General features: G+C 40.5%; 2 protein-coding genes across 10 annotated transcripts; both read right to left on the bottom strand.

Annotated features, from left to right (window-relative positions):
- Positions 1–11,588: 11,588 nt before the first annotated feature.
- On the bottom strand, positions 11,589–14,586 carry cfl2 (cofilin 2 (muscle)). Of its 3 annotated transcripts, none has more exons than XM_043697872.2 (4): positions 14,432–14,586; positions 12,806–13,113; positions 12,611–12,687; positions 11,589–12,525 (listed from the first exon to the last, which is right to left on the bottom strand). In XM_043697872.2, the coding sequence occupies exons 1-4, from the start codon at positions 14,432–14,434 to the stop codon at positions 12,401–12,403; spliced, it is 513 nt and encodes a 170-aa protein (XP_043553807.1). In that variant the 5' UTR covers positions 14,435–14,586; the 3' UTR covers positions 11,589–12,400. The 3 variants fall into 3 exon arrangements, with proteins under 3 accessions (XP_043553807.1, XP_087846074.1, XP_087846075.1); XM_087989948.1 differs by lacking the exon at positions 14,432–14,586 and adding an exon at positions 14,102–14,238; XM_087989949.1 differs by lacking the exon at positions 14,432–14,586 and adding an exon at positions 13,279–13,414.
- Positions 14,587–47,956: 33,370 nt separating this feature from the next.
- baz1a (bromodomain adjacent to zinc finger domain, 1A) lies at positions 47,957–111,336 on the bottom strand. 7 transcript variants are annotated; one of them, XM_043697867.2, is made up of 28 exons: positions 111,234–111,336; positions 110,605–110,741; positions 106,910–107,188; positions 104,674–104,832; positions 101,082–101,180; positions 100,715–100,802; positions 97,528–97,665; positions 96,255–96,360; positions 95,263–95,444; positions 94,816–94,911; positions 92,972–93,110; positions 91,782–91,925; positions 88,397–88,492; positions 88,060–88,284; positions 86,998–87,163; positions 85,673–85,780; positions 80,531–80,661; positions 79,477–80,196; positions 76,520–76,686; positions 75,131–75,321; positions 73,508–73,656; positions 70,638–70,739; positions 66,016–66,263; positions 65,721–65,929; positions 58,742–59,232; positions 52,110–52,264; positions 51,003–51,090; positions 47,957–50,498 (listed from the first exon to the last, which is right to left on the bottom strand). In XM_043697867.2, exons 2-28 carry the CDS (start codon positions 110,715–110,717, stop codon positions 50,302–50,304), a joined length of 4,986 nt encoding a protein of 1,661 aa, XP_043553802.2. In that variant the 5' UTR covers positions 110,718–110,741; positions 111,234–111,336; the 3' UTR covers positions 47,957–50,301. The 7 variants fall into 7 exon arrangements, with proteins under 7 accessions (XP_043553802.2, XP_043553800.2, XP_043553804.2 ...); XM_043697865.2 differs by having other exon boundaries at positions 110,605–110,745; positions 111,175–111,325; XM_043697869.2 differs by having other exon boundaries at positions 70,647–70,739; positions 110,605–110,745; positions 111,175–111,325.
- Between the last annotated feature and the right edge of the window lie 32,843 nt (positions 111,337–144,179).

The raw sequence follows: 144,179 nt of genomic DNA, 5'->3' as shown, positions 1-144,179 counted from the left end.
AGCCTAGAGTTTTGTGGGGATCAGATCACAGGAGTGAGGGTTAACCTACAAGCAGCTGGCTCAGAGGGTCATCTTGTTTAAGCTGTCCTCCCAGGAAGACTGCTACAATACTGCACAACTATCAACAGGTGTCTTCCACACATATTGACATCCTTACTTTGTCTTTTATATAAAAAGAATAGAGTTATAAATATACTGTCCTTGCTAGTTTTACACCAATACAATTCTGAATGTAGTATAATCCAGCAAGTTAAAAAGATTCTCCGAGTGGACAGATCTATACATATAAGAGATGTCTAATTCCTTAGTAACAGGTGAAATGAAAGGATGGGTAGAAGAAATGGAATGGGAGAAGCAAATATGTTTTCAAAACTGCTATCATTTTGACAACTACCAATAACCAGCTCACTGTTTGTCAGTTTACACTCTGCCAGGGATGTGTCTCCAGATTTCAGTGAGTCCCTCTCTCACTGCACACCCCAGGTCATCTCCTCTGCACAGAAGCTCTTCAGCCACATTCTCAAACAGACTCAATCACCCTCACCTTGACCTCCCTCCACCTATCGCATTTCCAAAAGCCCCTCCCCCAAGTCCCTCCTCCATACCTTTTATCTTAGCCTGCTGGACACACTTTCCTCATTCCTGAAGAAGGGCTTATGCCCAAAACATCGATTCTCCTGTTCCTTGGATGCTGCCTGACCTGCTGCGCTTTTCCAGCAACACATTTTCAGCATATGTCTCCAGACCTTATTTCAGCCTCAGTCTAAACATCGACAAAAAGCTGAATTTTAGAACTGAGGTTCAGTGACCTCCCTGATATCAAGGTAACACTTTGTGATATTAGATTAGATTCCATACAGTGTGGAAGCAGGCCCTTTGATCCAACCAGTTCACACCAACCCACCGAAGAGTTACCCACCCCCCTCTGACTAATGCACCGATCACTATGGGCAATTTAACATTGCCAATTCACCTTGCCTGCACATCATTGGACTCTGTTTCCTCCAGAGCACCTGGAGGAAATCCACGCAGACATTGGGAGAATGTGCAAACTCCCCACAGACAGTTGTCCGAGACTGAAATTGAACCTGGGACCCTGGTGTTGTGAGGCAGCAGTGCTAACTACTAGCAAAATTGAAGTCAGTAGGAATCAGAAATGTCAAAACTCACTACAGAAAACTCAGCAAAGAACACTACTGAATGAAATATCCAATATTGGTTTGGTGGTAGAACTGATCCATCTCTGTCAATCCTGCAAGGGCTTTCTAACTAACATCAAGAGACTTGTGTCTAAATTGGGAGAGCTGTCCTATTGAGTAGTCAAGAGACAGTCTGACATGGTCATGCTCACGGAATAATACGCTACTGTCATGTCATGTCCCAGATACTACATCCCTGGTACACCCTGACCTACTTGCAGGACAGAGCTGCCAGTGTTGGTGGCACAGTGGTGTGCAGACAGGCAGGAATTACCCAGGGAATCCTCAAGATTGATTATGAATCTTGTGGCATCAGATCAAACATGGGCAAAGAAACCTCCTAGTAATTACTACTTACCAACGTGGCCTTCCTCCTCACCGCCCCCAACCCCTTCCCCCACCCCAGCCTATCCTGTTCTGCTCACCACCCAATTCACCGATACTCTGCCTCGCTGCACTCTCCTTACCAAACTATTCCCTGCAGCCCTTGTCACCTTACTCGCCCCCCACAACGTGATCCCTCACCCCATCTCTTGTTGTCCCACTTACCACCCTCTCGCTGCTTTGCCCACTGCCTCCATTATTGCTGCACCCCCATAACACTCGTTTACCCTCCCACTTGCCAGCAACTCACTGTCCCTCCCTAAGACATCACATGCTGCTTTGTTGGCTGACCCCTTACACCTTGTTCATTTACTCCTTAGAACCCCTGCTAACTGACCCCCCTCACACCCTGTTTACTGACCACACTGCTGACTGTCCCACCTGTCACCCTACTTGCTCAATGCTCCTCACCCCCCACAACTCACCACCCACCCCATTCACCACTTTATTCCACTGCCCATTCGCTCCTTTAGTCATCACTACCTTGTTTTTGCCCTGCCACTTTGTTCTGAACAAATATAGATTTTAACCAGTTTTTGCTTGATGCTTGAATCTATAGATTAGGTAAACGTCATAAATTAAATAAAGACCCCAGTTATCGACAGTTCCAGGATTTCCAAAACGTGTCACTGAATTGAATGCTCTTAATGGTGTTTCACTGAGCTTTGGGTATTATTGTTCTCTCTGCTTGTATCAGTTCAGTTTCATTGCTCTTTGATGCAGAATGTTTCCTGCAGTGTTGGCAGGGATGCCACAAGCAACTGCATTCATAGTGAGAGTAACCCCTGTACATACAATAGCAAACAAACACAGCCTTTCTTTCCTTCTTCCATGATCACTCCCACTGACTATTCCAACCAAATTTCCTGTTATTTAGGTGTCTCCGATCTTTCAACTTATCACACATCAGCCCTATTTTGCACACCCTCCCTTCACTTCACTTCAAAACTACTACATTTCAAACTATTCCCAGTTCTGACAAAAGTTCAGGATTCACATGCATGCTCTGCTTCTCTCTCCACAGCTGCTACTTGACTTGAGTATTTTCTGGTTTTCTTTCAGATTTCCAACATCCATTGTATTTTGTATTTGCAGATATTGCTGTGATATAACTATAAATGCTTAATCGATCCAGAAGCATATATGGAGATAGAAACATAGTTAACAAGCTGAATTCCACTGAAGATGTGGGAAATAAGTTTTAGGTCAGGAGCCTGGGAAGAGTTGGAAGAGTGGGTAGACTTGTGAGGACAGGGTGGAAATTGTGAGTGTGAGGGGCTGGGTAAAGTTTGAAAGGTGGTAGGGAGAGAAAGAGTTGTAAGAGCAGGGAGAACAATTGGAGTAGTGAGAGTGAGCAGGCAGTTGTGAGACCAGTTGGGGAGTGGAAAAGTGAAAGCTGGGGAGAGGCTGTGAAGGTGGGGATCTGTGAGCATGGGAAATGTTTTGAGGATGTTGGAGATAAGTGGAGTTGCAAGACAGCCTGGGTGGAAAGATAGATCAGTGAGGAGGGCAGGAAGTTGTGAGAGTTGGGAATGAATGGAGCCGGAACAGCAGGGAAATAGAATTTTGGAAGCAGAAGGCTTAGGTTTGTATGTAGCGGGTGGGTAGGATTTGTTATAAGGGGTCACATAGTTAGGAGGTTGAGGACCACAATTGTTTTACAGGCTCCGATGGATGCAGCACGGGACCCTTAGAGCTCATTCATTTGGGCCACTCCCTCTGACCCAGGACAAGAGAAAGATAATTAATGTGTCTGTCATTGGGATTGGGACTGACCCCAGGGCTATCCAACCACTGTCACTGATTCATAGTCAGCACTGCTGCCTTACAGGAGAAGGGATGTGTCAGCTCAATTGCATGTGGATTTATAACCTAGCCTTGGAAAGCCCCAGCTTAGGCACTCTGTTCATCACCATCATATTACAGTGTAAGAAACAACCACGGGAGATGTGGTGAAGTAGGATGACAGGAAAGATATGTGTGGGCCATATGCAACTTATGGATCACACAGTGAATACTAATAGATTAAAGTCACAATTTCCAATGGAGCGAGTCCTTAAGTCATATAGCTCCCTGTTGCATTAGAGCCAGCGGACAGCAGAAAAGGAGGCAAATCAGATAAAGTGGGGGAAGTGAAATGTTGATTGTCCTGAGAGCAGCATATTGTGCTAAAGTCTTGAACAGGAACAGAGATGTTAAGCCCTTGCATCGGGGGCAGGGACACTTCATTGCTCTTGGCTTTGAAGCTGAGAGAAGGAAGCTTCTCTTCTATGAGGGTAGCAAGAGGAAGTCACCTGCTGAACCCAAAGAGGTTTGTGTGCAAAATACAAAGTGAAAAGAAGCTCAATTCAGTGCAACAACCTCATACATGCTGTCAAAGGGCAACCCTGAAGTCTCTGGAGAGCTGCCCAGGCCTCACACTCTCCAGCAGACACATCACCTGAAGAGCTTTGCAGCATATGCTACTCCTGAACATGGAAGAGCAGTACTGCCCAAGCTATTTACTGACTCACCTGAATGGCTCATTGTCAAAGATCTGCATCCTGTCACCTCTGAAAGAGCCTGCTTGTAGGTGGGACACAAAGGACAGTGGTTTTATCTCACTTTCTTTTGTTCTTGCAGGATGAGGGGGTTCCGGCCCATTCAGTAGAAGTCATTCTTCAGCTGTACCAGCCCAATGGAGTGGACAACAACAGATAGCCAGGAGAGTGGAAGAACAGACAGTCCACTCTGGTGAAATGGGACACCTGGTGATGTCAGAAGGAGAAATGCTCCTGGGGCTCCAGTCCCATCCTTGGCTCCTTACTTACGGATGACATTGAAACATTACAGTACTGCACAGCTTTCTCTCTCCGGGGCTAGAAACACAGAAAATAGGAGCAGGAGTGGACCTTGCAGCCAGTCAAGCCTTCTCTATAATTCATTAAGATCAAGGCTGACCATCCAACTTAGTATCCTGTTTCCACTTTTGCCCCTTACCCTTTAATCCCTTAGCCCCTAACAACTATATCTAACTCCTTCTTGAAAACATTCAATGTTTTGGTCTCACTTGCTTTCTGTGGCAGAGAATTCCACTGGCTCCCCCATCCCCGGACAGAAAATTTCTCCCTAACTTACTCCTAAATTGCTACTTCATACCCTTAGATGACCGCTGTTTCTGAACTCAGCCACCACTTGGAGTATTTTTCCTGTATCTACCCTGTCCAGTCCCATTAGAATTTTTCAGTTTCTACGAGATCCCCTTCATTCTCCAAAAATGCACTTTTCGGAGTCCTAAACAATTCAGTTTCTCTTCACACAATGTGGCACTCTTAATCTGTTTTGTGTCTTCCATATACAGCCTCTCCCTCTGACTGCACAGAGGAGCCTCTGAATAGGGATGTTCATCCAGCTCATGTGCGTTACCATGGCTCAGGGCTAAGAATGCATGAGCCCCTCTGGTAAGTGGATCTGAGGTAACTTTCTTTGCGGTGCACTGCACCTCCAAATTTGGTGCCATCAGCAAACTTACTAATTATACCTCCTATATTCACAACCAAGTCATTTACATAGATGGCAAATAGTAGTGGAGCCAGCACCGATCCTTGTGGCACTCCAATGGTCACAGGCTTCCAGTCTGAAAAACAACCCTCAATCACCACCCTCCATCTTCTACCTTTGAATAAGGTCTGTATCCAAATGGCTAGTTCTTCCTGTATTCCATGACATCTAACTTTGCTAACTAGTTTCCTATGGGGAACCTTGTCATACACCTTACTGAAGCCCATATAGATCACGAGGCAAAAGTGAGTATTGCAGAGGCTGGAATTAGAATCATGAGTGTGGCGCAGGAAAAGCACAACAGGTCAGGCAGCATCTGAGCAGGAAAACTGATGTTTCAGGTAAAAGCCCTTCCTCAGGAAGCATATAGATCACATCCACCACTCTGCCCTTATCAATCCTCTTCATTATTTCTTCAATCAAGTTTCTGAGACATGATTTCCCCATGCACAAAGCCACGTTGACTATCCCTAATCAGTCCTTGCCTTTCCAAATACATGTACACCCTATCCCTCAGGATTTCCTCCAACAAACTTGCCCACCACTGACATCAGGCTTCCTGGTCTATAGTTCCCTTGCCTGTGCTTAAATAGTTAGTACATTAGATTATGTAAATTGTATTCAAGATGGAACAATGTAGAGCAAATCATCCAGATAGATTGGCTGTAATAAACAACTGTGGTTTTATAAAATCATAGAATCCCTAAGGAGGAACCTGAAGCCATTCAGCCTCTGTGAAAGCTTTGCAACAAACCTTTCTTGCTGAGCTGACTACTTTAGAATTTATGTCACATGCATGAGTTTTTTTTCAAGTGGTTAATTATATAAATAATACATGTTATTGTATTGTGTGTTTTAGATTACTAAATAGTTACATTCAAAAATTGAACATTTTATGAACTATTAAAACCATTATAATTAACGTTGAGCAATTGAGATAGTTAGCCTTCACTGAGGCCATTGATATTTCAAGTAAACATTCAATTTTACAGCTCACTGCTATTTATGAATTAATTACACAAACACGAAGATACATGGGCTCCACCATACACTGGAAGAAAACGTATCCAACAGAACATCACAGCCTAGCACGATAGTAATGTAATTTCAAAGAAACCATGTCTCAATATTATATAACTAACTTAAGAGTCTCAATTTGTAAGTCTTTCAAATTTTAACCTGAAAACACAACTTCACCCTCAAGTGTTGAAGACAGGTGTCTGTTATGCAACCTGAATTTCTTTTCCAGTGAGTGTTACATTTGCATGTTGTTACACATGGGAGCCAAAACTTCATTTCAAAATACTTTTGTTGCTGTAAATCTGAAATAAAAACACAAAATGCTGGAAATGCTCATTGGGTCAAGCAGAATATGTGAAGAGGAGCAGTGTTAATGTTACAAGTTAGTTATAACTCACAAAAGGAAGAGTCAAACTGAACTTAGAAGGTTAATTTTGTCTGCACAGATGCCACCATAGATCACGTTCCTCTGCCATTTTGCTTATTTCAGATCCATATCTCAGTATTTTACTTTTATTAAAGAATGTTTATACTGATTGGCAAGCTGGGACAATTATCATTCAACAAGGATTTGCTCTGCACCTTAACTTTTCACCATATCATGCTAATAAATGAGTCAAATGAAGAAACATAAAAATGATCTACCAATAGTAAGTATCATGCACAGGAAATAACAACATTGAATAGATAATGTCAATGAGATATGAATAGATGTGAACAGCCACAACAATAACAAATGGAGCTCAATATGGGCAAGAATTTGATACACCTCACTTAGGAGTATAGTGGATAGATAACCTGAGCATCTGATGGGAGAGAAATGAAATGATTGATTCAGTCAAAAAGACGAATAGACTGTATTCTAGCCTGCTTGACTTCAGTGCCAAAGGGTAAAAGTTATAGTTCACTTAATAAGGCCTTGTGTTAGTTCCCATCTGAAGTACTCCTTTAGTTTTGAACATATATGGATTCACCAATTTTATTCCCAACCGAAATAGGCAATTTGGCAACAAACGGTGAGGTGCTTACACAAATTTCCAGCCAAGCACTATTAACATTTTAAAAAAAAAGATAAAAGTCTAAATCTATTTTAAATATCCCCAGCAATCAATAAACACTTTTTTTGTGGTGATCTTTAAAAGTTCCTGTTATGTTAATTTGGTGAGGTCCACCTTTAGCAAATTTGATCATATGGTATCACATTTCATAATCCTACAGTGTACAATCTATGAGCAATATGCAAAGTTCACTTTGCAATATCATCCACTGCTGCTGATGAGGAGCTTGCACAAAAAAAAAGCTTGGAAATGATTGTTCTCACTTCTGGATATTTATTGGGAATGTTAATATCTCAAAATTTGACAGTCTAAGGAAAAGAGTAGGTGTGCCAGATGTCAGGGGTACATAATTATCAAAAAAAATTATACCTTGTTCACTTCTAACAGTTGCGCCCAATCTGAAATCAGAATATTATGAAATTGCAGGTTTAACTGTAGAACATTTGAATGAATTTTAAAAATGTATTTTTTTCTTACACGCACATTAGTTGAGAGTTAAGTGATTATCCCCAATTAGCAGGATCTTCCAAATTGAAAGCATCTGCACTGAACTACATAGCTCAAAAAAAATTACACATGAAATGGATGCCTGACTTTTCATAAAATTTTAAATATGTTCGTATTTTTCCATCACCTCAATAAAAGGTTTACCCTGGCAGAATTCCACAACTTGGATTAGCATTCTGACCTCAGAATTTTATGGTCCATAGTAAGCAAAGGTCAGAAGACAACATATTTGGGTAAATGTTGCAGGCAACTCTGCTAGAAAATTTAAAATGACCACAACTTCTTTAAAGTAAAATACTATTAAAGATCAATCAAGCTGTGACTTGTATTAAACTGCTCCATATTGCATACTATTTTTGATGTTTGGAGTGGATTAAAAACCATTGGTTTCCATTTCAAAAATCAGCTTTATCTTCAAGACTTCAATTAAGACCTTTCCATTGGTATTCTTGTCGTGGTTGCGAGCCATAGATGTCATGCATAAGAATAACGATCAACTGAAGGTTACATGAGGAATCAGCTCATCTCCCCTTTATCGTTTGGTTAGAAGGATTGCTACCATTCAGTGTCACAATAGTATGATCCCGCAGATAATGCCTCAAAAATCTCCTTGGAAAATGATTCTATTAGATTGTTTTCAGTTCTTTTGATAACAATGTCTGATCACAACTTTAATCATCTCTGTGATACATCACCTCCTTATTTGACTTCGAGAAGTGAAATGGCTCCATTTACAATAAAAACGGAGTGACTGATTGCATTCCCTTGATTATTCAATTATTTACACCATTAATGGTGTAAACTATTTTAAAATAGTATGGGGCACTTGCAATTTATTAGTTGTGAAAAGACAATTATGCCCACTGGAGTCTTTTATGTTGGCTTCACAACCTATTTGTACAATATTCTACAAGAAGTCCATTCGCTCAAAATACCACTATCACTCTTGATCTTGCTGATTTAACTGGTTTCTAGTCCCTGAGGGCATTATAGATAAGTCCTTCCCTAAAAGTTCCACCATTTCAGAGTCAGGGGAGATGAAGCAATCACTACCACATGAGCGTTCCTGACTTTAATCTTCTGAATATAGCAATGGAACTCCTGACTAACATCTCCTCACTTCTAAACTCTTCTGAAGACCCAGCTATATAATTAAGCTTGTATTTATCCTTCCAAAATTTCATTATTTTCAGGTACCCAATAAACATAAGTATACACCAATTCTGAAACACGCTGAAATACTTAAATGAATTCACAAAATATATAGCATCCATACACAACATGGGTGCAGGGGAAAATAAGCACCACCGCAGTTAGGTGATAGTGAGAGGGAGGAACAAAAAACAGGAGTGTCAGAGGTTCCACTCACTCAGAACTGGCTCGAAGAAAAAAAAACTAAACAGGACTGTTCACACCTGCACACACACATGGGTGCTGGGGAAAAAAATAAGCACTACCACAGTTAGGCAGTAGTGTGGGGGTAATAAAGAACAAACAAGAAAAAAAAACAGTATCCATACACATCCCTTTACATTAGTTGGTACACTTGGATAGATCCCATACTTTAAAGGATGCCATCTCCTGCCACCTCACCAAACCATCAAGTCAATTCCCAACCAAAAAAAAACTTCTGAATTATTCAAAATTTACAAACTTATTAGCTCTAAAGCAGAAAATAAAACATCACTTACAACTAAGTGTTTTTAAATGTCTTACTTTAGATCAATTTTTTTAAAAAAAAACACTATACACAAAACTAATGCGTCCTGCATTTAGAAAGTTTATTACTTCTCAACTGAACATAAAAGGTTTGCAAAAGGTGAAGGATCCATGATGTGTTTATTATCTCTGGTCAGAATTTAGTTAAGGCAACATCTTTGGCAATCACACTTGGAGCCAAGACTATTGTGACAAGGATTAATTTTACACAATTTGATTATCCACTTAACTTTTTTTGAGGGAATGTTGAATCAGTCTGCTTAATTAAAAGTTATTACAACCTTAGTTACAAGGTGTTTGCTGCAAATATCAAATATTTACAAACAGATTGATTATTTACTGAGTGAGCAGAATAATTATGGGTGCAAGCTTTTCCACTGATATCTCAACTGTTGGTTGAGAAGCAGTGGCTAAGGAAATCCAGTACATGCTAGTTCCACCAGAAAACAAATTAGCTACAGGCTGGAAAAAAAAAACTGGCAAAATAAAGGCCTGTCAAAAATAGGAAAAAATGTGCAAAAAATAAAAGTTGGTAAAGATTTTGTATTTTTATCTGTTCATTTAAAGACTTGATACGGTAGAGAATATTTTCTCTGGTAAGAGAGAATCCAGAACAGGGAAAAATTAGAACCAGGTTGTTGAGGAATGGAATCAGAGCATTCTTTACACAAAAGGTAATGTAAATCAGGAACACTGCTTCCCTTGACCACAGAAAAACTAATCAACTGCAACTTAAAATTTCAAACCTTTCAACAAGAATCTTTCAGTTGGTCAGAGGGTCTGAAGAATCACAGAATTAAAGCTGGAAAACAGTTAAGATACAGCTCAGCCATAATTCAGTTAAATGACAGAACAGTCAAGGGCTGCAGCACCTACTCCTACATCCATGTTCTCATTACTTCGATTTCTCATGAACTGGTTGGAACATCCTAGCTTTTCAAGTGCCCCAAATTACCTCATTAACTTTTTATCAAAAGTACTGAGCTAAAGAACCGATAGTTACCATCTTAAGGATATGAAGATTAATTTCTACAATATTTAAACAAGGAATCTGTTCCAAAACATTTCTAGTATTTTCACTCACTACAGAAACTTCAAAGGTTTTACATAATTTATATATAGTAGGACATTTTTGAATGCATTTAAGTATTGCTTCAAAAGGAGCAACTTTTAAACAAAAACCTATTCTTTGACATTGTAGCGAGTTTATTTCCATGTATTGTGTAAAATGACATGGAGAATGATATCAATGAACATTAGGCAGTTAATAAAACATTTTTTTTCCCTACTCTTCTAGAAAAGCATTCTGTGTACATGCAATATTTGACAGCTATGTTTGTCTGCCTGGCAGGACTTTCCTTTTATCCAGCATTGGAACTATGTCCAGTTTTGCCATTTGTGGACAAGGATGACAAGACACAAAAGCATGCGTTTCCCATAAATAGCTCTGACTCGCACAGGATTACTCTCAGCATGCAGATCAAATTCTCCAGTAGGAGAGCAACTGTTGGCTTTGATCCAAATACAGCAACTAATAGCTGATATCCAAGTGTAACCAGAACAGTCTCCAAGTTACATTTAAAAGGATTTTTGTATATTCCAGCTTTACATACACATTCCTAGAAGAAAATGTGCTTTTCACAATTCTTTAGGATTCCTGAGCATTTTCAGAAAGTTACCTCCATTACAAAAATAAGCGCTCCATTTGAGTTCAAATGTCAAAACATGACTTAAATTGCGAAAGAGGAAGCTTTTGTATAGTGACTGAACAGAATGTACCATCTTAGATATATTCAGTTTGTGTATTAAAATTACAAAACAGTTATGTTAATGTAACTTTATACTGGTATATTTTATGAAAATATGCCCACTTTCACAAGTACACTTCAGTGTAACAGGATAAGTTCTGAATAGCTAACTGATTAAAGCTGTAACTTACAGCTCAGTCATAAACAAGATATAATTCAATTTAAACTTGCTTCATCTATTTTGAAAATACTGACTTAAAGAGCTTCCACTAAATTGAAAAGTATGAAATCAGTAAAACACTGTCACAAACATTACAGTACGACTGTTTACAAAAGGAGAACCAATAGTGTGTGCAGGTTCCAGTTCCAGTTAGTATGTCTTTATCAGTGAAAAATGAAACAAAGCAGCAATCGGCCATAAGCCACAATTTTTATTGTAAGCGTGGCCAATTTTCTGATCTCAAAAACAATGTTCCATTTAAGGCTCTAGTATACAGTAACTGCCATCATGACTGATTTTGCGTGTTTGCTTCAATGTTTGGAAAAAAACTAACATGGTAAACATTGACTCCCATTCTTTTTTCAGTAGTGTACATTCCACTGGAAACAGAAGGCAACATAAACAACTCCTTCCTTAAGGTCTGCACAATAGGAATGAAAACGCAAGAGCTACAATTCACTGATGATGCAATTACGAACTACAGAAACTTGGTTGGCATTCCTCAGTCTTTTTTAAAAACAAAATAAAATTACAAAAAAAGTGCTTTGATGCATAGTGTAGAACATATGTTGCCATGACACAAAACTAGGCTATCAAGGCAGGAGTGGGGTATAAATGCACAAGAGCCTCATGGAACTATGATCAAGTGCAACTTCAATTACAATACTGAAATTAATGGCTACCACCTGACCAGTGGACAATACTCTCAAGGTTTTCAAAAGCTTATACTTAAGTGTTTCTAAACTACTCACAAACATTCACATTCATTGTACAAGAAACAAGGAATGCATGCAACGACAATTGTTTTGGCTAGAATGAATGACGTGAAAGCATTCCTTGAGATTCTACATACAAACTACTGGGATCAAACAGTCTAAGGGCAACCACAGGCAGGCTGCTTAAGTTAATGAGATCTCCTTTACGTGGAAAAAAAAACTAAACTATTCCAACTTTGATCAAATGACAGAGCTGCAGAAATGGAAGCTCCATGGGTCAAGATGGCACTCAATTGTCAGTATGCAAGGATATTCCTTCAAGTGAAACCACCACATTGCCTCCCAGTTTCTCTGCAAGTGCTATACGGTCCTGAATTTCATCTAATCCATTAACTTGCCATTCGTGTTTAATACCTGAAAGAGAGAAAATAGAGTCATACTGTTGTTACACTACACCAACTAAATTAAGAATTGCAAATGTTTGTAAAACTTTTATAACCTGTAAATTTCCTTTTAATAGCATCCTTTGAGCTAGCATATATCATCTTGCTTTTGAGAGATGCTCTTTCTGGAGCCCTACAAGAAAAAAAAGATAGATAATAGCCACTGTTCCAATAAAGAAACCATTCAATGCACATCTTCTAAAACATACATGCCTCAACAGATAGCCAAACAAGTATTTTTAACCACATACCAGAATATAAATACCAAATCTTCTTTCTTTGATTCTTTTGTCTCGTAAGTAGCATCATATAAAGCATAACGACAGTCGGTCTGAGGTAGCAGCTGAACGAAAGAAGTGTAGGGATCCTGCACAGTTTCTCCAATCTCACCCACCAAAATCTCTTTGGCTTCCTCCACAATTATTTGCTTTTTATCATCACTAAGGCAGAACAATATCGCTTTCTTTCTTTTCTTGACCTCTTCTGGTGACGATGATTTTCTTACTTTCATGTCATTGAAGACTTTAATCACTTCATCATGTACTGTTACTCCAGAGGCCTGTTTGGAAAAGAAAAAAAGTTTAAAAAAATGAGTACTGCTCTATCATGCAGCATCCTAACATGGCAAAAGAAGTGAGCATTCCGATTTAAAGAGTTATAGGATTTTAAAAATGCAATTAGAAGAAACACCCGTGATAAATTTTATAAAGCCCTTAATGCTTACATGAAAACGGAGAGCAGCCAATGAGTTTACGTCGAGCAAGTTAAGGCTCGGGTGCCAGAAGCATCACCACTTTCAACGATGCAGCGGATTCTGACAAATTACAGCAAATTGTGGTATGCGACAGACGCGGGGGGAGCCTTTGAGCTCAATGTTGTAACAAAAGAATCCAACAACACTCATCTCCTTTAACACTCAAGACATGCACTGACAATTTAGAGGGGGGTCAATGGTAGTTTAAAAATAAATAAAGCCCTGAATCACCTTAAAATTCAGAGGCGTAAAAATTACAAGCGGCAACTGGAAAATATTTTAACAATAAACGACGCTGGAATAACCTCTTTGACTATGCATTATCCCTCCTCTCCGGGTTCTACTGAAAACAAATCCGGATCCTGACGCATTTACAAACAAAAGAACAAATAAAATCGATGAACATTTCAAGATTTGGAGAGCGCGTTACTGCAGTTCTACACCACCGCACCGGGACATTTCCAGGTTATTTTCCACCCCCACAGTTCGGGCTGCACTTCAGCTCCAACCATTCCAAGTGGGAATGATGGCCGGACAGCAAGGAATCTGCTTCCAGAGACTTCGACATTAGCTCCCCGGTTAAAACGTGCCGAGCTCTCTGCTCCGTTATGGCCGCCGTCTCCTCGACACCGACCACCGCCACATCCGTCCACGACACCGTTAACGGCACTGAATAAATTTCATTTCGAATAAAGTACCTTTCATCCGAAAAACAAAAAGGGAGGGTGAATAGAGGCGAGGGGAAGAAACGCGCCGAGGCGCAGGCGGGGTACCAAATCCTCGCCTCACCAACCTGCCGCTAAACCCAAGTGTTAACTTTGCCGCCAGGAACAGCAGTAAGAGTGGCGGCGGCGGCAGCTACCCCAGCATGCGGAGAGAGGCGAAGCCGGTGCCTTGGGTTCGGCTCGGCCAACTGGGCCGGCCAGCAGCACCAACACTCACTGCAGCAGCTAAAATTAGGTTAAAATGGCCGCTGAGAGCTAGGTGCCGGCACCCCGAGACCACCACCCCAAAACCCGGGGGTGCGCAGAGACAGTAAACTGAACCATTCGCGGTGAGAAAATACAGGCTTGGCTCCCCGGGGCTTGCATCGAGGCGTGTGCCAGCCGCTGTCTCCCCTTACCATAGCGAGCTAGCGGCTGCAATGATGATAACAAACGCGCACACAACAGCGTTGCCGGCGAATACCCGACCGTTACTTCAGCTGTACGGAGAGCGGCCGTGGAAGAGGAGGCTGGGCTCGACCATTCTCCGGACTCCGGGAGGGGGGTTTGTTTTGGGAGTGGTGGGGGGGAGGAGGAGGAGAGGTGTGAACGGAGGAACTGGCCGCAGCGCGCCGCGTTCACGGCCACCTCCACCACAGAGCTCGCATGGTCTGCTCCACCCGCGACCACACCAACCCAACACCTGCTCAGCAGAGGCCATCTCAATTCTGGTCACTGTCATTACACAGAGTCATGGGTTTAGGGCAAACATGCACCAGACTAATACCACACACAAATTAGCAAATAACAGTAGGAAAAAAAAGCTTACAACATCCTATAAAACAACAGATGAAAATCAAACATGCGCAATCCCCATAATAAATATCTCCAAATTAACCTGCTCATATTAGTAAGGAATAACATTTAAAACTATGTAGAAATCAACGAATCAGCTCATATGCGCAATCTCTAATAAACATTTACAAATTATCTTGCTCAGAAATGTAAAATCACACCATTTCTGTAATAATTACACATTAACCATCACATCCACTTGAATTTTGTACAGCCTTGAGCACTCAGTTCACACTTAAACCTTGTAACCATGGAGAAATCTTCTATTAATAAGAAACCAACTCGTTTATAACATACATGCAAAAATATTAAAATAATGATTCAAATCAGAGTATATACATAACTCAAAAGTTAATTAAATTTTTAGTCAAGTGCGCATCAACCTGCCAATAACGCCCATAATACGTATCTATGCACTCTGATTTATAATAATGTATTAGAATTTGGATTCATATAGGCACATTGAATAAAAGCTTTTGAAGTTATCAAAGTCACTTTTATAACATTTTCAGATGAGAATTTGTTGAGGCATTAATAATTAGGCTAATTTTTAAAAGAAAATAGCTATTTTAATGATATACATTCATGCAATATCCTGACCGTGTTACTCGTTTTAGCGGTTCAAATTATTGACTCAAATTAATTAATGCCAACTATTTCACAATTCCAACATCTAGAGATTTATTCGAGAACTTCACAGAATAAAGCATCAGCAAGGGAGTAGCGCAGGATGGAAATTGAGTGAGTAATGTTCCTTGCGTTAAATTCACGTTATTTACAAGAAAAAAAATTAAATGCTGAATAATTACCAGTTATTTGAAACACGGACAGTCTACTTACTCATGTCATGGAATGGAGACACAAAATGATTGCAATTACTTCTTTATTCAGCAATAGTCCCCTGATCTGAATTTTGTCACTAATTTTATAGAATATTCCTGGTGGTATTTTTCAAATAAGTTTCGATAGTGTTCTTCCTTTTGACTTGTATTTTTCAACTAACCTGTCCGCTAGAACTAGCATTAATTCTCTCAGTGCAGCAAAAAAATCAGTTCCATCTATATCTCCTCAGCAACAAGTACAAGGAATTTGTGTATTTCTTGGCCAACAAATTAGAGACTGTTCAATCAGCTGCCTCTGCTGCTTTTTGCTAGCTCCATTCACCATGTTAAAGTGGATAACTTCACAGGATTGCACATTATGTTCCATCATCCTTATTCTTGCCCATTGATTTTGCCTGTATCCATCCCCTTGAAGCCCCTCTGCATCCTCCTTACAATTCACATTCATACCTCATTTTCTGTCAGGAGCAAACTTTGAAATAATATAATATTCGTCTCATACATTTAAATCATTGATGTATATTGTAAGCAGCTGTACCCTAAACACTGATCCTTCTGATATTAAGCATGGGCTGCCAATGTAAAAGTGTGGCCCTTTTATTCCTACTTTTTGTCTTCTGTTCTTTAATCAATTCTCAATCTATGCTAGGATTTTACCCTTCAATCCAATTTACTGCAATTTTGTTTCCTTACCACTTGTGTTATAAACTAAAATGGTCTGAAGGAATAACTGAGACCAAACAGAATAATGGACCAAGTGATGGATAAATTAACTTAATGGTTTATTGGGTGAGAATTGTTTGTATTGGGGAAAATGGGGAGCTCGTAATCGGAGACAGTAAGTTTTGCGGGTGTAGTTAAATGAAAAAACATCTCTCAATAACAGTGTGAACTTGGACTTTGTTTAGATACACTTACCTTCTAGAGTATAACATTAGTCAAAATATATAGTTTTAGTCTGTGATCATTCACTCCCGTTTCCTCTGAATGAACCTTATGACCAGTGGAAGAATGGAGTGCTAATGTGGACCTGCCTTACTACTTTATCGAAGAGGAAACAAGGTATGGCCTTAGCACTTTTGTTATCATGCAGAAGTAAGATAAGAAAATATATAATTGGGGCCTGATGATTTAGACATGAATAAAAGTTGGACAAATTGTTACTTTTTATCTTTTGTCAAAACTATATTTTATTGACTGCTTATGAGGTGTGTTCAGATTGAAAATTTTAGAAAAATGCTATTACCAAGGAAGAGTCTTTCACGTAATCCAGTAGATTACATCCAATGTTATGGTGGTTTCATGTGGAAATTCCCCAATCTGTCTGGGCATTTAAGCTATTGGGCTGTGCCAAAACATTAAGTATGGACAGATGTTCAGTTTCGAGAGAAGTTGTATTTGTAGGCAAAGATGCACTGTTAGAACAAATGTCAGAAGCATTAAATAGAATCCTAGGAAGGCATTCCTTTCCAACAGCACAAAGGTGGGCATTGGAGAAACAACAGAAAATGGAAAACACAACATTACCAAATTGACAAGGATACAGCTCACAGTTGACAGAATGAATGGACAACTAATAGAATTGAGGTCAGAAATTCTCTTGTTAATTTTGGGAAGCAAAGAGAATATGGGATCTACAATAAGAGAATGGACCCCATAAATGTTCAAGATGTGATCATTCGATGTTGCAGATTCAATTCAAGTACCATAACACCATCAACTGTTCCAAATAATATAATTGAGTATTCAAAGCTAAGGATCGAAGTTAAGAAATTTGAGAGTTCCATGAGTTTCAGATTTAGTCTGAAAAGAATGGTTATTCCTTGTAAAATAGCCAGAATCAATCACTTAATTCGTATGGATGTACTATAATAATTAAATCTTAGAATTTACAGTACAGAAGGAGGCCATTCACCCATTTTGTCTGTACCAGCTCCCAAAAGAGCCACTCAGTTAGTACAAATGTCCAGCTCTATCTCTGTTGCCCTCTAAATTCATCACTTTCAAATATATATCCAACTCTCTTTTGAAACCCTTGTCATGGATCAGACCACTCACACTCAAAATACATTAAGAAGATGGCCTAGACCCAAAGTTGTTCCTATTTTAAAGGTAAGTGTAAGGTGTTTCATTCCAGATACATTTCAATTGGTCAAACTACTCGACTTTAAGCAAAACACACTTTATTTTTACACCGCAGTTAAAATACAAAGTAAAAACAAAGGAAAAGAATTAGCTTAACTGTAACTCTATCAAAATGCTTAACATTACAATATATATTAACTACTACTAATTAACTATTCCAATATATCAATATCCCATAAACACACCCTTGGGCAAAGGCAAATTCAGTAAAATAGATTGTTTCACATGCAATTCTAGCAGCAGGAAGAGAATCCCAGCTTTTAGCTGTAACAGTGAGAGGAATAAGTACTTCCACACCCAGTTTCAAGACCCCAACAACTGCTACTGAAAGCTAAACTAAAGGTTCTGGTTCTGTGGGAGCTTGGCCCCAACCATTCAGACTGCTTCATTTGTTCCAACTTCAAAGAAAGCTCCAAGGCCTCACAAGCTGTTTACTGACTTGAAACAACCGTTCACCACTTCTGTCTCAACCTCTTTTTATTAAAAAAGGACAATATACACCTCTTAAAGCCATAGTATTGTCACACCTCCACCAATCTCCCAGGTAGGACATTCTAAACCTAACAACTCTCTGAGTAAAGAGGTTTCTACTCATCTCACTCCTACTTATCTTGCTGACAATCTTGAAATTATGACCCCCTAGTTAAGACCATAAGACCATAAGACATAGGAGCGGAAGTAAGGCCATTTGGCCCATCGAGTCCACTCCGCCATTCAGTCATGGCTGATGGGCATTTCAACTCCACTTACCTGCATTCTCCCCGTAGCCCTTACTGACATACCAACTAGTGGAAAGAAAATATCCTTCTTTACCCTGTCAAGATTGCTCATAATTCTGAACACCTCAACAAGGTCATCTTTTAACCTTCTCTGCACCAAGGAGAGTAAGTCTAATTTTTTCCTCATATGTAACACCTCTCATGCCTGGTATCATTCTAGTAAATCTCCTTTGAACTCTTCCCAGGGCTTTAACTTCCTTCTGTTAATAAGATGCCCAGGACTGAACACAACCTGCAAATGTGATCAGACCAATGATTTGTAGAGGTGTAGCATCACTTCTTTGCAGTTATGCTCTATGCCTCTATTTGTATGTCCAAGGATCCTTCAAGCCTTCTTAGTAACTGTTTCAACTTGCCTGGCCACCTTCAGAAAATCAAGCAGTTGAACTCTGAGGTCCCTCTTCTCCTGTACTCCCCTCAAAGTTGTACCATTGCTCTTGTATTGTATCTCTGTGTTTCCTCTACCAAAATGCATTACCTCACATTTCTCTGCATTGAAATCTATCTGCCAAGTGTCTGCCCATTTGGCAACTTGTCAATGTTTCTCTTAAGTTGCTCAGCATCATCCTCAAAATTCATTGTTCTCCCTAACTTTGTATCATCTTCAAATTTAAAGATTTTGCATTCAACACTTTTCTCCAAATCTTAAAAAGCCAATATCCCAACACCGATCCCTGGGGAGCACCATTTTCAACACATTTCCAATCTGAGAAATGACCATCTCGTTTCCTAAGATTTAACCAACTTCTAATCCATGCTGCTAAAAATCCATCAATCCCAAATGTTCCTCAATTGCTAACCAACCTGCTATGTGGCACCATATCACATACTTTCTGAAAATCCAAATATACAACGTACACAGTACTACCCGCATCCACTGCCTGTGTCAAAAAACTCAATCAAATTTATCAGATATAGCCTGCCCTCAACAAATCCATATATAATAGAACAAAAAACTGCAGATTCTAAATACCTGAAACTGCTGGAGAATCTCAGCAAATCTGGCAGCATTGTGAGAAGAAAGCAGAGTTAAGGTTTTGAGTGTTGTGACTTTTCACCAGAACAAAGCCATGGTAACTGTTAAATATTAAGTTATTTTTCTTTATATTATATATTATATTACTGTCTTCATCAGTTTTCCAATATTGATATCAAGCTGACAGGTCTACAGTTTCTTGCACTATATTTTGCCTCTTTCTCAAACAATGGTGTCACATTCACAATCCTTCAATCGCCTGGGACCAATCCTGTATTCAGGGAGGTCCGTATGATTTCTATCAATAGTTCTGCAATTTGATCCCTTAACTCGGTCAGCTATCTAGGATTCATCCCACCTGGGTCTGGTGACTTCTCTACCTGGAGTGTTGTCAGCCTTTATAACATCTCTTCTTTATCTATCACTATATTGTGCAGTTGCTCAACACTCACATTTTCAACCAGGCAATTGTCACCATTTTCTAATTTAGTAAACATGGAAGCGAAATACTCATTTAATACCCCTGCCATACCCTTTGCTTCAGTGAGCAGTTGATCCTGCCTGTTTCTTCTGGGCTCCATTCTATCCTTCACTAATCTTTCACTGTTAATATGTTTGAGGAACATTTTACTATTTGATATAGTGCAACCTGCCATCCTTTCCTTATGCTTCCTCTTAGCTTTCTTACTCTAGCTTTAGCCTCTTTACTGCATTTGGAATACTCTTCCTGATTCTGTTGCTATTATTATTCAGGTTTGCATGATTTGCCACTATTTTCTCATCAATATCTTTAGTCAGCCAGGGTACTCTAGTTTTGGACACCCTGCATTTAATTCTCATGGGTATGTACCTCCTTTGCACCCTACTTATCTCTCTTTTGTAATTCTCCCATTTTTCATCCACTGTTTTATCAACCAAAATGTATGTCTAATCAACCTGCTCCAGGTCAAAATTTAGACGCCTAAAATATGCTTTTGCAGTCTGGAATCTTAATTGTTGACTGATTTTTGTCCTTTTCCAACTTAATATTGAACCTTATTACGTTATGCTCACTATTTCCCAAATGCTCCCTCATTCTCCACTTGGTCTGCCTTATTTTCTAGAATCAGATCCAGCACAGCTCCCTCCCTGGTAGAGCTGGAAAAAGCACAGCAGGTCAAGCAACATGAGAGGAGCAGGAAAAGTGACATTTCAGGCAGGAGCCTTCATCAGAACACCTCCCTGTTAAGACTAGAAATGTTGTGTTCCAGGAAATTCTCCTGCAGACATTGCAGGAATTTCTCCCTTCTGTGGTCTACATTCTAGCTTTCCCTCGGTCTATCCTAAGATAATTAAAATCACCAACTATCACAACACTCTTGCATGTTTCCATTATCTACCTACAAACTCTTTCTCCTATTTCCCCCCCACTATTTGGAGGCTTATAATAAGTAACCAACAAGGTCACTTCTCCCTTTCTGTTTCTCACCTCCAACCATATAGATTTTAATTCAGGAAATGTATCTCATTCAAGGGCAATGAACCTATCTTTCTCCAAGACTGCTACACCACTTGCCTTTTTATTGACCCTGTTTCTAGAAAAAGCTTTATAATCTGTGATGTTGTGTCCAGCCCTGTTCTGGCTTGAGATATGATTCTGTCAGTGCTACTATGCCACATCCCCAGAAAAAGTTTGGCTTCCAGTTCCCCACCTTTGTTCACTATATTCTGTGCATTTGCACATATAATTTTACACTGCTCTTATCTCTTTTTTGTTCATTGGAAGGTGACCATTTCTTTGTTATTGTCAACATTCAAGCCTTCCCTCTCATTTTCCCTGCTCTCCATCCTCTGTTTGTCCTCTCTTGTGCTTCCAAAACTAAGCCCATTACTCAACCTGGCCTCTGCCTCACAAGTTTAAATTCACCCCCAACAATAACATCTAATGTGTCCAATGAAATATTGTTGTTATTAAGGCCATTGTGGAAGAAAATACAGCTGAAACTGCTAGTGGAAAATGAAAACATTGTATTTGGAAAAGCTGAATTTGAAATTTACATAGAGAGGATATTATATATTCCTTTAGTGGAACATAGTCTCTTCACTCAAGAAGTTAAAGGAATACTGTTGACATGGAGGCAGAAATGTGAAAGGCAAAACTTAATTGTATTAAAGTTAAAATAGGCAAATTGCCCACCTCGCTTCTAAAAGATTACAATAGTAGAGGATGGAAGAATAAGGAATGAGGAGTATGATAAACTCATAGAAAAGACAAGTGATAGATGTGAGATGTGTAAGAAATTTTGAAGGATACCGTCAATATTGCATCTGCCTTTAACAAGAGACTTTGATTCAGTAATAACTATGAAATTCATGCATTCTTCATCAGCTATACATAATTTAATGCCATGAAAGGTGCTCTATAAATTCACATTTTAATTTATTTCCATAACACAAACATCTCCAATATAGGCTTCTCTTTCCATACCTGCATCATCATCTCCATCTTGGCCCATTCATATTTCTGATCAAATGTCATTGTTTAGCTACCACAGGATCAGATTCCACATGCAAGCTGTTTATACCCAGCTTGTATCTCCACCACCTCTTTTGAAATGTAAATCATCTGGTCCTTGGAACACCAAAACCATAGTTGTTCCCTCTCATTACAAACTTCCTGATTCCATTGCTCTCCCCAACAATAATGTTAAGCTGAACAAGATCATATGCAACCTCAAAGTCCAATCCAATCCAGCTACATGCCCATGTCTGCATAATTAAGAGAATTGTACAATTTCACCACAATAATATTGTTTACCTCAATCTCAATGCATCTTCTGATGAGTCACATATACAATTCTTCTTCTTATTAAATTCACCCATTTAAATGTTCCTCTGGCCACCACACAACTGGCAGATCCTGAAACATTGGCTAACTCAGAACCTTGCTGACTATGAGGCTGTTCGTTTGAACCTGGTGTCTGAGTTGAATATGGTTTCAATGGCTCTGGGACAGTCCCTAATTAAAATATAATCCCAAGTCTCCAGCACTCTAGGAAAGCAAGTTGTTGGTTGGAATTCCTGGCTGTGGTGTCAAACCTCTGACAATTCAGCTTGTGGTTAGATTCCTCAGGAAATGGAAGCTGATTGGGAAATAACAAACACCAGCTGAGAAATCAAACTTAAGCCAGTGGTCAGGATAGGCAGGACACTGGCTGTGTTTAATTTTCAGCAGCAAAAGTGTTTAGTGGTTCTGAGGAACTTGTGAGGTTAAGATAACTAAGGTGGAAAGACACGGCACAACTGGAGAAAGAGATCAAAAGGGCTGATTTGGGTAAATTGTGCTTTTTGATTGAGATTATAGCTGTGGAACTAGGTGTGGTAAAGTATACACTGCTATATACACTGAAGGGGCTACCTGGGAAATCTGTGAGGCTAATCACTGGGTGCAATGCATAGTTTCTATTGAATATAATTTACCTGTTCATTCATATTTAATTTTCTGTTGATTTTAGTTTAATTCTTACAGTGAAAGTTTCAAAATGGTGAAGTCTTGTCCATTAATTTCACTTTTTTGGGTCATTTGAGATGTTTTTGGTCTGCAAAGGAAGGGTAGCACTACTCTGTACCAATTCCTGCTCACGCCTTCAATTGTCCTCAATGACTTATATCACTTCCCTGAGCCTCAATAACATCAGATACTATATCCTCATCTTTCTGCATGGCTCTTCCCTAGCTTTTCACCTTCCCCACAGTTCTACATGTTAAACAAGTCTGGCCACATCTGTGGAAAGAAAGTAAAGGTATCGTTCTTGGGTCCAGCGACCCTTCTTCAGAACTTCTTCTTCTGCTATCGATAGACTTGACCATGGTCTCTCCTTTTAGTACCCACCTGCGCAAGTACTATTATTAATGGAAGGCATCTGTTCCCATGAACATTAAAAATGGATCTAACACAATTCTACCCACTAGTATATAGCCATGAATCCTTCCACTAGCAAGAGATATTGGAAATAATGTTTAAGGAGGAGAGATGGTCTGGCAAATATTTATCCTGGTTTCAACATCACCAAAAATATTGTTGTTTGTGAGCATCTGCTGAGTGCCATTAGGCTGCCATTTTTCCAATATGCCAATAATGGCGGCACATTAAAAATTCTTCATTGATTGGGAAGCATTTTGAGATACCTAGTGATTGTGAAAAGCACAGTATAAGTGCAAGTTGTTCTTTGTTTTTAAAATTAGCTAACAAAAAAAGACTGAACAAATTTATATTTACATTATCAGCACTCCAAATTGAACCTGCATCTCACTCAATGTTAAAAGTGGAGTATGATTTCATCTCGCAATAGATAATTTGGATTAGCTAAGTTTAATAGTCATGCAATTATTTTTCAAAAAGGAGTACTGTTTTAATGGCCACATTTACCTTCCAATTGCTGAAGATTTGGTGGAATCACTTTTCTCCCCTCACCTCTGGAAGAAGATACATTTTATTGGGTACTTTTGATTATTATGATTTTCTGTAATGAACATGAAGGGAGCTTTTGGATAAGTTTTAAGTGAGAAGGAAAAGAAGTATATTACATTTAGCACTATGCCTGCTTCTCCCAAGTCTCTCACTTCAAATAAATACCCCAATAACTGGACACTTATTCCAAAACCTGCTTGTTTCAGACTTGAAAGATCAATAGGCTGTTGGCTTGAAGACTGATCATTCTTTTATTTCTCCTGTGGACAGTCCTATTCCTTGCAAATCCCTTTCACCGAGGAGTTAGTTGACTGTTGATGTTGATGTTGCTGCTGCTCTGATTCCATGTCAGGTGGACCTTTGACTTCATTAGTGTCCTTCAAGGAAAACAGTCGCATTATTGTAAGGCACAGTTTCATCTTTGGTACTACGAAGAGGTTACGTGACTAATCTTCTGAAAAAAGTTGAACGTTGTCAGTGTCTTCCATCAAGCAAAATATTCTTTTGTCTGCTGTAGTAGACGCATTCTACATTATTGACATCTGTGGGATTGACTATTCTATACTACCCTGATGTGGAGCAGACTGCTGTGCTGATGGCACTGATTTGCGTAATCAATGATCTTCATTGGATGTATTACTTTATTGTAGAATAAATATTTGATTGTTGCCTCAAGTTTCAATCATGGTTATCATCTAAGAGTTCTTCAGTAGTATCTGCAATTGGAAACATTTCTGGTAACTGTGTGAAGTCTATTGGTTCTTTCCTTATAACAGTGTGAAATAAATCTCAGCTTCCAATAAAAGTGATCTTTCTGTTGTTTGAAACATCTTTTGATTAAACAGATTTTGGCTACTGTAATAACTCCACAGAGGCCGATATCCCATCTCCAAGTCACCCTTTATTTACATGTGGAGAGTCCTTGGCAATGATCCAGCTTCCTCGGAGACAGCTCCAGAGTGAACAGAACCTCTGACGCTCCTGTTTATATCTTCAGCTCGGGCTCCCTGATTGGACCAGGTTGACAGCCCCAGTCAGGGAACTCATATTCTATGAAGTCCACCTGGCTGAACTCATTGCAATCACTACTCATACCATGATAACTGATTCCTGTGGGTTCAGTTTTCTTTTTAGGTCCAGCTATTAATTTTGGCAGGCCTATGAAGTCTTTAACTGATAGTCTTCCTAGATTAGTTGGTGGTAGTTTTCTTGTGAAATGGTTGAACTTCATATACAAATTGTAGGATTCTGGGACCAAAACATGTATCTTTGTTCAAGAATAAATTTTGTTGATTCTGGGTGACATCCAGAATTCTTTTTGTCGTAGTGACACTTTGTAACAATTCCTTAAATCTTGTGGCTCATTCCACCTGCAACACTTAATTCCAGTTCTGTTGGCTGTAACTTCCTATGTTTTAGAGTCAAAAAGTCTAGTGCTGGAAAAAACAGCATCCGAGGAGCAGAAGAGTCGACGTTTCAAACATAAGCTGTTCATCAGGAATGTGGGGAGGCCCAAGGGGGCTGAGAGATAAATGGGAGGGGGGTTAGGCTGGGGGAAGGTAGCTGGGAATGCCATAGGTAGATGGAGATGGGGGTGATGGTGATAGGTCAGAGTGGAAAGTGGAGAGGATAGATGGGAAAGAAGATGGACAGGTAGGACAGTTGAAGAGGGCAGTGCTGAGTTGAAGGGTTGGATCTGGGATACGTTGTGGGGAGGGAGATGAGGAAGCTGGTGAAATCAACATTGATCCAGTATGGTTGGAGGATCCCAAGGCTGAAAATGAGGCATTCTTCCTCCAGGCGTTGGGTGGCTAGAATTTGGCATTAGAGGAGGCCCAGTACTTACAAGTCTTTGGCAGATTGGGAAGTGGAGTTGAAGTGTTTGGGCCACTGGACAGGGAGATTGTTTAGTGCGTATATCCCAGAGATATCCTCTGAAACGTTTCCATGTTTTAGTCAAGATGTAGGATCATGTATGACAGTAATTCTTACACCAGTATCAATCTTAAATTTAGTAAGATGTTCATTGACATAAATCAGTTAAATCATATCTGGCTGTCATGGTTCTCTTATTCCCCATTGGAGTATGTTGGGTATCTCCTCCAATGGAGATTTACCTACAAATGCAGGAATGTCATCTCATGGAAGTGGGTGATCTAATGTGTAGAATCTTCATGTGTGTACCCATGGTATTTCTGCTGTTGTGGAAATGTTTCAGACTTTAGCACAGCCTTTAAAAGTGATCAGTAGTTAGAGATGTAATATGCTTTTGTCATAGCTGGTTTGGTTTGAATTTAAATCACATAGCTGTGTGGATATTTGCTTTCTAATGTGCTAATACTGGCTGTAGTCCCCTGATATTGGCCTGTCATGTGTTTGTTTGGAGTGCTTATACCTTATGAGGTTGATTACTTGTATTGTCTCTTGTGGCAAGGGTAGGTGGAATTTACATGCCCTTGGACTGCATAAGCAATGATGGGAAAATAGGAAACACGTGACAGAAGTAGAAAATCAGAAACTTGTTGAGAACTTCCTGAATATTCCCTCAGAATCTCACTAATAAGCACTCACCACCTTATTTCCATCTTGTATTACCTCAGTTTCATGCATCTTCCAATTCTTCTCTCCTTTTCCAACAAACTCATTGGCATCAAAACTTGACACAAAGGTCAGAGCAGTAATCTGATGGCAGCAGCTCACTGCTTGCTTCTTCAGACCTTCATCAAACTCTGTCAAGAACACAACATACTTGCGGCAAGTGTACAGAGTCTTGATTAAACCACATCTGGAGTATTGTGTATAGTTTTGGTTTCCTTATTTATGAAAGGATATTCAGTTATGATGGGAATGCAACAAAGATTTACCAGACTGATTCCTATGATTGCAGGATTGACGTACGAAGAGAGACTGGATTGGTTAGTACTATATTCACTGACATTTAGAAGAATTAGGATGGAATCTAATAGAAACCTATAAAATTCTAACAGGACTAACAGGAAGGATGTTCCCAATGACCCAGGGAGTGCAGAACCAGGGGTCACAGTCTAAGGATATGGACTAAGCATTTCCAACTGAGATGAGGAGAAATGCCTTCACTCAGAAAGTGGTGAGCCTGTGAAATTGTCTACCACAGAAAGCAGCTAAGGCCAAAACATTGAATGTTTTCAAGAAGAGTTAGATATAGTTCTTAGCGCTAAAAGGGTCAAAGGGTATGGGGAGAAAGTGGGAACACGCTGCTGAGTTAGATGATTAGCCATAATCACATTGAATGGTGGAGGAGGCTCATAGGAACAAATGGTGCACTCCTGCCCCTAGTTTTGATGTTATGGTGTTTATACACTTGCTCAGTAGAACTGTCCTCCTCCACCCTTCTTCCAAGCAAGTCAGCTTTGGCCAACCACCAGCCTCACAATATCATCATGCCTGCACTTATTTCAACTCACTTCAGCTTTTCAAGACTTTTGAGCTCACAGATGCATATTGCTGCCAAGTCACTTTGCACAAGGGACACATTCATCTCAGGCATTTTTCTTATTCACTCATGGGACATGGGCAATTTTGACAAGTCCTGCATTTATTATTCATTTCTAATTGCCCTTGAGAAGGTGATGGCATTTCGAAGTTAGAAAGGTAAGTGGCTTGGAAGTGATCTTAATGGTGATCCCATGCATTACCTGCCCTTATCCAAGATGGTAGTGGCCATGGGTTTGGAAGGCGTTTTTAAGGAGCCTTGGTGAATTTCTGCAGTACATCTTGTAGATAGTACTGAGGCTTAGTGGTGGAAGGAATGAACATTTGTGAATGTGATGCCAATCAACAAGCTGCTTTGTCCTGGATGGTGTCAAGCTTCATGATTCTGTCACACTCTCATCTTTTGCCTTGAAGATGATGGACAGCCTTTGCAGAGTCAGGAGGTTAGTTTCTTGCTGCAGAACCCCTTGCATATGACCTAATCTTGTAGTCACTGTTTTTATGTGGTGAGTCCAGTTGAGTTTCTGGTCAATGGCAATCCTAAGGAGGATTCATTGAATGTCATGGGGTAGTGGTTAGATCCTTTTTTTTATAGAGATAATCATTACCTGGAACTTGTGTGATGGAAATGTTATTTGCACCTGGAAAGTGTCCAGATCTTATTACGATTGAATTGGACTGTTTCGGTGTTTAAGGAGTCATGAATGATGCTGAACATTGTGCAATCATTGGCAAACATCCCCACTTCTGACCGTATGATGGAAGGAAGGTCATTGATGAAGCAACTGAAGATGCTTGGGCCTAGGACACTACCCTGGGGAACTCCTGCAGACACGTCCTGGAGCTGAGGGGACTGACCTCCTACGACATGAGCATTTTCCTCTGTGCCAGATATGATTCTAACCAGCAAAAAGTTTGCCCCCGATACCCATTGATTTTGGTTTTGCTAAGGTTCCCTGATGCCATACTCAGTTGAATGTGACCTTGATGTCAAAGGCTGTCACTCTCTCCTCACCTCTGGAATTCAGCTCATGTGTCAATGTTTGAATCAAGGCTGTAATGAGGTCAGGAGCTGAACTGGACATCACTGAGCAGGTTCTGCTTGATAGCACTGCCAATGACAGCTTCCAACACTTTACTGATGATTGAGAATAGGCTGATGGGTGGTAATCGGCTGGTTTGGATTTGTCCTGCTTTTTGTGTGCAGGATACACTTGGGCAATTTTCCACATTGTTGAGTAGATGCCAGTGTTGTCAGTATGCTTGGCTAAGGATGTGGCAAGTTCTGAAGTAGTTGTCTTCAGTATGATTGATGCATCTAGACAGAATGCATCTTTTGTCTCTTAGCTTCATTTTGAAGCCCTCCATCACTTTGTGCTTATTTAGAGGCTACCAGCTTTTGTGGCAGGTACCCATTTTTGATCAAAGCAGCAGTATATGCACAAGTTACAATGAGTTTCAGCAACTTGTGTTTGAAAAGTGCGTCAATCCTTCCACAATCATTGGCTTTTAAAACAGCCCTTTTTGAATTAGCCCACAAACAAAAGTACATAAAAATAGCAAGATACAGTCTTTACATTGTGTGACCAAAGAGGATGATGGTCATTCAGAGACTACTGCTACAGTCAAACAATGGGTGCGTTTGATTCCAGTTCAGAGCTTGGTGACTGTCAGTAAAGTGCTTAGAACTACCAGAGTCCGGGGATTGGGCCACAGTCAATCTTGCAGGCCAAGTTCAAACAGTCCGATGATGACAGGTAGGTCAATTGGAGTGCAGTGTAGGCATTAGTTCAAGGGATGAGCTAATTACTTCTGCAAAGAAACAAAGGCAGGGGCTCAATATAATGGAAATCAATGGAAGAATAGTTAGTAATGAAGCAAGAGCAGGAGCTGGAAAATGGTGATAATGTCCCCAGTGAATGTGTAGGAAGCACAGAGGGCAGGATAGTAGTTTAGAAGGACAGCTATTGGCTGGATATGATGCACATAATAGAGATCTGTATTCCATGAGCTTTCATGAGAGCAGTGGCAGAGTTAGAATGAGTGTCTCTGAGTTGAGGTAGCAGAGAGAAGGTGGGGCTCTTACCGTTGTGCAGTGCAGAAAGTTATTAACATCTTCCTGCACTCTACTTCACCTGGAATATTACAGCAACATGGGCTCTTATATCACTCTGGGCTGGCTCAGTCTTTGTTGCTGCTTTCCTCTCCATGACCCTGTCCACCACAACCTCCAGGTTCCTGCTGGTGAACCAAAGAGTTAACTTCCTTTTCTTGGCCATTTCCTTTGGAATAATGGTGCAGGCCAGACCACTCCTTCTCTTGAACTGAATTGAATATGCTGAACCGCTGAGCTTCTTCCTACTCTCTGCATGAGTTTTAAGCTTGCAGCGCCACTTGTCCCAGCGCTATGTGTAGAAAGAAGTTTTCCTCCACTCAGCTCTCTGTTTTCTTTTAAACCTGACCACCTCTCTTCTCCTGGCACTGTGTTTAGAATGAAGACACTTGCTGCTTTTTTCACTCTTCTTAAACTTGCTGTACCTTAGTAACTCCTTGAATTCCAATATTATATTTTGTTAGATCTGCCTCTGATCTTGACCCTGCATTCTCTATCCATTTCTCTTCAACGTGGTTAATAAACTTATTGCTGAGAAAGTATTTTAAATCAATAAATTCAATATTGTTTTAAAGCTGATGTTCTTCAAGCTTGTCTTCTTGCATTCAAAACTAATTTAAGTTAATGTAGAGCTTGCTGCATTTCCTGCATTTTGGTTTTGTTGATTCTGTATCATTGCTGGACTATATTAAATTCTTCTAATAAAACTTGACACTGCTTGTTATGTAGCAATTTACTGCGCATCCAGCTCTGAAATCTTCTCTTGTAAAGCATTTGATTTGAAAATTGTTTAGAAGTTCAAAATTCTCTACTGTCACAAAATCCTTCTAGTTTATTATAAATATTTCAAAGATTGTAAATTGTGTTCAATACATTATTCTGAAGTATTATTAGAATCTTTTCACTAAAATGAATTGATGAGCTTTAGCTTTTTTTTTAGATTTCCCATCAATTGAACAAAATGAGAGTCCATGCCTCTTCCCTTTGTTGTGGACCTGGCTAGACACCCTCAAAACATATCAACAAAGTAGCCCAGACCCTAACTTTGCTAGTTGTTTTAAGCAAGTGAAATGCAAATATTCCAGAAGGGATTCAGTTGGTCAAACCACTTAGTTTTAAACAAAACAGAATTTATTTACAAGAACCAGGACCAGATCAGGTGTACCCTAGAACTCTGTGGGAAGCTAGGGTAGTGATTGCTGGGTCCCTTGCTGAGATATTTGTATCATCGATAGTCACAGATGAGGTGCCGGGAGACTGGAGGTTGGCTAACGTGGAGCCACTGTTTAAGGACAAGCCAGGGATCTATGGACCAGTGAGCCTGACGTCGGTGGTGGGCAAGTTGTTGTAGGGAATCCTGAGGGACAGGATGTACATGTATTTGGAAAGGCGAGGACTTATTAGGGATAGTCAACATGACTTTGTGCATGGGAAATCATGTCTCACAAACTTGATTGAATTTTTTGAAGCAGTAACAAAGAGGACTGATGAGAGCAGAGCAGTAGACGTGATCTGTATGGACTTCAGTAAGGCATTTGACAAGGATCCCCATGGCAGACTGATTAGCAAGGTTAGATCTCATGGAATACAGGGAGAACTAGCCATTTGGATACAGAACTGGCTCAGAGGTAGAAGAAAGAGGGTGGTGGAGGAGGGTTGTTTTTCAGACTGGAGGCCTGTGACCAGTGGAGTGCCACAAGGATCGGTGCTGGGTCCTCTACTTTTTGTCATTTACATAAATGATGTGGATGGAAGCGTAAGAGGTACAGTTAGTAAGTTTGTAGATGACACCAAAATTGGAGGTATAGTGGACAGCGAAGAGGGTTACCTCAGATTACAATGAGATCTTGATCAGATGAGCTAATGGGCTGAGAAGTGGCAGATGGAGTTTAATTCAGAGAAATGCGAGATGCTGTATTTTGGGAAAGCAAATCTTAGCAGGACTTATACACTTAATGGTAAGGACTCAGGGAGTGTTGCTGAACAAAAAGACCTTGGAGTGCTTATTCATAGTTCCTTGAAAGTAGCATCACAGGTAGATAGGATAGTGAAGAAGTCATTTGGTATATTTTCCTTTATTGGTCAGAGTATTGAGTACAGGAGTTGAGAGGTCATGTTGTGGCTGTACAGGACATTGGTTAGGCCACTTTTGGAATATTGCATGGAATTCTGGACTCTTTCCTATCGGAAGGATGCTGTGAAACATGAAAGAGTTCAGAAAAGATTTACAAGGATGTTGCCAAGGTTGGAGGATTTGAGCTATAGGGAGAGGCTGAACAGGCTGGGGCTGTTTTTCCTGGAGCGTCGGAGGTTGAGGGGTGACATTATAGAGGTTTATAAAATCATGAGGGGCATGGATAAGATAAATAGACAAAGTCTTTTCCCTGAGGTGGAAGAGCCCAAAACTAGAGGGCATAGGTTTAGGGTGAGAGGGGAAAGATATAAAAGAGACCTAAGGGGCAACTTTTTCACACAGGGGGTGGTACGTGTATGGAATGAGCTGCCAGAGTAAGTGGTGGAAGCTGGTACAAGTGCAACATTTAAAAGGCATTTGGATGGGTATATGAATAGGAAGGGTTTTGAGGGATATGGGCCAGGCGCTGGCAGGTGGGACTAGATTGGGTTGGGATATCTGGTCGGCATGGACAGGTTAGACCGAAGGGTCTGTTTCTGTGCTGTACATCTCTATAACTCTATGACGGTATCACCTAATGAAACACAAACAAAAAAGGAAAGAATACTGAATAACTTAACCTATCCAAAAACTGAACACACCATCTCAACTTTATGATGATGTTCCCAATACTTGCAACAATCCCCATAAACATGCCTTGGTACAAAAGGTAAAATCAAACACAGGGTCTTACAGGAGAGAAGTCAGAGAGAGAGGAGGATCAGCCTGGACCTGTTTCTTTGGATCCAGCAGCTTTTACAACTGCTTTCAGTGAATAGCCAGACCAAACTAAACCAGAGAAAAGCTGATCTGGGAGAGTTTTGCCCAAAACGTCGATTTTCCTGCTCCTCGGATGCTGCCTGACCTGCTGTGCTTTTCCAGCACCACTCTGATTTAAACTCCCCTTTCATTGTACAAGTGTTTTAAACTTGAAAGCCTATGCCTGAGGCAGTATCTGTTAGTTATAATCAAACTGGCCCTAACACCCATCCAACCTCAGACCTTTCATAAACTCTGTCTTTTACGACTTCTCTGAAAGAACAGCCAAGGACAACATAACGTTGTTAAAGGAGTAGCATTGTCACACCTCACCCCTTAAAAAAAAATCAATATCCAAAGATGGCTTCATTATAAAACCCCTTAATTTTTAACTGTTAGTACACTACCCCACCCCTATACATGATATTGACTATTAACCTGCAAACCCACACGACTACATTCTGGTTCAGTTTGTTTTACTCCTGCGACTGAATGCCTAAGTTTCTCAATAAAGTTTCAACAATGTGTCTGCAATCAGGTTTTTTCATCCAGCCACATATACAATTTTCAAACTGAATAGCTTTAACAGCAAGCTCCATCTAAACAGTCTAGCATTTTTGTCCTTAAATTTATCCACAAACTCCAATGGGTTATGATCAGTGCATATGATTGTCTCAGATATGTTACTAACATAAACATTGAAATTTCGTAATGCCAACACCAAGCTGAAAGTCTCCTTCTCAACTATCGAATATTTCTGCTGATGAATGTTCAATTTCCTGGAGAAACCCAATAGGTCTTTTTATCTTCTTGTTGTCTTCTTGTAAGAGCACAGCACTGACACCTACATCATTTGCATTGAATGGCTTTGCGTAATAAGGTGCAGCTAACACTGGGGCAGTGGTTAACACAGCTTTCAGGCTGTTAAATGCCTTCTGACAGTCCACTGTCCACTCAAACATCTTGCCTTTCTTTAGCAATTCAGTGAGTGGAGAGCCACACTGCTAAACTTTGGTTCTAAATTTCGATAAAACCCACTCAGTACCAGGAAGTGAAGTACTGCTTCTTTTATCAATGGAATGGGAAACGCCCCAATAACCTTTGTTTTTGCATTCAATGGGGCACTTGGTCCATGTCCAATAGCATGGCCCAGGAAGGTAACTTTGGCAAATTCACTATTAGCCAGGTTTATCATCAAGCCTGCCTTCTGAAGTCAATCAAGCAAGTGTTCCTTCAATACATGACTAAAAATCACCAGGTCACCCATATATATGACACAGTTGAAAATCAAGCAATGACCTTATTGGTTAGTCTCTGAAAGGTGACTGGTGCATTTTTCATACCAAATGGCATGACTTCAAGCCGATACAGTCCATTCAGCATTATGAAAGCTGAAATTGACTTTGCTCTTTCTGATAAGGTAGAACATAGAACATAGAACATAGAACAATACAGCACAGAACAGGCCCTTCGGCCCACGATGTTGTGCCGAACTTCTAACCTAGATTAAGTACCCATCCATGTACCTATCCAAATGCCGCTTAAAGGTCGCCAATGATTCCGACTCTACCACTCCCACGGGCAGCGCATTCCATGCCCCCACCACTCTCTGGGTAAAGAACCCACCCCTGACATCTCCCCTATACCTTCCACCCTTCACCTTAAATTTATGTCCCCTTGTAACACTCTGTTGTACCCGGGGAAAAAGTTTCTGACTGTCTACTCTATCTATTCCTCTGATCATCTTATAAACCTCTATCAAGTCACCCCTCATCCTTCGCCGTTCCAACGAGAAAAGGCCGAGAACTCTCAACCTATCCTCGTACGACTTCCTCTCCATTCCAGGCAACATCCTGGTAAATCTTCTCTGCACCCTCTCCAAAGCTTCCACATCTTTCCTAAAGTGAGGCGACCAGAACTGCACACAGTACTCCAACGTGGCCTAACCAAAGTCCTGTACAGCTGCAACATCACTTCACGACTCTTGAATTCAATCCCTCTGCTAATGAACGATAATACTCCATCGGCCTTTTTACAAACTCTATCCACCTGAGTGGCAACCTTCAAAGATCTATGTACATAGACCCCAAGATCCCTCTGTTCCTCCACCTGACTAAGAACCCTACCATTAACCCTGTATTCTGCATTCTTATTTGTTCTTCCAAAATGGACAACCTCACACTTGGCAGGGTTGAACTCCATCTGCCACTCCTCAGCCCAGCTCTGCATCATATCTAAGTCCCTCTGCAGCCGACAACAGCCCTCCTCACTGTCCACAACTCCACCTATCTTCGTATCATCTGCAAATTTACTGACCCACCCTTCGACTCCCTCATCTAAGTCATTAATAAAAATTACAAACAGCAGAGGACCCAGAACTGATCCCTGCGGAACTCCACTTGTAACTGGGCTCCAGGCTGAATATTTACCATCTACCACCACTCTCTGCCTTCGACCGGTTAGCCAGTTTTCTATCCAATTGGCCAAATTTCCCTCTATCCCATGCCTCCTGACTTTCCGCATAAGCCTACCATGGGGAACCTTATCAAATGCCTTACTAAAATCCATGTACACTACATCCACTGCTCTACCCTCATCCACATGTTTTGTCACCTCCTCGAAGAATTCAATAAGACTTGTAAGGCAAGACCTACCCTTCACAAATCCGTGCTGGCTGTCCCTAATCAAGCAGTGTCTTTCCAGATACTCATAAATCCTATCCCTCAGTACCCTTTCCATTACTTTGCCTACCACAGAAGTAAGACTAACAGGCCTGTAATTCCCGGGGTTATCCCTATTCCCTTTTTTGAACAGGGGCACAACATTCGCTACTCTCCAGTCCCCTGGTACCACCCCCGTTGCCAGTGAAGACGAGAAGATCATTGCCAACGGTACTGCAATTTCCTCTCTTGCTTCCCACATAATCCTAGGATATATCCCGTCAGGCCCGGGGGACTTGTCTATCCTCAAGTTGTTCAAAATGTCCAACACATCTTCCTTCCTAACAGGTATCTCTTCTAGCTTACCAGTCCATTTCACACTCTCCTCTTCTACAATATGGTCCCTCTCGTTCGTAAATACTGAAGAGAAGTACTTGTTCAAGACCTCTCCTATCTCTTCCGACTCAATACACAGTCTCCCACTACTGTCCTTGATCGGACCTACCCTCGTTCTCGTCATTCTCAGGTTTCTCACATACGCATAAAATGCCTTGGGGTTATCCTTGATCCTATCCGCCAACGATTTTTCATGCCCTCTCTTAGCTCTCCTAATCCCTTTCTTCAGGTCCCTTCTGGCTATCCTGTATCCATCCACTGCTCTGTCTGAATTCTGTTTCCTCAACCTTATGTAAGCCTTCTTCTTCCTCTTTACCAGACATTCAACCTCTCTCGTCAACCAAGGCTCCCTCACACGACCATTTCTTTCCTGCCTGATAGGTACATACATATCATGGACACGTCGTATCTGCTCTTTGAAAAAGTTCCACATTTCCACCACATCCTTCCCTGACAGCCTATGCTCCCAACGTATGCTCCTCAAATCCTGCCTTACAGCATCGTAATTTCCCTTCCCCCAATTATAAAATCTACCTTGTTGTGCGCACCTATCTCTCTCCATAACCAAGGTGAAAGTCACAGAATTGTGGTCACCATCACCAAAATGTTCACCCACTAACAAGCCCACCACTTGTCCCGGTTCATTACCGAGTACCAAATCCAATATGGCCTCCCCTCTGGTTGGACAATCTACATACTGCGTTAGAAAAGCTTCCTGGACACACTGCACAAACACCGCCCCATCCAATCTACTTGATCTAAAGAGCTTCCAATCAATATTTGGGAAGTTGAAGTCGCCCATGACTACGACCCTGTGGCTTCTGCACCTTTCCAAAATCTGTTTCCCAATCTGTTTCTCCACATCTCTGCTGCTATTGGGGGGCCTATAGTAAACACCCAACAAGGTGACTGCACCTTTCCTATTTCTGACTTCAGCCCATACTACCTCCAGAGGCAGATCCCCCTCAAACTTCCTTTCTGCAGCCGTTATACCATTTCTAATTAGCAATGCCACCCCCCCCTCCTTTTTTCCCACCCTCCCTAATCTTACTGAAACACCTGTAACCAGGAACCTCCAACAGCCATTCCTGTCCCTCATCTATCCACGTTTCCGTGATGGCCACAACATCGTAGTCCCAGGTACCGATCCACGCCTTAAGTTCACCCACCTTATTTCTGATACTCCTTGCGTTGAAGTATACGCACTTGAGCCCATCTCTGTGTCCGCAAGTAGTCCCTGTCAGTGCTACCTTCTCCACATGCCTGCCTGTATCTTCTGAGCAAGTCCAACTTAGAAATGTAAGTTGCTTGACCCACCTTTTTTACACTATCTTCCAAACATGGAATTGGATATGCATTAATCTTTGTAACTGCATTGACTTTGCGATAGTCCATACTTAACCATTGGGTACCGTCTAGTTTTGGCTCATTACTATAGGTGAGCTCCAGTCACTGTATCTCATTTTGATTATGTCATCTTGGACATGTGTTCAATCTCCTTTTGAACCTGTGCCAACTTCAGAGGTGATGTCTATAAGGATGTTGTTTAATGAGAACAGCATCTCCTATATCTATATCATGCATAATTAGGTTAGTACTTCCCAACATATTTCTACATATCTCCCCATGTGATAGTAATAACTCTTTCAGGTCATTTTGATTTTCCTCTGGAAGGTAACTCAATAATTTATCCCAATTTTTGACAACTTCCTCATTGTCCAATTTAATTTGAGGAACGTCCAGTTCAGAATCCTCTGAACTTGGCTCTTCTCTCTGTAGTGTAACCAATAACACCAGTGTCATTTGGCTTTCCTTCCCGGCCAAAATACCTTTTGAGCAAAATCACATGACACACTCTTTCTTTCTGTCTGGCGTCCTTATCAAATAGTTCACCTCACTCAATTTCCTTTCAACTTGATAAGATCTACGAAACCTTGCTTTTAAAGTTAAAAATCACACAATACCAGGTTATAATCAACAGGTTTAATTGGAAGCACTAGCTTTCAGAGCGCCGCTCCTTCATCAAGTGCTCCTTCATCAGAACCACCTGATGAAGGAGCAGAGCTCTGAAAGCTAGTGCTTCCATTTAAACCTGTTGGACTATAACCTGATGTTGTGTGATTTTTAACTTTGTATGCCCCAGTCCAACACTGGCATCTCCAAATCATTGCTTTTAAAGGTTTAGCTATCACTTGAAGTGACACTAACACTTTATCTCCGAGAGCAAAATTACGAGTTTTTGATTTCTTGTCTGCTTCCTGTTTCACTGAATGCTGTGATACTTTTAAATCCTGAAGAGCCAACTCTATTGAATCGTTTCCTAAAATATTTCACATAGTCCAAATATGTGGTCCCTGAATTCAGACTGACCAATTGCTCCTTAATCAATTTTAGCGGTCCTCTCATTTCATGCCCAAATATTTATTTAATGGACTGAATTTGGTTGATTCATTTGGCGCATCTCAGATCGTGAAAAGTGCAAACTGAATTCCCTTATTATCTGGCTAGTCTTGACTATAAACCCTCAACATGGTCTTTAATGTCTGATGCCACCTTTCTTAGTTAGCATTCCCTGCAACTCTGGATGGTACGCAGTAGATTTGAATTATTTTATTCCTAAGCTCTCCATAACTTCCTTGAATATTTTTGATGTGAAATTTCACCCTTGATCTGATTGTATCTCAATGGGTAGTCTGTATCTAGTGAAAACATTTGAGTAATTCCTCTTCAATCCTTTTAGCCTATTACGTAATGGAATGGCCTCTGGAAATCTAGTGGACACATCCATTATTGTTAACAAATACTGATTGCCACTTTTTGTTTTAGGTAGGCTCCTATGCAATCAATTCAGACTCTTCTAAAAGATTCCTCAAATGCAGGAATAGGTATTAAAGGTGCAGGGTTTATTACTGCTTGTGGCTTTCCAATGGCCTGATATGTATGATATGTCGAGCAAAACGAAACTACTTCCTTGTGCAGTCCAGTAAAAATATTTTTTTTTTATTTTAGCTTGAGCTTTTCTCAATTCTAAATGTACCCTAGAGGTGGCTCATGCACACTCGCAACACCTCATTTCTATAACCCACTCGCAATATGACTTGATGAACTTCTGCCCAAGGTTTGTGTAAAGATTTATAGCTCGGGTCCCGGTTGCCGTGGTTGTGGGTATGTTCGCTGAGCTGGGAAGTTGTGTTGCAGACATTTTGTCCCCTGTCTAGGTGACATTGTCAGTACTTTGGAACCTCCTGTGAAACATTGCTGTACTGTGAGTTTAGGAATTTATTTAGTTTCTGCTGCTTCCATTTGCCAGTTCTGGTTGTTTGTTTGTTCAACGACCAGAACTTCTACCCATTTGTCATCAGCCTCCATTTCCTCATGAAGGCATCATTTTAACATAACATTCAGGGATACATTCAGATTCTTTTCCCGTGTATGCCTTTCAATATAATTGCTTTAAACATTCACCTTTCTGCTGTAACTCAGTTAATTTATCTGAGTCCTATCTATCTGCTCCTCACGTGTCTCAACCATTTGATCAAACAGGGTCTCTTCAACTTTCTTATCCATACTCTTTGATCTCTCCTGTTTCAACTGGTGACTTTGTGACCTCATTACCTCACAGTCCGGGAAAAGCCCAGGATGGGTGACCTACAATGGTTCAGTTACCTGAGTTTCCACTGGCTTTTCAACCACTGTAGGCAGCACTCCTACCTGTGAACCAACTATATCATTAGCAAGGACAAATTGGAGCTGAGAGTTTGTCCAGTCCTTCTACCACGATTTCTCCACTCTTCACTGGACACTATAACTTCACTTTACATAACTGAGTGCTTCTTGTCTCACCGTGAATGCCCGTTACTAGCACTTTTTCTGGCAACAGCCCTTCAGAAGTACATATCTCCTCATCTTTCAACATAGCAGATTGAGAGGTTCTTGTATCTCTTAATATTGTAACTTCTTTACCTGCTGCTCCTGGCCTATGTGAGTAAACTTTACCTTCACAGGTATACGGTTAAGAAGATCTGGCACTTCCTCCTTAACCAACCTTCGACCAGATTGTACATTCTGGTGCAGCTTTCTAACCTCTACTTGTGCTTTCCATTACCACTCCAACAAGATTCACTGGCTTATCCTGTTTTTCCTACATCTGGTTTCCAATGCTTTTCCTAACCCACTGACACTGTGATTTCTTGTGGCCTACTTTATTGCAGTGAAAACACTGGAGCGTTTTAACTGCTCTTTCCCCTTCAAGGTTTTCCTTTTTATCCTGTGGTAAGTTACCCTTATGATCTTCACTGAGATCTACCTTTCCCTTTGCATGTGAGGATTTCTCTTTTCCCCAATTTCTATCTCTCATGGATTGAAACTGATTTTAGAGGCCAAACTTTGATTTATGGAGCAACTCATAATCATCAGCCATTTCAGCTGCTAATCTTGCCGTTTTAACTCTCTGCTCTTCCACATGAATTCTACTATTTCAGAGAGTGAATTTTTGAACTCCTGTCTAAGTGCCAATTTCTGAAGCTCACACTCCCTCTCTTTCTTCCTTTCCTCTCTCTATCGTTCTCTCTCTTCCTCTCTCTTTTTCTCTTTGCACTGTTTTTAAATGTAATTCTTTGTCTTTTGCCTGTAACTCAAGCTGCTTCATTCTCAATTGAGTTTGAGCCATCTCTAAAGATTCTGATAGCATTTCCAACAAATTTAAATGCTGAGCTGTTCCTATAATCATCTCTCTTTTCCTCACAGAAGAAGGCACCATCCCCAACTTGTCTGCTCATTCCAGCAGCTTGACCTTAAACTCCTTTTGTAAAGCCCCCAATTTCACTTCTTCCACCCCCAGAAAACTCTTGGTGACTGAAAGAGCTATTGCTATCCCAAACACTGTTTACACCAACCAACTTCAACACCTGGAACAAAAGACACTAATACCTACCACTCGCTGCCTTGAGTCCAAAAACCCTAATCCCAATTTGGAACTACAGAACAAATCCAGCAAATAACCCCCAATATGTTATGGACCAGGTCAGATTCCCTGAAGACATTCCAAGAAAGTAGCCCAGACCTGAACTTTATTAGTTATTTTAAGCAGGTGAAACACGGATATTTCAGGAGGGTTTCAGCTGGTCGATCCACATAGTTTTAAACAGAACAAGATTACTGAATGAAACACAAACAAAAGAGAACAGAATACTGAATAACTTAACCTATCCAAAAACCTACAGATCATCCCAACTTCATGATGCTGTTCCCAATACTTGTAATAATTGCCTCTAAATTACTTTGGTTTTGGGGTGCAAGTCCATAGTACCATGAAAGTAGCAACACAAGTGAATGAGGTAGGAAAGAAAGTGTACAGACTTCATCAGCTTGAGTGCTGAGAGTAAAAGTTGGCAAGTCATGATTAGATGACTTACAGTGTGGAAACAGGCCCTTTGGCCCAACAAGTCCACACCGACCCTCCGAAGAGCAACCCACCCAGACCCATTCCGTTACATTTACCACCACAGCAATTTAGCATGGCCAATTCACATAACCTGCACATTTTTAGATTGTGGGAGGAAACCGGAGCACCTGGAGGAAATCTCACACAGACACGGGGAGAATGTGCAAACTCTACACAGACAGTTGCCTGAGGCGGGAATTGAACCTGTGTCTCTGGTGCCATGAGGCAGCAGTGCTAACCACTGTGCCACCGTGCCGCCCACACCCATGTTGCACTATATAAAACTTTAGGCAGGCCACATTTGGAATATTGTGTACAGTTCTGGTGGCCACACTCTAGGAAAGGTGTGGAGGTTTTGGAAAGAGTGCAAAAGATGTTGACCAGAATGTTGCCTGGATTGGAGCGTATTAGCTCTAAGGAGAAGTTGAACAAAGTTGGATTGTTTTCAATTGAGCACCAGAGGCTGAGGGGCAATCTGATAGAAATATATAAAATTACGAGAGGCAATGGATAGGTGGCTAGTGTGCAATCAGTTATTTTCTGATTTTTAAATGGCTCAAATCACCCCAGATCCCTGGTTCTGAATGCTCTCCTTAGTTAGGGAATGTGAAATGAAGAAGGCAGGTGTTTCAGGGCAAAAGAATCTCTGTGTTTAATGAACATACAGAAGGTAAGGATAATACAAGAAAAATAGGTAAGTGAAATAAACAGAGAAATTGACACAATCAACTATACAGAATTGAGAGTGGGTGCTGGAGACAACAGTAGTACTATTAAATACAATATTAGCTAGATTAAACACTATTAGAACGTAAAACCAACAGTTTTAATTACAGAATCTTTAATCAGTCTTCCTACCCTTGGGGTTCCATGCACTGCCACCATCCACCTTCCCCTTCCTTGCTAGTTAGGTTGGAGCTTTGGGGTCTTGGGAGTTCGAGCTCACCACTGAGGCACATACAGTTTTTAAAGTGCATCCAGTTGCTGAAGATCTTGGCATTGGTTCTCTTTGTTTGGTACAGGCCTGCGCCTGGAAGCTCTTGTTCAGACAGCGCTTGGTCAACCTTCCCCTCGCGTATATTTCAATCTGATGATGCTTTCAGTTTGTCTTCCCGATTCAGCTTCTCTGTTCGGCCTCCATGGTTCTTGGTTCCAAAGCTCCTTGTTAGGGCTGGGAGCCTGTGGGGAAGCTGCTGGTTTGGGGCTGGGAGCCTGTGGGGAAGCTGCTGGTTTGGGGTGGGAGCCTGTGGGGAAGCTGCTGGTTTGGGGCTGGGAGCCTGTGGGATAGTTAATGTATGGGGCTGGGAGTCTGTGGAGAAGGTGTTTGTTGGGGCTGGGAGCCTGTGGGGAAGGTGTTTGTTGGGGGCTGGGAGCCTGTGGGGAAGGTGTTTGTTGGGGCTTTGAGCCTGTGGGGAAGCTGTTTGTTGGGGCTGGGAGCCTGTGGGGAAGGTGTTTGTTGCAGCTGGGATCCTGTGGGGAAGGTGTTTGTTGGGGCTGTGAGCCTGTGGGGAAGCTGTTTGTTGGGGCTGGGGGTCTGTGGGGAAGCTGCTGGTTGGGACTGGGAGTCTGTGAGGAAGGTGTTTGTTGCGGGCTTGAGTCTGAGGGTAAGCTGTTTGTTGGGGCTGGGAGCCTGTGGGGAAGGTGTTTGTTGTGTCCAGGAGCCTGTGGAGAAGGTGTTTGTTGGGGCTGGGAGCCTGTGGGGAAGCTGCAGGTCAGGGGTGGGAGCCTGTGGGGAAGCTGCAGGTTGGGGGTGGGAGCCTGTGGGGAAGCTGCTGGTCAGGGCTGGGAACCTGTGGGGAAGTTGCTGTTTGGGGCTGGGAATCTGTGGAGAAGCTGTTGGTTGGGGGCTGGAGCCTGTGGGGAAGGTGTTTGTTGGGGCTGTGAGCCTGTGGAGAAGCTGTTTGTTGGGGGCTGGAGGCTGTGGAGAAGCTGTTTGTTGGGGGCTGGAGGCTGTGGGGAAGGTGTTTATTGGGACTGTGAGCCTGTGGGGAAGCTGCTGGTTGGGGCTAGGAGCCTGTGGGGAAGGTGTTTGTCGGGGCTGGGAGTCTGTTTGGAAGTTGCTGGTTGGGGCTGGGAGTCTGTGGGGAAGCTCCCAGTTGGGGCTGGGAGTCTGTGGGGAAGCTCCCAGTTGGGGCTGGGAGCCTGTGGGGAAGGTGTTTGTTGGGGGCTGGAGCCTGTGGGGAAGGTGTTTGTTGGGGACTGTAGGCCAGCTGCTGGTTGGGGCTGGAAGCCTGTGGGGAAGGTGTTTGTTGGGGACTGTGGGCCAGCTGCTGGTTGGGGCTGGAAGCCTGTGGGGAAGGTGTTTGTTGCGGGCTGGAGTCTATGGAGAAGCTGTTTGTTGGGGCTGTGAGCCTGTGGGGAAGCTGTTTGTTGGGTCTGTGAGCCTGTGGGGAAGGTATTTGTTGGGGGCTGGGAGTATGTGGGGAAGGTGTTTGTTGGGGGCTGGGAGCCTGTGGGGAAGGTTTTTGTTGGGGCTTGGAACCTATGGGGAAGGTGTTTGTTGGGGCTGGGAGTCTCTGGGGAAGCTGTTTGTGCGGAAGCTTGTTGTTAAAAAAAAAGGCTGTTTCCCATGTGAGATCAGGTTGTACAGATCACATGACCATTATCCCCCCTCAAATCTCTGTTGTCCGTTGTGTTTCTGATGTTTTCTCCTGATCAATTGGTTTCCGAATTGTTAAGATTATGTGAGAGTAGATTTCAATTGAAGTTGGATGCCCCACATCTGTTGGTTCCATACTGTCTGGACTAGGTAATTCAAGGTGTAAAAGTTGTCTTAGGCAAAAGTCTGTTTCATTCATAGAGATGTACAGCACAGAAACAGACCCTTCGGTCCAACCCGTCCATGCCGACCAGATATCCCAACCCAATCTAGTCCCAGCTGCCAGCACCTGGCCCATATCCCTCCAAACCCTTCCTCTTCATATACCAATCCAACTGCCTCTTAAATGTTGCAATTGTACTAGCCTCCACCACTTCCTCTGGTAGCCCATTGCACACATGCACCACCCTTTGCGTGAAAAAGTTGCCCTTAATATATCTTTTTTATCTTTCCACTCTCACTATGCCCTCTAGTTCTGGACTCCCCCACCCCAGAGAAAAGACCTTGTCTATTTACCCTATCCATGTCTCTCATGATTTTATAAACTCTACAAGATCACCCTTCAGCCTCCGACGCTCCAGGGAAAATAGCCCTAACCTATTCAACCTCTCCCTACTGCTCAAATCCTCCAACCCTGGCAACATCTTTGTAAATCTTTTCTGAACCCTTTCAAGTTTCACAACATCTTTCCAAGAGGAACAAGAGTAGAATTGCATGCAACATTCCAAAAGTGGCCTCACTGATGTCCTATACAGATGCAACATGACCTCCCAACTCTTGTACTCAATACTCTGACCAATAAAGGGAAGCATACCAAACATCTTCTTCACTATCCTATCTACCTGTGACTCCACTTTCAAGGAGCTAGTTGATTGTCCTTTTGGAGAGGAGGTGTAAATTGGAATTCCAGGCTGAACAATTGTCCCAGAGATTCCCATTCTGCCGGCTCTGTTGTGTATTTGGCGAAAGTGAAGACTACACATGCTGGATAATGGAGTCAAGAGTGTGGTGCTGGCAAAGCACAGGTCAGGCAGCATCTGAGGAACACGAGCGCGACATTTCGGGCAAAAACCCTTCATCAGGAATGTGGCCTCATTCCTGATGAAGGGCTTTTGCCAGAAACTTCAACTCTCCTGCTCCTTGGATGCTGCCTGACCTGCTGCGCTTTTCCAGAACCACACTCTTGACTCAGTTTTATATTTGCTACAAAGCCAGAGTCTAGGGTTCTGTCCACTATGTACGATACTGGACAATTCCAAGATTGTGTTCAGTATTTTAGATGATGGGGATTTTTGCTTGATGCTACAATAGTTGTGGCCTTTCTTCCAGGATACAAATGTCAAATAATAGGGGACATAAGTTTAAGGTGAGAGTGAAAAAGTTTAAAGGAGATGTGCGAGGTAAGTTTTTGATTTACACAAGAGGATGGCAGGTGTCTGGAATGCTTTGCCATGGAGGTGGTTGAAGCAGATACGATAGCAAAGCGAAGACACATTTAGACAGACACATGAACAAGCAGGGAATAACTTGCAGGCTGATGGGATAAGTTTAGAAATGCATCATGGTCAGCACACACGTGGTGGGCCGAATGGCTGATTTCTGTGCTGCACTGTTTCATGTAACTTCCTCAAATTATGGATGAATCACTCATTAATGAAATGAAAAATCAGGTACGGAGTGTCATTTAGCTCAGATTAACAGCACAGTGGCTAACACTGCTGCCTTACAACACCAGGATCATAAGTTCAATTCCAGCCTTGGATGCTTGTGTGGAGTTTGCATGTTTTCCTGTGGCTGTGCAGGTTAGGGGAATTGGCTATGCTAGATTGCCCATTCTGGCCAGGAATTAGGTGGATGAGCTATGGGAAATGTAGAGTTACAGGGATAGGGTGGAGTGCTCTTGGGAGGGTCAGCTGAAACTCACTGGGCCAAATGGTCTCTATGTGCACTATATGGATTTTATTTTATCAATCTTTCCATATTGAACCTGTTAAAGAAATTCAAAAAATATTTTTTCCATTGTAAGACTGGATGTAGAGTAGAGATTTAGGTATCTATACGCAAACTCAAAGACGGGGCAGAGATATCATAGGCAAAGCAAGATGTTAAACTTGATCTCAAGGGGTTGCAATTTAAGAGCACTACATCAGATGAAAATACTTCACCTAACCTCCCATTGAGCACCATATTCAATTTTCAGCATCTGATATTGGCGCAATGTTGCAAAGAAATCTTACGTCTTGAAGTAACTGAAGACAGGGAAACTTAAATCTGCCTTTGTCCATGTTCCTCCTATACTGGAGAGAACAGTCTTTAAGCAATTTGATTCACAGTTGAATTGAATGGGGACACTGGAGTGTGCAAAGGCTATGGACCCTAAAACATTTTGGCAATAGTACCAAAGACTCGTGCTCCAGAATTTGCCACTTCACTCGCCAAGCAGTTCCAATAGAGTTACAATATGGTCAGGTAGATACCAATATGCAAATTTGATCAGTATGTCTTGTGGACAAAATGTAAAACAAATCCAACCCAGCCAATTACCACCCCAGTCTACTCTTGATTTTCAAAGTGACAGAAGGTGTCAACAGTACTATCAGCGGCACCCACGCAGCAGTAACTTATTCAGTGACACTCAGTTGGGTTGCACCAGGCCTACTCAGCTCCTAACCTCTAACAGCCTTGGTTCAAATGTAGACACAGTGGAACTGAATTCTGGAGTTAAGGAGAGTTACAGCCTTGAACATCAAGAAATCCTATCAAAACTGGATTCAATGGAAATCAGGAAGAAAATACTTATGTTTGTTAGAGGTCAGTCAGTCACCTCAGCTCCAGGACATCCTCACAGTATTATCAGAGGCACAACTATCTTTAGCTGCTTCATCAATGACCTTCCCTCCATCACAAAGTCAGAACTGGGAATTGTTTGCTGATGAATGCACAATGTTCAGCATCATTCACAACTCCACATATACTGCAGTACTCCATGTTCAAATGTGACAAGATCTGGACAAGACCCAAGTGGCAAGTAACATTCATGCCGCACAAATATCATGCAACGATCATCTTCAAGCAGACAATTTAACCACAGCCTCTTGACACTCATTGGTCTTGCAATTGCTGAATCCCCCAACATCCTTGGGGTTACCATTGCCCAGAAAACTCAACTGGATTCACCATATAAATAGTGGCGACAAGAGCAATTTGGAATATTGTGGTGAGTAACTCACCTACTGACTCCACAAAGTCTGTCCACCATCGACAAAGCCCAAACCAGGATGAAGATACAACACATTGGCCTGGATAAGTGCAGCTCGTAACACACAGTTTGACTGTATCCCAGTCATAGCAACTCATTTGATGGTTTGTGGATACGGTACCATTCACTTCCGACACCATCAATATTTAGTAATATCATTGTGTACTAGCCACAAGACATTGCAAAAATTTGCCAAAGGTTCTTGGAGAACACCTTCTAAACCCATAACCACTTCCATCCAGAAGGCCAAGAGTAGCAGATACATGGCACCACCATCTGAAAGATCCCCTCCAAGCCACTCAATATTCTAACTTGGAAATGTTTCACCTTTCCTTCACTGTCAGAGTCAAAAACCTTAGAAAGCTCTCCTGAAGGACAGTGTGGGTTTACTTATAGCACATGGACTGCAGTTTTTCCAGGCAGCTCACCACCACCACCTTAGAGGGAGGCTAGGGATGGACAATAAGTATTGTCCAACTAGCAACACCCCAGACCCCAAGTAAACTAGAAACAATTGTGGGGTCCAAATGGTATAGCAATTATACAAAGTTGGCTACTAAAAAGCTATTCTCTCAATAGGAAGAATGTTTGAGCTATTTAGAGCAAAAACAATCAGGAAACATATTCAAACAATACTAAGAATTTGAAACACTGCCAAAGTGCAGATGCAGCATCAAATGAAATGCTCAAGCAGATAATAGATTTTTTTTTGAGCAAGGTTATCAAACAATATGAAACAAAGGTGGGCAAAGGAAGTAAAATAGTAGAGTTTTCATGATCTAGCTCAATGGTATAAAGTAGTCAATTTCTGAAAAGGAGAAGAGGCACAGTGAGGGAAGGGGTCAGAATGTCAATTTGTTTTCTTACTGTAGGATAGAGGTGGTCAAAAGTAGATTCTTAATCAATTGCAAAGCTTTCAAAATGATTGTGGGGGCTAAGGGAATGTCTACATTGTGATAAACTGTCAGGGGTCTAAGATAACCATGGTCTGGAAGTGCAGAGATTCACTAAAACAAAAGCCATCACAAGTATAGAAGATTTTATTTTCTGTTACAAGGATAGAAACGAAGCAGAGATTACATTTTCTACAAACCATTATTCAATACTCATGAGGTGACTAAAATAAAGTAACTTGAATTCTTTATATCTGGTCCCTTATCATAATCAGTTGCCTTTTAGAAGATTGGAAATAGTGCATATTCAAGATTTGGGTTCTATTCATTACACAAGTCATACTAATGCATAACCAGTCATTTTGGAGTGAGGGGGGTTCAGCTTGTTTTACAGCAGCCATCATGAGACTGAACCCACATGCTGAAGAGGCTGAATTTACAAACTTAAACAGCCACTGCATGTAATTAAGAGTGGCACAGTTTGAGAACAAGAATTTTTTAAAAAATCAGATATTGCACAAGTTGTAAACTATTTTTTCAACAATGTGCTTTAGCTCAAACCTCAAGAGCGTGACCATTTTTCACAGCAGTATTGTTCCAAATGTCAATTCCATTCAGAAAAAACCCTTTCAAATTTTATGACAATCAAACCCAAGATCAATATATTTTTATTAATTGCACATGTACATTTTCTAGTCTCAAACATGCTTTGCACAATTGAGTTTTAGTAAATTTAGACTTAAGTGCAGCAAACCACAAATTACATTTTTTTCATGGAATGATTTAATGCAAGTCAAATATCTAATGTTCACAGTAATGACTAAGCAGGATTACATAGATTTAAAAAATCCTTGTGGTAAAACAGGAAGGGAGAAAAGTGGTCAGCCACTCCAAGTTCCAATTTCAGCTAGAGTTGGATGCAACAAATTAATTACGTGTATGTTTGCTTTCAGGGGTGAAGGAGGGAGGGAGGTATGGCGAGTGGAAAGGAGTTGGCGGTGTATGTTTCCTGCTCCGTTATAATTTACTTAGGATGGAGTACAAAAGTCAAGTATTGCTATGATATCTTATATGCTTCAAATGAACAAGTACCTTTTGACCGAGAAAATGGGAACGATTGAACTTAATTATACCGAAGGTAACAACGTTGCATAGTTGCCTTTCAGAAAATTGAATATGCAAAATTTAGGTTTTCTGGTCATTAGATAAATCACACTGGAAGTTCTGATGGAGACTGTTCAACTTGTTTTTGGTCTTCAGTTCAAGTACACAGTCAAATACATAATATAATTAAGATGGAGTGCAGTTGATGCATTCAATATCTGAATTGTAATTAGCATTGATACAGAATTGTGTTTTGCACAGAAATACACTGCCTACTGAAAGACAGTATTTATTACAACATCACTAGTTCATTATTGAAAAGGTTGATAGTTGTACAACAATATCCCACACGGCCAAGTATTAATACTGCAGCTGTCTCAAAGGCAGCTCTGAGGTATTCAAGAAAGCACAATTGAGGAATTTTTTCAATTACATTGGTAAGCAACTCCATATTCGTCTTCCACTGAAGGTCTCTAGTGTCACACATTCAAGTATCAAAATGTATCAACTTAAAACTTTTTATTTGTACAAAGAAGCTTTTTTTTAAAAAAACAAAGCAAACCACATTATCAAATTCAAAAATTACTGATGCCAGAAACATTACATGACAATCTGGTCTCAGGATTCCACATTTTATTAGGCATTAGAAAGCAATTTTTTTTTAAACAAAAAAGAAACTGCTGGAGCTGAAAAACCTCAATCTTCTCCAAGTTTCAATTACAAATTTCATAAATAAGAAATTCAACATTCCAAAATTGTTTTCAACACTGAATAAATATTTACGCTATTTCATGGCAGACCAATCATTCGCACCAGCATGAAACATGTACAGTACTGAAATGATATACAATTGTCACTTGTGTAGTGTAACATTCTTTGTTGGTTTGAAAACCTCATTTTTAGTTAAAAAACAAAAGTTGTAACTTGACTTGGTGACTGATTGTTCCTGAAACAAATTAACAACCCATATTTTCACAAAAAGGGGTACGCAGGAGAGCTTCACAATTATTTATAAAAGTATAACATTTACCCTGTGTTTGGTGGAAGACACTATCCATGAATGTTACTTCAAAAAGTACAAAAGTCATTCAGTAAAACAGTACTGTATCCAATATACACAAATTATGAAATCTCTACAAATTTACTGTAGCAAAATGCAGCTTCACACTACATTTTCCTGAGTGCTCAACAATAGAAAGAATTTTAGTCCAGTGCAGGTCGCATTTCAAAGGTCGTAAAATAAAAGTTATTGCAGTTCATGAAAGGGCAAGGCAGTCTGTGGCATGATTCTAGTTTTTTTTTTAAAAAAAAGAGAAGTGGAGCACCTTACATTTTGAAATGCTCCCATTTAAAGCAACACCACTGAACAACCTTATATTCTTGACCTTTTAGTAACTGGTGGTTGTGGTGGATGGTCCACATTTGCAGATTTCACTGGCAATCCCAGTCTTTCTACTTGATTGTGAAAGAAGGCTTGTAGTTTGATTCCGGCTTTTGCTTCACTTGTGTTTCGCGGATTGTATTCAAAACAATTTGTAAACATCAATTCTACATCATCAATAAAATCCGCTGCAAAAGAAACAAAATTACAAGCTAGACTTTTTAAAAGAACTTTTAGAACTCTCAGGTCTATGGTCAATAGAATGGGATGATATAGTTTTGTAACAGAAGATTAATATCATTGAACACAAAAGTATAACCGCACCAACACACTATGTAATAACGGAAATTCTACATTATCTAGACCAATACTGCTCTGCATGAGGTAAGGATTCTACATCAATAAAGATGATCCATTTCAGATGTGACATTAAACTCAGAAAATGGTTCAAGTTTAAGATCCCCTGGCATTTCTATCATTAGCCTGATTAAAATTCTTCCTGCAGCTAGCAGATACAGTACCTGGTCACTCATTGCACTGTTTGCAGAATGCCTTTTCTTAGTAATCCAGTGTTTGAAACTGATTTTTATTGACATCTAACTGACTAAATGTAAACAAGCCATAGCTTACTTTAAAATAAGAGGACTGAAAATGAACAAAAAAGGTAAGTGAACCTTTTAAAAAAAACTTACATGCAAAGTTATATTCACATCGGTTTAGTTTTTCTCTTATAATATTTAAGGCAACTGGCTTTTTAATAATATCATAGTAATCAGTAACCTGTAAAAGAAAGAAAACTGCCATGTTAATGGTACTTTACTCTCCTCTTGTCTGTAAACTATCTTAAGATATTCAATGGATTCAACTGCAACAAACTTTTCAGGGACTGAAAAAAAACTTGACTGACAAAGGCTAATTAAATCTAATGGCTCAATAATGACATTTCCAAGTAGCATATACAAACAAGTAATGGCCAATCTTATGCAAAAGTTCACATCTGACTTTGGCCAAAAAAATCTTTCATGTTTTATACACTTCTGGTCTAGGGTGACATCCAACTTAGAATCACTGAACATAGTGAACCATTGAAGGTACTTCTTCAGTCCTGCACAATTTTGGATTTTTTTGCACAATGTTTATGGCACAGATTGGTAGAAGGAGTTTCCAATTTGGCAATTCTGCAATAGCTAAACAAATCAGAAGGAGTGAATTTCAACTTCTCCAAATGTAACTGGAGAGAAAGCGGATTCCATAATTTTTGACTAAAGGGTAAGTCTTAGAAACCCAGTGTCTACACAGAATGCACAGATGTAGTATTATTTGGGAACTTGAGAATCTGCAACACGGCCTTGAAGGGGTTGCTCCCCAGATGGGAGTGAATAACTTGAAACACTGTACTACCTCTGACAGATGACTACCCTGTTTCACATAATCAAAACAAATCTAAATCAAACTCAAAGAATATTTATAACAATAGGAGGCTAGAAGTTAAAAATGGTTACTTGATATATTATCCAATAGGCAAGTCAGCATTATTACTTAAAGCAAGGAGCCAATAATCATGTACATACATAAATCAAACTTTTGAATTAAAGAACATTTATATTTCAAATCAGTCACCTGTACCAAATCTCAACACTAAATTGATATATTCTAATCAATGTGTTCAAAGAATGGTTTTTAAAAACAGATTCTGGAACCAAAACGTGGGCCTCCTGGTTCAGCAATAGGGACACTACCAGTGCAGCTGAACAGCCACAATTTTGATAACATAGGGAATTATAATATAATTCATGTACCTGGGCTTTGTTTACCAGTTTCAGAAATGGCCAACTGTCTTCATGTCGTACTAAGTCAACTATCAACTGTTCACAAACAGAAAGCTCATGGATACCAGAGTGACGACTTGAACTTCTCCGACTTCCCGTTACTTTTGATACTTGTGTTACAGTGTCTGTTCAACCAAAAACAAATAAATTACATGATCACAGACTAAGCACATTTGTGTCTTAAGGTTATGGTGGACTCCTTAAGATCATGACTTTGAGAAATGACAGAATCTGGATTTAGAATCAGATGTACAACAGAGAAACAGGCCCTTGGGTCCAACCCGTCCATGCTGACCAGATATCCCATCCCAATCTAGTCCCAACTGCCATCACCCACCCCATATCCCTCTAAACCCTTCCCATTCGTTTATCCATCCAAAATGCCTTTTAAATGTTGCAATTGTATCAGCCTCCACCACTACCTCTGACCACTCATTCCATACAGGTACCACCCTCTGTGTGAAAAAGTATCTTAGGTCTCTTTTATATCTTTCCACTCTCACCCTAAACCTATATTCTCTAGTTCTGGACTCCCCCACGCCAGGGAAAAGACTTTGTCCATTTATCCTATCCATGCCCCTCATGATTTTGTAAACCTCTAAGGTCACCCCTCAGCCTCTGACACTACAGGGAAAACAGCCCCAGTCTATTCAGCCTCTCCCTATAGCTCAAATCCTCCATTCCTGGCAACATCCTTATAAATCTTTTCTGAACTCTTTCAAGTTTCATAACATCTTTCTGATAGGAAGGAGACCAGAATTGCACGCAATATTCCAACAGTGGCCTAACCAATGTCCTGTACAGCCGCAACATGACCTCCCAACTCCTGTACTCAGTACTCTGACCAATAAAGGAAAGCATACCAAACGCCTTCTTCAGTATCCTGATTACTTGTGACTGGTCTTTGTTCAGCAACACTCCCTAGGACCTTACCATTAAGTCTATAAGTCCTGCTAAGTTTTGCTTTCCCAAAATGCAGCACCTCACATTTACCTAATTAAATTCTATCTGCCACTTCTCAGCCCATTGGCCCATCTGATCAAGATCCTGTCGTAACCTGAAGTAACCTTCTTCACCGTCACTACACCTCCAATTTTGGTGTCATCTGCAAACTCACTAACGAGACTAAACAATCAGTCCTTACCTTTCCAAATACATGTACACCCTGCCCATCAGGATTCCCTCCAACAACTTGCTCACCACCAATATCAGGCTCACCTGGTCTATAGTTCCCTGGCTTGTCCTTACCACCCTTCTTAAACAGTGGCACCACGTTAGCCAACCTCCAGTTTTCCAGCACCTCACCTGTGACCATCAATGATAAAATATCTCAGCACGAGGCCCAGCAATCACTTCCAGAGCTTCCCACAGAGTTCTAGGGTACACCTCATCAGGACCTGGGATTTATCCACTTTTATGCGTTTCAAGACATCCAGCATTTCCTCCTATGTAATATGAACATTTCTCAAGATACACCATCTATTTCCCTGCATTCTATATCTTCCATGTCCTTATCCACAGTAAATACTGATGCAAAATACTAGTTTAGTATCTCCCCCATTTTCGGCAGCTCCACATAAAGGCCACGTTGATCTTTTGAGGGGCCCTATTCTCTCCCTCGCTACCCTTTTGTTCTTAATGTGTTTGTAAAAGCCCTTTGGATTCTCCTTAATTCTATTTGCATTACCTCGACAAGTTAAAGACTTAATTAAGGATCTTGAATCATTGCTCGCCTGGGAAAAAAATGCCCTGTTCAAACAGTAAATAAATTGTCCACTCCTGCTGAAATAATTTAAAATAAAAGTGCACGATGTAAAAAAATACACTCACCATTGAATATTTTTCAATGGACAAAGCTCTACCTAGTGGCAGCGATTGGTCAGTTCCACAAAAATAATAATCAACTGCCACTAGATGGAGCCCTCTACTTCAGTGCAAATTGGGCAAAACCAGCACCAAAAGCAAGATGACAGGGCAGAGGGTGAGGCCATTTTAACCAGTGGCTTTATTAACAAGATCATTAAGTGGGGACTTAGTTTATTCATTCCTTGCTCTGGTTCAGTAAACATCAGGCAATATAGATTGAATTACATTAAAAATGTGCAAAATTCTAAAAACAAGTTTTAAAATGTTCCAAGAGCAAGCAGATTTTAAAAACTCTACTTTCAAACAATTTTGATTTGTCATCTATATACAGATTCTTCCTCACCCCACCAGCAATTCGAGAGTTTCATCACATTATAGCGTTCAGAAATACTGAAAGGGTGAGGTGGTGTGTGTTAGGGAATTACACTGAAAGAGGGGGATGTGCAAAGAGAACAAAATCAGAGGAATGCAGAGCACTAGGGAGAAAAGGCAGAGTCATGAAAGGTTTTAACACCAAAGAATGCACATTTCAAAACTGAGTTGCTATGTAACTGAGCCAGTACATGTGGTACAGGAACAGCAGGTGAGCAAGACTTAATGCCAGATAGGATACTACAAAAGAATTTTAGATGTGTTTCATGAGCATAATAAAATTTAAAAAAATGTAAAAATTATAAACACATGCTGAGTGTTTCAAGAGATTAACATCTCAGGGAAGGTGACAACAACCTATGCTATTGAGGGGAAGAGAACGCCATCTTTGTTCTTGAAGGGTGAGGCCTGAAGTTCAGCTTAGCATTAAATAGAACAAATGCTCGCATTCAGAGGGAATTTTTTTTTTTGCTTTGGTAACTTCGAAAGGTCCTAAACATTCTTGGCTACTAAGTGCTGTCCTAAAACAGAGGTGGGCATCCCTGGAGCAAGAGACCAGGGGTGTTTCGGGGTGCTGGGCAGGAGGAAGGCATTGATATTCATGTGTAGAAAAAAAGCTATTATTACAGTTGATAATGGATGCTATTGTTAAGAGAAGAGGTGTTTCGAGAATGGACTTGAGGAATCACTTCACAGTACAGAAAAAACCACTGCTGTAAATACTCCAGTCCCAGTTCAAAACAGACAAACTTACTGAGTTACAGGCAGATCACGTGACCAACCATGCAAATACTTCAGAGACTGAGGAAGAATAATGCACAAATGTCAATTATGGCTCTGCTGGTAGAACTATAACCTGATTGAGAGGTTTCCAGGCAAAGTAGCACTGCAGGACATTCAAAATAAAAATCCAGGATGACATGCAAACTCTGAAGCCACATCAGATTCAAAATATTAGCTTCGTTTCTCCATAGATTCTGCCAATCCTGCTATATTTCTCTAGCATTTTGGGTGTTTGCACAGATTTCAGGCATCAGCTGTAGTTTGCTTTTAGAAGTCTGACACACTGTATTGAGGAAATGCCACACAGATCCAATAACCCTCTGATACAAATGAAACTATCGCCTTGCTCTAGTTTGAGCAAAACGTTAATCCCTCAGAACTAATTTGATATTTATGGAAACCCTTGGTAGGACAAAGGATGCTGTTTCATGGAACAGTCAAGGTAGGCGCTCCAGTTCATAAAGCTGTCAAAATAGAATAACCCCTAGAGGGCTAGAGAAAGTGTAGGGTACTTGAGGATGCTATTGCTTGTTAACCTAAACCATGCCAACATTCCAGATTAGATACGCCAGCTCTACAAAACAAAAAATGAGGCAAGTATGATTAGAAGGACTCCTTCACAAAGATGAACTCTAGAAATGGTTGGGCTAAAGTTACAATATAGAAATAAGATATTCTCAAAGGTCAAATACTCTGAAAACAAAAGGTGATTGGTGATAGGGCAATAGTTTTAGAATATATGGTTAATGTTTACAGAAGACAAAAAAAAACTTAGTGGAAGGAGACGATATACTCCCATTGTTTCCCTCAAAACATGCGCCCACTGAATCTCAGGTTGCACAACATCAAATACAGTGAAAACTTGTTATCCTGTCTAAGGATATACTCGACTTGCAAGGAGTAACAAATGTTCACTGGACCAATTCCTGGGATGGGGAGATTTACAAATAAGAGACTGAATAGTAGGCTCAAAAAAAAAAGAATTTTAAGATTGGGCACAAACTCCCATTTTGACCACTTCTTCAGGCTATGGGCCTCTCCTCCTAACCTTTCTACCAATTAGTTTAAAATCTACACCCTGATTTCAGATCTCTCCAATAAAAAATTACATGTCACCTATTTACTCCATCTAAACTTCACACAGTTGAATTAAAGCATATTTCAAAGAACCCAGTCCAATCCTATCCTGTCCAAGTTAAGAGCTTCCACCCCGAAGGAAATACCAAAACCTGTGCAGACTCTCTGGAATATCAGAATTTAGGCCTGACAGCAGCAGCTGCCAAACTGTGTATCATGTTCCCCAATATTTTTACATTTGGGATGGCGAATGCCCCATCTTCCAGAACAGCAATGCAACAATGGACAGATGATCATGTGGAACATGTAGCCTGTCTATTCCTTCCCCTTAATGAAAATCAATCAGGACCTGGGGACAAAAGATGTTTTCTGATGTTACTTCAATGAGTAATGTAAAGCTTGCTATAGAGATGCCAATATGGTTCTAAGTACAAAGCTTGACCACAAAATGCAAATAAAGTTCATTACATAAAACTGCATGTCCACACATAATTCCATTAAAGTATGCTGAAGCTTTGATGAAGGTTCAAGGGGCCAAGAATAACCTGAAGTAGTAAGAATGGAATTGCTATAGCAAAAGGAAATCTTTACAGGTAGGAATAAGAGTAATCTGCTAGGTGACTGCGTGCTTCAATGATGGAAAATCTTCTAAGGTTTAATTGAATCAGGATCAAAATGAATCTAATGTTCTTTTGGTTCAAGTCAGAATTGGAAATACCAGAGATGTTGCATATGGTTGTTCTGCTTTGGTTTCATTTGCACGAATTAGCTGTAATGCAGCTGGTGAATTGTGGACATTCTTTGGATAACATGAACTTTCTACTGAATGGGTATAGCAAATTTTTATTCGTGTTCTTCTATAGCATGATTTCCTGTAGCAGTTTTCCATAGCGCGAGGTTGCAGAGGAACACAACAGCCACGTTACAGCAGAATGGCCTGTATTTGCTTCCTTATTAAAAACTGCACCAAATAGCTTTTCATTGTTAATTCATCAGAATCAGACTACACAAAATCTTAGTAACTCATTCAATGCTCAACAGCTCGTCACTCAGCACCATACCTCTACATCTGGAATACAATCTGCCTCTTGTAATTAATTTCTAATTATTCTTTCCACACTTGTGTCCTCGCTAGTATTTCGAGATCTTCCACTCCAGCTCCAAAATACCAAAACCCACTTGGCATTTGATTACTGGGATTGAACCATTAACTGTACCTCTCTCCAAAGATGTTGCCAGACCAGAGACTGTCAAGCACTTTGCTTTTATTAACCCATAGTTCTTTTAGTTCCTTTCCCAAACTCCAGTACATCAAATTTTAAGAAATCATAAATCCCTCTCGCAGCTGCTGAACCTACAATTTCATTTTGGTCATGTTCATCTTCACGAACAGCCTTTCATCCACTATTTATGCAAGAGCTTCAGATCACATGACTCTACCTATGGGAACTCTTCACGTATACTCCCCTTTCCTTAATATTTTGATCTTATGAAGTCTCAAAACTTATTTTTCCAAGTTATGGCCATTTTGATATCTTCAGCATAGTAGTAGCCTTTGTTTTGAAGGCATGGAATCTTTTTGTTAAAGGTTTATTCTAATACAGTTGCTGCTGACCATAGAAGATGGAGTGTAGGCTAGACAATATTTCAACACATTCATTATTGAAAACTTCACTAATCTTCCCAATGGATATTTACAGGAAAGTTTTTTGAAGCTTTTTATTTTGAAAACCAGCATAGATAATTTTAGATTTTAATGTTTTCAAGAATCAAATTTAGCAAGACTAAATAGTTATTTTCAAAATGACTCAACTTCTTTCAAAGCTTGTGAAAACTGCTTCCAAGTTGAGCAAAATGAAAATTGTCACACTGACTTGTCTTAATTTGTACAAGTTTATGCCCATAAAATCAATTTGATTGACTGGGACAGGTGCTCCTTACTTGGCATGGAGTTTAATACTTATCCAAAGGGGGTTCTTGCAGAGTAGTGGCAGAGTTCCTGTGTCTGGATTGAGACACCCGGGTTCAAGTCCCACCTGTTCTGGAGGTGTGTAATAACATCTCTGAACATGGTGATTAGAAAATAGTTTAAATACTTATTCAAAGCACTTCTAGAGATAAACAGTATTAGCTGTTGGAAAACTTATTGCTTCTGAGATTTTATGCTAACAAATGAACAAACATGGTGCTATTAATACCATTAGTTTCGGAGAATTAAACAAAATCTGGATTATAAAACCTCATTTGTCATCAATCTCTTAGGGAAACCGGGAATGGAGCAATGCTGGCAAGTCCATTTTGTGGCTCTCCTTGCTGGTGTTCCAAGATACCATGCACAAACTATATATTTTTAAGATGTACATTAAGGATACAGAGATTGGGAAGCAGTCAGAAAACATTACTAATCAGATACTTATCTAATTTATTTCAGTGCTATACACCGCATAACATCTCAAACTACTTACAAACATTTATTGTATTACTTTCACAACTTGAACACTTACCTGCAGATTTACGTTTTCGACCCCTCTTGCCTGTTTTAACCACCAGGGTTGGGTTCTGCTGTACACGACGTGTGTACTTCCTCTTTTTTCTTATGGGTTCATTCTGCGAGAGGTCCATATCAGATAAGCTAACATTGAGAGGAGCTGAAGTGCTGCATTCAGGAGTGCTGGTAGCAATCTTCCGACCTTTTCGTCGCTTACGGCGTGTAATCACTTCACTGAAGGATTCATTTATTTGACAGGATTTAGCACGACGATATGGTCGGGGAAGTGGTTTTATTTCAGAGTTTAATGCAGATTTTGGCTTCCTTCCCAGTTTTCTGCCACGCTTTCTACCAGGACCTGCAGTTAATTTGGCAGAACATGATTGATTGCGAGGAGTATATCTTCTTTTTCCTTTGTGTTGGTTACCCATCTTTTTTGCAGTGTTGGATTTGCCTCTTTTGCCCTTGATTTGCAGTTTAAGCCGAGGTCTTCCTCTTCGTGGCTGTCTGGTTAAGGAAACAGAACATGCACAAATGACATGTACAAGGGAATGATTCCTTTGCTGCAAAGCTGAACCAATCTGAGTGACCAAACAGAAGAGTTTAGAACTTTATATTCTGCAGAGATGAAACTCAATGACAGTTCAAAGAATGTTAATTATACAGTCCCAAGCTTTCAAAATAAAGATCTTACCATTGCAACTCAGAATCCAAACCAAAAAAAAAATTCTGACACAGTTTAAAATATACAGTCCTAATTATATGCTGTCTCCCCAAACTACTAGCACAGAAAGGTGTTTTCAGAGATCTGTTCTTTGAGATCCCCAATATGTTCAGTAATCCTGAGACATTAGAGCAACTGACACTGAAAAGTGACACACTAACTAGATAATTAGCATAATCTCAGTTGTGGGGAACTTTGTAGCATCTGTTACTGATAACAGAATGGCTGAGTGTTTGGACAAATGAGCTGCCCAGAGAGCGAAACAGCAGAGATTTATACATAAGTGTGTAAGGAACTGGACTGAAATTTTTATGTAAAACTATGGAGTTTCCCCCAGTATGTGTACTTTAAGACAACATTTGTCAAGTTCACACAAAGCAGACATCATAATGCACATAAGTTGACTAAATGCAACCAGTTAGCTTCGACAGGAAATTGGGTAGGTGGTACAGAGTACAAAATAATGGGCATGGCATGCACACCAATTTTTGCATACAACTTTTTTTCATGGCCTCAAAATTTTTTACCAGACAGGGATCCAAGATGACGGTGACCTAGCAAGTCTGAGTCTATAGTGCTCCTCCCAAGACTTGGGCAAAGTGGGCCACCTGCATCCACCACACTCACCAAATCATTTAAAATAGTTTTTACTTAATGTAATTAGTTGCTCAGTACTCAATTTAAACAATCCATTCTCCTCTAAAAATGACGAGAGGGAAGGGAGCCCGCAGTTCTCAGCGGGCAGGAACCCCTCCCCCACCCTCCCCAGCTAGATTTGGTGTGTGTTTTGCCCCCTCTATTTTTTAAAATTCCATATCATCCTGTAAAATAGGCAGTATAGCAATTTCCGATCACGCTGCTGTATATATGGAAATCAAGGCGATGAACAATGAGACATCCCCCCGGCATTGGTATATGGACCCCTTCCTGATTAAAGATAGTAAATTTGTAAAGTACTTCTCTCAAGAATTTAAAACTTTTTTAGAAATTCAGGTACAGCTAGCAACCCAATGATGTGGGAGACCATCAAAGCTTACGCGCGAGGTTTGATCATTTCATATTCAGCGACCCAGAAAAAAACAACAGGGAGGCACGGTGGCACAGTGGTTAGCACTGCTGCCTCACAGCGCCTGAGACCCGGGTTCTATTCCGGCCACAGGCGACTGATTTGCACGTTCTCCCCGTGTCTGCGTGGGTTTCCTCCGAGTACTCCGGTTTCCTCCCACAGTCCAAAGATGTGCAGGTCAGGTGAATTGGCCATGCTAAATTGCCTGTAGTGATAAGTAAGGGGTAAATGTAGGGGTATGGGTGGGTTGCGCTTTGGCGGGGCGGTGTGGACTTGTTGGGCCGAAGGGCCTGTTTTCACGCTGTAATGTAATCTAACCTAATCTAATCTAATATAGCGTCTGCTCGAAGCTCACTTAAAAGCTGCTGAAACAGCATACGCTGACAGACTTATCAAGTTACAAAGGATTACGGCCCTTAGGACAGCTCTAAACACCGCACTTACCCAAATGACTGAGGGAAATATTATTTGCAAAACAAAGGTTATGTGAGTTTGACAATAAACCTGTTATATACTTAGCATTTCTTGCAAAGAAAAAGAAGGCCCCTCAAACTATCACGTCTATCAAGGAAAGTGCGGGTATTCTGATTCATGATTATAAAAGGATTAACACAATCTTTGGAAAATTTTATTCTGATTTATATAAATCACAGGATTGTGAAGACAGGGCGAGGAGGATGCAATCATTTTTTAAAAACCTGACCTTTCCGGACCTAATTCCGGAACAGGTATCGGTCCTGAATGTTCCCCTAACAACCCAAGAAATACTTGATGCAATCAGGAAACTTCAGAGCGGTAAGGCACCGGGCCCAGATGGCTTTCAAGCTGAATTCTATAAAGCATTGAGGGGAATATTGGCTGGTCCACTTATGGACATGTATAACTACACATACAGTCAGGGCTGTCTTCCGCCTTCGCTGAAAGAGGCGAATATCTCTTATCCTTTAAAAAAGAAAAGACCCAGAAGATTCAATATCCTTGCTAAATGTAGATTTTAAAATCCTCTAAAACGTCAGCATTGAGGCTAGAAAGGGTATTGCCACACATCATAAAGGAAGATCAGACGGGGTTTATTAAGGGCCATAGATCATTCAATAATGTCGGAAGGGTTTTGAATATGATTCAAGCCTGCCATCAGGGAAAGATACCAGGACTAGTAGACTCATTAAATGCGGAAAAGGCATTTGACAGGGTTGAACGGTCATATTTGTTTTACACATTGGAAAGGTTTGGCGTTGGAAAGGTGTTTACCAAATGGGTTTCAACACTGTATAGTGATCCCAAAGCAGTTATGATTACCAATGGATAAGGCTCGGATAGCTTCAGTGTGGATAGGGGCTGCAGTCAGGGATGTCCTCTCTCGCCATTGCTATTTACGCTAATAATTGAGCCACTAGCAGAAGCTATACGGCCTGACCCTAATATAACAGCCCCGAGGATTGGTACAGGTAAACATAAAATTACCCTTTGTGCAGATGATGTTCTTCTATTTCAGTAATTCCCCTGATGTCCGTGTCTCGCTTAATCCAAGTTATTAATACATTTAGTGTATTTTCAGGCTATAAAATTAATTTCTCAAAATCTGAGGCTATGCCAATAGGTGGCCTTGCTATGATACCCCACTTATTGGACGGAGCACACTTTCCCTTTCGGCGGTCGCTGGAGGGTTTCTTATATTTAGGCATTTTTATTACCCCAGTATTTGGTCAGTTACACAAGGCTAACTTTGTGCATTTACTGGAAAGGATAAAGCAGGACCTCCAGCAATGGGGAGACCTTACAATTTCCTGGCTAAGGTAGAATAGCACTAATTAAAATGAATGTCCTGCCCCGACTCCTATACCCTATGAGAATGCTTCTGGTGATGCTGCCAAGGCTGGCACAATGTAAATTATATGGCTGGTTGGGTTCCTTTATCTGGAATCATAGATGGCCCCTCATTAAGCTGAAGCTACAGCTTCCACAGGCAAGGGGAGGATTGGATTTCCCAGATTTAAGGAAATATCAGTTAAGTTCCCTATTAAGCTACATAGCCGATTGATCGTGGGTCAGACAAGACCCAATCTGGCTGGACATCGAGGCTTCTCAAGTAAAATGCCCACTTATTAACCTCTTGTTTTCAGACAAGAGGAAAAGCATCCCAGATCAATGTCAAATCCCTATAATACTAAATACAATTAAAGCTTAGAATATAATGCGGCAAATAAGGGCAACTCAAAACATCCCCCTTTGCTCTGATAGTGGGAGCATGGGGATTTCAACCAGGGCTTACAGATGCCATTTATAAAGTCTGGAGATCCAGGGGTATCTCCTGTTTAGGGGATCTGTTTAAAGAAGGGATCCTGATGTCTTTTGAACAGCTGCACCAGAAATTTGGATTACCTAATGGTGATCTCTTTCAAAACTTCCAAATTAGAGATTACATACAGAAGACAACTACGCTATTAGATAGCCTTTATAAATCAGATAGAGAACATAGTCTGGTATGGCCAATGGGGGTATCTTCGATCAGCACAATTTTTCATTTATTACATGATGAAATATTGGGAGATATGGACAATCTGCTTAAAACATGGGATCAGGATTTGGGACTGGAAATCTCTAGAAATGTGGAATGACATTTGGGAAAACGCCAGAAAAATCTCCATCTGCAACAGAACTCAGGTCATTCAGTTGAAGATACTTCATAGGGCCCATATAGCACCGGACCGATTGGCAAAATTTAAGGCAGGAGCATCTCCAATGTGCCCCAAAATGTAAAATAGAGGTTTGTACATTGCTTATGGACCGTCATAAGATCCGTAGATATTGGACTAAAGTAGCAAGTGCTCTGACAGAAATCTTAGGAACGGAAATTAGAGTGGACTCTGTATCTCTCCTTTTGGGCTTTTCGAACTTACCCTCCCTGGATATGCACGGGAAGAGATTATTTTCTATTCTCTCTTTCTGTGCAAGGAAAAATATTTTGGTAAACTGGGTGGCCGAGGGCCCCCCGGACTTTCAAATTGGCACAGATTAATTATGGAATGTATTCCCCTTGACTTCCTTACAAATATGGTACACCAAAAGACCGAATTATTCCATAAAATATGGCAGCCCTTCTTGAATTACATAAATAGATATTTTGACCTAATAAGGACTTTTATTTAAATGAGATGGTGAACCTGGCTGGTCCGGGGCCCCTTGGGAGAGGAATCCCGCATGAATACGGGTTTTGTTATGACTTGATGTTAACACATTCCGAGCATGTATCTCACTACCCAATTTCTGTGTTATTCGTCGGTTTTTTATTCTTCCCTGAATAATGTGAGAGATTTAATTATACACTCTGGTTAGTTGTAGGTTAGATAGGTAGTTAGTTGAGTTTTGTTTTTTTTTCCTCTCTTGGTATCTCTTTTTTCTGTTTGATAAATTTTGGTTATTATTTATTTAAGATTCAATTGTATATCAATGTTTATACTTGGGGTTTTTTATTTGTAAACTTGTAAAAATGTTAAATTTTCAATAAAAATATCTATAAAAGAAGATTTGCACCAGCAAATTAAAGGATGCTGATGACACTAATGTAGCACAATAAACAGTATAGATGGAAGCAGCTGCAAAGAAACATGAAAATAGTGGCAGCCAGCAGTGAGATTAAAAGGAAAGCAGAAGCAGCTTGTTAAACAGCTGACATCCATTTTGGAGCACTCAGCAGACCAACTGTCAACAAGCCAATTGTTAAGAACCTAGCCTTGTTATACAAGGTAGGTGACACGGAGTTTGATTCACAATCAACAAGTACAATAAAGTTACCAGGACTCATCAAGCCTGTTAAATTGAAAATAATTTCTTCTGAAGAATCATGGTCCTAGCAATATCACAAATTTAAGTATGGCTATTGCAATTTAGAGTCAAATGAAGGCTGAAGTGGATAAGAACTTATGCTATAATGTAAAACTTTGCTCTCCATAAAAAGGGAAAACACAGTATTTCACAGTTGTAAAATGCTGGATCTCAAAGAAAGAAATCTTTCAAAGTCTCTGCAGATTTGTCCCATATCTCTGCAACCCTTAGTTCATACACAAGTCTTAAAGCAAACAACCACCTGCCTTGGTGCATTACAATTGTATCTAAAAGTAGACTTTGACAAGCAGGAGATAAGGCTAAGGGCGAGCTGACTGAATTTTTGAGGAAGAACTACAAGCCAGATGATATTTAATTAGTAACGCAACAGCGAACAATTGAGATTCCCTAATATTTAAATGTCAATACAGTTGAAACATGAACTATTCAATTATTGTATCCCTCAATTCAACTAGCTTTATTGACAGGATTGTGGAACTTCACCTTAAGTTTTGCATGAAATATTTAGAATTTGAAACTTGATCTTGTGTGCACATGCATTTTTATGCTGCAGGGACTGAAAGCATCAAGTGTAATTATCAAGACTAACTTGACAAATATTTGAAGAAAGCTCGATTATAACACTGTACAACATTTGCAGTCTAACAGCTAATGCAATAATTTGAGTAAATGGTTACAAGAGGTTTCGATTTGAATGGACGAGAAAAGTTAAGAGCTTGATGCACTGGAGGTGAAGCCAACGGAGGAGAAAGTGGTTTACAGATGACAGCAGCATGCAACAGTGGTTGTATTAAGCACGTGGAACACCATTTAAAAAAAAATAGACGTGGAAAAAAAGTCAATAATAATAAATGCCACCTGTAATCATTGCAATTCCCAATTTGTGCACTTAATAAAACAAATCTGGAGGACCACCGAGTGAATTAATACTAGAATGCAACAAAAATCACAGACAGCTCTCTTCTCTCAACCTACCATGACTGTTATTTACCTCATCTCCATCAGATTGGGTCACCATGCATGCCCATCAGCTTAATACAAGCTTGTTCAGAAAACCCTATGTCGAGACTCAACTATCTACCACCACAAAATTATTCTTACAACTGCCAAGCTTTCAGTTCAGAGCTTTTTCAATGGGGCAAATTTCAACAGTAGTAGGATTTTAAAGTGATTTTCACCACTAATTAAAGTTGATTATTGAAATTAATTTTAAAAAGTAAAATACTTGCCTCCAAATCTGAATAATAGTTACCATCTGTTAGAAATTGTATTGGATAATCTTAATTTCTGTGATGCATTTTCTTACCCCATTATAAAAACTTACACTTAAAATCCAACATATGATTTTATACTCGATACCTCTTTTCCAATTCACTTGCTTTGGTTTCATTTTGTTCCAATGACCTCATTTCCGCATTGCCTGCTTCCATAAACTGCTCTTCCAAATCTTCCACCTGCGCCAGGTCTTCCTCCTCACTTTCCAAAGACGGTCGTTGTCTGGCCATTGGTCGCCGAAACCGCTGCTTTGGTCTGCATTCAAGGCAAAACCAGTCATCCTCTGGAATGATCTGAAAGAAAGTGGTAATTTTCAAGAATATGACTGAGCAACCATAATTTTATATGGTACAAAAATCTGCACCGTGTGTACACAAACCTTAACCTTTGGCCTCAAACAGTACGTATGGTATCCTCGATCACATCCATCACATAACAGCATGTTTTCTGCATCTCCTTTCTTGTGACAGATCTTGCAACGAGCATTTAACAAAGATTTTGCCCATACAATGCTGCGATCCAGTGTAGAGAGATGAATGAAAACCTGAGCTAAGCTACTACAAGCCACAAGCGACTCTCTCCACCGATCTAATAATGTCTTCTGTGTTTTGCCACCATCACTAGCATCTAAAATGCAATGTAAAAATTTTAGTTAAGTCACTTCAAAGAATCTAAAACCAAATTTCATTCACAAGTTGTATTTCCACAGAACACCAGCCATATTAACATTGTTTTGATATTTAGTACTTCATTTCATTGAGCAAGTGCTCACTGTAACAGCATAATTTGAATACTAATGACAATAACATGATCAAAATGTGGCCAAAGTAGAATCCCCAGAACACAAAACTTGGAAGCCCCATTTTTAACAAAAGTGGGCAAGTGTCTTCTGAACAAGAACTCAAATATCAGACATTAATACTGAAAAGAAAAAAAAACTTCCTCTGCACCTATTGGTTCCTCTAAACTGCACAGCAACCCAAAACACTGTCGGCCATGTGCAAAGACAGCCTTTTGAGAACAACCAAACCAGACAAACTTGAAAAACAATCTGGAGAACATGTTGCTTTGTATGCATCATCCTGCCTTCATGCGTCAAGCCACTTTCTTCAAATTCTAATTTCTCCCGATTACAGACATTTGGATGCCTCATGCTTTATTTGCAAACCAAGTATTAGCCATTCACTATTTTCCTCACCAATCTTTAGCTGGAGAAGGATCTAGCTCAAGTAGTCTGCAAATATCAAAACTGGCTCTCAGTTTGATATTTCAACAAATGGATTTTTTAATCCTTCCATTTAACCAAGTTAAATATAAATTGTGTCTTCAGCCAAACAGATTCTTTAGAACACATCCCATTTGCCTTACTTGATTCCCTTAAAGTGATTCAGCATTGTTTCCTTCGTCTGTTGTAGAAACAGACCAATTAAAGACATCCTGTGCACACATCTTAGGAAAGTTCTATCCCTTCGAATGAATGTCTAGTTTAGAATGTCTAATTTAAATTCCCAAAGAATTTTATAGCTTGATCTATGTTATTCACTATCATGCAGTGCTTCCCAGAGGCTCAATCATAGAATAAGCACATGTGCATTCCAAATAACAATGCTTCAAGACTTTGCTATTTCCTTCGATATCTATTCAACACTTCTTCATCCTGATATTGATCTCTTATTTTTTCATCCTCATTTGCGAGAGCAGAGGTGCAAGCTAATTCAACTAAATTATTTCTAACTGTCAAATTATTATTCCATTAAGGAAATAAAAACAACTGTGTGATTTAGTATTCATGTCTTAAACTAAGGGTGATAGCAATTTTAACAAAAACAAAAGATTTATGAAAACCACTTCAGTCATCTGGCCGATAACTGTTGTCTATCTTGTGTACATTGAAATCAAAAACTTTTTCAGCCCAATCAAAGACAGACATTGTATCACTATGTTGTTTTGTTTTAGTTAAAAATCACAACACCAGGTTATAATCCAACATGTTTATTTGGAAGCATGAACTTTCGAAACGCTGTCCCTTCAACAGATGGCTTTGAAACAGGATCATAAGACAATTTATTGCAAAAGATTAGTATCATGCAACTGAAATGATATGTTGAACAAACCAACTCAAGGTGGAAGACCCAACAGCAATCTAGGTTTGTTCAACATATCATTTCAGTTGCATGACACTAATCTTTTGCTCCTGTTTCAAAGCCACCTGTTGAAGGAACAGCACTTTGAAAGCTAGCGCTTCCAAATAAACCTGTTGGACTATAACCTGGTGTTGTGAAATTTTTAACTTTGTCCACCCCAGTCCAACACCAGCTCTTCCGCATTTTGTTTAAAGTTACGAAATTGTAAATAAATCACTAAGTCTTTTGTTTAAACTACAAACCTGATGACTAAAATTCATTGCTAGCAGGGTACAGGATTGGTTATTCAAGAGGTTTGCTTCAAAACCACTAGGGTCAATTTTGAGGGTCTTTGAAGTTTTTAATTCTACTCTGTTGTGAATGTAGAGGTAGAAAGGCCTGATTTTGTATAGTTGTCAGTCGATGTCAAAACATTGTATAACTTAGAAGAATAAAGTTGTAGCCAAACATGGGATATGAAAATGAAAATGTAAAAAAGCAATTTCTGGTTACAAAATATTCAATGAAGGAATACGGATAAATTGAAGCAAGTCAGCAAAATTTCATTGATGAATGTGAAGTGGAAAAATTGATGTTGTCCTTTTCAGAAAGAGGAATAGAAAAGCTGACTATTTAAAATGGAGACATTCTAATTCTATTGTACAGCAAGATCTGGTGCCCTTTTACGTAAATTAAAGTCAGGATGCAGGGCAGCAAGTAACCAAAATGACAAACAGAATGACCACCTTTATTGTAAGGAAACCTGAACGTTAAAGCAGGGAAGTCTTGCTACAGCTGTAAAGCATATTGGTGAGAACACACCTGGAGTATGACAATTTTGGTCACCTTGAGAAGTATGTTTGCAATGGAAGCAGTTCAGGGAAGGGTTGCAAGGTTCAGTTCCACGAAAAAAGTTGACATATGGAGGAAAGATTAAGCAGGTTGGGCCTGTCAATATTTAAATTTATAAGCAAAATATTATTGAAACACACAAGAATCTGAGTGGTCTCGATAGTATACGTTGCAAAGATGTTCCACCTTGTGAGGCAATGTATATGTGGACAGAATGAATGCAGAGATACTCCCATTAGGATCCGCAGGTCCAGCCCTAAAATGAAGGGTGATCCTTTCGAACAGATATGAGGAGGAATTTATTCAGTGGGAGGGTGGTTGATCAGTGCAACTCATTGCTGCTAAAGGCGGTGGAGGCCAAGTGACCGGAGTGTCTTTAATTCAGAGACTGATGGGTTTTTGATCAGTTAGGGGATCAAGGGTTACAGGAAGAAGGCAGAACATTGGGGTTAAATAACATCAACCATGATAAACTGGCAGAGCAAACTCAATGGGCTAAAATGGCCAAATTCTCCTACGTCTTCTGGAGACAATTTCGAAATAAGGGGGCTCCCATTTTAGAGAGAAAAGGAGCAATTTCTTTCAACTGTCACAAATCTATTGACAAACAGATTTGTGATCTGCAAGCAGAGGGTAATGGGGGGTAGGGTCACTAGTGGAATTAAAGCCACTAGAAATAAAAAAAGTCAGCCATAAATCTTACTAAATGACCAACTCCCCCTGCTGCAGAGATAAGTGATTTGGGGACGATGTCTGTATTTGTAGCAGCATCTGCTCATCTTTCTGACTGTTGAATTCCTTTGAACTAGGTTCCTGCATGTGTACCGCTACTGAACAGCCAAGCATCTCAATGCACTAGTATGCTTCTGGCTACCTCGTTTGCCACTGGTAATTACCAAATACCAGTTCGGGTTTGCCACGCAAACAGGTTGTGCTTCCTTGTGACCAATGACAGTCTGCTCCTGAGTTCAGCAAGTGCAGAATGACCATGTTCCATAAATCTCTGCTACTCTTGCCACTCACCAAGCTCAGAAACAGAGCTCAAGTATTTGGCAGTACTTACTGTGTATCCGGTGCCTTGGAATATAAGTGTTGAGTTTTCAGCAATCCTGTCATATCAATAACACTTACTCAAAATACTTGCTTAATTTTCAAGTAATTGACCTGTTTAATTAACACTAAAGTGCTAACTAAACAGTTACCTCTAAGTTAGAACTGTTGTTCCTCGGCCTCGTGATGCTTAGAAAAGTGTTTTAATGGAATAGCATTTCCTTTCTCCACCCTCTCCCCACCTATTTTTGATCCTTAACTGGACTCCAAGCAATTAATGTTATGTCGTATGAATCTACGTTACAGCTCCCTGGTAACGGAGTCTACATTTCTGTTAAACTTGTGTAATTTTCATGAGTATGCATCAACAACAAAATTAAAAACTGGATTGCACACTGGACAAATTCACAATTAAAATAAAAATCATTAAGACCACCACACCATGTCAGAGGCTGGTAGTGGGTTCTTAAATGTTCAAAAGGACTTGTATGCACTGTAGGCCACAAAACCAAAATGCCAAAAACAAAATTTAACTGATGTCCATCAGTGCAAATATTTTATTTTTAATGTATTAACTAAAAGGAATCTGGTTCATCAGTTAAGGATTGTAACAACCATCCACTGATTTTTTTTTAAAACATGCAAGCATCAGTAAACAATGGCCAAATATATGGCAGTTATGAGACAGCACTAAAGAATGATCTTCCATCATTTTGTAGAAAATTGTTAAAATACACTTGTTGCAAACTGGATTGATGTCACATTTTACTTCTGACAATGCAGGATTTTGGTGCCATTTCCTGTGGCTAGCCTAACAACAGGATGAAGGAGTCCATTTTACTTTCATTTGCAAGCAACCAAACAGTTTCAAGGTTCATTGTTTCTTAATATAATTGCAGCTTTTTCTTGCTAAGTTCAAACCGAACACTTATACTTCAACATTTTCAGTATTCTTATCAAGTGATTCAACACTTACAATACACACCATCTTTTTCACTGAACTGATCTTCGTCTCTCTTTTTCTTATCATCTTTCCTCTTTTTATCTTTTTGTTCTTTTTTTACATCATCGGAATCTCCTATTTGATGTAAAAACATTTCAAGTTTAAAAAAGTCTAATTAGAAGTCAAACACTAACCGCAGCAATAGGTCTGCTGAATTGAGTGTGGGGTGCTGGAAAAGCACAGGTGGTCAGGCAGCATCCGAGGAGCAGGAGAACCAACGTTTGGTTCATAATTGTGGGGGTGGGAGTGTAGCTGAGAACACAATAGGAAGATAAAGGTGGGTGGGAAGGTGATAGGTCAGAGCGCAGGGTGGAGAGCGGACAGGTGGGAAAGATGATGTACAGATCAAGAGGGTGGTGCAGAGTTGGAGGCTTGGGACTGGGAGAAGGTGGGGAGAGGGAAAATGAGGAAACAGGGGAAATGCACACTAATCCCATGTGGCTGCGGGGTCTCAAGGCTGAAGGTGAGGCATTCTTCCCCCTGGTGTCAGGTAGTTAGGGTTTGGTGATGGAGGCAGCCCAGGCCCTGCATGTCCTTTGTAGAATGGGAGGGGGACATGGTGTTCAGCCACAGGGTAGTACGGTTGATTGGTGTGGTGTCCCAGAGATATTCCTCTGAAACGATCTACAAGTTGGTGTCCTGTCTCCCAGAGGTAGAGGAGACCACATCGGGTGCAACAGATACAATAGATGACATTGATGGACGTACAGGTAAATTTCTGTTGGATGTGGAAGGATCCTTCAGGACCTTGGACGGAGGAGAGAGCGTGGTGCTTATAAAGCCAAGATTGTGGGTTCAATCCCCACACTGACCCAGTGCATTGTTGGGATTTAAACTCACAATATTCAAACTTTCAGGATTGCTGATTTGAATGCCCTGTTCAGATTTAATTAGAAGTACAGCTGAAGATGCAGACAAGATGCACAATAATGGTTGATATTATATAACACAAAAAAGGTGGACAGCTTTACACAGCATTAAGGAAGCTGGCTCAGCACCTTGGGCATTCCAAAAAAACCATGGCAGATGTGTTTGAGTGCACAGAAATTAAACATTTACAGATCATTTGTTAACCAGAATTCTACAACGCAAGTTAAAATAACTGTCAACAAATTTTCACAAAAGCTTTTCTTGAGACTTGCAATTCTACAGGTGCTACCTTCCTCAATTGTTTACTAAGCATTGATCAGATTGGATTCGAAGATTTTCTTTTAAAAAGCTATGGAAGCACTTCAGCCTGCTTTAATTCCATCAGCATGATCATGAAGGGTATAGATACTCTGGTTAGTAGCTGTCAATCCAAAGTATCCCTTTTAATATTTGTGATATTTATATGAAATAAGTTATTGATTCTTCAGTTGCACTGCTGTGTCCCATTTTGATTTCCTTCAATGATAGACGATGGGGTTTTGTAAACAGTGTATAAAAATGACAATAAATTTCCAATTAAAAGCAGCCTGTTTGTCACAACAGGTTAAAAAAACTGTTAGAATGTATGTACTATTGGGCGATGGCCAGTTTCACAATTCCCTAAAACTAGTTAAATAATAAATTGTGACTTAACTGTCAGAACTTTCAGCTGTGTAAGGCCAGATCTAAAATAGACAACAGATGGTGATTCCTGTCACAAAGAAATGTGGACCCCCTAGATCAAGTTACCTGCTCTGATGATCTCTCTCTTACAGGGTAGAGTGAGAAAGTTCATGTCAAGAATGTCTAAAAATGCCACAGAAACACATGGCGCTACATTCAAATGAAAGGAAGACGCAGCATGCACAACGTTTAAATGTCTAAAAAGGAGAAAGGATTGGCTTGGTTCTAAAATTAGGAAAAAAGTAGCGATAACAAAGCTTAAAAATATATCTTAGCAAAATAGACAAAAAGAGGCAGTGGTTGTAGCAAAGTCCAAAATTTCATGGAACTTCTCAATGTGACAATCAGCATTTCACAAATATGTTAAACTGACAGGAAAAATTGCAGTTTGGAATGCCAAAGGTATTCAAAATTCAACTCAGGTGAAACTGATGGCTATCATAAACAAAACCAGCTTTAATAGACACTGCAAAGTATAAAAAGAAAGCAAGGTACTTAAACAGATGCTGGAAAAGCACAACAGGTCAGACAGCATCCGAGGAGCAGAAGGATAGACATTTGGGCCATAAGCCCTTCATCAGGAAAGGCTGACGAAAGGCTCATGTCTAAAATGTTGATTGTCCTGCTTCTCGGATGCTGCCTGACCTGCTGTGCTTTGCTAGCACCACATTCTTGACTCTGATCTCCAGCATCTGCAATCCTCACACTCTCCTCAGGTGTTTCAACAGGTCATTTATAAAGTGAAACCCTGAATTAACAACTGCACTTCAAAATCTTAGGATCAATTACCTAAACTAGCAGCACTGAATTTTTACTTCGTATCAACTCCCCATAGGAGCAGTTTCACATCAAACATGATCTTGCTCCCTTTGGAAGGGCCAGTTCAAACATGAATTGAGTTTTATTTAGCAACTTTCTGCAGATATACAAAAGTCATCTTCCAAAATGATGTGCCAGTTTCTGTAAATATCATTGCAATACCCTGAAATGCAAACTTCAACATTCCTAACAAAGATCAATGCAGCATCAGTCTTCAGTAACCATGTTTTATTAGAACACTGCAAAATTTAAATATCAAGTACAAAATTAATTGAGACAGATATAAATAGTTATCTTGGGCATCCCTTGAAAGTCCCCTGTGAACCTCTATCAGTATGGGATTCCTGTTTTTAAAAAAAAAAATCACTGACTTAGACAAACTGAAAATTTGAAAAATATTGTTCCACTAATTTTTACATTAAAATACCAACCCAAAGGAGGCTTCAGGAACTTGCGCTCGATACCCTGCTCCAACTGAAGCAAAGCAATAGCCAGGTAATGCACCGCAGAGTTTATAGGCTGTGGAGTACTAGCACTGGTGGATGCAGAACTTCTCATTTCAGTCTTGGATTCTGAAGGCCTGAATCGTAAACCAAAAATTGTTAAGACAGCATCAGCAAATCATAAGTGATTTGCAACCTATAGATCTCACTATAGTTACAAGTTATTCAAATGATGAAATTATTACTTGGATTTCACATTAAATAAACTCTATTAGCTTAAGGGGAAGCCTTGGCTGCTGGGCAAGTGGAGCAATTCCTTCGTTGGTGGGTCTGGCACAGGTGGAGACGAGGTAGTGGTGGTCTCCCTTAATGTTAGGTGCTGGCATAGACTGGGTTGGAAAGACTGATATTTCTGAACTTGCTACTTTAATAAATTATTTCTATGACCTATAATGTTGAACTATTGATTTTAATTTCCTACTTTTGTGTTTTCTAACAATTTGATCTTAAGAATCTGTACCTCAATACCTTTGTACCAAAGATGTACCTAATGATGTAATGTAGCGATTGTAAACTTTTCACTGTACTCATTTCAGTATATGTGACAAAGCGAAATTGATTCAAGTATTTTTCTTTGTAATGTAAGGACAGTTTAAAAGGCATGTATTTGAGCCTAAAATAAACTGAAGATACTCAGTTAAGAGCTTAAACACAACAAATCTCAAAGCATTGGTGGGTGGCACGGTGGCACAGTGGTTAGCACTGTTGCCTCACAGCGCCAGAGACCTGGGTTCAATTCCCACCTCAGGCGACTGTGTGAAGTTTGCACGTTCTCCCAGTGTCTGCGTGGGTTTCCTCCGGGTGCTCCGGTTTCCTCCCACAGTCCAAAGATGTGCAGGTCAGGTGAATTGGCCATGCTAAATTGCCCGTAGTGTTAGGGAAGGGGTAAATGTAGGGGTATGGGTGGGTTGCGCTTTGGCGGGTCGGTGTGGATTTCTTGGGCCGAAGGGCCTGTTTCCACACTAAGTAATCTAATCTAATCAAAGATAATGAAACAATAGGTCTGTAAAAATGCAGAATAACTCAATGATACTAGTCTGAGAAAATGTGGAAAAACAGAACATGGAGAGCATTGTGAAATTCTTTGCCAAGGCAGCAATTCAGCCTGAATTGGAAGTATTTCAAGTATTGTGAAAGCAGTAATGAGACTATTAAATGAAAGTCAAAAAAATAAGAGACACTCTTGTCTTCTGTTAACCTAGAGCTCCTCAAGTTCAGCAAAGCCAGAACAAATTTTTAATTTAATAGAATCCCTGAAATTCTTAACTATTTCAATACAAGTAAACATTACAAAAGTATATATCACTTCAAGAGACATCATCAAATGTGTAAGGATAGAGAGCTCAGCTTGCACTCTGGTGCACACTAGTAACGCTAATGTTATATCCCAGATATGCTCGATCTAATGACAATAACACTCTATTGAAATGGAAGGAACAGATTTTTAAAATCACACAGCAAGAATTGTGACCCTCTAATTCTTGTCATCAGTTATTAGAAGACAAGTATTCAGTTAGAATTTTGACTCAGAAGAAAACATGTTTATCATACCTGTCTTTTGAGTTATATCTATTATTTATGCCTTCAAGTTCTTTTGCTTCTTCCCCCTCAAATTTTATTGCTCCATTTTCCTTAAAACCATTTTCCAATATTCGAATACCATTTTGTGCAGAAGTTGCTTCAGTCAACAATTCATACTGTCTAGTTTCTAGTGCTTCTCGCCAAGCATATCGCTCCATTACCTGCTCAAACAAAAATATGTTTCTTAGGCATTCTATTTCAAACAAATAAACAGTTAGTTCACACCCAAGATCATAACTTAGATTTTTAGTATAAAACTTAGTAATTGAAAATAAGTGCACACATTGCAAATTTCATGTACATTGTAAATTTCTAACACTAAATACACAACATATTGTCACAGCTATTCTTAAAACTTTATATCTACTTATGATTAAAGACAGTTCAACTACCCATAATTGCACTTACCTTTCTAGCCCATTATTGACAAATTGAGATTACCAATTGCCTTCACAACAAGCTGCAAGCTCGCATGAAAAACTTCAAACAAAAAACGTTTGCACCAAATGCGGAAAAATGTTTCACAAAAGGACATGTTTCGCTTGACAATGTCTTATGCAAACCTATCAAGTGAAAGCTCTATGTATTGCAGTGTTGGGGTTCAAACAAATTTGCAGCTCCATGTAAATTCCAAATGTAGCTTTTTTTCCTCCATATCCACTGAAGTGCCATCTGTGTCTTTATTCTTGACTTCACTCATTTTGTCTTCTCCCCTCAAAGTTCATCTCTCATGACATTTTCAGACCTCTTCCACTGGCTCTTTGCCATTATGTTTTTGCCCCCCCTTTTTACTCGTTCCATTTATAACAGCCTTCCCCATAATTGTAGCTATCCCACATTTAAAACATACTTACTCTTCCTGCTCACTACTTGAACTTTATGAAGTCATGGGCCAAGATGATAGCTGGAAAGAAGCAGCAACCTCTTTTTAAAAATGACAGTGTGCTCAGTCACTGTGCGAAACCAAGAAAGGGAACACAACATATTTGAATGGCACTAACATTAAAATATATCCATTAGAACATGGATTAAAGAGGGGACACCTATACTTCAAAACCTGTAAGACTACCAGCTTTCTTTAATTGGTTTCCCTAAAGTTTAAGTGAGAGCAACTGGCAATATGCTCCCAAAAATCAATACTTGTAATGAGCATTATCACAAAGTTTATTAACAAGAGGGAAGATGGAAGCTAAGAATTCAAAGCCAAGAAATAGGAAATAGTGGAAGAAATTGATCAGGTTTTTGTTGTTATTTAAGAAAATTGCACAGAAAATACCCTTCAGACAAAGAAAATTCTCAACAGATCATAAAAAGACCGATTCCAAACTCATTCATAGAACTTGATTATATAATGCATACTTTTATTCCTCCAAGAGTTCCTTGCCAAGTTCGATCTTCAATATCCAGCAATAGATCCTTCAATCGCAATTCAAGTTGCTTCTCAGCAGGTAACACAGAAGTGTCATGCACAGTCGGAACACCTTTTGAAGTACTGCGAACATTCTTGCTCTCCTCTAAAGCCTTATCTGTAAGTCAGCATTGCATTAGCTTGATGCGTACTATCCAATACTGGCAAACCATTCCATTACCCCCTCCACCCCCACTTTTCAAACTTTCTGTCCAAAATGTCAGACGTCGCCTCTTGAATAAAATAATTTCCAACCCTACCCCAACACTACTATAATCAGGGTAAAAAGATTAGATTAGATTCCCTACACAGTGTGGAAACAAGCCTTTTGGCCCAACAGGTCCACACCAACCCTCCTGAAGAGTTACCCACCCAGACCCATTTCCCTCTGACTAATGCACCCAACACTACGGGCAATTTAGAATGGCCAATTCACCTGACCTGCAGTGAACTGTGGGAGGAAACCGGAGCACCCAGAGGAAACCCATGCAGACACTGGGAGAATGTGCAAATTCCACACAGACAGTTGCCCAAGGCTGGAATCGAACCTGGGTCTCTGGTGCTGTGAGGCAGCAGTGCTAACCACTGAGCCGCACGACACCATAGATCCATTTTCATACTAACACAACTATGGTAGCTCCAAATTTAATCAAAACAAAAAAAAACTTGAAATGGTGAAAACATTTACTCAATAAACTGGACGATTTTAGACAAGGTAAAATGAAGCGTGTACTCCCAGAAATTAGTATGGGAGTGGGAGGTTGTTTAAAATTAAGGGTCATATTTTGTAAGGAGAGAGGAGCAAGATTTAAAAAGGACCGGAGGGACAATTTTTTTTCCAGAGGGAGATTCATGTGTGACGCGAAGTGCCACATGCAGGTAGAGTTATGTTTAAATGATATTGTAGATACATGAAAAAGAAAAGTTTGGATGGAAATGGGCCAAACACAGGCAAGTGGGAAACTTGGTAGGTATGGAAAAGTTGGACCAAAGGGTCTGTGTCCATACTCCATGATTCTGTGACTTTATAAGCTGTTCGAATGGATGACATGACTATACAACACAAAGGACATTTTTAAGCTGCAGTTTGATTATATCAAGTCACCAGAAGTGCAATGGTAGTAAGACTAAATTTAAAAAGTCATTTTCAGAATCACGCTAGCCATTGAAATCTGAACATCATGCAGTTAGAAAAAAAAAGGATCATTTTAAAAATTCATGTTTCAACATCAGACAAATAACCCATCACATGTAAACAAAACCGCAATAAAAGAAATCAACGTGGCTGCCCAGAACATGAAACTGCATTAACCTATGAGCGACTAAAATACCAAAGGCACAACAGGATTTATTGCTCACATCAAAATCAGAGAATTACAGATAACCTCAGATTATGGATTACTCTGTCCCTGCTTATCCAAAAGTACCCACTCATTCTGTTACTTTGAAAGGTAAAATGAAAATGCATAGTATTTCAGTATTGCTAAAAGAGACACTGAAGATTTTCACCTTGCACTCATCAGGACAAACTGCAAACATACCAATTAAAGAGGAAACTAACACATGCGTAATGTAAATGGAGGGTGCTAATTTTTGAGGCATGACCAATGGAGAACACAATTAATTGCCAGGTTTGGTTTACTTTTAAAGAGGCGAGAGAGCTCCAATTAGTCAGGATATTGCCCTGAGAATTGAACTAGCAAACAGCCATCACTTCTTTTGTTGGGTCAAAATCAGTACAGAACTGTACGTTTGTTTCATTTGCAAAGAACAGAGTGTCGTGCACGAATACCTAGCTTTTATTGTACAACGTAATGCCAGACTAACTATACTAAACTTCGTTCTTCTTACAATGAGGATGATCCAATGAACGTTGTCCAATGCATAATCATAACTAATTTTGGACACTTGTTAATTTTGGGAAGCTATAGATACTAATCTTGTTGCACACTGAAAAAGCGATTTATTTTCAATGATCTGCCAATCTTGGTCATGTATGACCTACATTTCTGACATCACACCAGCAGTGAAATTCAAATGCCATGAATATTTTATATAATAGGCAGAAATGTCTTTTTGGCTTGACAGCAGTATCCGAGCAATGGCAAATACCACTCTCATTGTTACCACATGGTAACTGGACTTGTTTGAACAAGACCAACATGTTGCTACTGTGCAACACTACAAGACGATAATGCCAGCAAGGCCACATCTTACCCAACGCATGAAAAACGTCATATGATTTAGTGCTGGTGAGATGTCACACACATAGGCCCTATGTCCAAAACCTAGCAGATTTTATCAAGGATTGCAATTCTTTAGCTGGTTGGTTATGGTCAGTACATTCCTTGTTGCAGTCTCTAATATTTGGTGCAATTTCACAATAGGATAAGGCAGCAAACATGGTCTGGATTCAGAAGAATTAAACAAAGAATTTCAGACCATCAGTCAAGATTGCAGTGTGATGCACTTGTATGTACTGGAAACTCTATTTAAAAGAACACAGGGCTTGATGACAGCAAGAACATGGAGACTCACGGCCACCATTTTAACTCTGATGGTATTTGGTGGTTCATTTCTCACATCAATGTTGAGACCAAGGTCAAGTTGTCTAGGTTAAATTTAAACAAAGCCAGCAGTTTATATAATCAATCATTAACTGGTGTATTCTCCATGGTAATACCTCGATCAATCAGGATCCACCTGTCAAACAGTCAACATTCTCCTCAGTGTAAAATGTCAGTTTCCCTGCTAAACTGGTAAGCTTGAAGAATGCAAGTCAAAAAGCTTCAACAGGAATCTTTTTTCAGCAATGATTAAATTCTGTACCACCAAGCCCCAATATTCTGATATTTATCTGTAAGAATGTGTTGCCGTTAAGTAATTGCGATTATAATAAAGACATTACCTGGAATGTTGAATCTTTCCACAGGAAAGTTAGTAAGCAACTCAGTTAATCGATCTTTCTCCTGGAGAAGAGTTTCTTTCAAAGAATTCTCTCTATTTCCCCTTGAGTTAAGTGCTTCAATCAGTTGATTTAATTGTTCTGGTGATGAGTAAAAACACCATCGATTTGGCTTGTTTACTGGCCTGTGCAACTCTGCTACATAACTGGGATCAAGAATTTGGTCCTGTTTTGAGGTAGATGGCTGCAATGATTGCAAAGGAGAACCTGGAGTGTTTTGGTCCTGAGAAACATTTCTATTGTTATGTGGCTCATGCTGTTTTAGGTCCATCTTCCCTGAAGCTCTGTTCCCTGAGGATTCATTGCCTTGTGCTTTATCATAAAGTTTGTTTCCCTGAGACTCTAAGTTCTCACTTAGAGTTTTGACTGGACAAGGCTGCAACATGTCCTCCATCAAACCTTCATAGTCTTCCTCCACAAATAAGCCAGGCACAGAATTTAATACCCAATACCTACGGTACATACGGTCACGGCCCAAAGGCAGAATATTGGTGCAGGATGTAGCATTTTGAATTTTTCCTCCAAGTTCTTTCTCCTTTCTCTGCTGCTCATGTTTCAAAGCTTCTTCTTCCTCTGGAGTTAAGACTTCCTTCCTTTCTACCACAGATTCTTCCATTTCTTCATGGTTCTGGACACTTGTAAACCCAATTTGAGTTTTCTTTCCTATGTATACACACAAAGGTTGGAAAGCTTCTAATATCAATCAAAATACAGTATCCCAATACATTGAATTATACATTGTAACAAGGAGGTACCCATTTGGCATAATGCCTATGTTTAAATTTCAGTAACTAAAGTTATTTATGCTGAAAGTACCTTTTCCCCATTTCCCTTTCAAACAATTATTCAATTATAAAAAAAAAGACAACTGTTTACCACACATACGTAGACTTGCTGCTATGAAAAGATAGTTTAAAATGAACTTAAACACATTTTCCTGGCATGTCAAAATGGAAAACGAAGCATCAAGACAGGAAATAGGCATGTGATTTTCAACCTTTTTGATTCCTTTTACTTGGTCCCAATTCTTCCTCATCTTCTGTTGCTGTATCATGGCCTCTATCCTTGTGAACAGACTCGTGGCTCTCTGTGCTGGTATCAAATTCTTCCTGAGTTGTGCCCTCTTCACTTCAAAAGAAAAAGACATATTTACACGAAGGTAACAAAAAAGACATCCCCCAGCCAGTAAGAATGTTTTATTCTTCTTGGAGAATTGTACGAGTTATATTCCATGCTGTGAACACAAATAAATATCCCTCATGTTTTAAGGAACTAAGTCAGAGTAACAGGTCACAAGAATGGAGAAGCCTGCTCTGTGATTAATTAACTTGCATCTTGGGTCTCAACTGTAATTTCCTGCACGTTGCCTAAAACTTTCAATTCAGCTAAGAGTTCAGAAATCCATATCATAGTTTTGAATACTCAAACCATCTAGTCTCCTCTTCCCCCACCATCCAGAGGTCCAATGACACCAACTAAACCGTGATTTTTCTTGTACTTTTCAATTCACTCCTCAATATGTAGTCTTTCCTCTCCAACAGCCTTGCATCACCCAGATAAAACCTAAATACAAGCTCTAAGAACAGCACTTCACCTTACCACTTGATAACGTAACTTCTGATTCTCAGTTGTTTCAAATTCATAGGTGCATCAGTGGCCCAGGATTTGTTTCCCACCTTTAGTTGGCCTCAAGATGGTGATGAACTGCCTACTAGAAATGCTGCAGACTATTTGGACTACATACTCCCACAAATGTGTTCTCAAAGGTGACTGTACTTTGTGTCACTGGGTCAAAGTAATTATCGCTATTTCCCATTCCTAGGTGGTCCATCCAGTTTCATTCCTTGGAAATTTTTTTCCAGTTTGATGCAACTAAATGGTCTGCCAGGCCACTTCAGGTGACAGTCAAGAGTCAACTACATTGCTCTAGTTTGATTGGGCATGAACAGCAATTTTCCTTCTTTGAAGATCTCAGAATTCCAGATTTTACTCAAATCATATTCCACCATCTGGTCTTCTGAATTATTTGTCCAAACACATTACCACTGCATTTGCCTACCCACCAACAAGACCAGATCATAACCAAATGTTTCCTGTGAGCTGCATGGCCCACAGTCGCTCAGATTCTGTTCAATGTGCCAACACAATGACTTCTAATTCTGGACGTCTGGAAGTACTTATGGAGACAGGAACAGAGTTAACATTGAGTCCAAGATTTTTCAGAACCCTCTCCACAGATGTTGCCAGGCCTATTGAGTTTCTTCAGGACATCTCTATTTTGTAGATCACTGACTGGATAAGATCAAGCTTGGATTCCACCACATCCTGCACAGTTGCCCGGACATGAAATGCCCAGATGTAACAAAACATTGACTTAATTACCCTCTTTGCAGATACTTACCAAATTGCAGGATTCCTCAAATCTGTTTTAATTTTCAGTTTCTAGAGTCTCAAATATTTTGCTTTTATTCCATCCAATATTTTCATCAGATGTTACTAATTAGGAGCAAAAACATGTGATTTCCCGTCCAAGGCTGTTACACCTCACTGGATTAGCTTTCAAAATTAAATCCCCCATTATTCCTGGAGTCATCACAAAACCTAAAAATTTTATAGAACGATACAAATTTATCTCCTGTTTAGACTCAAGTTGACAAAGCACAGACCAGGTCTCCATACTCAAGAATACTGTTTAATACAGATGAATAGATTTTAAGTACAAATAATCAATAGGAACCTTTGAAGTAACTCTTGATTAAAATTCTGATCAGTGTACAATATCTCCTAACACATACAAAGAACAAACATTATGAACAGAGGGAAAGATTGGAAAAGCTATGGTCACGGCCCAAAAGGCTTGCGAAGATAATCATTTTGCTGACAGGATTGATGCTTGTAGACTTTGCTTTTTCTAGTTTCACTTGCTTGTCGGAGGCACAGAGTGACCGATTCACATTTATAAAGCTCTCAGATTTAGGTAAAGTCACAGCTTGTACAAACAACGAGGGAAAATAAGCTCTTTTCAGGCTTGTGCTGCCTTTTCACTACAAACCAAAAAATGTCATCCCTTCCAGAAGTCTGATAGCCTCTGCCCAAACAAACATACACCAAAGTCATTCAGCTAGCTGGGAGTCCATCATAGCTTTCAGCAGGGAGAAGGTTGGGAATCACTGGCCCACAGACCGACAAACTACTTGTTGCACTCCAGAGCCCCACTCGTACATACACCTCGGCGCCAGCACATCGACAAACCTATTATGAGAGTATGGCAGGGTAAACTGCACTTACAACACCTATCAGGTTACTTGTCTTTAACAAGTGCAGCAATCTTCAAAGCCTGGGCTCTTAAATTAAGTCTCTATTATTAATTTTGGACTAAAATGGCAAAAGGCATCATCTTTGAAAGTCCATCAAAGCCAGTAAACACAAATCCTGGTTTAACTTCTGCGCTTATTTGGGTGAAGCAGTGGGTATATAAAATAAGCACTCAACAGTGGCAGATTAGCTTATAGTTTTCCCTTTCACCCAAACAAAGCTTTATGGCATATTCAGTGCAATGAGACTCAAGTAAAGTAATTATGTACCCCAAAACTAAGAAGAACAAGCTCAGAAATGAACAAATAACAAACAAAGCACATCTTTAAACCAAGAAATGCAGTAGAAAAAGAATCCGGAGGTGGTTAAACCCTGAGTCAGATTTAACTTTTAGAAAAACAAATTCAAGGGCTTTCAATAAAGGTAAAAAATTCAGACATGAACCATGAATAATCATACACTAATTTCACTAACATTCTAAGATACTTCACGAAGGACCCAACCAGGTAAGATTGATCTCTAAACTGCATTGTCAAAAACAATTCTAGCTTTCATAAAATAACCGATGAGAAGCCAGCCATTACTAAATTGCAGAAGCAACCACTGTAACAGAGCAACTATGTCTTTATTTCAGGTCATATTAATTCAGTTCAATGACCATTTTCTTTGCAGAACACTCATGATAATAATAAAAAGGTACTGTCGACAAAAACACGTGGGATGGCAAGTGAGGAAATTACAGATTCTGATAGCAAATAGACAAGTTAAGCTAAGTGGGCAAAAATCTGGCAGATGAAGTATGAGAAAATGAAGATTTTGCACTTTGACAGGAAGCAGCAAGGAGTGATTATTTAAATGGGGAAAGACTGCAAAACATTGCAGCAGAGGGGATTTGGGAACCCTCGTGCATGATTAATAAAAATTTAGAATCCAAGCTCAACAGGTAATTGGGAAGACAAGTAGAACACTGGACTTATTTCATGGAGAATGGAATATAAAAATACTTGGGTCTTGCTAATACAGTACAATCAACCAGTCGAACGATCAGTTGGAATACTGCGGACAGTTTTTGTCCCCTTATTTAAAAAGGGAATAAACACTGTTGTTGGAGGCAATCCAGAGGAGTCAGCAGGCTGCTCTGAGGTACAAAATGATTTTCTTGGAGTGCCTGAGTAGGTTGAGTTTATACTCATTGCAATTTAGGAGGAGGAGAATGAGAGAATAAAGTTACTATGTTTCAGTAAAGTCTCATCATTGATGGTATAACAGGAAAGATGCAAAGATGTGTTAACTTTTGTGGGAGAATGTAGGACTGGACAACTTAATTTCAGAACAATGAGTCAGCCCATTTCAGACATTTTTTATTGATTTGTGAATCCAACGAATTCAACGGCTGACAAGGTGGAGTCGCCAAGTACATTCAAAGCTGAGACAAAGATTTGAAATCAGTAAGGGAATCAAGAATTATGCTGAAAGTGAAGTTTAGAGAGTTATCAAAATCAGACAATGATTTCATTGAATAGGCAGAGGAGACCTGATGCAATTAATATTCTACTTCGGCCCGATGATCTCTGGATAAGAGATTTCTCAATTAAAGATGCTTACACCATCATTCTGAGACTGTCGCCACATTCTTGATCTGAGTCAGGCAAAATATACCCTTCATGCTTTTACAGTAAAGTACCTTTAGAATCTCCTAAACTCAAGGCAATACAGCCTCTCATAACAAAGCTTCCTCAGCTTATAAACCAAAGTTCTCTCTCAATTGCTTGCTTTGCCTGCATGCTGACTTGCCTTCCTTCTAAAAGTACACCCAAATCTTTGACCATTGACAATGAAGTTTAATCGCTTTCGAATAATATGCTGTTTTTCTACCCTTGCTATTTGTCTTAGAATCCATCTGTCCCCGTGTTGCCCACTTAATTTGAAACCTCTGTGGTCTGTCTTCAAGTTGTCACGAAAGGTAGTTACTATGTACAGTCAACTTTGCTATAACACTTTTCTTCAACGCGAATTAGCTGGAACGCAATTGAAGAATTTAGACCATTTGTACAATGCAAACTTTCCTTACTTGTATTGGCTAAAGCTCAATTCCAGTCCTATTGTTTAAATGGTACTACTATCATGCAATTTTCTTTAACATGGGATCGCACAGGAATGGAACTATTGCATTATATCAGAACAGAGGGCATGCATTTTGCTATTTAGGTTAACACAACATGGATGTACGATCATCATTAGACACTTAATTCCAGATTTTGTTTTACTCAATTCAAATTCCAACATCTGACATGGTGGGATTCAAACTCTGGTCCCCAGGACATTTGCTGGGTCTCTGGATTAATAGTCCAGCGACAACACCACTCAGATGTCATCACCTTGCCATGACTGAGAATATCCACTCATGTCAATTTTAGTGCTTGCCTCCAGTCTTACTTTCCAAGGTAGAACCTCGGATACTTTAGAATAGACTAGCTGCTCATCTTTTGCTTCTTTGTTAATGGGAACTCATTTTGCCACGATCCTTCACAAAACTCTTGCTGTCTTATCAGCCATCTCAAGTTTAAAAAGATGCGCCATCTGATCTTTCCCTCTTCCCAACATGGCACTGAGACTATGCTTTTTAGTATCTTGGACAATTTGGACAACTAGAGTGGTCTATCAACAAACTTTTAAAACCTCAACTCTGGATTCAACTCCTGTTGCTTCATAAAACATTACAACTGGAGCAAAATGTACCTACAACACATAGTATGTGTTGCAAACATCCATCATATCCTTGCGCATGCTTTTCGTCAAATATCAACTTACAAGAAAAACTTACATTGCACTTGCTTTTGAGTTTCTCTGTTCTTCCTCTTTTATTTGTTCATGTCTATCCCTGATCTTTTGTTCTTGTTCTTTCAGGCGCTCTTCTTTTTTCTTGCGATATCTATAAACACAGACATAAATTTTATTTTACAAAGAGAGTACAAAGACAACAGCACAGCAAGTGTTTTAGAATATTGTCAGGGTCAGATGGGTGTCGTTAAGCTTTCTTTTCTACCATGGAGAGAAATCATTTTTCCTGTTTTTCAAAGGATAAATCATAGATTTTAAGTTAGAAATAAACAAAAGCAGCAAATAGCAAGAGAACTACATTTGGAAGACCGGTTATAGAAGGGAAATATCTTAACATCAGTAGCCTGAAACACTTGGCAGCCAAATGTACCGGATGTGGATTTTCAAAAAGAAAGACCTCCAAGCTCGTTTTAGTCAAACTTCACCAAATCAGCTTGCAATCATCTGTTTATCTCGTTCATTGGAAGTGTAAAGCTTATGAAAATTGAATTGCTAAATAAAATATAAGTGACTGGTAATACACTCAAGACATGGTCTAAATGAGATGAAACGAGGTGGTGAATGAAGGAAGATTAATCATTTGCCAAGTACATACTATTTAGTAAACAGACCTCACCATAACTGTGCAGAGTCAAGATTAGCTTGGTGCTGGAAAAGCACAGCAGTTCAGTCAACATCCGAGAAGCAGGAAAATCGACATTTCATCAGGAAGGGCTTTTGCCCGAAGTGTTAGTTTTCCAGCTCCTTTGATGCTGCCTGACCTGCTGTGCCTTTCCAACACCATGCTAATCTTGACTGATTTCCAGCATCTGCAGTACTCACTTTCGCCAAGTTGAACATAACCGTAGAGTCAATGGTGAAATGAATAAAATTGACCTGGGGAAGCAAGGGTGTGCGCACCGGGGAGAAAGGTGCTCATTACAGACATTCAGCTTAAGCCATAAGTACTGCAAATGGAATTTGCTGGTTCAAGTCACATGGTTTAAAAAGGACTTCTTTGCATGTTACCTGAATTTCATTTGCAGCCAATACCACAAACTGACCGATTATTTGTCAATGTCAATTGCTGAAACCTTGCTGTCTGCGTAGAGACAGACAAACTTCTTGCACATAGAAGAGTGGCTGTGCCACAAACTAAATTAATTTAATCTGAACAGATTGGCAACTAGCCCAGGGTAGTATAAAAATGTACTACATAAATAGAACATTCCTCATGCACAATAGATGAACTTAAGTAATTGATTCACTCATTGTAATAACATATCCAGTCTGCAGCAATTTTCACTGGTTTATGTTTTTAAACCATACCTTGCTGCAGCCTCTTCTCTCCCTCGGCGGTGTTGTTCAGCTTTCAGTTCTCTGAATTCCTGTCTTGTCTGCTTTAGGATCTCTACATTATCTTCAATGAAATCCCTTGTGGAAACCAAAGTCAGCAGCTGTCCACACAGAGCATGCAGCACCTTTAGCTTCTCCGCTAACAAAAAGAAAGAAATGATTACAAGACAGTTCCCAAATTTTCTCTACACTAACCTCATTTCATGGCTTGGAAATTGTTGTCACCCTCAGTGGGACCAGTCAAGAGTGGGTCAACATGGAGGTGGAAAGCCCTGATGGAAATACTGCCAGTCACTTGGAAATGCGAACACTTCAATGTTTCATGCTTAATACTTCAGCCTGGTTAAGAAAATAGGAACTCGAGAAGGCTACTCACCCCTTTGAGTCTGCCCTGCCATTCAGTACAATCACGGCTGATTGAAACTTCAATACCTTTTACACACCCCATGAAATCAACTGACCTCTCCCTTAAAAGACTGAGCCTCCTCACTCCTCTGTGGTACCGAATTCCCAAGATTCACAACCCTTTGAGTAAAAGTGTCTCATCTACAACTTTAGTGGAATGTCCCCTTCTTTTTAAATTGTGCCTTCTGGTTCGAAACTCCCCAGCCAGCAGAATTATCATACTTGTCCCTAACCTGTCTGACTATCCCCTTCAGAGTATTTTAAAAATTTTAATGAGATCACCTTTCATCTTGAAAGCTCTAGTGAAGAGAGGCCCAGTTTGCCCAATCTCCCTTTCTAGACAGTCCTGCCATCCAATAATAGGTCTGACAGTTCTGGTGATTAAACTGATCTTGCATAACCATGTGAAAATTGCCTGGACAGGGATATTTCAGTTTCTTTTCAAGCGTCACAAAAGTGACAACTTTTAGTATGCTATTAAAGTATAGTTTCATGTCTGCTTTTAAAAAATTCATTACGTAACATTTGTAAAATCTTGTCAAACAGCAGATTCAGAAAATAATCAAATTTGAGAAAACAAGTGATTATAGATAAACCACAAATTTGATTTTTGAACAAAACCTTATTAACCTGGTGTCAAATCGTACACTGGAGTATTTGTTAATTTCTTCAACAGCCCTGGATTACTCAGCCTGAATTCAACACATGCATTATCTGTGGCATCAAATCCACCCTGCTGCTGGTAACGATACTTTGCATTTGCTGGTGTCACATCAGCCCCTGCTGCCAGAATGTGAAGTCGAAGGATTTCTGACAACGTGCAGCTATCAAGATCCAAATCACGCAAAGTGCAGCCTGTGATAAACAAGTGAGAAGACATGTTCTTGAAAATTACCATGTTAAACTAAATTATGTTTTCACATTAGAAAAACATTAGAAACACAAAATAACATTAAAAATTAATCACCTTGATAGAGCTGGGGCCATGCAGCAGCAAATGCAGCAACTGCAGAGACTGCACTTTTTGTAGAATCGAGATCTTCATCCCATGCATCAGTTAAATCTGCATGTAAGATATACATAATTAAATATGCCAAAGACTCAAACTGTGTAATCAATGGCAAGGTCAAGAACAATTTGTGAAAATGCTAGAATTTATTGTGAAGTCTTAGCAATATGCAATACAAACCTAGGCAAGGAGGACACAAAGAAATAGGGATGTTAATGGATTTGTCAACAAGGCAGATGATGTTTCTGTGCTGAGTAGAATAATAAAATCAATACTTCTCAAAATGGTAAAACTCAGAATAACTTGGAAATGCTTGTATGAAAAACTAGTTCTGATAAGGGACAGAAAATAATTAGTGGAAAATGGCAAACAACTCTTAATTACAACACTGTACTCGGTCTCCATATTGGAAGAGGATACACTTGTACTACAGTTAGTATAGTGAAGAATCACAAACCTAGATCCCTGGGATGATAAAGTTACCGTATGAGGAGGTGGAGTAAATCAGATCTATTCTCTCAGATTTAGGTGATATTGTATTAAACTACGACTCTCAACATCACTCGAGAAGGGAAGGGGTTGAGACTTGATTTCTGCTAAAGAATCTAAAACATGGGGGGGGGGGGGGGGGGGAGCAAAATCAAGATTAGCAGCTGACTTTGGATTGAAGAGGAGGATTAATTTAGAGGATTATGAATTTTCAGAATTCCCACTCCAAAGGGCTGCAAATGCAAGAACAAATAGCCCTACCACAAATCCAAACCAAACTCTGGATCAGATATATTGACAACACTTCTGTTATAATTAAGAAAACAGAAATCAAAGAACACAGACCAGATCATCAGCACCATACTCTCAGGGATCACATTTATGAGAGAGGAAGAAACCAACTATCAACTCCCATTCCTGGGAGTGTTGGTACAAAGAACACAGAACAGTGAATGCACCACAAAAAAAAACATAGATGAAAGCCACACATTGAGCAGGTCCTGAATTATAAGAGCAACCACCCCAATATGCACGAGACAAGCTGCGTTAGGACCCTGTTCAGAACAGCTGAAAGGCACTGCAGCACCCTCGACCGAAGAGAAGAACCCCTCGACAGAGTCTTCATTATGAAAAGATATACCCGCACTTCATCAGCAGATGCCTACAGATAGGCGTGACATAGAAAACGTCACATAACTAACAGCCAGACTTCAGCCCACTGGGATTCACGACAGCCCATAAACTAACAGCCATGCTCATACATCTCACCAGGACCGAAGACCAAATACTCATGTGCAAGACAAACGTAATTTACAGGATTCCGTGCAAAGACTGCACAAAACACTTTACACGGCAAACAAGCAGACAACTAACAATCTGCATCCACGAGCCACTAAGCACCACAACCAGTTGTCCTTAGTAGCCATACACAGATGACAGGGACCACAAGTTTGACTGGGACAAAAAAAAAAAGTCAGAACAACCTAAAGAGGACAGCCAAAGAATTTCTACAAGTAAGGCACTCATCGATCGACTCCAACAAGCACATTGACCTACACCCAATATACCAGCCACTACAAAGAGCAATCAGAACCGGGAAGTGGAAGCAGCAGAAACGGAACCAAATAAATTCCAGAAGACAGTACAGCAGGGCTTCACAGGAGGCTCCAAAGCACAGATGTCTCCAAAACAAGGGACGAAACGCCTGCAAATTAACTTCCCAGTTTGGCAAACACACCCACTACACCAACCAGCACGCCAGCTACAAATCTTTCCACAAACCTTGAATTAAACGCTAGTCAGACAAACATCTGTTGCCAAAAGATTATTAGAATCTGCTATTCAAGATTGTAACTGAACAGCATGAAAATTTTCATGGTAGTTCATACCTGACAAACCTATGTGAAATTTGTGACGGGTAGCTCTATGCTATCAAGCAGTTTGAAAAAGGCCTCTTGTTAACTTAAGTTGGAATACAGGCAATTCAAGGCACATTGTCCTGGTTTGGAAATTGGCTGGACAGGAGACTGGCCGTAAAGATAATAAGTAGCGATTCTTATTCTAAGTTGGACTAATGGTGTCCCACAACCACCTTTATTCACTATCTTCATTGTATACTATAATGGCCAAGAACCACAATCCAAATTTGCCACAATGGCAACGTGACAGTACAGCCACAAGGATGGACTTAAGTTTAACTGAGACAGCTAAGCTTCCAATAAGGCAAATCTAACAATCTACTTCCAAGTACAAAACATAGCAAACCGGAAAAAGGTAGAGGCTAGAAACAGATCAATACAAATAGACAGGAACAGAGTCGAAAATCCATCAGCATGTACTGCTGGGCACCAAATCTTAGCAAGGATGTACTAGCCTTGCAGGTAGTGCAGCGAAGATATAGAACAATAATGCCTAGATACGCAACAGTCGAATTAAAAATTAGAAATTCTGAAAACGAGACTGAATTGCCTCAAAGTTAGACAACTTTATGGTGCTTTAATTCAAGTTTAAGAAATTAAGGGCAATAAACCCTTAAATGGGGTATTTGCTACAATAGCCAGTGTATCGACAATGTCACTGTGTCCAAAATCATGACTCCTTGCTCCAAACAGAAGCAATGAATAATCGCTGCTGAGGATCTGTGATTGTGCCTTCTGAGCAGATGATAAGCGGCCCTAACAGCGAAGGCCAATCTGTCCCAGGCTAAAGAGGCAGAGCTGGTGTATGCACAGAAGCTACACAGTCTTTTTAAGGACAGCAGTGATATGTGGAGCATATAGAAGGATATTCAGGCCATCACCAACCACAGAACAGCATCACCTGCTTGTGGTGATGCTGTTCTCTCTCTCTCCCCCCTCCCATCCCGCCCCCCCGGGCTCCTTAACACTGCACAATCACACTATTCCATTTGCAATTTTCAGATGACTTTTCGATTTGCTGCCAAAATACTGTTTCATTCATGAGCATTCGTTGATAAATTGTAACTTGTCCACTACTGTGTCCTTTATCTTGTCAAGGATTACTATGCTGTCTTGCATGTTTTGCACTTTCTATGCACTTTGTACTGCAGTCTGTATTCATAACGAACCTTGGCCCGGGAGGAACGCTGTTTCGTTTTTATTCTACCAGCTATGTATGGTAGAAAAGACAAATAACGACAAACTACACTTGGACCCCCCACCAAAATATAATTCACCGGTGTATCACTTTACTATGAACTTTACTTGTTGCAAGTTAACATTCTGGTCTGTTAACGTAAATGAAAAGAAGAGCAATGTAAAGTTCAGCAAACAATTTGCTGGTTACATTGCTTTCAAAAAGAACTTTCAACCAGACATAAAACAAAATGTCAAACCTTTTGGATCAGTTTCTTTAAACTGTTCTTTGGCTACTTCCTCTTCCTCTGCATGTGCCTGAAAAATGGCAGTTAGGAAAAAGAACAGCAATTCACAGAGTGGCCCTTCAGTGTCATTTCCAACCAGTGCTTCCTCGAGGATTTCTGCGAATTAATCAGAAACAGAACAGATCTTCCAGAAACGGTGCAGCAATATATGTAATCATTAGCACTCTAAACTGGATTTCCCAAAATGAATTACGGCTATGAATTTGTACAAATGTGGCCAACTTAGACAAGTTGTCAACAAATCACACGCAAATATAACCTTTCAACATAATAAAGAATCCTTCAAATAAAAGTTGTTAATAAAGCTTGAGCTAGGTTTTTAATGTATTATTGAAAACCATTTCTTTTGCTGAAGAGTAAGTGGAACTTGTCCTTGCAAGTCTAATGGCCTTACGCTCTAACCTATACAAGTAAGGCAAATTATGCAACCTTTCACTATTACCAGAACTCAATTTCTTACTATGGCCCAACATTACTGTTGAGAAACCAAACATGACAAGGGCTTCAACAATACAAGTCGCTCAAGACAAGGTAAATTGCACATTAATACAGAACCTTAACAGGAGCAAGCCAGGATCAACATTTCAACCAAAAAGCATTGAACACAAACATGCAGCACAATTCCGCAAAATGGGGTTGCAACACTTTCCCCACAACTCTGCCACCCCTCTGCACTTGTCATGATGCTCACTGAGGACTGAGGAACAACAGTGAGATGGCTTTGGAACCCTTGAACTGGAAGGCTCTCTAGTTTGCTTCCCACTGTTAGCATATTGCAGCTGCAGGTTAACAGATATTACAGCAACTTGGTAATATTATTCCAGCGGCTGCAAACTCAGTAGTCAAAGAGTAGCAGCTTTATGGAGAGAACAGCTTTTCAACTAGCACACCACCCTAACTGGCACTTGTCAATTTCAACAGCAATCTGAAAGCATCACAAGAAATTCAAGGTCGAGACAAAACCATAGAGGTGAATTAGGGATTTACAATAAACATTACTTTGTGACCAACATTTCAAACCTAAGGTTAAAAACAAGCGTTATGGTCGAATAAATTTGGGCTCGAAATATAGGTTGTCAAATGAAAATATCCCCAGTGCGGTATATTTTCCTTACAATGTGTACTTAAGTCAGAATCATTACCTAGAGTCATGCCATCTGGGAACTCATCCTGGAGGTCAAATAGGTCTCCAAATGCATGCAAAAATTCCAGAACCATTAACGCATCACCGAAAAGCTCTGGTGATAACCGTGTCTTCACAGGCATTGGAACTGGGAGTTCCTATTGAGGAAAAAATTCTTGTGAACATCTTGTAATTGACATTCAAATGTAACCAGTAACCTCCTCACTGATCATAATACATTTTACTGATGAAAGTATGACAAAAAGAGCCATGAGTGAAAATAAAAAAAGTCCAATTTTACAACTTCCCCATGCTCAATCATCCAGTCAAAGCCCCACGTCTGCTGCACTCAGCTCTATGAATCAAGTGGGGTTATGGGTTGACCAGCAAAAAAAACCTCACTTATTATCATCAGAAAATCACGCAAAAGTATACCACAATCTGAATGGAGGTTGAAATCATATTTATTAAACAAAAGTAAATTTAACACCGTATATTTTTTAAAAAAAATCTAAGAAATCTTTTTGCCAGCAGCTGACAATTTGCTCACGGAGTTCAGTGCAGACACTAGTGCATGCACTGAACCCAGCATGCAAACTGATCCCCGCTGGAATCACACTAATTCCAATGGAAATAAGCGTTCTCGAAAACATCATTCCCGAACTCTTCAGCATCATTATAACCAAATCACGCTGCCAGAATGTGCATTACCCCAGAACTACCTGCGTCTGTTTTCAACTAAAAGACAGTGGCAGAAAAGTATTGAGGATTCTGAGAGTGGAGTTAACCTTCTGAAGACTTTTCGAAGGCTGCTAAGCCTGATCAAGTCAATACGACAATAACACAAAACTAAAGTTTACATAAAGCTGACATGCATAAAGAACTGTTTACTGAACAGGCAACAGCAGGAATAAATAGATCTATTTCTGGGTGGCAGGCAGTGACAAATGGGTTACAGAAGGAGTGGTGCTTGCAGGCAGCTCCTCTAACTAAATCATAAATATATATTATTCACAATATATATTTATGATTTAGTTAGGGGAGCTGCATGCAAGTTTGCAAACAAGCTGGGTGTGGGGGTGAACTATGACGAGGATGCACTGTGTTAAGGACGGACAGATGATACTACTAAACTGGACAGAGTTAGTCAGAGAGTTACCAGCATTTTGCCAAGTATGGAAAGTTTGAGTTATAAAGAAAGGTTGGATAAGCTGGAACTTTTTTTCTTTGAACAGGAGGTTGAGAGGTGACCTCAGGTTTAGAAAATAGTGATGGGTAAAGATAGGGTCAAATGGTAGGTAGGTTTCTCTAGGTTGGACATTTTCAAGACAAGGGGGCATATTTAAGGAGAGAGGACAGAGATCCTAAAAGAAAACTTTTTCCCCCCCAGAGGGTACGGCAGAGGAGGTGGTAGATACAAGCAGTTACAATATTTAAAACACATTAAGTAAACAACAAAATGTTTGGAAGGATATGGGCCAGGAGCAGGCAGGTGGGACTAGTTTAGTTTGGGATTATGTTTGGCATGGCATGGACTGAAGGGTCTGTTGTAACAAAGAGTTAGTGCAATTTGGACAAGTTTCTTCAGTGGGCAAATGTATGGTAGATGCAGTCGAATGGGAGAAATGAGAGATTATCCACTTCGATAGCAAAACCTGGAAAACAGATGACCTGAATGGCAATAGACTGGGAAACGGGAGATGAAACAAGACAGGAAGTATTCATGTAAACTAGTCAATGACCCTTAAAAATAAGAAGACCTTCACAGAACTGAAAACAAGAAATCAGTTTATCTTCATTTGCAAATTTCATTTAAGTAAATATATTAAGCCTTGATCATTTGAGAACATTAATTATGAGTACCTTCAAGTCTTCGCACTCCATATCTTCACGGGGTTTATTCCATTCTTTGAGATATTCAGCATATTTCCGCTTTTCTTCTCGTAATTTCTCTCTTTCCTATACAAATACATTACATAAAGGAGGATGTAAACAAAAACTTTAAAAACCCATTTCCTTAGTTCCTCCATCAATAAATGCAATAAAATTTCCATTTTTTAGGAACTGGATCAAATGATTTCTGGTTAACAGTATAAATATGAAGGAAACTAACAGTGCAAAATGCAGCAAAACAAAACGTGCAGTCACTGCACAAGTTCACAGTGCAAATGTATTGGGCCTAATTCTCTCAAATAAAGTACAGTACAATCAAGTTCAACTTACATAGTGTCAGTTTCCACAAACCTTTGAAACTGAAGTCTTCTGGAAACAACTGCAAAACTCACTTTTTCTGCAGGTTTTATTCATTACCTTCTCTTTCTCCAATTTAAGACGTTCTTTTTCTTCCTTCCTTTTCATTTTCTCTTCTTCCAGTATTTTCTTCAACTCCTCCTTTTTCTTTTCTTTATCTTCCTTTTCTTTCTTCTTTGCCTCCAATACTTCCTTTCTTTTCTGAATCTCATTTGCTAGTTCCTCCTCTTTTCTCCTTTTTGCTTTCAGCGAAAAAAAAGGAAACAGCTAACTGTTAATAATAAAATGAAGAAACTTCATTTTTAAACCACCTTGACAGCAATCTTGTCATGTTTTGTAAATATACTACTGTTTTGAAGAGGGAAATGTGTAAGGTCCTCAATAAGTCTGCCATTCCTTATGCTTCCTGTTGTATCGCAAACCTATGTTTCCCCAATGTACCAACTACATAGTAAGCCTCACAAACTTTCTCTGGACTCCAGTGCCCACAAGCTTCTGTAATCCTAGGATGACAAACATCCGGCTGATGATCTTCTATCAAGATCTGCACTTATGTTGATCTTTCAAGATTGCACTATCAAGTAGCTCATTTTTCGGCTCGAACTGATCCACATCATTGACACTCGACCTTGCAATAGCTTCTCTTTCTATGCCAGTGTTATTCTTGATTTACTAGACTCCACCTATGACTTTTTGTATGATCTCAATGAAGGTCATAAACATCCAGGAGACATGAAAGGTAAATTAATATGGCTACATTTCCACAGGGCTTCAGGGGAAACAATAAAGCTTTTTCAATTTAATTCCAACAAAACTGAAGTAAAACCATTCAACACTTGGATTTTCCCCAGTCTCACTTTTCAACAAAGCACTCCCTCAGAGCTCTGTTGAATTTAACAGGCGCATTAAATCCAGCATGAAAACTACTCATTTTTACAATTCGGCTGGAAGGAATTGGACTCGAAGGCTGAAATCCCATCATTTATGTTATCTAAAAAAGCAACTGACCACATTTCTCACAAAGACTAAGTGTGAAAATATGCAAAGCATACCCATTGCTCTCATTTCTTCCTTCTGCCTACGCATCTTTTCACACTCGCGTGCAGATTTGTTTCTGTACTTTGACAGGTCATCCACATTAGTGCCATCTGACTGGTACTGAAAAAAATTAGTTCAGCTGATTATATTTTCTTTTGTGAGAGAAGAGTTAGAAAATAATTCACGGCCAACATGCAGATTTTCAATGCAAATGTTTGTGGCCAGAACTAATCAGGGGCTGAAAATACAGCTATTCTGTTCCTAAATTTAGTGTTTGCCCATGTATCATTTACTGCTGCAAATCAAAATGGAAGGTAAATCCACACAAGGTATGAAGGAGGACAACAGCACAAATATCCACAAGGAAGTCCCTATCAGAACATAAATTTTCAAACTGTTCTGTTCACATCACTGCATTTTCAGTTAACCAACTAGGTAAGTAAAACTAGATTCAACAGGTGCCTTGCCAGTCTTTTCTGACTGGTACAGAACTGCTAGGTCAATTGAGGCAGCATTACATTGGCATATACAATCATAGAATGCCTAGGTGGAAACAAGAGGAGGACTTTTGTCCATTAAGAAATAGATGCAGTTACCTAAAACCTTTTTCCTTCCTGTACAGCCCAGATCATTAGATGAGGTAAGCAGTCACATAGCAGTTAATTATTGAAACTCTTGAACTTGGGTTAACATGTACACGAATAAACATGCTTTGTACTGAAGGTACTTCTGTTATCATACACTTGACCCAAAAAGATCACCTTGTTAAAACTTAATTTGCACCCATTGGAATTCAAGTTTCAACTGAATCCTTTCAAACATTTCATAGTCTATTTACACCATACATAATGAGTGCAAATCCAGATGCTTTGTTGTACTGGACTTCGAAAGCTGAGAAAATAACTTGCATTTAATCATTTTCACAACCTCAAAAATCCTTCACAGCCAAATAAGCACAATGTAGCAAGTGTTATAATACTGACATTGTGTAGCTCATTTGCAAAAAGTAAAATCCCATGAACGTTAAAATGATCAGTTAATCAGCTGGAGAGATAGTGATATCTTGTTTAATGTCTCATCTAAAAGACAACACAGTGGATGGTATAGAACCCCTCTATTGCACTGTTACGTTTGCCTTGGTTTTTGTTCTGAAGGCTCAAAGCCTAGGGTAGGACATCAGCACAAAACCTTGAGGCGCAGAATTCTCCCCAATGTGCCAGAGGTTCAAAAATCGAGTCAAAATATTACTGCGGCTTAAAATAACAGCTTACCACACGTGATACTTACACTTGCTGATGAACAACGATTCTTCAAAGTCTTTGCCCGACCTCTGTTTGCAGAATTGAAAATAAAGGTGGATGGGTCATCCGGGAACAAATGGGAAAAGTTCTGCTCTGAAAGCTTGTACTTATCAACAGTTGCAGACTGTACAAAAATAAAATAATTCAGGCACAATATTAACAATATTTCTAACGTTATTCTGTTCAAACAGGCATTTAAAAATACAGAACATGTTTGCACAAAGTAATTTAAACTGATTGCTTCAGGTGTTAACTTAATGTAAACAATTTTAAAACCTTGAAACTGTTTCTCTCAAGTTATGGGCTTAGCAGGAACAGGTCATGCAAGCATCATGACTCAACTTTGACAGAACAATGCAAAATTCTTGGGAGTTAAGAGAAGGAAGAGAAAAAGGGAGGAATCAGGCAAAAATGCACAGATGCACAGTCCACTTGGACTAGCACACAGACGTCAGGTGTTATGTAAAACACTTAAGGCTTGATACCAGGGATGATGCAATAGCCTTTTTTGTTTTATACAGTACCTTCAAAATAGTAAGGTGGTCACATTATGGCAGCTGGAGAGATTGAAGTCCAATGAATAATTGGCAACAGTATAAACTTATGTTCCAGTACAACCACAGAACTGACTCAAACACGTCAATATTTGGTCAGGCAAGTTCTCAACAAAAACAAAAATAGAATAAAAATCCAGATCAAGTCAGCACCCTCAGTTTTCTTTCAAAATGAAAGTATTGTATCTTCGAATGTACTTTCAACTGGCATCAACGTATCAAGAATCTGCTCACTGGTGCTGTTGAATTTTAGCCATGATATCCAAGATACTTTCAGAATCCACTTACAAATCAACCACATTGCTGAGAGCCTGGAGTCACATGTCAGTCAGACCAGCTAAGGGCAACACATTTCTTTCTCTCATGGACCTTCTTTCTCTAAAGTAGACCAGGTGTACTTCCACCAAAATAAATGATACTGTGATCCCAAAGATTATATTCATACTACAGATTCAATTATTCATTGAACTTCAAGTCTCTCCAGCTGCCATAATGTCCACCAGATCACTAACATGGGCCTCTGATAGTGACAGAATCACTACCCATAATGCTTGACACCAAGGTAACATCGACCAAGTGAAGCATTAGGTAGCCCTAGAAAGGTTATCAGTGCAATTGGGAAAAACTCTCCACTAAAATCAGCTGCACCAAGCACAAAGCAAAGTGGTCATTATTGATGGATGTCAACCATCTGACTTCAACAAACTAGTTCATTACCACTGTATTAAAATGCATCAGAAATGATTAAGAAATCTAGATGCGATTGCACTACAGAAAAGTCTGAAATTGGGCAAGTCTGACAAGGGAGCAGAGTGACTCAGCAAGAGGAATGAATATGCACACTGTGCAGCCTTTTCCATGACTGGTCCTTGGGACACTGTCGTGGTCTACAGTAGCTTCATCCAGTGCTATGTCCAGTCTCATGTGGGAAGGAATCCAGGTTTGGAATTTCAGGTATAAATCATGAAACAGCTTTGGGAACAGATATAATATTCTGCCCTCATTATTGTTGGAGACTCCCTTGTTTTCTGTCCTTCACCTCAACCTCCCCTAACATGTCAGATGATTGGTGACAGGACAAGTAAAATTGCCGTGGGAGCTGCAGTACTGGCCACTTAGAACCATTCCGGCTCCACCAACCACAAGTATGCACTCTCACCCTTTGTAAACCCAATACTAATTTTGCAAGTTGATGCACATGATTAAGATAGCATATTGTCACCAAACAGCTCATATGCTTCATATCTAATTTTCTAATAAGACACTTTAGATGGTGGGGGGGGGTGGTCATTAACAAAGGAAGAACACAAATGCATTAAACACTCAACGTCAAAACAAAACAACAAACTCTGAAATCGCAAAGATTTGGCTTTAGGCCTGACACTGAGTCCATGTTTGAGGTGGAGACAAGAGAGGCAATTGAGGGATTACAAGTTAAGGAATCATAAACTTTAAAAACAAAGAACTACCAGCTGGGCTGATACTGAAGCTGGAGTTGGTGAAAATGAACTAGAGATTTTGATCTGTACAAGTTTTCAAAGTGCAGGAGGTGAGAAATCAGCCAATGCTGAATTAATGTAAACTGTGTTTTGCCTCCTACTGGCAGAGTTAGTGCCAACACATCTTACACGTCATCAGAATCCATGAAGAGGGCAGATTTAAGACTATTAGAAGCAAACAAAAAGTAAATTGATTTTATTTCATACAAGTGCACATTAGTAATGAGAATGCATTATCACATGGCCTTTCAAAGAGTCAGGCACAAACAAGATTAAGATGATCTATTACAAAGTCCAGTGCAGAAAGCTGTAAAACAAGGTTAGAGTCAATGCATCTGGAGTAGAATTAGACAGTAAGAATTTCTCTTCCTGTAAGCAAGATTTCAAACGATTCAATGGAGCATCCATTTTGTAATTCAATTGAGACTTAAATATCATTTATGAAAGATCAAGCTCCCACTCCATCTAGTGGTTAAATATAACATCATAACCAAAAGGCATCCAGATGTAATCATAGGAACAGTCGCAAAGGAGGCAGCTCCAGTGAACAGACACTGGACATTGGTCAACAACCTATTCCCACAAATGGGGATACAGAAATTAGGAAGGGCCTTGCATGTGAACATACATACAAAGGAATGATGGACTTGGCAGGCAGGCAGATGATTTAAACATTTCAATTTACAGCACAGCTACAAGCTACACCAATACAAATCGATGTACAGGGAAAATGCAAGGGGGCAGACCAGAGTGTGGAAAAACAGGTTTGCCCAAGCCCAATCTTTTGGATCACAACTGTTGTTATTTTCTCAAATGGCTAGTAGTAATGATTGAGAAGATGGAACAAGAACAATCAGTCTCGGTGTTACATTACTTGTCCAACGTCATCTTTCCGCCGCCTACACAAACATAGATTGCAAAAGTCCTGCCTTCCAACTCAGCACAGACATGGCCTTCTGCTCTCCTCCTGTTCCCTGTCTTCACATTTGCTCATAACTTATTCCATCTATAACTTTTCCAGTTGGGACAAAACCATTAGCAAGTCTTATTTTTAAACAAACTATTCAGTTGGTCATGAAGCTTTTCACAGTCATCAGAACCTGTTAATGATTCATCTTACCTTGACTTTCAGCATGCCATGTCTTAACTCACAATGCTGTTTAAGGAAGAGCTTCAGTTTGTCTTGGGAATACTGGTGTTTCTTGCGACTACAAATGGAATGAAAACCCAGAATGATTGTACATGTGTACATGCAATTAGATCTTCAATAGGATGATACTTATTATGGCTCTCAACATTTACTACAAGGCATATTGAAAAAGCTATGGTAGTTTATGTAGGTGTGCCTCTTCGCCTTGCCTCATCTCTCATTGAGTGGCACCCCAGAGATTATTTGGCATTAGGGCACAAGAAGCCACAGATTTTTTTTTTGGGGACCATGATCAATTATAAACATTCCTTACAAACAGGCGGTTAATAATACTTACTTCATTTGTGCAGACTTAATGATGATTTCATTTCCTTCAGTTTTAAGAGGTTGCACCTTGTATCTAAATAATGTTAGATCAATTTTGGTTCTCTTTTTCCTGGAAATAAGAAGGTACCATATCAAAACCAGTCCAACAATATCAGATATAGCTGACTCACTGAAAAAAGTTTAAGACTATTTCATTAGGTGCAAAATGTCAGGTGAGGGCCAGGAAAAACTAAATAGTAATCTTTATACAACAGTGTATATATATATATCTTGTTAGCTAATCTATAGGATGGCTAATAGACCAAAGCTTGCATAAATCATGTTATTGTACATGAACATTTAATTTACATATATGGACTTATCATTAAGCGGAGTAAAAAACCTTTAAGATGCAATTTTCATTTCAAATTAATTGTCCAGTTTCCATACTTTCAATTGAATTCCAAACATGTTGTGGCCTGCATCCCTTAAATAATCAAACACTGAAATTACCGGATCTGAGATAATCTGGATATCTGAAATTTTGACATAGCAGAGGAAGTTTTACCATGCTTTTAAGGGACCCAGATTTATTCTCCCTGGATGTGCAAAATTAGGCAAAATCTATTTCAGCATTTACCTCCCTCACTTGTGACTGAAAATATACTGTAGGTAGCTTCCCGATTCCCAGAAGCTAGTTAAAATTGTAAACCTTCCCCAAAAACTAGGGAAAAAAAATTCTGTTCTCCATTGAATGGAAATTAAAAATGGACTAGTGAAATCAAAAAGGTACTTTAAGACCTGTTAATCCATAATGCTAAGTGAATGAAATGCACTAAACCAAATTACATAAAATGATCCACCACGAAAAATCAATGGTAAGGAGGCATGGACGAGTTGGACTGAAGAGTCTGCTTCTGTGCTGTGTGACTTCACTATTCAATTAAGTACATTACGGAAAAAGGAGCGCATACAATTTCAATTATATCTACAGTAACCCTATTTCTAGATCACCGCTTTGATTTTGAACTAAGCAGATCCAAAAGTAATTCTACAAATCAAGCCATCAGTTCTCATTTTTTGTTTTTATAATGATCTGTCAACTTTTATAAATCCAAAACATTTATAAAATTTGTTCCATGACAAACCTTGAAGGGAGATACTCATTACGAAGGGTACCTGGTATATTCATAGGTTCATATATTCACCAGGTATATGCACACCTACAGGAATGGTGAATGCGGTTAGTTCTGGTCAATGCACATAAAAAATGTTAGAAACGGCTTGAAAAAGAATAGCAGATGCAAGACAGATTGGTCAAAAGGCAGGAGTCAGGCCAAAGTGAAAATTATTTTAGCAAATAAGCTAATGGAGCAAAAATGTGCACACTTGACTAAGTAGACTAGCACCTACGCAATTTTGTGGGGCAGTCAGTAACAGTTTAGGAAGATATTAAAATGGCAACAAGTCTCACTCATATTTAGACACCATCCCTTACTGTCAGGGTGCAACCAACTACATTTTTCAGGAGCCTGTGGATTGGATGCAGAGGTAGAAAGAAAATAAGCCGAGATCCAGTTAGGCCAATTAAAAAAAAAAAGAGTTCTCTAATCTCCAACAGTCAACAAATCAACCTCATGTACATTTTGTCTACTAATGCTGAATAAGTTGTCCAGACCCAATAGTGAATTCATACACTCCTCAGAACAGCCAGCAGTTTCTATGGACCAAACGCTGTTGGACCTCAAAGGGAAACTTTGTGATAAACTGGCTTATAGGTCTGAAGCACATTTCCTCGACGTTGCTAACAGTAGAGTTAAAATCACTTTCAGTAGTTTGTCATGCCACACGTGGTCCAGCTCAGAGTTAATTTCAAATCAACGTCAACATCAACAAGTTGGAGAAGGGTTCAAAGAACAACGTCGGCATTTGCAGATATTATCACAATAGAAACAATATAGAGGTATATCCAACTAACTATATAAGAGCCAGCCAAACAGTGTTTCGCCGAAAACCTTTAACCAAACCCTTCATCTACCATCATTTAATCAATGCTCTTGAAAATCATAAAATTTGCTGCATCTGACTAACAAACAGTGCATTTCAGCTCAAACTAAATCTCACCTCTGGCTATTTGAATAATTACACTGAAATGAGTTTACTTCATAGCTTGTTTCAAACTAAGTGACAGAAATAAGCTAAACAAAAAGCTGAAAATCATTAACCAGAAATCAAAAGAGGAGTGATGCATTCTGAAAAATGCGGTTATGACAGAACCGCATTTGCAATGAAAATAACCTTAAATGCTCTGGAAAAGCAGAGGCATTTGATCAACACAGATTCACAGAACAGGACATGGGTATAGTGAACTGTAGAATTGTCTGGAATGCTGGGTTTCATCACATGAAGCAATAAATATTAGTGTTAATGATATCCCTGTCAGCAATCTTGACTCTGGTGTGTAATACATTAGGTTTCACACCACAACAACGATATTCAGGCTTTTGGGAGTATTGACCACAACGAGGTCTGTCAAGAATAATATGGTAAAGGTACAACTTGACCTTCAAGCCTCAGAATGCAGATGATGGAAGCTATTAAAACTGTAAATTTGAGACAGGACGGACAGAGCTAGGTAACGATCAGCTCGTAAGAGACCAAGAATGAACAAAAGATCAGATAAACAAAGTGAACCAAGGAGAATTAAAGTTATGGAGATCAAAACTGGCTAACTGCAGTTACAGCAATTTGTCTGCATGGACAGTAAATGTAGATATGGATAGTCGAACGCAAGGCTTGTTTCACAATTCAACTGCCCGAACTGAAATAGCTGATCCAGACAGACCAATCCACCCTAACGAAAAATTAAAACCAGAGAAAAGTGGTCAGCGTAATAAAATGAAATTAATTAATCTGTGATTGGGAAACTTTAATGCTCATCCTTCAAGTTTGTATACCACATTTTAAAAATGAAATTATGAAGGAAATTGCATGCTCCTGGTTATCTTTCTCATTATCTAGTCTTACACAATAACTAAAGATGACAGCAGTGAATGAAACAATCTCCAGCAGAAACTAATGGCATCAAAATTTTCTCTCCAAGCAACAAGAGCAACTTTGTCCACAATAAAAAAGTGTCATACTGTACAAGCAGCTGCACTGATACAAGCTAACATTTAAACAACACTTTGAAAACAGATCATTTTAGACTGCGATATGGAGCCCTTCTTTTAAAATGCAAGCTGATTTGTGGTGTAATTGAAAGTCCGGTCTTCAGATTTTTGGAAAAACATTACACCTATTATGCTATCAATCAACAGTCGTATTCCTCAACTATCTTTGTGCTGACCTAGAGTCAGACATACAGCACGGAAACAAACCCTTCGGTCCAACTCAACCATGCCAACCAGATATCCTAAATTAATCTAGTTGCATTTGGCCCATATCACTCTAAACCTGCTCATACACCTATCCAGATGTGTTTTGATTGCTGCAATTGTACCAGCCTCCACCACTTCCTCTGGAAGCTCACTCCATACACACACCATCCTCTGCGTGAAAAAATTGCCCCTTAGGTCAGTTTTAAACCTGCACCTCATGGTATAATCAAAGTAAATATTTACCCAATTAGCACAGAAGATCCAGCACTTTTCAATTGCTCTTCATTATCACTTTCGTCACTAATGACGATAACCACATCTTCAGCTCTGCTGCTTATGTGTCCGTTAGCAGTTCCATTTTGTAACGGTGGGGTCAGAACTTCTAAAATTTTACACGTTTGCCTGTCAAAATAAACGATTTAGGTTTAAAAAGAACATTTCCTATTAAGCATCAGATCTTAGCTAGGTTTCTAAATTTCATACAAGTTGCTGATTTGCAATTCCTCAAGACTTACATTTATAATACACACCATGACCAAACATTCTAAAGGACTTCACACAGTCCAAATGATGTTTTTTTTTTTAAGTATGGTAACACAAGTAACAACAGCCAATTTGGATAAAGCAAGGATATATAAACTGCAACAATAAGACCCCCCGATATTCTGCTTTTGTGGTGATGTGCATAAGCAACTTTTCAGCTCCTATCAAAATACTTCAAAAGTTTTTTTTTATATATAAAAGGCATTCACTTCAGAGATTTAACATAGTTACAGCTCAAGATTGTATCCAAAACACTGCAGTATACTCATATACTTAAGCTCAACAACCACATGCTGTCAAGGTTCTAACCGAGATAACTGAAATGTTGTGTTTTAAATATTTAACGACAGCAACATGTGAAGTTAAATACATACATACAGGCTTCAAGTTGACAAGTTAGACACATCTTTCCTACTCTACCACATCCCCTCAGCTGCACAATGCTCAGTGCGTGGATTTGGAAGCCGTCTCTGCAATGCTATTCAGATGTTTCCCACACTGGCCAGCAGCTTCAATCATCTTTCCAGACATGGGAGATGTTCCAAATATTATTGAGCGCTACATAACATTACACAGGCCTCAGCTTAAAAATGTAATACTCCTAAATGCACAGGTTTTTGCTCAGAGGTTACAGGCCTCCTGCTGATGGCATCATAAGTAAATCTATTACCTCCAAAGGTGGGGCTGAAATGGCACCTAATTGAAGCCCCTCAAAGATCCTCCACTTGTCATTTGAAACACTGGTGGGCAGGCCAAATAGAACCCCTTGACCGGTCATATTTCAGCTTGTAGAACAAAATAACCTCTGTCCCAAGCAACTTGCATCCATTGCCATGCATTTTAAACTAACAGCTTCTGTTACATAAGGCCCCAAAATTATTATTTTCAATTACAGTTCTAAAAACCTAAGTGGTAATTTCAATAGCCATATTTATGGCATCTGATTTCAGAGCTGCCTACATATTTTTGATCTTTTGCATTAACTGACATATTATGTACCGAAGACAACGCAAAGATCAATGCCTTCACGTTCCCTCCAACTAGTTTGTTTTCAAAAGGAAGCCAGGTATTTATGACATGAAAGCAACCAATAACAACTTCAAGGGTATACTGCAAATCAAGTGCTGACAACCTCAGGCTGTTCCAAATCATTTTTAACCAATAAACTCCTTCTGAACTGTAGTGAATGCAAGACAGCTAAATTTACAATAGCCAATATTTCAGAGACAATCAGGTATGTATTCAGTTCATCTCTATTGGTAGGGTTGGTTGAGTGATAAATACCAGTCAAGACATCAGGATATCACCCTTCCTTTATATGCTGTTACAGAATTTCAAATATATGACAGCACCCAAGTTAATTTCATCTGAAAGATAATACACTCCATGCCTACTGCACTAAAACAACATGATTACATTTGGATTTACCATCTGTCTCAGGAGGAAAGTAAAGAACTCAGTACTCCCCCATAACACAGAAGACACCATTTGAGATGCCAAACCTAAAGATGACATTATTCATATTCTGGTCTGTTTGAAGTTAGTGGATTGCAGTACTAACAACATTTGAATAGTTATAGTCTAGAACGCAAGTAAAGATGGTCTTAAAAATTCAATATATCTACTATCATCAATCCAGCTGAAAGTGCAAGAATGAATGTCAGATTGTGTATATGGACAGACATGAACAAAACCCTAACATGAGAGCCTACCAACATATACTGGAGTGAAAATCTTGCAAAACACGAGTTACGGTCAGTGTTATTCAGGGTAAAAATTATAACAGGCACAAAGGTTAATGCAACACAAGATACAGTATTGAGCTTACATGTTAAAGTAACAAAAAAAATTGAGGCATCAGGAGCAAAAAAAGTTATGCTTTTGAAAATAGAAACTATGACCTTATACTGTGTACTTTGTCTTCAAGCAAACTTACTTGAGACCACTATTACTTGTTACTTCCACAATCTCTCCAGCAAAGTATCGATCCTTAGTATAAGCATAGAGATCATCACAGAGTTCATGGAGACGTGAGCAACAGGCAAGAGTCGTCAAGTGAAGGATAGGCACCACCAATTGCTGAGGGAAATTTTGGAGGTTCTGTCTGGCCTTGTTTTCTGACTCAAGTGCTTCCTGGTAAGTCAGGCCTGGTTTGCCAGTAATAGCACAGCTCCACACTAAACTGTTACAGAGTATGGTTCTTTCAAAAAAGTCGCTGCAATGAAGAAAATAAACAAAATTTGGCATATAGCAGTAATAATGAATATTAAACTTGCAAACAAGTAATTGAAAACTATTCTCATTCTAGAGGTGAAATTTGATTTTACATCACTTGTAATTTAGGCTTGTCATTTAAGACAGGAAACGCATAGTAGTATTGTAGTTAATTGGGTGGAGAGCCAGACTTGCATTTGGATGCTAAATTAAGGGAAACAGACTAACTTTTAAGGAATTACTTTATGGTATCAAAAATACAAAAGTTTAAGTTAAGCACTTTTTAAAATTTCCACAGCTCTACTGAAGTTTACCTCTGTCTGCAAATAAAAACAAACTTTCTATGGCAAAAACAAAACTAACATGTCATATCAAAACATTTCTATTAAGACAATAACCCAAAACATTTCATTTTATCAATGAATTCCAAATCTATGTACAATAGCAAAGGGGTCAGACAGGTTGACACCATAATTAAAGCATATAGCATCCTGGGATTTATTAATAAAGGTTACATTAAGCTTATACTAATCACTAATTCAGTCTAAAATCACAGTAGTACATCAAGTTCTGGACAGGACATCTTGTATAGAGAGTAAAAGCATGCAGATAAGATTTAGGGATGAAGAACTTTAACAAAGATAGACTGGAGTGATGTGATTAGCACAGGTTTTCTTGAAAGGCAGAAAGAAGATTTGACGGAGGTATGCCAAAGCTGAGGGAGGGGGCTAAATGGAGTTGATAGCAGAAACTATTACCACTCAGGAGAAGAAAAATCAAGGAGGAGCAAAAGAGTGCACAGGTCATACCTTTGTTTTTCACTGCTTTCACAATCACATATTTCCATTCATTGAATGGACTGCCAGTAAGTGCACAGGAGACATTTTATTGAACCAATCAAAATGGAATTAAACTTATTTGAGAAAACAACAAAGCCTAAGGTTACTGAGAGAAGGCACAAGGGTGGCACCATGTAGGCCAGGTGAGAGGTGGTGCAGGCGTGATGGGTCAAATGGCCTCCTTAGGCACTGGAGAACAGTGATTTTTAATTCATATATCCAAACAATTAAGCAGCTGTTCCAGAAAGGTGCAATTTATCAAATTAAATCAAGTTCCAAAACAATTAGTACTACTTTTATATTCAGAATTTACCTGTATAAAGCATCATAAAAATCCATTGACATTGCAGAACTACCAACAGCTAACCACGTTATCAAAATACTTCATTTTAGTACTGAAAAGCCTGACATGTATTTTATCCTAAGGCTTGTTGAACTTCAATGGTACTTCCAGAAACATCTGCTGACATACTGACGTTCTGAATTACTGACATTTCTCTGCACCTTACAGTTAATTAACTTGTGACACCCTGAAGGTTTATTTACTTTCTTTAATGTCTCCACATTTTACTCAAAGATTAAAATGATTTACTTCTGGACATGAAATCTAAGTGCTATGATGCTGCAGTGACCTTCAATCAGTATACACCCTAACAATTTGACACAACTGCCATCCACAGAGAATTACAGGCACAAACCTGCTTTTCCCTGCACTACAGAGCAAAGTTAGACATGCACAGCATGCTATACAGTTTGTCCTGGCATGTGGTGCCCATTGTATTAGCTTGTGAGACAATCTGCTTCCATGAACACAGGGTATTCATATCAGCCAAAATGCATACAACAAACTGGCAGGTATACCTATATCTCAACAATGTTTTTGGTAACATGTTCTACAAGCAAAGCATAACACCAAAAAGGAAAAACAACTAAAAGGCTAACTTTTATTTCCATATCAGACTAGCCATATAAATGGCAGTTCAAAGGCTGAGCGCCTGCAGCATGAAACACTCACCCTGACTCCCTATTTGCAGGGCACAAGTCAGACATCTGAAGCAATACTTGCCACTTGTCTGGATGACTGCAGCTTCCAACATGTAGCTCAATATTTTGCTGAACAAATCAGCCCATCCACCACTGATCCTCAGATGTAGCCATGAGTTTCACATACAAGACACACCAGAGCAACTAATCGAGCTGCCTTTGACTTAACTTGCAAATCCACAGTCCGCACCATCTCAAAGAACAGTAGATTTGCAGCAACACCAAGGTTCCAACTCATCCAAAGCAACACACCATACTGTATATATTTTTACATCAAGTGATCTAAATCCTTGATCTCCAAATGGCACTTTGTTCATACCTACACCACATAAAACACAGCTCATTCGGGGCCTTACCAGCAATGCCCACACCACGGAATGAGTTACAAACTCAAATCATTTCAGTAACCCATATGTTAAGAGCATCAAAAACAACAAACAGTGGTGTTCATTTACCAGGCAAAATTCATTGCTTGGAAATATACTGTGGAGATTTTAACTGGATGTGCGTTCCCAGCATTGGGTAATTCACTTAATCCCACAGTTTGCGATGCATTTAATGGCTGGTTTACAATCGTTTCAGTTATCTCACTTTGGGAGTGTTGTTTTTCTCTTACACTCGAGGTAGTTTCAATCCACACGTTAGAGTGTGTTTTGAAAAGTTAAAGCAAGGAGATAAACTCCAATGAACTTTGTCACTAGACTGAAAACAAAAGTACGAAGATAACTTCAAGCTCCGTACGCCTGTAATGTTTACAATTAAACAGGCTCGAGCTCTTCAAACCAGGCCCATCACTGACTCCATGTACAAAAGAGACAATGTTCGAATAAGCATCAAAACAGCCCACGCTCTCCACACGCCGCGCACAAAAACTCAAGTCGTATCTTCGCGGCGAAGATGCTCATATTAAAAAAAATCAAACGCAGAGAGGGAGAGAAAAAAAAGCAACGAGGAAATAACAGAGGCGACATCCTCTGGACACCCCCCAAAAACAGTTTACACACACACACAAAAATAAGCGACGTAAACGAGAACAGCTCCGATCGAGCGTGTGTTCGAGGGGAAAAAAAAACTGCCGGGGGTGTTTTAATAAATTTACATTATCTGCCAGCACAAGGCCTAGCGCAGCCCGCATTCGGCACGAGTTAGTTACTACTCAGTTATTTGACAGCCCGGCACCACACGGGCACTCGGACAGGGAGGGAGAGGGAGAGTTAACGAGGGAAGATTGTGGACTGTGCGGAGGAAGGCGACCGAAGCCCGTACGTACCCCGCCCGCCGACCGGAGGCCGGGCCAGAAACCCGGAGCCGTTAGCGTCGCTTTCGAATCACGGTTCGCCGATTTGAACCAAAATACCAAGAGAGCCGCGGCCCTTGTGGGCCCGCCTCGGCGGCAGGACAAGGAGCCGCCGGAGCCACCGCCGCCTTCCCCCCCCCCCCCCACCCACCCCACACACACACACACACACACACACACACATCCCACCGAACCTCCCGCCACCCAAAAAACACACACACACACACACAAACTCACTCGTAATTCCTGAAGATCTCGATGGTCATCCGACAGTAGAAAACTTCTTCGTCCGGTTTCAGGTCGGCCGGGGGTTTTTGTCTGACGAACGGTTTGCGGTGGAGAAGCGGCATCCCCTCCCTCGGGCAGGCACAGCGCTGGCTTGTGGGGGGGGGGGGGGGTGAGTGAAGAGACGCCGAACAGCACCGGAGGAACCCAAAAATAAAAATAAGTAAATAAAGAGAGAGAGGAGAGAAAAAAAAAACACGCACTGAAGTACAACAGAAGTAGACACAGAGACTGCCGCGAGCGGTCAAACCCAACCACCGGCAAAAACAACTACTTCGCCGACAAACTTCACACTCGTCTCCGGGGATTCACGGCGGAAGCCCATCACTTACCGTTACCGCTGATCCGGTAAAGCATGAGCCAACCGAGGCCCCCCCACAACGTGCTCGGGAGCCGCTCTCCCTTTTTCCCGGTATGTGTTGCCCCCCACCGCCCGTTCCGCCTGCTTCCCCTGGCCACCCGCCTGCGTCCCAAACGCGGAACCATCCGCTGAAGTCACGGGGAACACTAAGTCCGCCTTACCTGGTGCGAGTGTGTGTGTGTGTATATATGCTGGTAGGAAGTGGCCGGTGAATATTTACCGGCTTTTGAGCCTCTCCCCTCCTCCCTGAGCTTGACGGCTGTCCTCCGATCAGCTCCTATTAACCGGCTCGATCCAGCGCCGCTTCCTCTTCCTCTCGCCAACTACGGCTTCTCCCTCCGTCTGCGTACTCTCTACCTCTACGCCTACGTCACACTCGAAACCGCACTTTCCTGACGTCACAAGAGGTAGAACTCCACACCCCGTCGCTCCCCACCATTGGTTCGCCTTTACCAATTTCCTTCCTTCCATTGGCCCATCACCTACGGCCATCCGCTCACCTATTGGCTCATCCCGCGGCGCATCCGCTCGTCCATTGGCTCGGTTTGGCACAATTCTTTCCACTCATTGGCCTTGGCCATCCCCGCCGAGGACAAAGCCTCACCTCTCATTGGCTCCGGCCGAATATTGTAACCGAAAGCCGGACGTGTTCCTGAGTTCCTCCCTTTCCCGCACGCTCCCTTCCACAAACACAGAACTTCTCGGACTCTGAGTAACGTGCCTTCTCCCTGCTTCCTTCTTCCTTTCTGCCACACGCTGCTGTCTCCATCACGCATTCCGTTTCTCGTTCTGCTTTTTACTGTCTCAACCTCTATCTCTTTCTTATCTGCGGAATTTTTCCAATCGTTACGTTCTTGTTTTAAGCTTCCAGCATCCGCAGCATTTCACTTTGGTACAGATAGTTTTCCTCCCAACAGTATTACTTGTATCATTTGGTCATTTGTTTTTTTTTCCCCATGCTCTTTCCGACTGCTCTTAGTCCGAAACAAGAACCCTTCTGAGGGAGGGTCCCTCAACCCAAAACGTTAACTCTGATTTCTCTGCACAGATGCTGCCACGTCTGCTGAGTTTTTCCATCAATTTCTGTTTTTGTTTCTGATTCGCCACATCCGCAGTTCTTATTCCGATCCGTGTCACCTTCGGGTCTTGTGGGCAGACATCTTCGTTTCGCTGATATGGGTGTCCACTTGGTTCGCGCGGATAGTAAAGTCGCCAGAAGCTTGTCTCTGGAAATGAAGTTCCATTCGTTTGGCACCTAAGAGGGCCCACATGCTGAGGATGCTTGCAGCTTGGTGTTTTTCTGCGTTTGGCATTCTGTCTTGGTAAGACATGCCCAATATTTGTCTAAACCTGTAGAGAAGGAAGCTGTTCAGTGGCTTTTCTTGCTGCTGTCCATACCTTATTACTGAAAAGCCAGGAACACAGTTAGATTGTACTTGCAATTAGTTTTCTGTTAGTTCCACAGTCGACCTCACAACTTATGACAGCGATGGCTTTGGGAATCTTGGTATTGATTTTGGCAGAAAATTGAAACGTTGGTTGCTGGTAATTGCTGATCCAAAGTAGGTGAAGCTGCTGCTGATCTCCAAAGTGAGGAAGTCAATGTTGGTGGAGGATAGAGTCTATACATAATTTTGGCTTTCCTTTTGCAGGTTATCATCCAAAACCCCTGCAGGTTTTGGGGGAGCCAGTTTATAAGCTGTTGGAGTTAACTTCAGGACTAGTAGAAAGGGAGAAGACGGAGGGTGGTGGTGGAGGGTTGTTTTTCAGACTGGATGCCTGTGACCAGTGGAGTGTCTCGAGGATCGGTGCTGGGTCCTCTACTTTTCATCATTTATATAAATGATCTGAATGTGATCATTGGAGGTATATTTAGTAATTTGTGTTGCAGACATTTCGTTCTGGTGTGCTGCAGTGTGTTGTGGCCCTTTTGAACAGTGTCTTGATGCAACTTCTTTTGTGTGTGTTGGGGTGGTTGCTTTCGTAGTTCTGGACTTGATCTGTGTGTGTGGCTTTGCTGTATACCTTTGTGGTGAATTCTCCGTTCGGTGTTCTCTGTACCATCACGTCTAGGAATTGGAGTTGGTTGTCCTTTTCTTCCTCTCTAGTGAATCTGGTTCCTTTGAGTGTGGCGTTGATGATCTGGTGTGTGTTTTCTATTTATGTGTTTTTAATGATTACAAAGGTGTCTTCTACATATCTGACCCAGAGTTTGGGTTGAATTTGCGGTAAGACTGTTTGTTCTAATCTTTGCATTACACCTTCTGCTATGAGTCCAGAGATGGGTGAGCCCATGGGTGTGCCGTTGATTTGTTCATATATTTGGTTGTTGAATGTGAAGTGTGTTGTGAGGCACAGGTCCAGTAGTTTGACTATGCAGTCTTTGTTGATAGGTTCCCTGTCTTGTTTTCTGTTCTGTATGTCCAGCAGGTTAGATTAGATTAGATTAGATTACATTACAGTGTGGAAACAGGCCCTTCGGCCCAACAAGTCCACACCGACCCGCCGAAGTGCAACCCACCCATACCCCTTCATTTGCCCCTTACCTAACACTACGGGCAATTTAGTATGGCCAATTCACCTGGCCTGCACATCTTTGGACTGTGGGAGGAAACCGGAGCACCCGGAGGAAACCCACGCAGACACGGGGAGAATGTGCAAACTCCACACAGTCAGTCGCCTGAGTCGGGAATTGAACCCGGGTTTCTGGCGCTGCGAGGCAGCAGTGCTAACCACTGTGCCACCGTGCCGCCCACCGTGCTTGTTTTCTGTTCTGTATGTCCAGCAGGTTGGCTATTGTTTCTCTGGCTGGGGTTTTGTCGATAGAGGTGAACAGTGCCATGACATCGAATGAGACCATAGTTTCTTCCTTGTCTCTATGTATATTTCTGATGATGTCCAAGAATTCCTGTGTTGACTGTATAGAGTATCTGGATCCGCTGATCAGGTGTTTCAATTTCTATTGTAGTTCTTTAGCAAGTTTGTGTGATGGTGTCCCTGGTAGCGATACGATGGGTCTGAGTGAGATATCTGGTTTGTGCACTTTAGGTAGTTCATAGAATCTGGGGGTGGTGTTGCTTTCAGGTTTCATTCTCTGTAGGTCAAACCTGGTTATCTCTCCGGTTTTTTGCAGGTTCCTCAGTGTGTTGTTTATCCTATTGGTGAGCTGTGGGGTGGGGTCAAACTCTCTCTTTTGGTAGGTGTTGGTATCTGCAAGTAGTTGTTGCGCTTTCTGGATGTACTCTGCTTTGTCCAGGATGACCGTCATTCTGCCTTTGTCTGCTGGTAATATGATTATGTTCTTATCATTTCTTAGTGTTTTTAGTGCTTCCCTCTCCTTGGTGTTGAGGTTGTGTGTTTGTCTTTTCCTTGTTATCAGGGGTACGATACTTTGATCACTGTTTGTTGTGTCTCTTCTGTCAGTCCATTGTTTCTGAGTGTGCATTCTAGTGCTGCTAGGAAGTCTGCTGTCTTGGCGTCCCTGTGGTTATAGTGGAGTCCTTGGCCAGTATTGTTCCTTCCGTGTCTGTGAGCTTTCTGTGGGAGAGGTTTCTAACCCAGGAATGTGTTGTGGTGTCCTCTCTGTTGTGTGTTAGTTTGGCCATTTTTTCTTTTAGTGCCGTTTTTTTGCGGTGTGTGGTCCTGTTATGTCCTATGGTGATGGCCTGTTCTATGGTCTGGGTCCATTCCTGATTGGTGGTTTTTGAAATGAACGATTTTTGGCGCACAATTTCTTGTCTGTATTTGTGTAATCTGTTGTGTGCGTCTGTAATCATTACCTGGATCATCCTGAATCCATTCTGTCTGGCTGTGTCTCTGACTTGTGGGTTGTTGACTGGTGGTCTGTATCTGACACATGGTGGATACCAACAATCCTTAGTCGCCACACACGCGGATTACAAGCAACATGAGTTCGACTGGGACAACACTACTATTATAGGACAAGCCAAACAGAGAACAGCCAGCGAATTGCTAGAGGCATGGCACTCATCCACAGATTCTATCAACAAACACACCGACCTGGACCCAATATACCGGCCACTGCAGCGGACAGCTGGAATTGACAACCGGTAGCGGCAGAGACAAACCACTATAAATGCCGGAGGAAACATCACAGAAGCACTTCACAGGAGGCTCCCAAGCACTGAGGATGTCACCTAGACAGGGGACGAAACGTCTGCAACACAAATTCCCAGCTCGGTGAACAGAACCACAACAACGAGTACCCGAGCTACAAATCTTCTCACAAAATTTGTATATTTAGTAAGTTTGCAGATGACACTAAAATTGGAAGTGTCGTGGGCAGCGGAGAAGGTTACTTCAGATTACAATGGGATCTTGATCAGATGGACCAATGGGCTGAGGAGTGGCAGATGAACTTTAATTTAGATAAATGTGAGGCGCTGCATTTTGGAAATCGAATCTTACCACGACTTGTACACTTAATGGTAAGGTCCTCGCGAGAATTGCTGAACAAAGAGACCTTGGAGTGCAGGTTCATAGCTTTTTGAAAGTGGAGTCGCAGGTAGATAGGATAGTGAAGGTGCTTGGTATGCTTTTCTTTATTGGTCAGAGTTTTGAGTACAGGAGTTGGGAGTTCATGTTGCAGCTGTATAGGACATTGGTTAGACCACTTTTGGAATATTGTGTGGAATTCTGTTCTCCTTCCTATTGGAATGATGTTGTGAAGCGTGAAAGGGTTCAGAAAAGATGTAGAAGGATGTTGCCAGGGTTGAAGGATTTCAGCTCTAGGGATAGGCTGAACAGGCTGGGGCTGTTTTCCCTGGAGCGTTGAAGGCTGAGGGGTGACCTCATAGAGGTTTATAAAATCATGAGGGGCATGGATAGGATAAATAGACAAAGTCTTTTTCCTGGGGTGGGTGAGTCCAGAACTAGAGGACATAGGTTTAGGGTGAGAAGGGAAAGATATAAAAGCGACCTAAGGGGCAACATTTTCACACAGAGGGTGGTATGTGTATGGAACAAACTGCCAGAGGAAGTGGTGGACGTTGGTACAATTGCAACATTTAAAAGCCATCTGGATAGGTATATGAATAGGAAGGGTTTAAAGGGATATGGGCCAAGTGTTGGCAGGTGGGATGAGATTAGGTGGGATATCTCGATGGCATGGACGAGTTGGAGTGAAGGGTTTGTTTCCATGCTGTACATCTCTGTGACTGGATATTAGTGAGGAATCATCAACAAACAGCAATTCATGGACTAGGATGTTATGCAATTTGGGATTGTCAAGCAAACAGTCTGCTCTAGTTCGACTGGGACAACCCTACTATTATAGGACAAGCCAAACAGAGAACAGCCAGGGAATTCCTAGAGGCATGGATAGACATCCTCTTTTTAGTAGCAAAAGCATGGATGCAAATATTCTAAAGATAGACGGTATCAGAATGCAGTTCTGTTTTACTTTGCTACTGATCTTGAAAGCCCAAACAATGCTCCACTGTAACTGTGTGCAAGTCCAAGCAGTCAATTTTCTGCAGTTTAAAAATCTTTGTCTTTGTTGACTAGATTGAAGGTGTTGATGAGGTCTGTGAAGTCAATGTTGGTCTCCACTTTCAGAGCACTTATCCTGCAAGTGACCAGGAGAAAATCATATTAACTATTCATCAGGCAGCTCTGAAGCCACAATGAGAGTCAGTTTGGAAGCGTGATCCCAGAGTCTTCAATCCAGCCAGAATAATGATTTTTGCCACAATAGTTTGAGGACATGCCTTGGTAATTGTTGCAGTCACTACAATACTTTTTAACTGACGCTATTTTGTATAGTGCGTGTCCTGAGACAGAAACTTTTCTTTCCAGTGGTCCTGATTTTTCACTTTTGATGACATCACATGTAAGGTTTAATGACTTCCTGGAGCTTTACCGCTGCTAAGAATGGCCCTGTTGACCTCTTCAGTGGTGAGTTTGCTGTTCAGCATCTTTGACAGAAATGTCTGGAATGTCCTGAATGTTCTGGATTGTAGAAGAGTTTGAGATAGTGCTTCATCCATATTTCTATATGCTTGCCAAGTTCAGTGATGGTCTACCCTGTCCTTGACTTGTTGTTCCTATTTTCTAGTGTCTCCAGATCCAGCGGCAGATTAGATGCTTTAGCAGATTTCCAGACTATTAATTAGTATAGTGCCAAAATCTTGCTCAGACTTGATTCTGGCTGCTCTAAAATCATTTAGATCTTATCTCTGAATAGCTTGTAGTTCATGTGAACTATCTTTTTGGTTGCAGTAACTGGCCCTTCCTGGACACCAGAGAGTTGTTGTATGGCATGAGCTGCCAGAGGAAGTGGGGTGGAGGAGTCCAGAACTAGAGGGCATAGATTTAGGGTGAGAGGGGAAAGATACAAAAGGAATCTAAGGGGCAACTTTTTCACTCAGAGAGTGGTACGTGTATGGAATCAGCTGCCAGAGGAAGTGGTGGGGGCTAGTACAATTGCAACATTTAAAAGGCATCTGGATGGGTATATGAACAGGAAGGGTTTGGAGGGATCTGGGCGGGTGCTGGCAGGTGGGACTAGATTGGGTTGGGATATCTGGTTGGCATGGACAAATGGGACTGAAGGGTCTGTTTCCATGCTGTACATCTCTATGACTCTATCCGCCTATTTGTAATCATGAATAATAGTGACTGACAGTAGAGAAAAACAGCTTTTTCTTCAGAGTGAATTCAGAATAAATTGCCATACTCCTGGAATAAAATTTAAATAAAATTCAATAATTTTAATTATTGAATTTCTGCACAAATTGAAGACAACTTTCCCAGATAATGTAACATTTAACATGTTTAATTTTGAAATTGCATTAATAACTTTTTTTTATTTGATTGAAAAGTCTGAACTTTGTTACATACAATTTATTCAGTTCCATAAAAGTTTGGAATATGACCAATCACCAAAGAGAAATGAACTTGTAGAAGAATAGAATATATTAATATATATATATAATTTTAATAATTCTTAATACTAAAGGAACTACTACAATCAAAGGTGGCATAAATATTCTACACAGATGGTTGTAGTCTGTAGTTGGGTCTGTTGAAACAATTACAATAATTACGTGGAATTTTTCAATTGTCCCAATAATGGATAAATTACCTGTTTCTAACATTTTACTTGCTGGCAGAAACAGCAACAAAGACAACCAGAGGTTGGTGAATTACTGTTACTGGCAGAAACAGCTACAAAGACAGCTAGAGGTTGGTGAATTACTGTTCACAGTCATAAAATAGTGCATAATCTTTCAAATAACAATGAACACAAAGAAGGACAATAATGTGGTTAAGCCTATGATGATGCTGCTCCTGTAACAAGGTTGTGTTGTCCTTACTATCACCTGGGGAGATAAGTGGAAATAAGCTGGGAAGTACTAACCTAATTATGCATATTGTAGATGTAGGAGATGCTGTTCCCATTAAACAACATCCTTATAGGCATAACCGTCTAAAAAGTTTAAAAGGTGATTGAACCGTGCTCCGAGATGACATAATCGAAATGAGTTACAGTGACTGGAACTCACCCATAGTAATGCTGCCAGAACCAGATGGTATCCAATGGTTATGTGTAGAATATCGCAAAGTCAATGCAGTTACAAAGACTGATGCATATCGAATTCCATGTTTGGAAGACTGTGTTGAAAAGATGGGACAAGCAACTCATATTTCTAAGTTGGATTTCCTCAGAGGATACTGGCAGGTACCTTTGTCCAAAAGAGCAAAGACAGTTTTGGCTTTTGTAACGCTGAATAGACTGTGTCAGTTTAAAGTCATGCCGTTTGGTATGAAAAATGTGCCAGCCACATTTCAGACACGAAACAATGGTGTAGTTTATCAAGTTTTAAGAAGATTTGTATCTCAGGTTGACGTTCTGGATGTAAGTTTGCTCACTGAGCTGGAAGGTTCGTTTTCAGACATTTCGTCACCATACTTGTGGGCGGCACGGTGGCACAGTGGTTAGCACTGCTGCCTCACAGCGCCAGAGACCTGGGTTCAATTCCTGCCTCAGGCGACTGACTGTGTGGAGTTTGCACATTCTCCCCGTGTCTGCGCGGGTTTCCTCCGGGTGGTCCGGTTTCCTCCCACAGTCCAAAAATATGCAGGTTAGGTGAATTGGCCATGTTAAATTGCCCATAGTGTTAGGGGCAGGGGTAAATGTAGGGGAATGGGTCTGGGTGGGTTGTGCTTCAGCGGGTCAATGTGGACTTGTTGGGCTGAAGGGCCTGTTTCCACACTGTAAGTAATCTAATCATACGAGGTAACATAATCAGTGAGCCTCTGGTGAAGCACAGGTGTTATGTCCTGCTTTCAATTTGTGTGTTTAGGTTTCCTTGGGTTGGTGATGTCATTTCCTGTCCTTTTTCTCAGAGGGTGGAAAATGGGGTCCAAATCAAAGTGTTTGTTGATATAGTTCTGGTTGGAATGCCATGCTCCTAGGAATTTTCATGCGTGTCTCTGTTTGGTATGTCCTAGGGATGAATGTGTTTTCCCAGTCAAAATGATGTTCATACTCATCTTTATGTAAGGATACTAGTGAGAGTGGATCATTTCTTTTTGTGCTGGTTTATGTTCAAGTATACTGGTTGCTAGTTTTCTGCCTGTTGTCCAATGTAGCATTTGTTACAGTTCTTGCAAGGTATTTTGTAAATGATGTTCGTTTTGCTTTTTGTGCGTATAGGGTTTTTTAAGTTCATGAACTGCTGTTTTAGTGTGTTGGTGAGTTTGTGGGCTACCGTGATGCCAAGAGGTCTGAGTAGCCTGGCAGTCATTTCCGAGAAGCCTTTGATGTAGGAGAGAGTGGTTAGGGTTTCTGGGCGCGTTTTGTCTGCTTGTTTGGGTTTGTTGCTGAGAAATCGGTGGAATCGGTTCATTGAGTACCCATTCTTTTCAAAAACGCAGTCTTGTTTATATTGATGACCTGATGATTTTTAGTCACATATAGAAGGTACATTTGCAACATTTATCAGAACTGTTCCATTGACTTTGGGAGGCAGGCTTGTTGATAAAAGTTAAAAGTTAATTTGCCAAAGCTCAAGTCACCTTCTTGGGCCATATTATTGGACACAGACTAACAGACCCATTGAATGCAAAAACAAAGGTAATTGGGGAGTTTCCCACACCATCGACAAAAAGAGCAGGACAATGATTCCTGGGATTGAGTGGATTTTATCAAAAATTTGGAGCAAATTTTAGTAGTGTGGCTGCTCCATTCACTGAATTGCTAAAGAAAGGCAAGAGGTTTCATTGGACAGCAGACTGTCAGAAGGCATTTGACAGCTGAAAGCTGTGTTCACCTGTGTGCCCCAGTATTAGCCACACCTAATTAGGCAAAGCCATTCAAGGTGGCGATCGATGCAAGTGATGTGGGTGTCAGTGCTGTGTTCTTATAGGAAGATGACAAGAATCTAGAAAGACCTATTGGGTATTTCTCTAGGAAATTTAACATTCATCAGCAGAAATATTTGATAGTTGAGAAGGAGACTTTGAGCATGGTGTTGGCATTACATTTCAATATTTATGTTACCAGTAATGTATCTGAGACAATCATATATATTAATCATAACCCATTGAAGTTCGTGGAGAAGTTTAAGGACAGAAATTCCAGACTCGTTAGATAGAGCTTGTTGTTATAGCCATTCAATTTGAGAATTGTGCATGTGGCAGTACGAGAAAATTTGATTGCTGATGCATTGTCCAGTCTTGAATGAGAAACAGGTATTCGGTGGCAGGAGTAAAACAGACTGAAACAGAATGTAGTAATGCAGGTTTGCATGATTATAGTCAATGTCATGTATATGGGTGTTGTAGTATACTAACAACTTAAGATTAAGGGGTTTTAAAATGAAGCCATCTTTGGATATAGATGGTTCTTTTTTTAAGGGGGGGATGTATGATGTTGCTGCTCCTTTAACAAGTTGAGTTGTCCTGGGTTTTTTTCAAAACTGTTTTATTAGACACAGGTTCTGAAATGGCTGGGCTGATCTACTTGAGGAAGCTTTTAAGGTTTAAAAGAAATGTACAATGAAAGGGGAGTGGCCAGTTCTCCTAATTCAGCTTTTCCCTGGTTTGGTTTGGGTTCTAGCAGTCTGACTGTTCAGAGAAAGTAGTCAGTCAGTTTTGAGGCTGCTGGTCAAAGAAACAGCTACATGGAAGAAGGTGTTCCATGTTGAACCTCTCTGCCATCTCTCTCTGTGACATCTCTCCTCTAAGACCTGTGTTTGATTATATCTTGTTTTGCCAAGGAGTGTTTCCAGGGAACAGTATCATGAAGCTGGGATACTCTTTTGGGTTTTTGGATTGGTTAAGTTTTTCTATATTCTGGTCTCTTTTGTTTGTGTTTGATTTGGTAATCTTGGAAATAAATTCTATTTTGTTTTAAAACTAAGTGGTTGGGTCAGCTGCATCACTCCTGGAGTATCCACTCCTCACCTAATTAAAACAACGAGCAAAGTTCAAATCCGGGCTACTTTCTAGAAATATTTTGAGAGGGTCTTGCCTGGTACATAACAGGCCTCAAACTCTTGGATAGAAGGACAGAAGGAAACAATTTGGCTCATGTCCATACTGGCTAAGACTGCGTTATCAAATCTATTTTTCAGCTCATGCTTTGTAGCTCAGTAGGTTCTAGCACATTGAGAACATACTGGTGAGCTGTGTTCTTGACTGTTGCAGCCACTGAAGTGTGTACAGACCCAAGTTAGGTCTCAGCTATGTACTCACTCAGGATGTGATCTCTCCTTCCTGACCCAAGTTTACTGTTCCATGTGAAACTTCTCATCTGGTCCTATACTGTCCCGTGTAGGAAATACTCTGTTAGCATTTACCATGTCAAGTCCCTTAAGAATCCTATATGTTTTATTGAGATCACTTGTCATTCTTATAAACTCCAATGAGTAGTCTCCAGCTGTCTAGCTTTTGCTTATAAGACAATCCCAGCATACTGGAAATCATCCGAGTGAACCTTCTCTGAACTGCCTCCAATGACACAATATCTTTTCTTCATAAGGGGACCAAAACTATTAACTTTAGATGTGGTGTCGTCGGCATCTTGTACAATTGATATCTTGCTGAAGTGTACAGTTTTTATCTTTACAAACTCTGAAAAGCAAAATGTATTTGTATATATAAATAGCAATCTTGTGCAATGTATTTAATATCAATGTGTGTAAATAGTGTGGAAAAGGGAAGCAGTCAGGAAGCTAAACGCAGAGTATAGAAGAAGCAGCTATAGAGCAGAAAATAGTGTCCGTTCAGGAATCCTGCAATGGGGAAAGGAGTAGATTTGTTCCATACACACAAGATTGTGTAAGCCAAATCTATTTGTTGTATGCAAATGGTATTATCCCAGTTGCATCAGTTTAAAAACCATAGATTTCAAAATACATTTTTTAGAATAGGGAACAGTTGAAACTGATAGGAAACATGTAAAAACTCAAACAAATGTTTATATTGTTGAGAAAATTCAATGTTCAAAGGGTTCGAAATAAAAGTCATTGGCATCAAACATTAACAGTTTTCTTGACAGATGCTGGCTAATTTGACCTGAGGTTTTCCAAAATTCTTTGTTCTCATTTCAAAAAGCTAATATTGATAATCATGTTTAAGCTTGATTTTAAAAAAGTACTGTCATCATTATAATTACATATACAATTTTCTTTTAATCCCCACATTGGAGAAAGCCATCTGTATATAATAGTATTGGGATATGTTGTAACATGTTTGGATGCAGCATCACTGGGGACTCATTAACACAATGGCATAGATACCAGAGTCACAATTCTCAGCAAGTGTCTTACTTGATGCCAGCATAAGTTGGCTGCACTTTTTCAAAGGGGAAAGTGAGGACTGCAGATGCTGGAGATCAGTCAAAAAGTGTGGTGTTGGAAAACCACACCGAGACAGGCAGCATCCGAGAAGCAGGAAAATCAACGTTTCGGACAAAAGCCCTTCATCAATAATATAGTGTGGGTAGGGGGGAAGAGGTGTGGTGGTGAAGAGGCTGAGACATAAATAGGAGGGTCAGGGTGGGGCTGTGTCAGTGCCACCTCATGCTTCCACGAAGAGATTGAAAAGTTCAGCAACTTCACATCTTCCACCCTGACCTCAAGTTCATCTGGACCATCTCTCACACCTCCCTCTCCTTCCTGGACCTCTCCATCTCCATTTCCGGTAACAGACTCAACACTGATATCGACTTCGAACCTACCAATTCCCATTGCTACCTGGACTACACCACCTCCTGTACAAACACTATCTCTTACTCCCAATTCCTCAGCCTTTGCTGTATCTGCTCCCTTGAGGAGCAATTCCACTCCAGGACATCCCAGATTGCCTCCTATTTCAATGACTGCGATTTCCCCTCCCATGTGGTCAACAATGTCCTCCAGTGCATCTCCTCCACTTCCCACACCTCTGCTTTTGGATCCCACCCCTCTAAATGTAATAAGGATAGAAGCCCCCGGTCTTCACCTTCAACCCCATTAATCTCCAGGTACGGTGCATTATCCTCTGCCATTTCTACCACCTACAGTCAACCCCCACCACCAAAGATATATTTCCCTCCCTATCAGCATTCTGCAGAGACCATTCCTTCCACAACTCCCTTGTTAGGTCCACACGCCCCCACCAACCCATCCTCCGCTCCCAGCACCTTCCCTTGCCAGTGCAAGAGGCGTAGAATTTGCACCCGTGCCCCGCCGCTCCCCCGCCCCCACCACGACCTCCGCCCAAGGTCCTAAAGGATCCTTCCACATCTGGCAGAGATTTTCCTGCACATCCAAACACCTCATCTACTGTAAATGTTATTTTCAATGTGGTCTCCTCTACACTGGGGAGACAGGACATCAACCCGCAGAACATTTCGTTGAACATCTCTACGACACACGCAGCAAACAGCCCCATTGCCCTGTTGCCAAACACTTCAACTCCCCCTCCCACTCTGCCGAGGAAATGCAAGTCCTGGGCCTCTTCCGCTACCAAGTCCAAGCCATCCAACAACTGGAAGAAGAATGCCTCATCTTCCGGCTTGGGATCCTACAACCACACGGCATCAATGTTGATTTCACCAGTTTCCTCATCTCCCCTCCCCCCCCACCTCATCCCAGATCCACCGCTCTCTTGACCTGTCCTACCCGTCCGTCTTCTTTCACCTATCCGCTACACCCTCCCCTCTGAACTATCACGATCATCCTCCACTTGCATCTACCTGTCGCCTTGCCAGCTACCTTCACCCCAGCCCCACCCAACCCTCCTATTTATCTCTTAAAGCCCTCCCCCAAACACTCTCACATTACTGATGAAGGGCTTATGCCAGAAATGTCGATTCTCCTGCTCCTCAGATGCTGCCTGAGCTGTTGTGCTTTTCCAGTGCCACACTTTTCAACTGCAGTTTTTCAAAGACTATATTTAAGATGATGACTCACTTCAGATTAAATTAGATTCCCTACAGTATGGATTAGGCCCTTCGGCCAAAAAAGTCCATACCGACCCTCAGAAGAATAACCCATCCAGACCCATTCTCCTCCCCTATATTTACCCGTGACTAATGCACCTAACACTATGGGCAATTTAGCATAACCAATTCACCTGATCTGTACATCTTTACATTGTGGGAGGAAACCGGAGCACCTGAAGGAAACCCTCTCAGACACTGGGAGAATGTGCAAACTCCACACAGACAGTCGGCCAAGGTGGGAATCGAACCTGGGTCCCTGGCACTGTGAGGCAGCAGTAATAACTACTGAGCCACCATGCCACTTTATGATACACAATTAATATAAATACTAATATTGAAGAAAAAGCACAAGAGTTAATAGAATTAAATAATATGTTTATTATAAAGAATTCACAATTTAGGGATTCTTCTTGAAACTTTCCTGGTGAATTAAAGACTAATATGTGCTTTAGATACTGAAATATGTGGAATCAATGTTTTTTGTGAATGATGTAAATGGCTGAAATTAATTATTTATATTAACTACCACTTTTCTTAGTCTTTCATTTGTTTTTTGTGTTTTAATGATAGTTTAAAAACTGCCATGTTCTTTGAGATCAAATGATTTGTTCATATTCTTTCAGATCCAGTCCTCCCAACCAACCCCTAATTTTCTCATACTTTTTGGTGTTGGTGATGAAAATAGAAATCAAAAAGGCTGTGATTTTGGCAATAAGAAGTGCCTTTAACTTAACTATAAACATGTGGTGCAAACGCATGGGGTACAATCAGTAACTTAAATAAATCACTTTTAGTGATTAGGATCATTTTCTTCAGAAAAGCAGTTTCCAAGCTCCTAGCATGTAAATACACAAATGCAACTGAATTAAAAGCAGAAGATGCAATAAATACTCAGTAGGTCTGGCAGTAGCTGTGGAGAGAAAACCAAAGTTTATGTTACAGGTTGCTGACCTAAGAACTGGGACAAGTTAGAGACTTCACCAGGTTAAGGCAACATAGTGGTCAAGTAATGAGAGAGAACAATGAACAAGTAATGAGAGAGAAGTAATGAGAGTTGGCGGAGAGGCAGAGTGGAAGAGTCGGACATCGCACAGAGCCGTGGTAATAGGGGACTCCATCGTGAGAGGAACTGACCGGGGTTTTTGTGGCAGCAGACGGGATTTAAGGATGGTGTGTTGCCTTCCTGGTGCCAGGGTGAAAGACATCGCGGACAGAGTGCAGGAAATCCTCAAGGACGAGGGTGAAGAGCCAGAGGTGGTGGTACATGTCGGCACAAATGATGTCGGGAAGAAGAGGAGGAACATACTACAGCGGGACTTCGGAGAACTAGGAAAAAGGCTGAAAAGCAGGACGTCTAAGGTGGTTATCTCCGGTTTGCTTCCAGTTCCTCAGGTTGGTGTGGCCAGAAACAGGGAGATAATGCACTTGAACGTGTGGTTGGGGAACTGGTGCAGGAAGCAAGGATTTAAGTTCTTGGATCACTGGGGTATATTTTGTGGTAAGCATAAATTCTACAAGAGAGACGGTTTGCACCTTAATAGGTTAGGGACCAGCATTCTGGCAGGCAGGTTTTCTACTGCAACACCGCTACATTTAAATTAAGTAGGGGGGGGGGGGAAGAGGGGACAAACTGGATGTTTAAAAAGGAAATTGAAGGGAAAGTTAGAACAAGAGAAGTCAAGAAAGACAACTGTATCAATGAGGCAGAAAACTCGGAAAGGGATCATGCTGTAAGGTTGAGTGAAATAGGGGTTGATGGGAAGGGTGAGAGCAGTAACAAATTAAAAATACTATACATGAATGCACGAAGCATTAGACATAAGATGGATGAGCTTGAGGCTCTTTTGGAAATTGGCAGATACAATATTGTGGGGATAACTGAGACGTGGCTTCAAGTGGTCAGGGCCTGGGAAATGAATATTCAAGGCTACACGTGCTATTGTAAGGACAGACTAACGGGCAGAGGGAGTGGGGTGGCCTTGTTGGTAAGGGAGGATATTCAGTCCCTTGCGCGGAGGACCTAGAGTCAGGGGATGTAGAGTCAGTGTGGATAGAGCTGCGAAATACTAAGGGTAAAAAGACCCTCTTGGGAGTCATCTACAGGCCCCCAAACAGTAGTCTGGATGTCGGATGTAAGTTGAATCAGGAGCTGAAATTGGCCTGTCGCAAAGATGTTACTACAGTTGTTATGGGGGATTTTAACATGCAGGTAGACTGGGAGAATCAGGATGGTATTGGACCTCAAGAAAGAGACTTTGTGGAGTGCCTCAGAGATGGATTCTGAGAGCAGCTGGTGCTGGAGCCGACCAGGGAGAAGGCAATTCTGGATCTGGTATTGTGTAATGAACCAGAATTGGTCAGAGACCTCGAAGTGAAGGAGCCATTGGGAAGTAGTGACCATAATACAATAAGCTTCAATCTGCAATTTGAGAGGGAGAGGGTACAGTCGGAAGTGACAGTACTTCTGTTGAATAAAGCGAACTATGGAGCTATGAGGGAGGAGCTGGCCAAAGTTCAATGGTGCAATACCTTAGCAGGGATGACCGTGGAGGAACAATGGCGGATATTTCTATGTATAATGCAGAAGTTGCAGGATCAGTTCATTCCTAAAAGGAAGAAAGATCCCAGGAGGAGGCATGGGTGGCCGTGGCTGACGAGGGAAGTTAAGAAACATATAAAGTTAAAAGAGAAAAAGTATAACATAGCAAAGATAAGTGGGAAAACTGAGGACTGGGAAGCTTTTAAAGAGCAACAGCGGATTACTAAGAAGGAAATACGCAGAGGGAAAATGAGGTACGTAGGTAAACTGGCCAATAATATAAAGGAGGATAGTAAAAGCTTTTTTAGGTATGTGCAAGGCAAAAAATGGTTAGGACTAAAATTGGGCCCTTGAAGACAGAAACAAGGGAATATATTATGGGGAACAAAGAAATGGCAGAAGAATTAAATGGGTACTTCAGATCTGTGTTCACTGGGGAAGACACAAGCAATCTCCCTGAGGTAACAGTGGCTGAAGGACCTGAACTTAAGGGAATTTATATTTGCCAGGATTTGGTGTTGGAGAGACTACTAGGTCTGAAGGTTGATAAGTCTCCGGGGCCTGATGGTCTACATCCCAGAGTACTGAAGGAGGTGGCTCTGGAAATCGTGGATGCGTTGGTGATTATTTTCCAGAGTTCAATAGATTCGGGGTTGGTTCCTGAGGATTGGAGGGTGGCTAATGTTATACCACTTTTTAAGAAAGGTGGGAGAGAGAAAGCAGGAAATTATAGACCAGTTAGTCTGACCTCAGTGGTGGGAAAGATGCTGGACTCTATTATAAAGGATGAAATTAAGACACATCTGGATAGTAGTAACAGGATAGGACAGAGTCAGCATGGATTTATGAAGGGAAAATCATGCTTGACTAATCTTCTTGAATGTTTTGAGGATGTAACTCTGAAGATGGACGAGGGAGATCCAGTAGATGTAGTGTACCTGGACTTTCAGAAAGCTTTTGATAAGGTCCCACACAGGAGGTTAGTGAGTAAAATTAGAGCGCATGGTATTGGGGGCAAAGTACTAGATTGGGTTGAAAATAGGTTGGCTGATAGGAAACAAAGGGTAGTGATAAACGGCTCCATTTCGGAATGGCAGGCAGTGACCAGTGGGGTACCGCAGGGATCCGTGCTGGGACCACAGCTTTTTACAATATATGTTAATGATATAGAAGATGGTATCAGCAATAACATAAGCAAATTTGCTGATGTTACAAAGCTGGGTGGCAGGGTGAAATGTGATGAGCATGTTAGGAGATTACAGGGTGACCTGGACAAGTTAGGTGAGTGGGCAGATGCATAGCAAATGCAGTTTAATGTGGATAAATGTATGGTTATCCACTTTGGTGGCAAGAACAGGAAGGCAGATTACTACTTCAATGGAATTAATTTAGGTAAAGGGGCAGTACAGAGAGATCTGGGTGTTCTTGTACACCAGTCAATGAAGGCAAGCATGCAGGTACAGCAGGTAGTGGAATAGGCTAATAGCATGCTGGCCTTCATAAAAGAGGAATTGAGTATAGAAGCAAAGAGGTGCTTCTGCAGCTGTACAGGGCCCTGGTGAGACCAGACCTGGAGTACTGTGTGCAGTTCTGGTCTCCAAATTTGAGGAAAGACATTCTGGCGATTCAGGGAGTGCAGCATAGGTTCACGAGGTCAATTCTTGGAATGGCGGGATTACCTTACACTGAAAGACTGAAGCGACTGGGCTTGTATACCCTTGAGTTTAGAAGACTGAGAGGGGATCTGATTGAGACATATAAGATTATGAAAGGATTGGACACTCTGGCAGCAGGAAACATGTTTCCGCTGATGGGTGAGTGCCGAACCAGAGGACACAGCTTAAAAATATGGGGTAGACCATTTAGGACAGAGATGAGGAGAAACTTCTTCACCCAGAGAGTGGTGGCTGTGTGGAATGCTCTGCCCCAGAGGGCAGTAGAGGCCCAGTCTCTGGATTCATTTAAGAAAGAGTTGGATAGAGCTCTCAAAGATAGTGGAATCAAGGGTTATGGAGATAAGGCAGGAAGAGGATACTGATTAGGAATGATCTGCCATGATCATATTGAATGGTGGTGCAGGCTCGAAGGGTGAATGGCCTATTCCTGCACCTATTGTCTATTGTCTCTTGTCTAACAAAAGGGAAAGCCCAAGAAGGGATGCAAAGTTAGAGAGATTATATGAAGAAAGTGTGATGGTGCCCTGAAAGTGGTAGTAAGGGGACAGGTAAAGAAACAAAAGTTGTGTTGAGAAGAAGTGTGGAAAAGTAGAATAGTTATGAACAGTTATCCCCAAAATACAAAACAAAATGTAAGTAGCAGTTATGATTATTGATTAGATTAGATTCCCGACAGTGTGGAAACAGGACCTTTGGCCCAACCAGTCCACACCGACCCTCCGAAGAGTAACCCATCCAGACCCATTTCCTTCTGAACTAATGCACCTAACACTACGGGCAATTTAACATGGCCAATTCACCTGACCTGCACGACTTTGTGACTGTGGGAGGAAACCCACACAGACACTGGGAGAACATGCAAACTACACACAGTCACCCGAGGATGGAATCGAACCTGGAACTCACATGCTGTAAGGCAGCAGTGCTAACCACTGAGCCACCATGCCACCCCAAAAATGATTTAAAATCACTGAACTCTGTTGAATATGGAAGACTGTAAAGTGCCTAATTGAATGAAGTGTTCCCTGAGCTTACGTTGAGCATCATTAGTGCCATATAGTTATGAGTATAAGGTCAGAGTGGGAGTGCAGAATAAAATGGCAGACAACTGGAAGCTTTAAGTCATTGCAAATGAAATATAGTTGTTCTGCAAAGCAATCACCCAACCTACATTTCGTCTCCTCTCTATTTGGAAGACTACACCTTGAACAGAAAATCATAAAGTATAAATAAATTGCTGTTTAATCTCTTGCATTAGCATGTATTGTGTGAAGGTATGAGTTTTTTGGATAGTGACCGAGTACCATGGTGTGGCACAGGCAACAGTTCCTTTGTAATGTTGAAAGGGAAGACGTATTTAGTGCTACGATGAAGCTGGAGATGCAGGAAAAAGTGAAGGGTGATGCATTGATTGGAGGCAGATGGGGTAGAAAGTGAGTATAGAGGGAACCCTATAATGGTTCTGGGAGGCAGGGTGGGAGTCAATAAGTGCAGGAAATTAAATGGACATGGTTGGGGCACAGTAATGGTGAATTATCCTTAGAACAGATGTGACTAAGATGAAGGAACTGGTAGGATGGAATAGAACCCTTATGGTTTACAAACTGTGAGGAAATGTGGTCAGACCAGTTGTGGGAGTAAGCAGGCCGATAGTGGATGTTAGTCAATGGCTGACTACCAAAAATGGAGATAGATCAGTCCAGAAAAGGATTGGAAGAATTGGAGATCGAATGCGAATACTTTTGAATAACGTAGTTAAGAATTAAAGTCCTCAAATTCATTCTATGTCTTACTTGATTTTTTTGTGGAAGTACTCACTTCTGTACCTAATTCACTGTGGGAGAAGTGAAAGATGCATATAGGAAAAGTAGCAACGGAGGAGATTGGGTGGGTTGAAGCCATGAAAGAGAGTGTGAAAATTTGTATTTTCTGGGGTAGGTTACTTGGTGTGGATAAGAACATGGTTTATGGAGTGTGAAAGTATGTCGACCAAAATGGAAAAAAATCTGAAAGAAAATCAGAATTGATGTAATAAATGGAAGGTTGGAGTTTAGATGGAAGACTCTGAACACAAAGACAGAAATGTGAGGTGTTTCAGAGATCTAAAAAACAATGAAGAAAATTGAGTTTGGGATCAATGTTCCACACCGATAGTCTTAACCTGAAATGACAGATGGGGTGGCCCATGGGAGTGTATGATGACAATACAGATTAAGTTTACCATCTGCACTGAACAAATCACTGTTAACAGAAGTTGCAGGATCTTTTCAGCCGTGTAAGATTTTGTTTACAAATCACAGATTACTCAAAAAAGGGTCATAAGCAGTTTATTAAGAAGGAACAACCTAGATAGGAAATTAGGCCAAATGGACAGGAAGACATAGAATCAGGGAGTTATGGATTTTAATCCAGTGATGATGAAAGAATGGCAATGTATTTATGCACTTGACAGATGACACAAATGTATTTTCGAACTCTTGGCAAATGATCAAGGTGATTTTACTATGGTTGACAAAAATTCTCTTATTCAGGTCGAAGGAAAATATAATCTGTGGCGAGATAGAAGAACAGGCCAAACAAGGTCAATGAAAGAAACAACTTTGAAGGAAATCAATTTCTACTGGAAACATCCATTATCTATGTTCATGAAAATCTTTACAGAAATCCAAACACATTTAGCATCAAGAATATGAAAACTATAAAAAACTCTTATTGCACAGATATTAAATTATATTAAATTAATTTTTAAATTATTTTAAATTAAATTATATTAAATTTCAATTACAATTGTATTTATCTGAACCTCTTTCTTCTCCTCTAAGGTCCTCTTTAAACCTGCTTCTATAACCAATCATAGTGTTCAATCCTAGTATCTCTCTTTGGTTCAGTGCAATTTTTGTCTGATTGCAGTCCAGAGCAAAAGCTTTGGATATTCTCTGAAACAAAAACAACGCAAATGCAGGATGACTTATGCAACAATAGTAAAACAGATTTTAAAAATCTGGAATTAATACTTGTCAAATAGTGACCATGTAACTGTGGTTGATTGTTGTAAAAACCCATCAGGTTCCCTAATATCTTTTAGGGAAGTAAATCTGCTGTCTGTTTCTGGTCTACCCTACATACAACTCCAGAACAACGGCAATGTGTATCTTAAATGTTCTTTGAAATGGACAACAAGCCAGTCAAGTGTAGAGAAACCTATACAATAAACTTATAAACCCGAAAGAAAGGATCAAGTCTGGCATTATCTAAACATCAGAAATGGCAATATTAAACCCAAACATGTTAATTCTGCAAAGTCCTCCTTAACAACCTCTGAGGGCTTGTGCCAAAATTGGGAGAGCTGTCCTGCAGACTGGTCAAGCAACTGTCTGATATAGCTGACACATGAATCAAATCTGACAGACAATATTCCAGGCACCAACATTACCATCCCTGGCTATGTCCTATTGCACAGGAATTCAACGTTTTGGTGGCTATACATGATATCCAATCACGGAAGAGTTTTCTTCAGAGTCCTCAACATTGACTCCATACCCCATGAAAGCTCATGGCATTATGTTAAACACTGAATCAGTATTCCTCCATGCTGACATCATTTGGAGGAAGCACTGAGGGATATCAGGACACAATGTTTTCTAGGTGTTGAACTTCAATGTCCACCACTAACAGTAATTCAGCTGCAACCCTACTGTTCAAACAGGCCAATTCCTAAAGGGCATAACTTCTCGGTGGGGTCCAAGGGTGCAAAGAAGTGGAAAAACTTTTTTTGAATCTCATCCTCACCAATCTACCTGTTGCAGATACAGCTATCCTTGATACCGTCAGAAGGTGTGACCAATATACAGTCACTGTGGAGACTAAGTACCATCTTTACATTGAGGATAGCCTCTATTGTGATGTGTCGCATTATCCCTGGATGGGACAGAATTTGAACAGCTCTGGCAACTCAAAATTGGGCATCCATTCGGCACTGTGGGCCATTAACAGCAACAGAACTGTATTTAACCACAATCTCTAGCCTTAACTTCAAGACAGGGAATCAAGTCTGGTTCAAAGAAGAATGCAGAGGGCAGGCAAGGATCAGTATAATCTCAAAGAAACCTATAAAATTCTAACAGGATAAGGCAGCGTAGTTCAGAAGCAATCATCCCAACATCCACAAACGAAGCTGCATCAGAACATTATTTCAATGAGCCAACACACACTGCAGCAGAGGGGAACTATGCAGAGCAGAGGAAAATCACCTATACAGCATATTCAAAAAGAATGGGTTCCCAATGAGCACAGTCCGCGAATTTCTCAGCAACAAACCCAAACAAGCAGACAAAACACGTCCAGAAACCCTAGCAACTCTCCCCTACATGAAAAACAGCTCGGAAATGATTACCAGACTACTCAGACCCCTTGGCATCATGGTAGCCTACAAACCCACCAACACACTAAAACAGCAGCTAATGTACTTGAAAGACCCTATACAGACAACAAGCAAAACTAATGTCATTTACAAAATACTGCGCAAGAACTGTAGCAAACACTACTTTGGACAAACAGGCAGAAAACTATTCACCAGGATACATGAACATTAACTAGCCACAAAATGACATGACCATCTCTCACTAGTATCCTTACATACAGATAAGAAAGGACACCACTTCGACTGGGACAACACATCCATTCTCGGACAAATCAAACAGAGACACATTCGGAATTCCTAGAAGCATGGCATTCCAACTGGAACTCTATCATCAAAGTTAGATCCCATCGAGTTAGATCCCATCTGTCACCACAGGAAATTACATCACAACCCAAACATATAAAACAAAAGCAGGAATCATCAACAGTGCTTTGCCCAGCGGCCCACTGAAGATATTAACTGGTAGGGTGACGAAACATCTGGAAATGAACCTTCCAGCTCAGCGAGCAAACTTACATCCGTTTGAGCAACTCTTGGATAGGCACATGGATGATAGTAAAATGAAGGGTATGTAGGTTAATTTGATCTTAGAGGAGGATAAAAGGTCGGCACAACATCAAGGGCTGAAGGGCCTGTACTGTGCTGTTCTGTTCTGTGTTCTAACTCTCATTCTCTCTTTTTGCAAGGAGTGCATGTATCTCCGTTCTGTAAAACTGATTAGTTCTGAGAGATAATTCAGATGTTTTACAAGTAAAAATCTACTCGATACAACTACATTCATAAAAACAACTGAACCAGCTCAGCTGTAACTCCCACTGCAACTACAACTTTGAAACATACCCTGTCCTTAACTTTAATTATTTGAAGAGGTCAGACTGGCTGGCATATTTTGCACATGCTCAAATACATGTTCATTTAGAAGTACACATTTTTTAAAAAATGAGTTGTGTTATACCAACCTTAGGAGTAGAAAGAGGAATTTTTTTTCACTTTCCAGACTTGGTTCAAGTTTATAATTTCATAATCAAAGAGGCATTCCTGCCTGTGGTTCTTAGGAATGTAATGAGCCAAATGGATCAAGTGTTAGGAGGAGAACATCTGGTGATCATGTATCATCAAGTTCAGGTTGGTTTAGGAAAAATACAAGGAACAATCATGACCAAGAATATTTAATTCAGGGAAGGGCAGTTTCAGTTGGGTGAGAATGGATACATTGAACAGAGATTGACAGAACTGTAACTGAACAATGGACTGTCTTTGATGAGGAGGGAATTTTATTAAGTCGCATCCCACGCGGATAAACAAATCCGAGCTATCTCATGACAAAATAGAGTAAACTGAAGCAGAAATAGGATGCATGTGACAGATAGCAGGTGGATAATACAATTCAGAATAAAGGTCAGTATAGAACACAATGGGGGTGGATAGGGTGGGTGCATGTGTTTGTGGTGCAGTGGTAGTGTTCCTACATCTAGTCTAAGTTCAAGTCCCATGTGTTTGATGACATCCTCGAAAGTTGATTTGAAATATAGAGGCTTAGAGATGTACAGCATGGAAACAGACCCTTGGTCCATCTCGTCCAAGCCAACCAGATATCCCAACCCAATCTAGTCCCACCTGCCAGCACTGGCCCATATCCCTCCAAACCCTTCCTATTCATATACCCATCCAGATGCCTTTTAAATGTTGCAACTGTACTAGCCTCCACCACATCCTTTGGCAGCTCATTCCATACACGTTCTACCCTCTGCCTGAAAATGTTGCCTCTTAGGTTTCTTTTATATTTTTCTCCTCTCACCCTAAACCTATGCCGTCTAATTCTGGACTCCCCCACTCAAGGGAAAAGCCTTTGTCTATTTATCCTATCAATGCCCCTCATGATTTAATAAACCTCTATAAGGTCACCCCTCAGCCTCCGACACTCCAGGGAAAACAGCCCCAGCCTATTCAATCTCTCCCAATAGCTCAAGTCCTCCAAACCCTGGCAATATCCTTGTAAATCTTTTCTGAACCCTTTCAAGTTTCACAATATCTTTCCGATAGGAAGGAGACCAAAATTGCATGCAATATTCCAACAGTAGTCTAACCAATATCTTGTACAACCGCAACATGATCTCCCAACTCCTGTACTCAGTACTCTGACCGATAAAGGAAAGCATACCAAACACCTTCTTCACTATCCTATCTACCTGCGATTCCACTTTCAAGGAGCTATGAACTTGCACTCCAAGGTCTCTTTGTTCAGCAACACTCCTGAGAACCTTACCATTAAGTGTATAAGTCCTGCTAAGATTTGCTTTACCAAAATGCAGCACCTCACATTTATCTAAATTAAATTCCATCTGCCAACTCTTAGCCCACTGGTCCATCTGATCAAGATCCCATTGTAATCTGACGTAACCTACTTCGCTGTCCACTACACCTCCAATTTTGGTGTCATGAACAAACTTACTAACTATACCTCTTATGCTCACATCCAAATCACTTATATAAGTGATGAAAAGTAGTGGACCCAGCACCGATCCTCATGGCACTCCTCTGGTCATAGGCCTCCAGTCTGAAAAACAACCCTCCACCACCCAACTGTCTTCTCCCATTGAGCCAGTTCTGTATCCAAATGGCGAGTTCCCCCTGTATTCCATGAGGTCTAACCTTGCTAACCAGTCTCCCACGGGCAACCTTGTCGAACGCCTTACTGTAGTTCATATAGATCACATCTACTGCTCTGCCTTCATCAATCTTCTTTGTTACTTCTTCAAAAAACTCAATCAAGTTTGTGAGATATGATTTCCCATGCATAAAGCCATGTTGACTATCCTTCATCAGTCCTTGCCTGGCCAAGTATATGTACTTCCTGTCCCTCAGGAGTTCCTCTAACAACTTGCCCACCACAGACGTCAGGTTCACTGGTCTATAGTTCCCGGCTTGTCCTTATCACCTTTCTTAAACAGTGGCACCACGTTGACCTACCTCCAGTCTTCCAGCACCTTACCTGTGACTATTGATGATACAAATATTATCGTAAGAGGCCCAGCAATCACTTCCCTAGTGTCCCACAGTCTTCTAGGGCATACCTGATCAGGTCCTGGGGATTTACCCACTTTTATGCATTTCGAGACATCCCGCAGTTCCTCCTCTCTAATATGGACACTTTTCAAGATCTCACCATCTATTTCCCTACATTCTATATCTTCCATGTCCTTTTCCATAGTAAATACAGATGCATAATTTTCGTTTAGTATCTGCCCCATCTCCTGCGGCTCCACAGAAATGCTGCCTTGCTGATCTTTGAGGAGCCTTAGTCTCTCCCTAGTTACCCTTTTGTCCTTAATGTATTTGTAAAAACCCTTTGGATTCTCCTTAAATCTATTTGCCAAAGCTATCTATGTCCCCTTTTTGCCCTCCTGATTTCCCTCTTAAATATACTCCTACTGCCTTTATCTCTCAGGATTCACTCAATCTATCCTGTCTATACCTAACATATGCTTCCTTCTTTTTCTTAACCAAACCCTCAATTTCTTTAGTCATTCAGCATTCCCTATACCTACCAGCCTTTCCTTTCACCCTAACAGGAATATACTTTCTCTGGATTCTCGTTATCTCATTTCTGAAGGCTTCCCATTTTCCAGCTGTCCTTTACCTGCGATCATCTGGGCCCAATCACCTTTTGAAAATTCTTGCCTAATACGTCAAAATTAGCCTTCCTCCAATTTAGAACTTCAACTTTTCGATCTGGTCTATCCTTTTCCATCAATTTTTCAAAACTAATAGAATTATGCTCACTGGCCCCAAAGTGCTCCCCCACTGACTCCTCAGTCAACTGCCCTGCCTGATTTCCCAAGAGTAGGTCAGGTTTTGCACCTTCTCTAGTAGATACATTTACATACTGAATCAGCAAATTTTCTTTTACACACTTAACAAATACAAAATGCTAGGAGGGGAATTGAAAATACAAATAAGAGAAGTTACGAGAAGAGATAGATAAACACAAATGGGAATCCCAAAGTCTTCTATAGGCACTGAAATATTAAAAGGATGAATGTGTTTAAGTAATGACCTAAAAGAGGATATACACTTGAAGGTAGATGTTTGAGTATTTTGTACTAAGGAAAAAGACGCTGTCTAACTCATGGTGAAAGAGAAGTACTTGGTGGGCGTCACGGTGGCTCAGGAGTTAGCACTGCCGCCTCACAGCACCAGTGATCCAGGTTTGATTCCAGCCTCGGGCAACTGTCTGTATGGAGTTTGCACATTCTCCCCGTGTCTGCGTGGGTTTCCTCCCACAGTTACTCTTCGAAGAGTCGGTGTGGACTTGTTGGGCTGAAGGGCCTGTTTTACACACTGTAGGGTATCTAATCTAATCTAATAATTTATAAAGAGGTATCAGATAGGCTAGCTGCACTTAAAGTCAGTAAATCTCCTCGACTGGATGAGATATATCCAAGGATACTGAGGAAAATAACAAAAGAAATTGAAGAGGCATTGACCATAATTTTTAAGATCTCCAGATACAGAGTTTAGGTGAGTTATGAATTGCAAATATGACACCTTTCTAATGGGGTGGTTAGGATAAACCCAGCAACCACAGGTCAGTGAGATTAACCCGGGTAAAAACCAAAAGGACTCTGGATGCTGTAAATCAGAAGCAAAAACAGAAATTGCTGGAAAAGAAACCAGTCTGGCAGCATCTGTGAAGAGAAAACACAGTTAAGGTTTTGGGTCTGGTCACCCTTCCTCAGAACTGATGGGAGCTAGAAAATGTTGGTTGTTATGCAGGACTAAACGATAGGTGGGGGTAGAACTCAAAGAGAGAGGAGAACAGTTGGACAGATAAAGGAGTGGATAACGATCTGGCTGGGATGGTGAATAGCTCTGAATGGAGACTGTTAGTGGCTAACAATGAGTTGTTTGAAATAGACTGTGTGGTAACAGGGTGTGGTGTGTCAAGATGGGGGCTAGCGGACACAGGAGAGTTGAAGCCTTGCAGTTATTGCACGAAATATTGAGTCCAGGTGGCTGCAAGGTCCCCAAGTGGAAATGAGGTGTTGTTCTTCTAGCATATGCTGGAAGCACTGCAGCAAATCTGAGACAGAGATATTGGCAGGGAACAGATAGTGTCTTGAAGTGGTTGCCAACTGGAAACTCAGGTTCATTTTTGTGAGCCGAACATATGTGTTCTGCAAAGCAGTCACCTTGTCAATGCTTCATTTCTCTAATGTAGATTAACCTGGGTGGTGGGGGAAGTTTAGAAATTACAATTCAAGTCAAAATTAACAGTCAGTTTGGCAAATGCAGGTTAACAGAATCTAGCATGGATTTGTTAAGCACAGTTCACATTTAACTAATTTGCTTCAATGTTTTGATAAATACTGTATTTTGTAACCAAACTCTTTGGACATATTAAATCACACCTCCATTCCAGATGGGATTTCAACTTGGACAATAGGGAGCAGAGGTTGATTACGATGCTCATGATCATGTTCTGTTTTGATCCCAGTTAAAGTTATCACTGGCAAAGTCAGATCCCAGACTGAAGTTTGGCTTGATAGATTATACTTTGTTTTGTTTATATTAAATAAGGTGGTCCTTTCAACAGAAAGGAGGCTGTCAATGCTGTGGGTTGAGTTTTAGCAATTAAACAGAAGTTCATTCTGCAAAAACTAAGGTAAAATAGGATAAACAAAGCTATTTAGATACAACACAATTTTAATTAATAGAAACATACAGTAAAATGCTATCCCATCTATCTCAATAGCATTACAATATGTAAACAGCAGAGAGAATTTTATTCTGTATGACATCTTTAGGTTTCATTGAACTGTTCCTTTCAATTCCCAGTCTTGGGGGTTTGATTCTTGATTCTTCAGACAATTGATCCTAAGCTTTATCAACTTGGAAATAACCCCTTCAAGGTTCTAATCAAAGATTTGGGGTCTGGAACTTTCAAACGAACATCTTAAAATACAATAGAATCCTGACAGTGTGGCACATCCTTAGACACGATGAGCAATTTAGCATGACCAATCCACCTAACCTGCACATCTTTGGACTGGTGGAAGAAACCTACACAGACATGGGGAGAATGTGCAAATTCCACACAGACAGTTTACACTAAGGTGACTTGTTTTCTAACAGTTCTGAATTATTGTCTTCTTCAAGAGTAACAGTGATTTTACTCCAAGCAGGACATCTGGGACGTGAAAACAAAAGCTTTCCAAGCTGTGGAATTTTCCCCTGAGCAAAAAGAGTTAATTCCTGATTCAGCTAACTGAAAGCAAACAACTTTTCTTCAATATTTACTCTGTTCATTCATAAAATTCTCCCAATGGAAACAAATTCCCATTATCACCCCGGGAACTAACTCCCTCATTCCAGTTTGAAAAGACATAGCTCTAGAAATACTTACAAGTTAATCATTAAAGCCACTCGTACACACAAACCCAAAACCCACATGCCACTAGTTCTGATATATTATATATATATATATAATTGCAAAACAATAGATATGTAAGCAAAGTTAGAGCTTGTGGAATAAAAGTGACATTTGGCTGAATGACTGAAACAAATGTTTTTTTGTTGGAGCAAGGTTGGTTATTGCATTTGCCCAGGATTGATTTAGTACGACTGCTGTTCTTGACAACTATTAATGACCTAGACTTAAGTAACTGGCTATCGTTTCAAAATTTTCACGTGGCGTGTGAATTGAGAGTACTAGTGTTAAATTTCAAAAGGACACAGACAGTTGACGGAAGAGCCAGGCAAGTAGCAGATTAAATTTAATGCAAAGAAACATAAAATGTAGCAATTTAGTAAGAAGAAGCAAGACAAAGAATGTCAAAAAAAGTTAATTTTAAAGTGGGTGCAGGAAGAGAGGACACTGGTTGATCTCCAAATCAGTAATGTGGCAGAACAGCATGAGGGAGATGTTTAAAAAAAACCCAGATGATCCTAGGCTTTATAAATAGGGGCATTTAGAACATAAGAAAGGAAATTATAATGCATCTATATAAAACAATGGTCCCTTGTGTACTTGAGTATTGTGCCTTATTTTCAGCACCATACTTTGGAAAGGAAGTGAAGGAATTAAATAAAATCACAGAATCCCTCCATTTCGGAATGAAGCCATTTGGCCTATCAGATCCACATCTACAATCCAAAGAGCATTCTCCATCCCCCCATATTTACTATGGCTAATCCACTGTGCCTGCACATACATCTCTGGACACCTAAGGGTAATTTAGCATGGTCAATCCACTCAACCTACACATCAATGGACTGTGGAAGGAAACTAGAGCACTCGGTGGAAATCCAACCAAACAAGGGGAGAATTTGCAAACTGCACAAAATCACCCAAGGCAGGAACTGAAACCAGGCACTGAGGTAACAGTGCTCAGAAAGGATTCAAAAAAGTGGTTCTACAAATGAACAACTTCAATTATGCAAATGGATTGGACAAGCTGGAAATGTTCTTCCTGGAGATTTGATAGATTCAAAATTATGAAGAATCTTTACAAAGTTGAAATTGTTTCTTGATTGACCAGAGGACACTAAGTTAAGGTGATTCGCAAATAAAACAATGGCGACATGAAGAAAGAAATCCTTACAAAGTCTATGGTTAGGATCTGGAATGCACCGATTCTGACTTATTTGGACCTGGAATGCACTGATTCCGAATGTAGTTGAGGCAAATTCAATCTTGGCTTTCAAAAGGCACTTGGTTCATTATTTTGAGCAGGATGACAGGGAAGTGGAACTAAGTAGACAGGGCCTACCTTTACACTGTAACCATTCAATTAATGATTCAGTGTGGTAATGATTTGGAGGGGGCAGCTATTGGACTGGGGTGGACAAAGTTACATATCCAGATTATAGTTCAACAGCTTGTGAAACGCTGCTCTTTCATTAGGTGGTTGAGAGGCTGCTCAGACAATGCATTAAAGGTGAGGTTAAAGTCAGTCTGTATTCCAATCCTGAGTCAGACTGGTTCTATTTCTAAAGTGGAATTTACAAAATATTACACGGATTGACTCATTGTATGTTATGCATTTATTAAGCAAAATAGAATATATCTGCAAATATAAATTCTCTCAATAACCCTCAATATGTAAGTGCGTGCAGGAGAGAGAGAGACAGTTTGTGTGTGCATGAGTGAGAGTGCATATGAGAGTGTGTGTGCAAGCTTGGTCAAGTATGTGTGTGAGTATGATGAGTATAGGCCTGTGAGTGTGCGCGCATATGGGTGTAGAGTGTGGGGGGTTTATGTGTGCGTATGAGAGGATCAGCGTAAGTATGTAAGAGTGTGCATGTATATGTACTTGTATATGTGTGTGTGTGTGTAAAAGAGTGTACAATGTAATGGAGTCGCCTGTTGTGTGACATGAACCCGAGGTCCTGGTTGAGACCATCCCCATGGGTACCGAACTTGGCTATCAGCTTCTGCTCAGCCACTCTGCGTTGTTGCCTGTTTCGAAGTCCACCTTGGAGGATGGTCACCTGAAGGTCCGAGGTCGAACGTCCTGAAGTGTTCCCTGACTGGGAGGGAACACCTCTGCCCAGTGATTGTTGCCCAGTGTCCATTCATCCATTGTTGTAGTATCGGCTTGGTCTCACCAATGTACCATGCCTCAGGGCAGTCTTGCCTGCAGTGTATGAGATAGACAACTTTGGCCACGTCACATGAGTACCTGCTGTGTATATAGGGGGTGGTATCCCCACGTCTAATGGTAGTATCTCTGTCGACACTGACACGTCTTGCAGCGGTTGCCATGACAGGGTCGTACGGTGTTGTAGTTGATGTTGTCCTGAAGGCTGGGCGGTTTGCTGCGAACAGTGAACTGCTTAAGATTTGGCGGTTGTTTAAAGGTGAGAAGTGGAGGCAAAAGGAAATTCTTGGCAAGGCGTTCATCCTCATCGATAATGTGTTGCAGGCTGCGAAGAACATGGCACAGTTTTTCAGCTCCTGGGAAGTACTGGACAATGAAGGGTACCTTATCGGTTGCAACCTGTATCTGTCTACCGAGGAGGCCATTATGGTTTCTCGCTGTGGCATGTTGGAACTGGCAATCGATGAGTTGAACATCGTACCCTATTCTTATGAGGGCATCCTTGAGCACATTCAAATATCCATCACATTCCTCCTCATCTGAACAGATGCTGCATATGCATAGGTTTTGTCCGTCGGGGATATCTTTAGGGTTGAGGTTAGAGAAGCATAGCATCTGGAGGTTATCCGTGGGTTTGCGATAGAGTGGGGTGCTGAGATGCCCATCCTTGATGGAGATGCACGTGTCCAAGAATGAGACCGATACAAAAGAATAGTCCACCCTAAGTCAGATGGTGGGATGAAACTTGTTATCACTGTGTAGTTTTTTCAGTGACTCCTCACCATGGGTCCAGAGGAGGAAAATGTCATCAATATAACTGGTGTGTAGTATTGGTTGGAGGTCCTGTGCAGAAAAGAAGTCTCTTTCAAACCTGTGCATGAAAATGTTGGCATGTTGAGGTGCAAATTTGATCTCCATGGCTGTTCTGTGTGTCTGGATGAAGATCTGGTTGTCAAAGATGAAAACGTAATTGAGGATGAAGCGGATGAGTTGTAGGACGGTGCTCAGAGATTGGCAGTTGTTGGTATTGAGTACTGAGGATGTTGCAGCGATGCTGTCATTGTGGAGGAGTGCTGTAACGTCAATTGTGACGAGGAATGTTCCCGGTTTGACTAGTCTCTGCTGAGTTTCTTTAAGAAATCTGTAGTTTCGCAACAGAAGATGGGAGTCCCTTGTACAACAGGTTTCAAAATGCCTTCGACATAGCCAGAGAGGTTCGCACACAGGGTCAAACTGTCAGGAAATGTGTAAATGCCAGATTCATCAGCCACACCCACAGAGAGAGCAAAACACCACCCAATCATAATGCAATGCCATCCATGCTCTCAAAACCAATCATAATATTGTCACCAAACCCACAGATAAAGGAGAAGCCATCGTCATTCAGAATAGAATAGATTACTGCAAGCAAGTATACCGACAACTGAATAACCAGGAACACTGGAGGCAAATACCGGCCAATCTGACCAAAGAGCCGCCCGTGAACTAAACATATTGACCAAGACTTTTGATCCAGTCCTTCAGGGTTCCCTACACGCTCTCATCCTACGTACTTCTTGCGTAGGTGACTTGTACTGCCTTCTGAAGAAAGGCAACACACCAGGAAGTCCCATTGTATCAGGCAATGGGATCCTGTACGAGAACCTCTCTGGCTATATCGAAGGCACCTTGAAACCCATTGTAAAGGGGACCCTCAGCTTCTGTTGCATCACTACAGATTTCCTACAGAAACACAGCACCCATGAACCAGTTGAACCAGAAATATTCCTCGTCAAAATGGACGTTTCAGCACTCTACACCAACATCCCCTATAATGACAGCATCACGGCAACAGCCTCAGTACTCAATACCAAAAACTGCCAATCTCTGAGTACCACCCTACAACTCATCTGCTTCATCCTCAACCACAACATTTTCACCTTTGACAAGTTCTGCATCCAGACACATGGAACAGTCATGGGGATTAAATTTGCATCCCAATATGCCGACATTTTCATGCACAGGTTTGAACAAGACTTCTTTTCTGCATAGGACCTCCAACCAACACTATACACCAGATATATTGACCACATTTTCTTCCTCTGGACCCATGGTGAGGAGTCACTGAAACAACTACACAGTGATATCAACGAATTTCATCCCACCATCAGACTTACCATGGACGTCACATTCTTGGATACATGCACCTCCATCAAGGGTGGGTGCCTTACTCTACCGCAAACCCATGGATACCTTTCAATGCTATGCTTCTCTAGTTTCCGCCCTAAACATTTTAAAAGAGCTATCCCCTATTGACAAGCCTTACACATACACAGGATCTGTTCAAATGAGGAGGAACATAACAGACACCTGAAGGTGCTCAAGGATGCCCTCATAAGAACGGGATACGATGCTCAACTCATCGATCACCAGTTCCTACATACCACAGCAAGAAACCGTAATGACCTCTTCAGGAGACAGTCACAGGATGGA

This window comes from Chiloscyllium plagiosum, unplaced genomic scaffold (genome assembly GCF_037043375.1).
Source record: "Chiloscyllium plagiosum isolate Xiang-an unplaced genomic scaffold, Cpla_swu_hap1 HiC_scaffold_8, whole genome shotgun sequence".
In the NCBI taxonomy this organism is placed as follows: Eukaryota; Metazoa; Chordata; class Chondrichthyes; order Orectolobiformes; family Hemiscylliidae; genus Chiloscyllium; species Chiloscyllium plagiosum.
This window is presented reverse-complemented; position numbering and strand designations above follow the sequence as displayed.

What these genes read in the sequence shown, in the direction of transcription:
- cfl2 (XM_043697872.2), bottom strand. An exon ending in GATTTGGTATTTATATTCTG is followed by an intron (nt 12,688 to 12,805) that starts GTATGTGGTTAA and finishes TTTTTCTTGTAG; the next exon opens with GGCTCCAGAAAGAGCATCTC. An exon ending in TATTAAAAGGAAATTTACAG is followed by an intron (nt 12,526 to 12,610) that starts GTTATAAAAGTT and finishes TCTCTCTTTCAG; the next exon opens with GTATTAAACACGAATGGCAA.
- baz1a (XM_043697867.2), bottom strand. Translation starts at nt 110,717, where the DNA reads ATGCCGCTTCTCCACCGCAAACCGTTCGTCAGACAAAAACCCCCGGCC. An exon ending in CCCAGATGGCATGACTCTAG is followed by an intron (nt 91,926 to 92,971) that starts GTAATGATTCTG and finishes ATTAATTCGCAG; the next exon opens with AAATCCTCGAGGAAGCACTG. An exon ending in AACTCAAAAGCAAGTGCAAT is followed by an intron (nt 80,662 to 85,672) that starts GTAAGTTTTTCT and finishes TTTCTTTTGAAG; the next exon opens with TGAAGAGGGCACAACTCAGG.